Source organism: Mustela putorius, unplaced genomic scaffold (assembly GCF_011764305.1).
Source record: "Mustela putorius furo isolate JIRA1106 unplaced genomic scaffold, ASM1176430v1.1 tig00000827_pilon_pilon_pilon, whole genome shotgun sequence".
NCBI classification, from domain to species: domain Eukaryota; kingdom Metazoa; phylum Chordata; class Mammalia; order Carnivora; family Mustelidae; genus Mustela; species Mustela putorius.
In genome coordinates, this window is record NW_025421489.1 from 76847 (window position 1) to 198742 (window position 121896).

The window sequence follows — 121896 nt, forward strand, 5'->3', positions numbered from 1 at the left end:
GAATTCAAAAAATAGAAATGCAAAAGGAAAACATAGGTGTATGTATCAAAAAGTTCAGGTTATAAGGTTATTATGAAATTTGATGTACAGCTCGCTGTGATGGTAAATAGGTTTAAAAAAATTACCTATGTATAAAAAAATGAACCAGAATAGTGGGAACAAGTGAAAAATAAGTTTTCCTATGAGTTAGTGGTTGTTCTCTTGTATTATTTCCCCCCTTTTTTTCTCTTTCTTGGTTTGTTTTCTGGGGGAAGGGTCTGCCAAGTGGGTTTTCAGTCAATGTTGTTCCTTGTGTTAAGTCCTCCCGTTGCCCTCAAGGGGGTGGGCTCTGAGGAAACTGTTTTTTTTTTTTTTCAGGCTTTTGTTCTCTGGCGGTTCTTATGTTTGTGGACTTTTTTTTTTCTCTCACTTTGACTGCTTTTGATGGTTTTTGTAGTTTTACAGGAAAGCAAACCGTACCCTGATCTCCCTCTCAGAGAGAAGCCTCAGTCTGGCTGCAGAGCCTAAATAAGTTCCCCCTTGGCTGCTGGCAGAGCAGGTTCCAAGTCGCGGTCCCTGGGGATATAAGATCTTTTCCTTGTACCCAAAGCCAAGGCAGTGGCAGCTGTCTGGGCAGCTCCAGACCACCAGAGAGGTTCCAAGCAGCAATAGCACACTGAAATTTTCCCGCTGGCCCAGGCTGGGAGTGCCTGGTCTTTCTGTGTCTAAGAGCGCCCGGCTTGCTTGCACGCACCAATTTCAGGGGAGACTGTGGGTCGACCATGGGTCTCAGGCTCTGAGAATGGGGTGCAGGTCCTAAAGCACCAGGCTGGGCCCTCCACGAACCTCTCTGGGGGGAGAGTTTGGTCTGAAACAATGGCGCATATCAAAGAGCACTGGCTGGGCCCTCCGTGAACCTCTATGGGGGGAGAGTTTGGTCTGAAACAATGGCGGGTATCAAAGAGCACTGGCTGGGCCTTTGTATCTCTCTCAGGGGAGTATCTCAGACTCTATAGCAGGGCTCCCCCATTCTGCCTCCCAGCGTGGCTCCCATCTCCTCACAGGAAATGGACCCCATGGTTCTCAGGTGCGCTGGCGGCTTAGGGACCAAGAGCTGGTTTCTCCTCCCCACTCTCTCTGTCTTAGAACCAGTGGAGGCCGTCTTGGGACTGGGGACTTAAGCCCCTGTCCCTAGCAACCCCGATTCCGACAATTTCCCCCCACAATTCTTTGCTCTTTTGGAGTGCTTTCAACCAGTCTCTAAGTTAATGCTGGACCCCAGATGCAGGGCACTCTTGCTTGATTGGGGTATTACTTTCCAACCAGTCGCCTCTGGTGGCTCCCTCCCCCTTTTGTTTATCTTCCCATATCAGTCCAACTTTCCCACTCAGCTTTATCTGCCCACTGGCATCTTCTGCCCCTGTAGAGATCCAGATGTGTATAATTCTGATCTCAGGCTGATTTCATGGGTGATCAGAGTTCTTTGGTAGGTAATCAGCTCACTTTGGGGTACAGGCTGAAAAGACACCTCTTCCTACTTCCCCGCCATTTTGTCCCCCCTTCCTTGTGATTTTAATAACACTTTCTTTTCTAGCTTATTATAAAAATATAATATGGAATACATATAACAAACAAAACACAGGCTAATTAACTGTTTTTGTAAAAGTTAGATTTCTGGTCAATAGCAGATTAGTACTCAAGTGCCTGGGGAGTCGAAAGTTATTCACATATTATTGACTGCAAATGGTCAGTGCCCTTAACCCCTGCAATTATTCAAGGGTCAACTGTATTAGAATTGTCTGATTGACAAGGTTGTACAGTAGTTATGTGGAATGTACTGATTTGTAGGATATAAATGCTATGGGAATCAGGCATAATTTAACAATTGTCTTGCAAATGGTTCTGGGGTAAATGTTATTTTTTTTTCCTCTAATTTTAAGACTCTCTGTCTTAAAATTAATGTCTGTCTAAATCTCTAGGTTCATATGTAGTAATAAAAATTGGAAAATACCAAAAAGTTATCAATTAACATGACTGAAGTATTCATGAAAACTTGGTTGGTTGGGTGCTGTTTAGAAAGCTGGCATTTGGAGCCTGAAGCATGTAAAACCCAATAATGCTGATTCCCACATTAAAAAAAATCTGTTTAAAAGTTAATTAGCTACCAAGAAACATAGCTTAAAATATTATATAAACTTTCATTACACACATGATCCAAAAATATTTTCCTTTAAGAAAGATTTGTGCATATCATCCATTTAATAGGAAACTATTAAAATGTTTTATAACCATCCAGAAAATAAATTTCTACTATTTATGTTTCAGATGCTATACTTTTTCTTCAGAAACTCTGAGTACTCTCTGTGTGATTTCAGTACGTCATCACAATTTATATGTCTTTCAAAAGTAGATTCTAAAGAGGTGGCCCCACCAGATGAGCCTGATTCCAATACAGCAAAACCTGAAAAGGAAAAGAATTACAGTCTTTATCTAAAATACTTCATTCTTAACTAAATGTTAGTAAAAAAAACAAAGTTGAAGCCTTATGAGTGTTATGAGGAATGAAAAACATCTAATACAGCTACAATATAAAATACAAGATTACTTTTAAATATATTTTGCTCACAGTTGCCCACTGAGGTAATTGCTATTGTGGATAAATATCAGAGCTTCTGTTTTTCTCATTACAAGATGATAACAGAGCCCACCCGTGAATAATCATGTACGACAGACTGAAAAATCAAACAGGCAATTTTCAGAGTTGAACAGAAGAACACAGAGAAGGAAAATCCTAGTTTTCTATGAATATTGTCTGCTTTTTGGTGGAGGGGATATGTAAGCTGATATCTGAAGGACAGGGAAGAAGCATGCCAGGTGGAGGGAAGATGCATATACAAAGAACATATACAGAGAGTGAGGAAGAACACTTGTGGAATTGCAAGTAGTCAATGCTGAAGAGGTGCAAGAGCAAAGCAGCAGAGTAGGGTAAATGTTAGCGGTAAAGAAGGCTGAAAAAGCTGACAAGAACCAAACTGATTTGGGTGTTTTTATTCCATGTATGGAGCTTGGAATTTTACCCAATGGCAAAAGGTAAATCAATGACAAAATCAACGGCTGGAGGTTTAAATGTCACCTGTCAAGTAAAGGCCATTTGAACCATAATTGCTTAACTAAGTATCACCTAAGACAAGACTGCTTTTTTTTTTTTTCTTTTTTTAATTTTGGTTTTATATCATTAGCAGAAACAAGGATTTAAGAAAGCCCGCATATTCAGGTTGACAGTTCCAGAGGGATGGCAGAAGTGAAGGAAGATTACAGCTTGAAATAACAGATAAATGGACATTTGGAGATTTTTTTCTTTAAGTCTGAAAAACGATGACTAAATGAGGAATAAGTATGTTCCTCATTATGTTTATGTTTTCTATTTTTATTAGATATATATTTAAAAAATTAATATAGTACCTATTGTTATACAAACAAGAGAAAACAATGGATTTACCATTCATAGGATATTTCAGAAATCAATGACCATCTTAATTCGGAAATTTGGCAACATACCTTCTTCTAGTTCTCTAGTTATATTTTTTTCCAACTCCTGCTGCATCTGAAATAAGTCAAATATTTATAATGTTCAAGTTAAACAAGACACATAATTGTAGGAATTATATATAGCTTATGAAATGTGAACTTAAAATAGCACTATTAGAGACTAAAACTAAGTTAGGGATTGCTTAAATAGAAAGATAATCACATAAATAAAATAAATCCCTACTTATTTTAATCTTAGGTAATGGAAGAAAGAGATGTAACACTATTTAGATAAATCTGATAAAAAGTACAAGTAATATTGGTCTATTAAATATATATAATTTCTGGGAGAAGAGGAATATGGCAGAGGCATAGGGGGCCATAGTTTTGTCCAGTCCCTGGAATTCAGCTAGATAGCTTTCAAATCATTCTAAACACCTGTGAACTCAACCTGAGATCTGAGAAAAGAACTATTCTAATTCTACAAATAGAAAAGTGACCACATTCTGCAAGGTAGGAGGTGTGGGATGGAGAAATGAAATCGAAGGGGATACATGGGAAGATAAACTGTGGGGGGGGGGGGATGCATAAACTGCTTATCAGAAAGTGATACAGCAGTGGTGTGCAAACAGGAACTTTTATAAGTCTAATCCGGTGACGGACATCCCTGCTTGAAAAGCACTCAGGTGGAGAAGTGGGGTAGAATCCTAGGTAGAACTGCCTGAACTCAGGATCCCCAGGGTCACACAGAATGGGGTGCCTGAGTATGGGAGAGTTCCCAGGAGTTTCAGCAGGGAATCCAGCTGCAATCAAAGAGCAGAGGAGGGGGCTTTCAGCTCAGTGTTTCCATTAATCACAAACCCCAGCCCATTGGGTAACCACTCTCAGAACAGGGCCAAACATGCAGAAGAACCAGGGCAAGACCTCCTCCTTCCCCCAGAGGACTGGCATGAATGCAGCCACAGATAAAAATGTTCAAAGGCTGGGTGTACACAGAGTGCATACAGAAAAACCAGGGAGACGAGAGTGATTGATAGCTCCTGTGTGAGGGCACACTGAAGAGTGGAGGGTGCCTGCTTTCAGCTCTAGGGCTGGACACTGGGAGGCTCACATTTTCATTCTAATCCTCTCAAGCAGTGTGGAAAACCGTCAGGGAACGAAAGCCACAAAGAGGAATCTGGAGGCCCTAAATTAGCCTGGACCCCTGGCAAGGGCAGTGCAATACCATCAGGGCAAGGACCTCTGAGAATTAGCGCAACAGGCCCCTCCCCCAGAAAATCAGCAAGAACTTCCCGCTAAGATCAAGTTTAAGGAATCACAGACAACTGCAAAACTCTAGTGCTGGGGGGGGAAAATACTATATAGAATCCATGGCTCCTTAAACTTTCAAGTTTAATTTTCTTTATCTTTTTCCATTTCAACGAATTTCTCATTTTATCAACTCGGGTTTTTTAAACATTTTTAATTGTAATTTTTATAGTTACATTCTGTCCTTTCATAGTGCTTAACTTTATTTTTGCATATATATATTTTTTCTTTCTTTACAATTTTGGGATGTAGTTTCCTCTAAGAAACAGACCAAAATATACCCAAATCTAGTGTATTGCTCTGTTCTCATCATCTGATTATATTTTCACTTTTTAAATTTTTATTTTATTTATTTATTTATTTTGGTTTATAGAGATTATAGAGATTTGCTTTATAGAGATTATATTTCTCTGGGGTTGTTGTTGTTATTTTAGTATTTTGTTCTCTTCATTTTCTATTCTTCTCTAGACAGAATGACTAGATGGAAAAACTCACCTGAAATAAGAGAACAGGAGGTACTACTGACTGTCAGTGACCTAATCAGTATGGATATAACTAAGATGGCAGAATTAGAGTTTAGGATAGCAAGTATAAAAATACTAGCTGGGCTTGAACAAAACACAAAGGACACTGGAGAATCCCCTTCTGGAGAAATAAAAGAACAAAAATATTACCAAGTTGAAATCAAAAGGTTATTAAGGGGATGCAATAAAAAAAAAAATGGAAGCTCTACTTCTAGAAACAGTATGGAGGTTCTCCAAGAAGTTAAAAATATGACCCAGTAATTGTACTGCAAGGTATTTTCCCCAAAGATGCAAACATACTGATCTGAAGGGGCACCTGGACAGCAATGTTTATAGAAGCAATCTCCACAATAGACTAACTGTGGAAACAGCCCATATGTCCATCAACAGATGAATGGATAAAGAAGATGTGGCTACCAGGCGCCTGGGTGGCTCAGTGGGTTAAGAAGATGTGGGATATTGCAAATGGAATATTACAAAGCCATCAAAAAGGATAAACTCAACAATTTACATTGAAGTGGATGGAAACGGAGGGTATTATACTGAGTGAAATAAGTCAATCACAGAACGGCAATTATCATATTGTTTCATACATATGGGGAATATAAGAAAAAGTGCATAGAATCATAGTGGAAGGGTGGGAAAACTAAATGGAAGAAATCAAAGAGGGAGACAAATCATGAGAGACTCTTAACTATTGGAAACAGACGTTTGCTGAAGGGGAGGTGGGATGGGGGTAGGAGTAATTGGGTGATGGGCATGAAGGAGGGCATGTGATGTGTAGAGCACTGGGTATTACATACAACAGATGGTTAACTGAACACTATATCTGAAACATATATCATATATCAGCTAATTGAATAGAAATTCTAAAAAATTCATCACGTACATAATGGGTAATGGAGAAATAAAACCCTACTTATCTTTTACAGACTTACTGAGCTATAATTAACTAATATATATTAGCTATTTCAAATTTTAAAAATTGGAGGCTCTAACTGCTAGGATAAATGACACAGAAAGGAGAAGTAGTGACAAAGAAGACAAAATGATGGAGAATAAAGAAGTTGAGAAAAGAAGAGAGGTAAACAATTACTGGATCAGTAATTCAAGGGGAGGGGAGAATTCAAGAGATGAGTAATACCATAAAGCAAAACAATATTAGAATAACAGGGATCCCAGAAGAGGAGGAAAGTGGGTGTGGAAGAAGGTGTACCTGAGAAATTACAGCAGAGAACCTCCATAATCCGGGGAAGAAAAAAGTCATTCAAATCCAGGAGGCACAGAGAACCCCCTTCAATTTCAATAAGAATAGGCCAACACCTTGATATATAGTAGTGAAGTTTGCAAATTTCAGAGACAAAGAGAAAATCCAGAAAGCAGCTCAGGACATGCCAGAAAGGACTGGCATGGTATAGTCAGGGTGCTAAACCAGAAAAATATGCAGCCAAGAATATGTTACCAGCAAGGCTGTCATTCAAAGTAGAAGGAGAGATAAAGAGTTCCCAGGACAGACAGAAATTTAAAAATTTGTGACCACCACACCAGCCCTTCAAGAAATACTAACGGGAATCCTGCAAGCAAAGAGAGGGACCCAAAGTGTCATAGACCAGAAAGGAATAGAGACAATATACAGAAACAATGACATTACAGGTAATACAATGGCACTCAATTCATATCTTTCGATAGTTAGCCTGAAAGTGAATGGGCCACATTCCCCAATCAAAAGACACAAGGTATCAGATTGGATAAAAAAGCAAGACCCATCAATATGGTGTCTGCAAGAGACTCATTTTAGACGCAATAACACCTCCAGATTGAAAGTGAGGGGGTGGAAAACCATTTACTGTGCTAATGGACATCAAAAGAAAGCTGGGGTGGCAATCCTTTTATCAAATTAGATTTTAAGCCAAAGGCCATCATGAGAGATGTGGAAGGACGCTATCATAATTAAAGGGTCTCTCCAAAAAGAAGATCTAACAATTGTCAAGATTTATGCCCCTAACATGGGAGCAGCCAATTACATAAGCCAACTAATAACAAAATTAAAGAAACACATCGAGCATGATACAATAAATAGTAGGGGACTTGTACACCTCCCTCACTGCAATGGACAGGTCATCTAAGCAGATCAACAAGGGCACAAGGGCTTTGAATGACACACTGGACCAGATGGACTTCACAGATATATTCAGAGCATTCCATCTTAAAGCCACAGAATACACATTCTTCTCCAGTGCACATGGAGCTTTCTCCAAAAGAGATCACATACTGGGTCACAAATCAAGTCTCAACCAGTACCAAAAGTCTGTGATCATTCCCTGCATATTTCCAGACCACAGTCCTTGAAAATTGAACTCAATCACAAGAGGAAATTTGGGAAAAAATAAAAAACATGGACGCTAAAGAGCATCCTATTAAAGAATGCATGGGTCAACCAGGAAATTAACAAACAAGTAAAAGAATTCATGGAAACAAAGGAAAATGAATACACAACTGCTCAAAATCTTTGGGATGCAGCCAAGGCAGTCCTGAAGAGGGAAGTATAGAGTGATACAAGCCTTTCTCAAGAAACAAGAAAGGTCCTAAATACACAACCTAACCTTCCACCTACAGGAACTGGAGAAACAACAGCAAAAAGAAAGCCTAAATCCGGCAGGAAAAGAGAATTAATAATGACCAGAGCAGAAAGCAAAGGAATAGAAACCAAAAGTACAGTAAAATATAGCAACAAAATTAGGAGCTGGCTCTTTGAAAGAAGAAAGAAGATCGATAAACCCCTGAGAAGACTTGGCAAAAAGAAAAGAGAAAGGACCGAAATTAATAAAATCATGAATGAAAGAAGAGAGATCACAACCAACACCAAGGAAACACAAACAATTTTAAGAATGTATAATGAACAACTATTTGCCAACAAATTAGGCAATCTGGAAGAAATGGTAAGAGAAAAACCTGGACAGTTCAACCAAACATTTAAAAAGGAATTAATACCTATTCTTCTGAAGCTGTCTCAAAAAATAAAAACGACGGAAAACTTCCAAACTCTTTCTATGAGGCCAGCATTACCTTGATCCCCAAACCAGACAAAACCCCAACAAAAAGGAGAATTACAGGCCAATATTGCTGATGAACACGGATGCAAAAATTCTCACCAAGATACTAGCCAACAGGATCCAACAGTACATTGAAAGGATTATTCACCGTGACCAAGTAGGATTTATTCCTGGTCTGCAAGTGTGGTTCAACATCTGCAAATCAATCAGTGTGACACAATACATTAATAAAAGAAAGGATAAGAACCATATGATACTCTCAATAGATGCAGAAAAACCACCCGACAAAGTACAGCTTCCCTTCTTGATTAAAACTATTCATGGTTCAGGGATAGAGGGAACATACCTCAATATCATAAAAGCCATCTACAAAAAGCCCACAGTGAGTATCATTTTCAATGGGGAAAAACTGAGAGCTTTACCCTTAAGGTCAGGGACACGGCAGGGATGACCACTCTCACCACTGTTGTTCAACTAGTACTGGAAATCCTAGCCTCGGCAATCAGACAACAAAAAGAAATAAAGGCATCTGAATCAGCAAGAAGTCAAACTCTCACTCCTCACAGATTATGTGATACTCTACATGGAAAACTCAAAAGACTCCATCCAAAAATTGTTAGAAGTTCTACAGGAATTCAGCAAAGTGGCAGGATATAAAATCAATGCACAGAAATCAGTTGCATTTCTATACACCGACAATGAGATAGAAGAAAGAGAAATTAAGGAGTCAAAGCCACTTACAATTGCACCAAAAACCATTAAGATACCTAGGAATAAACACAAACAAAGAGGCAAGGGATTGGTACCCTGAAAACTATAGAACACTCATGAGAGAAACTGAGGAAGACCCAAAGAAATGGCAAAAACCTTCCATGCTCATAGACTGGAAGAACAAATACTGTGAAAATGTCTATGCTTCCCAGAGCAATCTATACATTCAACACAATACCTATCAAAATACCATCAACATTTTTTCAGAGCTGGTACAAATATTCCTAAAATTTGTATGGAACCAGAAAAGATCCCAAATGGCCAAAGGAATGTTGAAAAAGCTCACCAAAGCTGGTGGCATCACAATTCCAGACTTCAAGCTCTATGACCAAGCTGTCATCATCAAGACGGTATGGTATTGCCACAAATACACACGCATAGATCAAAGAGCCCAGAAATGGACCCTCAACTCTATGGTCAACTAATCTGTGGCAAAGCAGAAAAGAATGTCCAATGGAACAAAAGACAGTCATTCCAACAAATGGTGTTGGGAAAACTGGACAGCCACAAACAGGAGAATGAAACTGGACCATCTTGTTACACCACACATAAAAATAAGATTCAAAATGGATGTAAGACCTAAATGTGAGACAGGAACCCATCAAAATCCTAGAAGAGAACACAGGTTGTATTCTCTCTGGCTTTGGCCAAAGCAACTTCTTGCTAGACACGTCTCCAAAAGCAAGGGAAACAAAGACTTCATCAAGATAAAAAGGTTTTGCATAGCAAAGGAAACAACTGACAACACTAAAAGATGACCTACAGAATGGAAAATGGTATTTGTAATTGACATATCAGATAAGGGGCGAGTATCCAAAATCTATAAAGACTTATCAAACTCAACACCCAAAGAACAATCCAGTCAAGAAATGGGTAGAAGAAATGAACAGACATTTCTCAAAGAAGACACACAAATGGGCAACAGATATGAAAAAATGCTCAGCATCACTTGGCATCAGGGAAATAAATATAAATCAAAAGCACAATGAGATATCACCTCACACCTGTCAGAATGGCTAAAATGAACAAGTCAGGAAACAACAGATGTTGTCAGGCATGCAGAGAAAGCAGAAGCCTCTTACACTGTTGGTGGGAATGTAAACTGGTGCAGGCACTCTGGAAAACAGTATGGTGGTTCCTCAAGGAGCTGAAAATAGAGTTACCCAATGACCCAGCAATTGCACCACTATGGATTTACCCCAAAGATATAAATATATTGATCCAAAGAGGCATCTGCAGCCCAAGGTTTATATCAGCAATTTTATTGATTTATTTATTTGAGACAGAATGAGATATAGAGAGCACGAGTGGGAGAAGAGGCAGAGGGGGGGAGGAAACAGCAGATTCCCCACTTAGCAGACAACCTGCAATGGGGCTCTATCCCAGGACAGAGGAATCATGAGCTAAGCTGAAGGCAGTCACTTAACCAACTAAGCCACCCAGGCACCCCTTAGTACCCTACATTAGACCCCATTTTGGACATTCAATGAGAGGGTACCTTTTATAAGAAAGCTCTAAGTAAGAAAATTCTAGATGAGAATACTTGTAATATACAGCTGACCCTTGACCAACATGGGTTTGAAGGGTGCAGGTCTACTCTACTTACACATGGACTTTTTTTGATACAGTATTTTAGTGTATTTTCTCAATAACTTTTTAAAATATAGCTTTATTATGAGAATATAGTATATAATACATGTAATGTAAAAAAAAAAAAAACTGTATTAATGAACTATTTATGTTATCAGTAAGGCTTCCAGTCACTAGTAGGCTATTAGTAGTTTAGTTTTTTAGATACCATGCAGAAGTGAAATCATATGGTATATGCCTTTCTCTGCATTGTTTCACTTAGCAAAATACTAGGTCTACCAATGTTGTCACAAATGGCAAGATCCCATTCTTTTTTATAGCTGAATGAATATTTCATTGTATCTGTATCACACATCTTCTTTATCTGTTCATCTATTGATGGACACTGAGGTTGCTTCCATACTTTGGTTATTGTAAATAATGTAAATAATGTTTCAAAAGACATAGGGGTGCACATAACTTTTCAAATTAGTGTTTTCATTTTCTTTGGGTAAATACCCAGTAGTGGAATTGCTGAATGGTACTGCATTTCTATTTTATTTTTTTTTTGAGGAATCATAACACTTTTTGACAATAACATTATATTCGGGCCTTGTAAAATTAATAATATGACAACATTACTAGATAGCCTTGTAAAATTAATAACTCAATACCACTTGATGGGAGAAACTTTTATTGAAGCAATTTTATAAAGCATTAATAAATACTAGGTAAAATATAAGACACTTTGTTATATGACATGACTTAAGGAATTACCAATGTGATGTTATTGTCTTTTCCTAAATATTTACTTCTGTGACCTTTATTTCCAAGTGAGAACTGTGTTTAGAAGGTGGAAATAGCTTGAAGTCCACTAATAAGGAGAACGCATTTGCAATTTTATTTATACCTTTCCATTTATCCAAAAAATAGGAGGATAAAAAAATTATAAACAGAAAAGCAACATGCAATATATCAGCAAATTTTAATTCAAAGAATTATTAATGAAGTATTTTCTCATAAATGTTAGTTTTCAAACTATGCCTCATAGAAATCTAAGGGTCTCCTGGGACACAGCAGGATTGAGGGACAAGGAAGTCTACAGGTGTAGTCTTATCTCGCCTTTAGTTAAACAGCTCTACTTGTCTCTGTTTTATATATTACAGTTTAATGCAAAAAAAAAAAAAAAAAAAAGATAAGTTCTATTCTTTGGAAAAAACAAATTTTTCCCAAGAGGTATAAAAGTCACTAACTTAGTCAACATCCCTAATTTCACATAAGAGACAAAAAGGCCTCAGAGAGATTGTAGTTTGCCTGAGGTCAAAAAACCACCTAGTTGCAGGTCAGGAATGTATTTTAGTTACTTCCTCATATTCAGGAAAAATACATGCATTTTTAACTAGAACTCAGAGAAAATGAATACATAAAACTTTGTTCTGTGGCTCCATAAAGTTAAGGCATTAGACAGAAAACAGCTTTCTAACTGAACTATAAATTTTTACAGTCATGAACAAAAATAAAGGACGAGAAGTTATCTTAACTCCTATTAGTAACAGTCAATATGCTGAATTTATAAGCAAAATTTTTTTTAACTTGAAAGGACAGGGAACTTGAAGGAGAAAATCTTTGGTTGAACCAAAGAACCTGAAACTGAGGAAATTCTTCCTTAAAAGAATTATTCATTTCCTTCAAATAAAACTTGGTTTATCAAAGTCAATCAACAAATGGTTACCTATGTTGTGAGCTATTTATTGCAAAATCTAAAACACTGAACAGATTTCTCTTTGCCATCTAGCCTTCCCATTAGTTCACATGTACAAAAGACACGATTAACTTTAATTATAAATTAAATCCACTCGGAAATTATAGGTAAACCTTCATTTCCATGTGAGAACATTTCTCTACCATCTTCATGACAGGAAGAGAGATTCGCCTAATGGGTGAATTTGGGAGAAGGCACTAAGCAGTGCCTACATTCTTCCAGATCTCTTATTTGAAAAGCTATGCCTGCCCTAGTAACATGAATTGAGGTCTGCTTTCATCTTTGTGGGATGGGCATCAAACATCTCTTCCTTCCATTTACAACTGTGTGTGGAAGTGCCTAATTTGGAGTAAAGGAGTAAAGTATTAGGAAGTTGGCAGTGGCTACATACCTAAGCCACATCCTCCAATCTGTTAGTATGTATTACAGTTACTAAGCTTATCTCCATCTGCCTGACTCCTGTGTTCTCAACTCAGAAAGAAGAGCAATGTCATCTTCCACCTACTCCACCACAGCTCCAACAAGAAAAATGATCAGACAATACTTAGAAACGGTTTCTTCTTCCTTGACTTTATACCTAACATTCATTGTTCAAAGTGACATACTTTAAAGAGGGAAAACGTTGAAAACAATTTCAGAAATAAACACAGAAAGTCAGACAAAATGAGGAGATAGAGGAATATGTTCCAAATGAAAGAACAATACAAAACTTCAGAAAAATAGCTAAATGAAACAGAGATAAGTAATCTACCTGAATAAGAGTTCAAAGTAATGGTCATAAAAATGCTCAGCAAACTTGGGAGAAGAATGGATGGATTCAGTGAGAACTTCAAGAAAGGGAAAATATAAAGAAGAACCAATCAGAGCTGAAAAATAAAACAACTGAAATGAAAAATACTCCAGAGGGATCAACAGCACATTAAAAGCTGCAGATAAACAGATCAGTGATCTACAAGACAGGGTAGCAGAAATCATCCAAGCAAAAAAAACAAAAAGATAAAAGAATTTTTAAAATGAGGACAGGTTAAGAGACCTCCTAGGATCGAGCCCCACACCACGCCCTGTGCTCAAGGAGTCTGCTTCTCCCTCTCTCTGTGGCCCTCCCCTCACATCTGTGTTCTCTCTTGCTTGCTCTCAAAAATAGATTAAAAGAAAGAAAGAAGGAAACAAAGAAAGAAAGACAGACAGACAAGGCCATAACTAGAAATAAGAAAATTATGAAAGAAAGAGTTTTATTGGTAAAAGCAAACATACAATAAAAGTAATAGATCAATCACTTTTATAAAGCCAGTATGAATGTTAAAAGACAAAAGTAGTAACAACAATTGTGTCTACAGTAATTAGTAAAGGGATACACAAAATAAAAAGGTGTAAACTAAGACATCAAATACATAAAACAAGGTGGGGCCGAAAAATGTAGTGTTTTTAAAATGTGTTTGAACTTAAGTAGCCATCAACTTAAAAAGACTTGTATATATATATGGGATGTTATATATGAACTTCACTGTGATCACAAAAATCTATAATATACAAAAAAGAAAAAGAAAGGCAACCAAGCATAACACTAAAGAAAGTCCTCAAATTAGGAGGGAAGAGAGCAAGACAATAAGGAAACCAAATGAAAGAACAAGATTGAGGCCTCATTTACCAGGAGTCTATGCTACTTTTCTCTACATTAGTAAGAACATGAATATACCTTCAAAACCATAAACCCATGTACATTGATTGAAATGGATATTTTAATAACAATGATATACAATGGAAACTAGCTGCTACTTAAAGACTCCCTATTATTCCCATCTTAGTCATCAATCATTAAAGTGATGGCAGGGTAGATATATGTGAACTTCATTTTAAAAATTCCAATTGTGGGGCACTTGCACGGCTCAGTCAGTTAAGGATCTGATCTTGACTTTGGTTCAGGTCATGATCTCAGGATCGTTGAGACTGAGCCCTGCATCAGGCACTGCACTGAGTATGGAGCCTGCTTACCCTCTGTACCTCACCCCCCACCACCAGCTTGCACACACACTCTCTCTCCCTCTCTCTCTCTTTAAAAAAAAATGCAGTATTTGCTTGATTTAGCCATTTAGAAAATGCTCTACAGTTGCTCAGCAAGACATTTTGTAAAAATTGAAGTAGAAGTGTTATAAGCTTTAAAAAAATGCTCCAAATAAGACAAAAATTAAGGATGTACTCTCAGGTAATAAAATGACAACAATTACAACTTAAAAAGAAAAATTAACCTTTTTAGCATTACAAGTTTATTTAATTAATAAAAAGGACTTATCATGGATTCTTGAAATAATAAATATCCATATGTGAGTAAGTGTTTGGATTCTTATTGTTGACTTATACATAGGGGTGGGAAAAATGGGTAACAGCGAACTTTAAAATTGTTATGAACAACTGCCAAACAGGAAATTAGTCAAAGCATCTAAGTATAGATTTCATTGGTGAGCAATAATATTTACTTTCTAAAATCGAATTTAGATGTAGGTTTTCAAGAAATTTAAAATGTGTTCGTTTTGGGGTGCCTGGGTAACTTAGTCAAGTGTCTGACTCTTGTTTTTGGCTCGGGTTATGATCTAAGGGTTGTGAGACTGGGCCCCATGTAGGGTTCCACACTCAGCAGGAAGTCTGCTTGAGAATCTCACACTCTCTCCCCCTCTTGTACACTCTCTCTCTAAAATAAATAAAATACTGAAAAATAATAAATGTCAGTTTAGTTATAATTATTGAATAAAGGTAATAATAGGTACCTCTTGAACATAAGAGCTCCAGGAACAAAGAAAAAAATCAAAATTTAGGTCTCATTTCTTATCAGCAAAAATAATTATGACTTTTACTTAGTGTGTATTAGTTAGCTAAGCAACTCAGAATCTTATCAAATTAAAAACAAAAATTATATCAGAAATCTGAAACCCAAGGAAAAAAAGGTAAGATAAAATAACCAACCTTGATCAAGAAAGTCTCGAGGTCATTATTTGAACGCCATGAGTTTGAGGTAGGAATCACCACGTTTTCTCTTAGAGCAACGTTTCTATTGAATAGTGAACTATTATTAACATTTCTACCATAAGGCAGATCTAGGGATGGCCTCATATTAATAGTGTCAAGCAAAGTTTGCTTTTGCTGTTTCTCCACCAGAAGTTTAGCACTGGTCTCTGCCAGCCTCTCACTAGTCCTGTTAGGATTACAAAACACAATACTTAGTATTTCATTTCTCCCCAAATCAGTCCTAAATTACTTGCATTTTTTTAAATCTCCATAATAGTAAACAAAATGTGCCATAAAATAGTGTTTTAACATGGTAAATGTGACAGAGCAGACCTACTATGTATAATTATAGGTTTAAAACTGTTCTAAAGAAGTCCATGTATCTCTAGGGTTCCTAACTAACAAGTAATTCAAATTAGGGAGGGAGAGAAATGGCTATCAGTGATGTCCATGGCCTAACAGGTTATACCTGATGCCTTCTGGAATGGTTGTACTTAAGATTCTTGGGGACGCCATGATACATACTTATATTTAGTAAACCAGTTTAGAGCTGCAAAAATAAACCAGCCTGGGGTCTGGGTGGCTCAGTCGGTTAACCATCTGCCTTCAGCTCAGGTCAGGACCCCACAGTCCTGGAATTGAGACCAACACTGGGCTCCTTGCTAGAGGGAAGCCTGCTTCACCCTCACCCTCTGCCTGCTGCTCCCCTCTGCTTGTGCTCACTTGCTCGCTCTCTCTCTCTCTGTCAAATAAATATGTAAAATCTTTAAAGGAAAAAAAAATTTTAAAAAAATCCCTCAAAAACATTTTTCAAGCATTGGCTTTCACCACTCTTATATATTTCACACATTACCTCAGAGAGATTGAGCATTTGGCACTGAGGAAAAATTTAGACGAACAATTGCTAGAGGACAAGTAGATGGCAGAGTCGTGATCAGATAGAACTGAAACAGCTCCAGAAGCAATTAGGATATAGCACAGATACCAGGGTACTGGAGGTGGAATCTACCATTTCCATCTTGACCTTTTGGGTTAAAGATGTACTCTTCCAAAAAATAAACTAACATTAATAAATAAATATTAATAAACTCTCATTTCTATTTAGGGTAATTCTGAAAATTTTATAATAATATGCTGTCTAAATTATAAACCTTCAAACAATTAGTTTAAAGATTAGGAGATCAGATTAACTGAAAATATTCAAGGGAAAAAAATAAAATCATTTAAAACAAAAAAAAAAAAGAGAAATGCAAACTAACTTGGACTAGCATTTTGACAATAAGTTCATTTACAAACATCATTTTTCAAAATTATACTATCTAGTTGGCTTTCACTTACTACTGATCTCATGAACGTGGCTCCAAAAAATTATGGTTTAGAGGCAAATTAATAAGCTAACTCTACTTTCTATGATTGTATTAACTTACTTGTTCAGTTCATTTGTCAATGACATTCGATGTGTTAATTCTTCTAGGTAGAGGTGCTTGTATCTGTCCAATTCTGTTTTAGTAACGTCTTGAGAATTTTTCATTTTGGATAATTCAAATTCCAGATCTTTAATTCTGAGTTCCATTTGACTTCTTCCTGAAGCATTATTATTTTCTCTTAACTGTGCTATGCTTTCTTGAAATTCTACTTGCGTCTAAAGCAAATTAAAAGCATAGTTTCAAAATTGTTACAACCTGGGTAATTACAGTATATTTCTTTCTTTTAGTTTTGTGTCAATGATTCAGAGAGCAATTTTTAAAGTGGAAAAAAATCTGAAATGTAAAATATTTATCATTAATGTGAAACTGAATTAAATGTGAATAATTTGCATTCTTACATTACAACTCATGCAATCTGATAATTCAAAGAATAATAAAATCATTTAAATTTTTAAAAAGTGAACAATACAACTTCAGAATAATCGAGGTACCTGGGGTGCCTGGCTGACTCAGTCATCTGAGTGCTTGACTCTTGGTTTCTGCTCAGATAGTGATCTCAGGGTTCTGGGAGAAAGCCCTGTGTCCTACTCAGAATGAAATATGCCTGGAATTTTCTCTCTACCTGTCCATCCCCCACTTGGGCTTTCCAAATAAATAAATAAGATATTTAATATAAAAAAAGGAATAATCCAAGTACAGTACCATTTCTTTTATGTAGGAATTCCCAGAATGGAGCCCAAACAAGCAACTGACTGAGCCACCCATGGTCCCCATGGTCAAAATTTTTAAAGCACAGTTTTTTCTTTTCCTCTCAATAGCCTTGTTTTATACTAACTGGTCTTAAAAAATAAAATGACTTTCTACTGTGAATCATTCTGAAAGATCAATTTAGTGTGAATAATAATGAAAACTGAAATTTTTAAAGGGAAGGAACAAATGCTTTCAGAAATTTACCAAATTGTTATAAAGGAAGTAGAGGAAAACTCTACACTGCATATAACCAAAATGTAATTTGGAGTAAAATGAATTAAAGCATTTTATAGACAAATGAATTAACCTCTAAAAATAGATCGACTTCTTTTAATTTTTTTTCTACATTCAATCTTGTCCTTTCTTCAAAATCCCATTTATATTGTTCTATTTTACTATATCCTACCACGTTGACTTCGACACAACTTCTGAGGTTTATTTCCTGTTGTTCCCCAACTTCTTTTTATTCTTCTTTAGAATTTCATATTTCGTCGGTGTTTCTTTCATAGATGATAACTCCTGAATAAGAACCTGGTTTCTTGAAGACATAGTTTCCAGTTTTGCTGTTAGATCATCAACCTGCATGAATAAAATAATATAGTTGGAAGCAGAGTGAAAAGAGTCTAATGCAAAACTAAGACCCCAAATTTTTTTCAAAGATTTTAAATCTCTGCACCAAACATGGGGCTTGACTCACACCCCCAAGATCAAGAGGCACATATGTTACTGACTGCTCCGGGCAGGTGCTCAGATTTTAAAATAAGTTCATTTTCAACAAAATGTTATCTATATTGTAGTACAGTCTTGGAATGCAGAACCTCAAATAACTAAGAAATGAAGAACAAAATTCAAACCACTAGGAGTTGCTAAAATCGATCTCTGCTGTCATCCTCTTTGCAACACATTTGTATTTAATATTTATACTTTTACTTTTCTGATTGTTTCAGATTTTTCCTCCACAAAATAACTGTAAGTCACATCTTAGTAGAAAGTCTCTTAACCCTTCCCTCGTCTTAACACTCCATAATTTTTTTTAAAGATTTTATTTATTTGAGAGGGAGAGAGAGCAAGACAGCAAGAGCACAAGAGCAGGGAGAGGGAGAAGCAGACTCCCCACTGATCAGGAAGCCCAGCAGGGGGCTCAATCCCAGCATCCCAGGATTACGACCCAAGCAAAAGGCACTTAACTGAGCCACCCAGGTGCCCATGTACTCCATAATTTTTAAAGACGTTTTAGCAATCCCATATTGACTTACGTAGGTCTGAGCCAATAAATGCTTACCAAAATAAGACATTGAAAATAAGACTCTAATTAATGAATCTATAAATACTGATTCTATTGCCATCAGCCTTTTTCTGAATTACAACTGTTTTATGCTAATTTCAATTGCATTCTGAAGAGAAATGATTCACAAGGTTAAAAAATCACATCTCTCAGTAAAAAAAAAATCGTGGGGAAAAATTTAGTGAGATTATCCATATATTTTTGGATAAAAAAAAATTCTTTAACTCGACAGTGTTACAATCCTTTGTTACTTCCCATAAAAAAGAGAATATACTAAGCAATGAAAACAACCAAAAAACTTGCTGGAGCTCAGTGATGCTGAGTTGGGAAGATCTCCTTTCCTTTAGATATGACTGGAAAGACAAGTGGATGTGGTGGTTTTATAAACTGACACTTCTCCCATGACAACCCCTCCACTTCATATGTGTTGGTCTTAGTAACTGGTTCCTAGTGAACAGAATATGGCAGAGCTGTGGTGTGATTTTTAAGGCGAGGTTAGAAAATGTGATATAGCTTCCATCTGACTTTCTTCTTCTAGGAAACCTCACCCTTAGAATCCAGCTGTTGTGGGAAAGCCCAGGGTACCTAGTGAGTCTTCATGCAAATATACTAGCTGAGACTGCCCTAGCTAACATCCTAGCCAAAAGCCAGCCTCAACAGCCAAACGTGCACGAACAAGGTTTTAGGTGATTCTAGTTCCCAGCGTCCAGTCATCCCAGGTGATGCCAAATGAAGAAGAAATGAGTTGGCCTGACTCAACCTTGTTCGAAGATTTGTGAACAAGATGAATGCTGTTTTGAGCCACTAGGTTTTGAGATTGTTTATTATACAGCAATAAATAACTGGCACAGATACTGATATTAAAACGGGGTGCTGCCATTAAAAAAGAAAACCAAAAAACTGAAACTAAACCTTCTTTGAACCAGGAGGTGGGTGGAGCCTGAAAGAAGAGTAAGAGTGAGAAGTAGAGAAGAGTAAGAATGAAAACCAAAAGGGCTTCCAAGAGACTGTGAGTGGAAACCTGATGGCCCTTGAGAGGCTTACAGCAAAGGTTTCTAGACAAGTGAAGAAAATGACACTAGAGGGAAAAGGAACTCGTGCCACAAACCACATGAAAGTAAATGGGGTAAAGGAGATAAGCTAAAGAAAGACGATTCAATATGAAGGAACCAGGACTTACTGGGTTCACCTATCTGTTCCTCATTTACAGCCTCTCCACATGCTGTATTGTCAAATAATGCTAAAATAAAGAAATGGCTTCTGGGTTAAAAGCAAATCCAGGAAGACATGGCCTATGGATGAAGCCAAAACTATAAACCCTTTATAAGTCCTTGAGAAGGACTTAAGGTGTGCCTCAAATTTCTTTAAGGATCTTAAGAGTGTGAGAATTTGAAAGGCATTATCAAATGAGAGCTGCACAGGAAACCTGAGTGAAAGCTTATCTCAAAAGACCCGGGAGAATGGATTTTCTAATGGCATGAAATCCAGTCGTATTCACGGAAAATTCTGTTCTGTTTTTTCCCATTTAGGGTGTCATTACCTGTGCGTTTTTTTTATATGACCTTTATTATGTTGAACTATATTCCTTCTAAACCTACTTTTTGAAGCTTTTTATCATGAATGGATTTTTTTACTCTTTTATCATGAATGGATGTTGCACTTTGTCAAATGCTTTTTTTAAAAGATTTTATTTATTTATTTGACAGACAGAGATCACAAGTCAGGCAGATGGGGGGGGGGGGAAACTCCCCCACCTATCAGGGAGCTTGATGCGGGGCTAGATCCCAGGATGCCAGAATCATAACCTGCGCCAAAGGCAGAGGATTTAACCCACTGAGCCACCCAGGTACCCCTCAAATGCTTTAACTACATCTTTTGAAATTATCAGATGATTCTTCTCCTTTTATTAATTTGGTGTATCACAATGATTGATTTGCAGATATTAAAACACCCCCATATCCTAGGAATAAATACCAGTTGATCATGGTGATGATTTTTTTAATGTATTGTTGGATTCAGTTTGGAGTATTTTGTTGAGGATTTTTGCAATCATGTTCACCAAAGATACTGGCTTAGAGTTCTTTTTGTGGTGTCTTTGTCTAGTTTTGGTATCAGGGTAATAATGGCCTCATAGAGTGAATTTAAAGTTTTTCTTTCCTTTTCTGTTTTTGGAATAGTTTGAGAATAGGACTAACTCTTCTTTTTTTTTTTTAATTAATTTTTTATTTTTTATAAACATATATTTTTATCCCCAGGGGTATAGGCCTGTGAATCACCAGGTTTACACACTTCACAGCACTCACCAAAGCACATACCCTCCCCAATGTCCATAATCCCAACCCCTTCTCCGAAACCCCCTCCCCCCAGCAACCCTCAGTTTGTTTTGTGAGATTAAGAGTCACTTATGGTTTGTCTCCCTCCCAATCCCATCTTGTTTCATTTATTATTCTCCTACCCACTTAAGCCCCCATGTTGCATCACCACTTCCTCGTATCAGGTAGATCATATGATAGTTGTCTTTCTCTGCTTGACTTATTTCGCTAAGCATGATATGCTCTAGTTCCATCCATGTTGTCGCAATGGCAAGATTTCATTTCTTTTGATGGCTGCATAGTATTCCATTGTGTATATATACCACATCTTCTTGATCCATTCATCTGTTGATGGACATCTAGGTTCTTTCCATAGTTTGGCTATTGTGGACATTGCTGCTATAAACATTCGGGTGCACGTTCCCCTTTGGATCACTACGTTTGTATCTTTAGGGTAAATACCCAATAGTGCAATTGCTGGGTCATAGGGCAGTTCTATTTTCAACATTTTGAGGAACCTCCATGCTGTTTTCCAGAGTGGCTGCACCAGCTTGCATTCCCACCAACAGTGGAGGAGGGTTCCCCTTTCTCCGCATCCTCGCCAGCATCTGTCATTTCCTGACTTGTTGATTTTAGCCATTCTGACTGGTGTGAGGTGATATCTCATTGTGGTTTTCATTGTATTTCCCTGATGCCGAGTGATATGGAGCACTTTTTCATGTGTCTGTTGGCCATCTGGATGTCTTCTTTGCAGAAATGTCTGTTCATGTACTCTGCTTATTTCTTGATTGGATTATTTGTTCTTTGGGTGTTGAGTTTGCTAAGTTCTTTATAGATTCTGGACACTAGTCCTTTATCTGATATGTCGTTTGCAAATATCTTCTCCCATTCTGTCAGTTGTCTTTTGATTTTGTTAACTGTTTCCTTTGCTGTGCAAAAGCTTTTGATCTTGATGAAATCCAAATGGTTCATTTTTTCCCTTGCTTCCCTTGCCTTTTGCGTTGTTCCTAGGAAGATGTTGCTGCGGCAGAGGTCGAAGAGGTTGCTGCCCGTGTTCTCCTCAAGGATTTTGATGGATTCCTTTCGTACATTGAGGTCCTTCATCCATTTTGAGTCTATTTTTGTGTGTGGTGTAAGGAAATGGTCCAATTTCATTTTTCTGCATGTGGCTGTCCAATTTTCCCAGCACCATTTATTGAAGAGGCTGTCTTTTTTCCATTGGACATTCTTTCCTGCTTTGTCGAAGATTAGTTGGCCATAGATTTGAGGGTCTATTTCTGGGATCTCTATTCTGTTCCATTGATATATGTGTCTGTTTTTGTGCCAGTACCATGCTGTCTTGATGATGACAGCTTTGTAATAGAGCTTGAAGTCCGGAATTGTGATGCCACCAACGTTGGCTTTCTTTTTCAATACCCCTTTGGCTATTCGAGGTCTTTTCTGGTTCCATATAAATTTTAGCATTATTTGTTCCTTTTATTTGAAAAAGATGGATGGTACTTTGATAGGAATTGCATTAAATGTGTAGATTGCTTTAGGTAGCATAGACATTTTCAAATATTTATTCTTCCAATCCAGGAGCATGGAACATTTTTTCCATTTCTTTGTGTCTTCCTCAATTTCTTTCATGAGTACTTTATAGTTTTCTGAGTATAGTTTCTGTGTCTCTTTGGTTAGGTTTATTCCTAGGTATCTTATGGTTTTGGATGCAATTGTAAATGGGATTGACTCCTTAATTTCTCTTTCTTCTGTCTTGCTGTTGATGTAGAGAAATGCAACTGATTTCTGTGCATTGATATTATATCCTGACACTTTACTGAATTCCTATATAAGTTCTAGCAGTTTTGGAGTGGAGTCTTTTGGGTTTTCCATATACAGTATCATATCATCTGTGAAGAGTGATAATTTGACTTCTTCTTTGCCGATTTGGATGCCTTTAATTTCCTTTTGTTCTCTGATTGCTGAGGCCAGGACCTCTAGTACGATGTCGAATAGCAGTGGTGATAATGGACATCCCTGCCGTGTTCCTGACCTTAGCCGAAAAGCTTTCAGTTTTTCTCCATTGAGAATGATATTTACAGTGGGTTTTTCATAGATGACTTTGATGATATTGAGGTATGTGCCCTCTATCCCTACACTTTGAAGAGTTTTGATCAGGAAGGGATGCTGTACTTTGTCAAATGCTTTTTCAGCATCTATTGAGAGTATCATATGGTTCTGGTTCTTTCTTTTATTGATGTGTTGTATCACATTGACTGATTTGCGGATGTTGAACCAACCTTGCAGCCCTAGAATAAATCCCACTTGGTCGTGGTGAATAATCTTTTTAATGTACTGTTGAATCCTACTGGCTAGTACATTGTTGAGTATTTTCGCATCTGTGTTCATCAAGGATATTGGTCTGTAGCTCTCTTTTTTGGTGGGATCCTTGTCTGGTTTTGGGATCAAGGTGATGATGGCCTCATAAAATGAGTTTGGAAGTTTTCCTTCCATTTCTATTTTTTGGAACAGTTTCAGGAGAATAGGAATTAGCTCTTCTTTAAATGTTTGGTAGAATTCCCCTGGGAAGCCTCTGGCCCTGGGCTTTTGTTTGTTTGGAGATTTTTAATGACTGTTTCAATCTCCTTACTGGTTATGGGTCTGTTCAGGCTTTCTATTTCTTCCTGGTTCAGTTGTGGTAGTTTATATGTTTCTAGGAATGCATCCATTTCTTCCAGATTGTCAAATTTGTTGGCGTAGAGTTGCTCATAGTATGTTCTTATAATAGTTTGTATTTCTTTGGTGTTAGTTGTGATCTCTCCTCTTTCATTCATGATTTTATTTATTTGGGTCCTTTCTCTTTTCTTTTTGATAAGTCTGGCCAGGGGTTTATCAATTTTATTAATTCTTTCAAGGAACCAGCTCCTAGTTTCGTTGATTTGTTCTATTGTTTTTTTGGTTTCTATTTCATTGATTTCTGCTCTGATCTTTATGATTTCTCTTCTCCTGCTGGGCTTAGGGTTTCTTTCTTGTTCTTTCTCCAGCTCCTGTAGGTGTAGGGTTAGGTTGTGTACCTGAGACCTTTCTTGTTTCTTGAGAAAGGCCTGTACCGCTATATATTTTCCTCTCAGGACTGCCTTTGTTGCGTCCCACAGATTTTGAACCGTTGTATTTTCATTATCATTTGTTTCCATGATTTTTTTCAATTCTTCTTTAATTTCCCGGTTGACCCATTCATTCTTTAGAAGGATGCTGTTTAGTCTCCATGCATTTGGGTTCTTTCCAAACTTCCTTTTGTGGTTGAGTTCTAGCTTTAGAGCATTGTGGTCTGAAAATATGCAGGGAATGATCCCAATCTTTTGATACCGGTTGAGTCCTGATTTAGGACCAAGGATATGATCTATTCTGGAGAATGTTCCATGTGCACTAGAGAAGAATGTGTATTCTGTTGCTTGGGGATGAAATGTTCTGAATATATCTGTGATGTCCATCTGGTCCAGTGTGTCGTTTAAGGCCTTTATTTGCTTGCTGATCTTTTGCTTGGATGATCTGTCCATTTCAGTGAGGGGAGTGTTAAAGTCCCCTACTATTATTGTATTATTGTTGATGTGTTTCTTTGATTTTGTTATTCATTGGTTTATATAGTTGGCTGCTCCCACGTTGGGGGCATAGATATTTAAAATTGTTAAATCTTCTTGTTGGACAGACCCTTTGAGTATGATATAGTGTCCTTCCTCATCTCTTATTATAGTCTTTGGCTTAAAATCTAATTGATCTGATATAAGGATTGCCACTCCTGCTTTCTTCTGATGTCCATTAGCATGGTAAATTCTTTTCCACCCCCTCACTTTAAATCTGGAGGTGTCTTCGGGCTTAAAATGAGTTTCTTGGAGGCAACATATAGATGGGTTTTGTTTTTTTATCCATTCTTATACCCTGTGTCTTTTGACAGGGGCATTTAGCCCATTAACATTCAGGGTAACTATTGAGAGATATGAATTTAGTGCCATTGTATTGCCTGTAAGTTGACTGTTACTGTATATGGTCTCTGTTCCTTTCTGATCTACCACTTGTAGGCTGTCTCTTTGCTTAGAGGACCCCTTTCAATATTTCCTGTAGAGCTGGTTTGGTACTTGCAAATTCTTTCAGTTGTTGTTTGTCCTGGAAGCTTTTAATCTCTCCTTCTATTTTCAATGATAGCCTAGCTGGATATAGTATTCTTGGCTGCATGTTTTTCTCGTTTAGTGCTCTGAAAATATCATGCCAGCTCTTTCTGGCCTGCCAGGTCTCTGTGGATAAGTCAGCTGCCAATCTAATATTTTTACCATTGTATGTTACAGACTTCTTTTCCCGGGTTGCTTTCAGGATTTTCTCTTTGTCACTGAGACTTGTGAATTTTACTATTAGGTGACGGGGTGTGGGCCTATTCTTATTGATTTTGAGGGGCGTTCTCTGAACCTCCTGAATTTTGATGCTCGTTCCCTTTGCCATATTAGGGAAATTCTCCCCAATAATTCTCTCCAGTATACCTTCTGCTCCCCTCTCTCTTTCTTCTTCTTCTGGAATGCCAATTATTCTAATGTTGTTTCGTCTTATGGTGTCACTTATCTCTCGAATTCTCCCCTTGTGGTCCAGTAGCTGTTTGTCCCTCTTTTGCTCAGCTTCTTTATTCTCTGTCATTTGGTCTTCTATATCACTAATTCTTTCTTCTGCCTCATTTATCCTAGCAGTGAGAGCCTCCATTTTTTATTGCACCTCATTAATAGCTTTTTTGATTTCAACTTGGTTAGATTTTAGTTCTTTTATTTCTCCAGAAAGGGCTTTTATATCTCTCGAGAGGGTTTCTCGAATATCTTCCATGCCTTTTTCGAGCCCGGCTAGAACCTTGAGAATTGTCATTCTGAACTCTAGATCTGACATATTACCAATGTCTGTATTGATTAGGTCCCGAGCCTTCGGTACTGCCTCTTGTTCTTTTTTTTGTGTTGAATTTTTCCGTCTTGTCATTTTGTCCAGATAAGAGTAAATGAAGGGGCAAGTAAAATACTAAAAGGGTGGCAACAACCCCAGGAAAATGTGCTTTAACCAAATTAGAAGAGATCCAAAATCGTGAGTGGGGAGAAAGAGGATAAAAAGAGGTTCAAAAAGGAAGAAAAAAAAAAGAAAACACCTAAGAAAAATGTAAAAAAGAAAATATATATATATATTAGATAAACTAGTAAAAAATCATTAAAAAAGAAAAAGATTATAGTTAAAAAAAAATTTTACCCGAAGGCGAGAAAAAAAAATGAAAAAGAAAAAAATTAAATTAACTGCAAGACTAAAAAAAATCACAGGGAAAAAGCCATGAGTTCCGTGCTTTGCTTTCTCCTCCTCTGGAATTCTGCTGCTCTCCTTGGTATTGAAACCGCACTCCTTGGTAGGTGAACTTGGTCTCGGCTGGATTTCTTGTTGATCTTCTGGGGGAGGGGCCTGTTGTAGTGATTCTCAAGTGTCTTTGCCCCAGGCGGAATTACACCGCCATTACCCGGGGCCCGGGTGAGTAATCCGCTCGGGTTTGCTTTCAGGAGCTTTTGTTTCCTGAGCGCTTTCCGTAGAGCTCCGGAGGACGGGAATACAAATGGCGGCCTCCTGGTCTCCGGCCCGGAGGAGCCGAGAGCCCAGGGCCCCACTCCTCAGTGCGCCCTCAGAGAACAGCGCTCAGTTACTCCCGTCTGCCTGACCTCCGGCCGCGCTCCGAGCTCACCGAGCCTGCGACCGGTTCAAGGTAAACCCGAGCTGCGAGCTTACTGTCGGCTCTGTCTCTGTAGCCGGCTTTCCCATTCCAATACCCGCAAGCTCTGCGACACTCAGACACCCCCGATCCTTCTGTGACCCTGCGGGACCTGAGGCCACGCTGACCCCGCGTGGGCTTCGCCCCGGTTTAGCCTCTGGAGCGATGTCCCTTAGCGGAACAGACTTTTAAACGTCCTGATTTTGTGCGCCGTTGCTCCGCCGCTTGCAGGGAGCCGGCCCCTCCCCCCAGGGTCTATCTTCCCGTCGTTTGGATTCACTTCTCCGCCGGTCCTACCTTTCAGAAAGTGGTTGTTTTCTGTTTCCAGAATTGCTGTTCTTCTTCTCTTCGATCTGCCGATGGATTTTCAGGTGTTTGCAATCTTTAGATAAGCTATCTAGCTGATCTCCGGCTAGCTGAAGTAGTCTCAGCCTGCTACTTCTCCGCCATCTTGACCTAATCCAGGACTAACTCTTCCTTTAAAATGCTCTGTAGAATTTGCCTCTGGTCCTGGACTTGTGTTTGTTCATAGTTTTTGGATTAATGATTCCATTTCTTTGCTGGTTTTCAGTCTCTTCAAATTTTCTATTCTTGTTTCAGTTCTGGTAATTTATGTTTCTAGGAATTTATCCATTCTTCTACATCGTCCAAATTGTTGGCATACAGTCATTCATAATATTCTTTTATAATTGTCTGCATTTCTGTGGTGTTGATTGTTATTTCTACTCTCTCTTCTGTGATTTTATTGGGGTCCTTTTTCTCTTCTTTCTGATAACTCTGGCTAAAGCCTTATTGGTTTTATTAATTTTTTCAAAGAACCAGCTCCTGGTTTCATTGGTCTCTCCTATTTTTGTCTTTTAAAATTTTCTATAGTGTTTACTTCTGCTCTAATTTTTTAAAAAATTTATTTGAGAGAGAGAGAAGGTGGGGAGAGGGTCAAATGGAGAGGGAGTAGAGAATCCTCCAGCTGACTCCCCGCTGAGCACAGAGACAGAAGCAGGGCTCAATCCCAGGACTCTGAGATCATGATCTGAGCTGAAATCAAGAGTCTGCTGCTTAACCAACTGAGCTACCTACTACTACTACTCCTGCTCTAATTTTTATTATCTCCTTCCTTCTGCTGCCTTAGGCTTCATTTGTTGTTCTTTTTCTATATTCTTTAGGTGATGGTTAGGTTGTGGTAGATTTTTCTTATTTCTTGAGGTAGGCCTGCATTGCTATATACTTCCCTCTTAGAACCATATTTACTGTATCTCAAAAGTTTGGGCAATTGTGTTTTCATTTTCATTTGCTTCCATGTATTTTAAAAAATTTATTCTCTTATTTCCTCATTGGTCCATTCATTGTTTAGTAGAATGTTACTTAACCAACATGTATTTGTGGTCTTTCAGACTGTTTCCTGTGGCTGACTTCTAATTTAATAGTATTGTGATCAGAAAAGGTGCATGATATGACTTCAATATTCCTGTATTTATTAAGACCGGTTTTGTGGGTATTATGGAGGGCACATATTACATGGAGCACTGGGTGTGGTGCATAAACATTGAATTTGGGAACACTGAAAAAAAATTAAATTTAAAAAAAAAAGACTTGCTTTGTTGCCTAATATGTGATCTATTCTACAGAATGTTCCAGAATGTGTATTCTGTTGTTTAAAAATGGAATATTTTGAATATATCTCCTTAGTCCATCTAGTCCAGTGCATCATATAAAGCCACTGTCTCTTTATTGACTTTCTGACCTGTCTTTTGATGTAAGTGGTGAGTTAAAGTACCCAACTATTGATTATTTCTATTCCTTCCTAATATATCTGAATTGTACATTGTCTTCATGGATACTTTTGCAATTGGGAATAAAAGAAATGAATTTCATTTAAAACATATATAATAAAATTAAAGGACCCTAGTATTACTGTATTATTATCAATTAGTTCTTTTATGTTAGTCATTAATTGTTTTATATACTTGGGTGATCCCATGTTGGGTGCATAAATATTTACAATAGATAGTTCTTCTTCCTGTCAGATTGTCCTCTTCATTATGATATAGTGCTCTTGTCTCTTACTGCAGTCTTTCTTTTAGACTCTGTTTTGTCCAATGTAAGTATTACTATACTGGCTTTCTTTTTATATCCATTTGCAGGATACATGTTTTTTCCATCCCCTGACTTCCAATCTGCAGGTGTCCCTATGACAAAAATAAAACTCTTGCAAGTGGCTTATACATGGGTCTTCTTCTTCTCCTTCTCCTCTCCTTCTCCTTCTCCTTCCTTTCCTTCTCCTTCTCCTTCTTCTTCTTCTTCTTCCTTCTTCATCCACTCTGACATCCTATGTATTTTGATTGGAGCACTTACCACATTTATATCCAAAGTAATTATTGATAGACATGTATTTGTCCTTTTACTACTTGCTTTGTGGTTGTTTCTAGAGATTTTCTCTGATCATTTTTTGTGTCTTTGATATTTTACTGGTTTTCTTTAGTGATATATTTGATTTCTTTCTCCTCTTTGAGTGTTTATCAGTGGTTTTGTTTTCTTTTTAGAGAGGGCATGAGTGGAGTGGGGAGAGGGAAAGAGAAGCTTAAGCAGACTCCATGGCCGGAATAGAGTACAGTGCAGGGCTCAATCTCACAACCCTGAGATTATGACCTGAGCTGAAATCAAGTCAGATGTTTAACCAACTAAGCCACACAGGCACCACTATTAGTGGGTTTTGATATATAATTTGTGTATAACCTCTTCTGCATATAGAAGTCTATATTAAGCTGCTGGTCTTTAAGTTTGAGCCCATTCTTTTCTCTTCTCCCCATGCTTTAGGTAAAGTATTATATTGTATATCCTTTTTTCCTGAGTTCCTTACCTTATTTTTTATATAAATTGTTCATTTTTGCTACTTTTGTGTTTCCTGCCTTTATACTGTCACATTTGGTCTCTTCTTTCCACTCAAAGAGTCCCCTTTAATATTTCTTGTGGGGCTAGTTTAGTAGTCCGAACTCCTTTAGTTTTTATCTGGGAAACTCTCTCTCTCCTATTCTGAGTAATAGGCTTGCTGGATAGAGTATTCTTGGCTACAGAGTTTTCTCATTCACCACGTTGAATAGATAATACCACTCCCTTCTGGCTTGCCAAGTTTCTGCTGAAAAAGTTCCTGCTAGCCTTAAGGGGTTTCCCCTGAAAGTTACTGACTTGCTCTCCTGCTTTTAAGATGTTTCCTTTATCAGTATATTTTGCAAATTCAATTACAATAGGTCTTGGTGTTAGCCTACTATTGTTGATTTGGATAGTTTTCTGTGTCTCCTGGATCTTGATGTCTGTTGCCTTCCCTAGATTAGGGACATTTTCAGCTATATTTCTAGAAACAAGTTTTCTTACACATTTTTTCTGTCTTCTTCTACTGGGACTCCTATAACATGAATGTTATTACATTCGATGGAGTCACTGAGTTCCCTAGGTCTGGTCTCATTTTGCATAATTCTTTCTCTCCCTTCTTTGGCTTCATTGTTTTCCATTACTTTGACTTCTTAGTTGTTAATTTGTTCCTCTGTTTTTTCCAGCCTACTGTTCATTGCATTAGGTGTGTTTCTTAACTCATTTATTCCACTCTTCAACTCTGATTCTTTTTTAACTCTTTTATCTGTTGTAAGGGTCTCACTGATGTTGTAGTTCTTTTCTCAAGTCCAGTGAGTGTCCCTATGGTCACTGCTTTAAATCCTCCATCAGCCATGATGTTTACATCTGTCTCACTTCAATCTCTGGACCCGTGGCTTTATCCTGTTCTCTCATTTGAGATAAAATCCTCTGTTTTCTCATTTTATCTAAGTCTCTGCCAGCTTCTCTGTGTTAGAAAAGCCAGTTATGTCATCTTCTCCCAATAGTAATGAACTTATGAGAAAAGACGTGATGTAGCACCCAGGGTCTCATGCTTAGGAGGGGTATGTCTAGTGTGTGCAGCATGCACTCTGCTGTTGGGTTCTGGCTGCTCTATCCTTCAGGCCAGACATCTGCAGAAGCACTCCCTCACTGCTGTGGACAGTGTTTGGTACCTGGCCTGAATGTAGCAACCTTTAACTAGGTGTGCCCTTGTGTGCTTGTGAAATGAGACCTGTCACAACCTCCACTGGAACTCAGGCCTTCCTGAATCTGGTCAGATGAGGTGTGGGCAGGGGCTTGTGCTGATTTTCTGGGGGAAAGGCCTGCTGTGGTGGAACTGAGGCAAGAATGATTGAGCAGGGCAGTTCCACTGGAGTGCGAGGGGATGGTGCTTGGTGTAAGCAGATTAGGCGGCCAGTGTCAGAGCTGTACTGCATCCCGCAGATGGCTCTGTGCTTGTGCTGAGGGGCACTGGAGGGAAATGGTACCAGCTGGTTCCTTTGTTCCTAGAGAGTGGTTTCTGTGAATGTCAAAAAAAAAAAAAAAAAAGACTGAGAGATGGTGAAATCAACACAATTAACTGAGAGGATAAAATGTGATGCCAGGGAAATAAAAAGATATGTCCAGACAATAACTAAATGAACGTTCACAGCAGCATTATTAATGGCTAAAAAGTGGAAACAACCCAAAGGATAAATGCATCAAATGATCAAATGAAAATGGTTTTAGCCCACAATGGAGTATTGTTTGATAATAAGGAATGAAGCACTGATATATGCTATGACACAGATGAACCCCAAAATCATTAAGCGAGGGAAGCTAGTCACAAAGGACCATGCATTGTGTGATTCCCCATATATGAAATATTCAGAATGGGCAACTCTATAGAGGCAGAAAGTAGACTTGTGGTTGCCTGAGCCTGGGGGCAAGGATTAAGAGTTTCTTTTCAGGGTAATTAAAATGTTCTACTTGATGGCAGTAATGGTTGCACAACTCTATCAATATGCCCAAACAGTGAACTACAAATATTAAATGGGTGAATTGTATGGAATGTGCATTCCATCTCAATACAGCTTTAAAAAAAATCCAATGGGAAGGCCTAGATAATTTTCTTAATTCTCTCTTTTGGGTGTATATAGTATACATGAACTAAATATTTCTGTGCATTTGTTAATTGAAAAGGAAAAGAAAATGAAGAAAATGCCAAAGTTCAACTGGTTTGTGAAATCACTTTTCTGTACAAGTTATCCTGAAATCAGTACAGATTCTGTATCCATTCAAAAAAGTGAAGATGAGAAATAAGACAATTTTCTTAAACATTCTATTAAACATTATCTTCTGCTTTTACATGGCTTAGCTCATGATGGTAACAGAGAGATCATTAAAAAACATTATTTAGCACACCTGGGTGGCTCAGCTGGTTAAGCATCCAACTCAGGATTTTAGCTCAGGTCATGATCTTATGGGTCATGGAATCAAGCCAGCATGGGGCTCTCTGCTGGGCAGGGGTCTGCTTGAAATTCTCTCCATCTCCCTCTGCCTCTCCAACCACCCCCACCACAAATAAATAAGTAAGTCTTTTAAAAAAATTATTTAGTAGGAAAAAAGTCCCAATTTCTGTGAAGAATGATGTATAAGTTTCAACTTTCTTAAGGGTAACTATTATAAGAAAAAAATATATAAAACAAATAACAGAATGAAAGTCAAAGTTTAAGAAATAAGTACATTGTAAAGATACTAAAATTATACTAAATTAATTATAATGAAAAAGGGAAGAAGTGATCCATGGAAATAAGTATCCTAAAACACTTCATATAATTTAACCACCTACAGATTAACTTGACATGTGACATTTCATACATACCTGACTCCTACTCTGAGTCAGTTTTTCCTTTAAGTCTTTTACCTCATCTTCTAAATTCATACGACAACGTGATGTCACCTCCAGTGAAGCCTCTGACATAGATAGTTTCTTTAGGGTATTGGCCAGTTCTTCTTGAAGTTGTCTCACAGCAACCTAATGAGACATTTCTGTTACTGGATTTATAAAATCATCTTACTATTAAATTATGTTAACAATATATAACTTGAACCTATGTACTTGGAAAATTTCACTACAAACATCAATTCATCTCCTTTTCCTAACATGTACACATTATGGCTGTTTAATGAATTTGGCTAAAGACACAAAAAGATGTTCTCTGCCTAGTCAGTATTATGTTACTTAGTTAATTAATTCAGCCCCACTATCCTTTCCTTGTGGGTGAATTTTCCCAAAGCTTCCCAATCGACTGAAGTCTCAAAAAGAAATGGGTATATAGGTGGGACTAACATTGGTAAATTCTACAGTATGAAATGTTTTCCTTCTTTTTTATTAGAGGCTTCAATTAATGTCAGAAATTCCCCACATGTTCAATCCTCTGCTCAAATCCTTTTAATAGATAACTATCTCAGAATGTAAGTGAGGTCATTCTAAGGGCCTTCAAGACCCTAGATGACCTGGCTTTCACCTCTCTCCCTGACCTCCATTCCTGCTACACAAGAATCCTGCCACCCCTCATTAATCTGAAAATGGAGATCCAATGCCCAATTAATAAATTACAGAGATACAACTCTCTTTGTGTTGGATAAACTTAGGCCCAAATGATAGCAACTGAGATTTAAAATGAGCAAATTATTTGTAAAATCGCTTACAAAATTATAAATAGCAGTGGGAAGATTAAATCAAATATAGTTTTGCTAAAGCTCATCACAATTGGCCCAAATTATGATTTAATGAAAAGGAAGGGCCTGCAAAGGATTAAAAGGTCATAAGGATACATGATTTCAGACTAAAAATTCAAATTTATATAAATAAGAATAAAATTATGCCAACCTAAAATGTATATAAAGCTACTATGTGTAGTTTGCCTAAATGTATAAATATATAAAAGTATATATGTATAAACATATATTTATACTTATAAATATATACTTATATATATATATAAAAAGTACTGAGATACTGTACTTTTTATTCAGTTCACTTGGGAAATCTGGAGCTAACTGTCAAGTTAATTCACTTAATTGAATCTCAATTTCAAAATATGTATGCTTTAAAAATCCTCTATGCTTGCAGTGTTGGCTTTTAAAATATATATACATATATACATGGAGAAAATATATATATACAAAGACATATATATATATACATATATATGTATACATATATATATACACACACATGAAGTATAGATATATATACACACACATACACACACATATATGTACACACACATAAATAAAACAATAATTTCAGAAAATAAAATATATGTGTACAAATACATACACAAGTGTACTTCAAAATAACTAAAGAAAATATCCCAGAACTCCTTTTGTTACCACTTCTATCTCCTTTTGTTTGCAAAGGTGATTCTTTAGAATTCCATCTTGCAAATCAATCAATGTGATACAACAAATTAATATGAGAAGAGAGAAGAATCACATGGTCCTCTCAATTGATGCAGAAAAAGCATCTGACAAAATCCAGCATCCGTTCCTGATTAAAATGCTTCAAAGTATAGGGATAGAGGGAACATTCCTGAACTTCATCAAATTTATCTATGAAAGACCCACAGCAAATATCATCCTCAATGGGAAAAAGCTTGCAGCCTTCCCGTTGAGATCAGGAACAAGACAAGGATGTCCACTTTCACCACTCTTGTTCAACATGGTATTAGAAGTCGTTGCAACAGCAATCAGACAACAAAGAGAAATAAAAGGTATCCAAATTCGCAATGAAGAAGTCAAACTCTCTCTTGGCAGATGACATAATTCTTTATATGGAAAACCCGAAAGACTCCACCCCCCAAACTACTAGAAACTCATACAGCAATTAAGCAACGTGGCAGGATACAAAGTCAATGTACAGAAATCAGTGGCTTTCTTATACACTAATAATGAAAATACAGAAAGGGAAATTAGAGAATCGATTCCATTTACTATAGCACCAAGAACCATAAGAAACCTGGGGGAATAAACCTAACCAAAGAGGTAAAGGATCTGTACTCGAGGAACTACAGAACATTCATGAAAGAAAACTGAAGAAGACACAAAAAGATGGAAGACCATTCCATGCTCTTGGATGGAAAGAATAAACATTGTTAAAATGTCTATACTGCCTAGAGCAATCTATACTTTTAATGTCATTCTGATCAAAATTCTACCGGTATTCTTCAAAGAGCTGGAGCAAATAATCCAAAAATTTGTATGGAATCAGAAAAGACCCTGAATCACTAAGGAAATATAAAACAAAATATAAAAATAAACAATAACAATAAGAAAAATAAAGCTGGGGGCATCACGTTACCTGATTTCAAGCTTTATTACAAAGCTGTGATCACCAAGACAGCATGGTACTGGCATAAAAACAGACACATAGACCAGTGGAACAGAGTAGAGAGCCCAGATATGGATCCCCAACTCTATGGTCAATTAATCTTCGACAAAACAGGAAAAAAAAATCCAGTGGAAAAAAGACAGTCTCTTCAATAAATGGTGCTGGGAAAACTGGACAGCTATAAGTAGAAGAATGAAACTCGACCATTCTCTTACACCGTACACAAAGATAAACTCAAAATGGATAAAAGACCTCAACGTGAGACAGGAATCCATCAGAATCCTAGAGGAGAACATAGGCAGTAATCTCTTCGATATCAGCCACAGCAACTTCTTTCAAGATATGGCTCCAAAGGCAAAGGAAACAAAAACAAAAATAAACTTTTGGGACTTCATCAAAATCAAAATCTTCTGCACAGCAAAGGAAACAGTAAAAAAAAACCATGAGGCAACCCACGGAATGGGAGAAGATATTTGCAAATGACAATACAGACAAAAGGTTGATATCCAGGGGCGCCTGGGTGGCTCAGTGGGTTAAAGCCTCTGCCTTCGGCTCAGGTCATGATCCCAGGATCCTGGGATGGAGCCCCATGTCAGGCTCTCTGCTCAGTGGGGAGCCTGCTTCCGTTCCTCTCTCTCTGCATGCCTCTCTGCCTACTTGTTTCTACTACTACTGTCTGTCCAATGGAAAATAAAATCTTTAAAAAAAAAAGAAAAAGAAAAAAAAAAGGTTGATATCCAGGATCTATAAAAAACTCCTGAAACTCAACACACACAAAACAGGCAAACATATCAAAAAACGGGCAGAAGATATGAACAGACACTTCTCCAATGAAGACATACAAATGGCTATCAGACACATGAAAATATGTTCATCATCATTAGCCCTCAGGGAGATTCAAATTAAAACCACATTGAGATATCACCTTACACCTTTAGAATGGCCAAAATTAACAAAAAAACAGGAAACAACATGTGTTGGAGAGGATGTGGAGAAAGGGGAACCCTCTTCCACTGTTGGTGGGAATGCAAGTTGGTGCAGCCTCTTTGGAGAACATTGTGGAGATTCCTCAGGAAACTAAAAATAGAACTTCCCTATGACCCTGCAATTGCACTCCTGGGTATGTAGTGAAAAGAAGGGCCATCTGTACCCCAATGTTTATAGCAGCAATGGACAAGGTCACCAAACTGTGGAAAGAACAAGATGCCCTTCAATGGATGAATGGATAAGGAAGATATGGTCCATATACACTATGGAGTATTATGCCTCCATCAGAAAGGATGAATACCCAACTTTTTGTAGCAACATGGACGGGACTGAAAGAGATTATGCTGAGTGAAAAATGTCAAGCAGAGAGAGTCAACTATCATATGGTTTCACTTATTTGTGGAGCATAACAAATATCATGGAGGACAAGGGGTGTTAGAGAGGAGAAGGGAGTTGGAGTAAATTGGAAGGGGAGGTGAATCATGAGAGACTATGGACTCTGAAAAATATTCTGGCATCCTGTTCTCGACAAAGTTGTTTTTCAGTATAATACCGTTCTTCCACAACCAAAAGACATATTTTCATTAGGATTTTGGATGACTCTGTTAAAAAAAAAGTCAACAGCTTAAGAGAGCTTAAAAAAAAATGTTAAAAAGAAATGGCCTTTTTAAATACAATGATTTTTATCCTACATGAATAACTCAAATTTTAATTTAAATAACAGTTAAATTTGTCATAGATATACAGGTAGATATAGTATGTGAAATAAACTTTCTTTACAAATCATTTAACTAATTCCATCATAGTCGCAAGGTGATTTAGCCTATATTTTAACATAAAAGATCCAAAACTGGGGTGCCTGGGTAGCTCAGTTGCTTAAGTGTCCTACTCTTGGTTTCAGGTCGGGTCATGATCTCAAGGTTTTAAGATCCAACCCTGAGTCAGGCTCTGCACTCAGAGTCTGCTTGAGATTCTTATCCTTCCTTTTCCCTCCCCCTCTACACATTCCCCTACTCATGCTCTCTCTCTCTAAAAATAAAGTATTTTTTTTTAAAATAGCCAACATGCATATTTATCTCAATTTACCCTCCATCCCTTCATTCAGAAAATATACATAGGGTTTATATGAGAAGCCAAGAATTCCAATAAATTAATGATTTTAGCTATAAATATCATAGTTACTATTAGTATAAAACTAAATTTTTTATCTATTTTATACCTAAGTAATATACATTAAATCAAAGTGATATTATAAATAATAGTGATGGAAATATGCATATATACAATGGAATATCCCTCAGCCATCAAAAATGGTGAATATCAACATCTGCATCAATGTAATGGAACTGAAGGAGATTATGCTGAGTGAAATAAGTCAAACAGAGACAATTATAACATGGTTTCACTTATTTGTGGAACATAAGGAATAGCATGGAGGAATTAGAAGGAAGGGGAAAATGAAGGGGGGGAAATCAGAGGGGGAGATGAACCATGAGAGACTATGGACTCTGGGATACAAATTGAGGATTTTAAAGGGGAATGAGGTGGGGGAGTTGAGTGAGCCCAATGATGGGTATTAAGTAGGGCATGTGTTGCATGGAGCCCTGGGTGTTATACACAAACAACAAATCACAGAATACTACATCAAAAACTAATGATGTACTGTATGGTGAATACCATACCATAATAAAAAAAGAAATCACTGGATTGTAACTAAGAAGCGCAAAATAACTTGCCCTAGCCTGAAACAGAAGAAAAACACAAATCCATAAACTTAACTTTGTCAGTTTTTTAAACTAAACAATTCATTACATGTTACATCTACCAAAAAATGAATTACATGATTTTCAATGTTACAAACTTAAAAACATTTTATCTTACCATACCTTAAACAGTGAGCCCCAATAGTGCCTTGGAGGATGTTTTTTAAAGATTAATAACTAGAGAATAGGCAAACTTAATATTAGGAGCCAAAATCAATAAGCATCAATCAGAAAAGAAAAACAAATTCCTAAATTTTAATTCAAATTATATACTATGATAGTATTATACATCACTATAAATTATCTGCCTGTATCCAGCTCTTGTAACGTCCACTGAAAGTAGATAAGAAAAAATGTTAATAATATTTACAGATTCCCTATACCGAAATGAAATAACTGAAAATGTGCCTGTTTATTACCCAACTACAAACGTCCCATCCTGGAAGGTGTGATTCTACAATGGGCAATTGTGTTGATTTTATGACCCTACTCTCTGAAGTCAACTACACAGAGATCACAAGGCAAAATAAATCTTTAATCTTGGCATTAGTGACAGGCAATACAGAACTGCACATTTTGAACCACTGAGAACTGCACATTAAGAACCACCAAGAACCACTCCTTCTACATGAGTCTAAGTCAGTAGTCATCATTGTTATACTGCTCATAATTTCAACTGCTTAAACATAGGGTTCAGTATTTGATGTTACCTTTTTACCATGTAAAAACTTACAAAAATGGAAGAAGGAAACAATATTCAGGAATTTTTTTGGTCCAATTCCAAGGATAAAGTTTAACTATAAGCTACTATAAATTCTAACAATATTTTAAATTTGGTAACTTGTAAAATTTTACATAAACTAAATATTAGGTTATAATCTATCAACTTCAATACATTCTGTTCAGAAGATAATTTCAATTGAACTAAGTTACATTCTTAAAGCAGGGAAAACAATATAAAATTGGAAATTTAAATTTAAATTTGTATATACCTGCAGGTGTTTATTTTCACTTTCATTAAAACTTTCTTCCTCTTTTTCTGTTGTCATTTCTAAGTCTAGTTCTGCTGAAAAATCTATATATTTTATTAAAATGGACAAATTAGAATGGTTAGATAAAAACTATAACTTTCATAAAGATAGAAAACAACATCTTATCAATTAAGAGTTTAAATTAAACTTAATCTTTAGCTGAATATTTAAGAAATACTTTTAATTATCAAAAATTTCAGCACACCAAACAAACTGAGGGTTGCTGGTAGAGAGGGGGTATGGGAGAAGGGGGGGGTGGGATTATGGACATTGGGGAGGGTATGTGCTTTGTGAGTGCTGTGAAGTGTATAAACCTGGTGATTAACAGACCTGTACCCCTGGGGATAAAAAATATATGTTTAAAAAAAAAAAAAATTAATTAAAAAAAAATTTCAGCAAACCATTTGGGAAATACTAAATGTCACTAGGTTAAAGGCATACAAACATCTCAAAGAATCATTCACAAATTCGCCCACCTAATATCAAGAAACAAAACAATCAGAAACAAATTTTTAAAATGCAGCAGAATGAGGGGCACCTGGGTGGCTCAGTGGTTAAGCCTCTGCCTTTGGCTCAGGTCATGATCCCAGGGTTCTGGGATCAAGCCCCCAAAACAGGCTCTCTGCTCAGCAGGGAGCCTGCTTCCTTCCTCTCTCTCTGCCTGCCTCTCTGTCTACTTGTGATCTCTCTCTCTCTGTCAAATAAGTAAATTTTTAAAAAATGCAGCAGAAAGATATAAAATCGCAATAGACTATTCTTTATCTTGTTGTAGTATCTCTTAAACAACACCCTAAGCTTCAACTACAACATTATTCATGGTTTCCAAAATTACTAGTATTTTTTATGCCTGTATCAGTGTACAGCCTTCCTAGGGGTGTATTTCCCTGATGAATGTATAGATTCCTAAAATGTTTTCCTCTACTACTTGACAAATTTCTTCACATCTTATAGGACACAGACTGCTATGTAAAGTCATCCTTGATTAAGGCTACCCTTCCTTAGATAGATAGATCACTTTCTTTGGGGGCTACATTAGTACTATACAGATTTTTCTAGTGCATCTTCACCACATGAACTGTAAGATACTTCTTTAGGTATATATATTCCTTTTGTTACTAGACTGTATGAGACAATCTCTCTCTTTCTCTTTTTTTAAGGGGGAAGGAGGAGAAGAGGGAGCAAGAATTTTGACCAGGATCCATGCCCAGCACTGCGCCCCACATGGGGCTTGATCTCACAACTCTGAAATCCTGACCTGAGCCAAAATCAAGAGTTGGACACTCAACCCATTGAGGCCCCAGGAGTCCCTGTGTGGGATAATCTCATAAATCATCTCTGTGTAAACACTCTTTATTTTACTCAGTAATTATTTACTGAGTACCCAGTAAGTGCTAGGTACCCAGGTTTAAAGAAGCATGTAGATAAAAGGTGTCAGGAATGGATTTTGTAGAGATAATGCCTGAACTGAGACAGCAACACTGAGGTCAGACAGATTCAAAGGGGCTAAAGGGCGGGAAATGGGGGGAGTATACAAGCCCATAGTAAGACAAGGGAGAGATGCACACAACAGGGTAAATACCTGTCTAAAATACGGGAACCAAAGAGGAAGACATCACCAGCAGTTCAGAATGCCAGAGAAAAGGGCAGACAGTAGAAAGGTTTGGAGAGCTTAGCTGAACTCAAAATTAGGAAAGCTTTATATGTAATTTTAAGATACCTGGACACAAACATATTTTCAGCAATGGTTCACAGTCATATTTGCATTTGCGACAGATCACTCTAAATGCTGTGGGGAAGGATGAATTTGAGGGGCATTGTAATAAATGATGGGAGATGAATAAGAAGGCACTGATGCAAAAGAAAGATGAAGCACACCTGAACTGACAGAATCGTTCTAGAAATATTGAGGCTATAAAATTATCAGAGCCAGTACAGAATAAATCTATATTAAATGAATAAACAAACAATCTTGGGTCCCTAGCAACCAACTCTGCTCATTACTTTACAAAAGGCATCAAGTGGGAATTATTCTACATGAACTGTTTTAAGTTGCATGTATTTATTTTATAGTATTTTTGTTCCATATCTTCCTGTAGGTGCTTTGTTTTAAAAGTCCTGCTTCTTGGATCCACAAAGCTCATGAGGATATGTAACAGGAGCATGTCACTTGTATAAGTAAATAAGTTTGAATTTATGGTCTGTATTCACTACTCTAGGAGATAATTGAAAATCTTTTGAAAATATAGTGTTAGTTCTACAAGTAAAGAAAGAACATAAAACTACAGGGGTGAAAAAAATACTGTACAATTTATTAGTACCAATCTGATCATATGACTGATGAAAGGCCCTGAGTTTACTGGTACATTAAGTAGAGCACAAATTAGATATGGTTAATCAATAGGAGAATATCAGGAGAATATTATTTTTAAATGATATAGTATTCCTGAAAACCAATATTCCACCTATTCATCAAAATTAATGAAGGGGGGCACCTGGGTGGCTCAGTCAGTTAAACGGCTGCTTTCAGCTCAGGTCATGACTGGGTCCTGGGATGGAGTCCTGCATCGGGCTCCCACGTCAGTGAGGAGTCTGCTTCTCCCTCTGCCCCTCCTTCCACTTTTTCTCTCAATCTCTTTCAAATCAATAAAATAATTAAAAAAAACAACAACAACAACACAACAACAACAATAATAATAAAGGGGCATCTGGGTGGCTCAGTGAGTTAAGTGTCTGACTCTGGATGTCAGCTCAGGTCATGATCTCAGGGTCATGATCTCGAGCCCTGCATCAGACCTCATGATAAGCATGAAGCCTGCTGCTTAGGGTTCTCTCCCTCCCTCTCTTTCTGCCTTCCCTCCCTCCCTCCCCACTTTCTTGCTCTCTAAAAAAAAAAAAAAAAAAAAATAATAAAACAAGGAGATAGACAATGCGTACATAGTTGAGAAGATGGTACTGTATAGTAAATTCTCAGTGATTCCCATTATTGCTGGGAAAGCCAACTCTAAATAAAGTTGTAGAGAATATAGGAAATATTTTAATATTTGGCTTGGGAAGATGCTTTTTCTAGTAACATTGAATATAATTTGACCAATACTTGTAAATTTAAAGCTATAAAAATAAGGCTAAGAAACTTTGTTTTCAATAAGCAATCTTTAGACCTCTACCTAGTATTCCCAGCTGGGCACAAACATCTAAATATAATCCTGCCACCCACTCTCAAGTGAATGCTAAAAAAAGCCTAAAAGAAATTATTTTCTCCTAATTCTTTTCTTAAAAAATATTCTATTTATTAAAATTTTAAAAATAGGTATTTCAGAATTAGTGTCACACTTACTGATGATAAAAATTTTAACATTTAGGGAATAATCCTGTAATTCTATAGTTTCCAAAAGGAGTTTGGTTTGATAGATCATATCAGTCTTTCAAGGTTTTTTGGAAACAGCTATCCTATCAAAAAATTAAATATCTTTACAGAAAAAAAAAAGCCATAGCTTCCGAATCGCAATGAATAATAAATACCAACATAACCTGTATCTTTGATGTCCAATAGACCTGAGGAGGATGAATATGTGGCTATGATTTACCCCATGTCTAGCACTCCATCTGCTTTCAGTATTCTTTGTGGTGCTGCTGTGATTAAATCTGTTCTAGTGCAAATACCCTTAAACCATCTTAAGTGAATTCTCTGGAGTTTCCTGCTCAACTCCAAAACTTCTCAGCTAACGTGCCTTTCTTTTTCCCTTTTCCCATCACTGTCCCCTTCCTCAAAAATAATTTCTGAAAAAAAGAAAAAAAAGTAATTTCTGAGGACACGTGAATCGAGCCTCAGATTGCACATCCAGCTCTTGATTTCAGCTCCCATCATGATCTAAATGTCCCTGGATAGAGTCGCACATCTGCCTCCAGGCTTGGAAGCCAGTCTCCTTGAGGAATCCCTACCCTTCCCATTGCCCCTCCCCCGATCACTCTCTGCCTTTCTCATTCTCTCTCCATAGAATAAATACAGAAATCCTTACAACAGAGTTACTGCTGGAACTATGGTATTGATTTTTCTGCTTTTACACCCCTTTTATTATGGATTACTTCCACCATTTCTCTCCTCCTTACTTAGCACTGATATTTTACATTTATGACAACTCTTTCTACATCCCCTTGCTCCTCTCAAGCTGAAAACATGCTTACAAATAAAAAGAAAATAATGATTTCCTTCATCCTGTGGTGCTTTGAAGTATCCAGGGCCTTTCCAGGTGTCTGAAGGTGGAAGTCTACACCCTTGTGATGGAGCACATGACCCAAGGACCACTGGCATTCGCATCACCTGACAGGTCAGAATGCAGGATCCCAGACCTGTGGTCATACTGTTCATTATTTTTTGAAAGATTTTATTTATTTATTTGACAGACAGAGATCTCAAGTAGTCAAAGAGGCAGGCAGAGAGAGAGGTGAAAGCAGGCTCCCTGCGGAGCAGAGAGCCAGATGTGGCGCTCAATCCCAGGATCCTAAGATTATGACCTGAGTCCAAGGCAGAGTATTAACCCACTGAGCCACACACACGCCCCTCACCATGTGCATTTTTAACAAGGTCTCCGATGATTCAGTAAAATTGGAGAAATTCTGGCCCATACTGAGTCACTGCCACATTCTGTTACCTTAACTTCAACTTCTAGAGAAAGCCTCATGTTCGTCACTATCAATTCTTCAAAACTGGAAATGTCTTAAAAGTCATTAACTTTCTAAGCTTCCCTGATTCCCACAAACTGACCCTGCTCTCTTTCTCCTTCCAATTCTCTTACTTTGCACTCAATGATACTACTTAGGAAGTACCACCATTTTAAAGCCATTAAGTAAAGTAATACTGGGGGCGCCTGGGTGGAGCAGTGAATTGGCCATCCAGCTGTTGATTTTGGCTCAAGTCATGATGGCACCATCTTGGGATTGAGCCCCGCATCGGGCTCTAGTCTCAGAAGTGAACCTGTTTGAGGCATCTCTCTCCCTCTCCCTTTGCCCGTCCCCCTAATCACTCACTGTCTCTCTCTCTCATTCTCTCTCCATAAAATAAAGAAAGAAATCTTTAAAACAGAGTTATTTCTGGATCTATGGTCTTGATTGTTCTGATTTTACACCCATTTTACTAGGGTTTATCTTCACCACTTCTTTCCTCTATTTAGCACTAGTATCTCACATCTATAACCTCTCTTTCTGCATCTCCTTGCTCCCCTCTAGCTAAAAACATGCTCACAAATAAAAACAAAATAATGCTTTTCCTTGATCCCATGGTGTCTTGAACTATCCACTGGCCCTTCCAGACTTCTCTACAGAAACCCCTTGCTACAGAGCACATGACACAGGGACCACAGACTCTGGCATCACCTGAGAGGTCAGAATGCAGAATCCCAGACCTGCTGCTCACAATCTGCATTTTTAGCAAGGTCTCAGATTACTAAAGTTGGAGAAATTCTAGTCCATATTGTGTCTGCTACCACATTCCTTTACCTTAACTTCACCTTCTAGAAGCAAGCCTTATGAGTGTCACTATCAATTCTTCGAAACTGGAAATGTCTTAAAAGTCGTAAGCTTTCTAATGGACTTTTTATCATGGCTAAAGTTTCCTTGATTTCCCCCGAACTGACCCTCCTCCCTTCTTCCTTCCAGTACTCTTACTTTGCACTCAATGAGACTATTTATGAAGTACCACCATTTTTATGCCATTAAGATACGCACACTTATCGGTGACTAGAACATAGCTCTGCATCATCAACCAGGGCAGTCCTGAATGTCTTCCCAACCATGAGGAAAGCAGTAAGAGCAGGAAAATTTTGGTATCCTACTCTGACAGGTTTTGGTACTGGAAGCTCACTTGATATTATTCCTGCATTTCACATAGTCTGCTCCTCATTTAAAAGAATTATTTTGGTGGAGTTATGGACATTGGGGAGGGTATGTGCTTTGGTCAATGCTGTGCAGTGTGTAAACCTGGAGATTCACAGACCTGTACCCCTGTAGCTAAGAACACATTATATGTTAATAAAAAATAAAAAATTTTAAAAAGAAAATAAAAAATAAAGAATTGTTCTACTTTACCACCTTCCACTCTGAGAGCTGCTTATTGTCCTTCATTTACTCCCCGTATTCTTGACTTTCTCGTCAGTCACCCTTTTTATCCTTTCCACTTATTTCCTGGCGTTCCTTTGGTCTTAGAGTACCTTGACATGGAACTACTAAGTAAGCTCCTTTGTGGCACCCTCAATTTCATGTGTTACTGACACTGACACCTGATAAGACTTCAACTTATCTCCTTTTCAATCTTTCTCTTTTATCTCTAATTCAATAGGTGATTTTCTTTGGATATTGAAATATGTCAGTGCTCCCATTTTACACCAATATTTTATCAAATGACTTTTTAATAAAATACAAGTCTTACCTTCTACTTGCTGATTTAATGTACTTGCCCCTTTCTGATCTGCATGCCCAGATAAATGATGAACGTATGTCTCTGGGAGACTCTCAGAATTACTCTGTTAAAATGAACAACAAAAATGAGTTGCATAAAGTTTTCCTAATCATTTTCTAAGAAAATATCTTAACTTCCTACTTTCATAGTCATCAGACTCACAAATAAGAAAAGCATATACTGAAAACCAAAACATTTTAAAAACTCATATATGCTTTCTAAATTAAATATAATTTTTAATCTTCATTTGGCCACTGGCTGTAAACTGAACATCAAATGCTAGAGTAAATATTTTCTTGGACAGAACACTGACCTATATGTACATTTCCACAGGAACTAACAAAACACCTAACTCTCCTTTGCATTCCCCACCAAAATAAAAGGATATTAAAAATATGTATTTAAATAAATTCTTTAGTAAGTATATTTGCTACAAATTTAAACTGTTCCAAACAGCAGAACCTTTTTCCATGTAAAATAGGACACCTGATATAAGAAACCTTGGAGTAGATCATGTTGAGTATAAAGAACACAGTGTGGTAACTGCTGCTTCATTTGTATATAAACAAAGGCTTGGAAACTTTATTGACAGGATAATGGTTAAATGCAATGGCAAAGTAGGAAGAAAAACTTTTCATGAAATTATGTTTAAATAATAGTAAAAAGTTTTAGATATAGGTATGAAACTCTCCAAAAAGTATAATAAGCTTTCATAAGGGAATAATAAGAACATTTATTTGTTAATTACCTAAAAGGTACCAGGCACTTATTTTAGTATACCCATTTTCTTTTCTACAAACAACAATAATACCAATGGTTACGACAATGGGGTGGATCTTCCTGCTTCCTGGTCATTCCAAGACATTAGAGTGAAATGATGAACAGGTGTGATCCACGGTTCTGTCTGTCTAGAATGTCTAGAAGGTCTCCAAGACCTTCACACAACTGGTCCTTCTCATCCTTTACTTGGCAGCTCTTGCCACACTCAGAGAGATTGTTTCTGACCAACAAAATTCCGCTCGCATTCTCACCCCCATTCTAACTGCAAACTCCCCCACTGTTCCCTAACCTAACATTCCCATTTTCTTTATATGAACCACTAACAGTGACTTACAATGGGTTGTTATTCCTCATTTTTCTGCATCAACCACTACAGCCTAACCCCTCAACTTGTACAGCCTGGTATATAGCTGGTATTCAATAACAAATGTATTTAAGGTCAAAACACCTAAAATAATCTCACTGAGGGGGCACCTATATGGCTCAGTCAGTTAAGCAACTGACTGTTGATTTCAGTTCAGTTCATGATCTCTGGGTTGGGAGATTAAGCCCCATGTTGGGCTCCATGATGAGCACAAAGCCTACTTGGGAATCTTTCTGTCCCTCTTCTTCTGCCCCTCCCCACCCCTCTCACATGCTCTCTCTTTATTTTTCTCTAAAAGTAACAACAACAAGCTCACTGAGAAGGTCTCAAGTGCCAAGTCACTATACTAGGTATCGACCCTAGCACAATGCAAGGGTTAAGGGCATTGATAGCCGTGCAGTCCAAACTCCACATGTAACTTTGGATTCCCCCAAAACTTTACTCATCTCCTATTGAACTTCCTACTTCAAAAGCAATTAGACTTAAAAATAGAAAAAGTGTATATTAAAAACCAAGATATTTAAATAGAAGACCTTAGATCTCTAGAGTAGAGATCATTAGATCTGTAGATCTCATCTACTTCTTAATCCTCATTTGAATATTGACTCTGTAAACTAAGCACGGAAGGTCAGAGTAAATTATAACCTAATGCTGACCTTACCAATAACGTAAAGTCAATTAACACATTTTGTATGTCCTATATATTATATGCTGTACTCCTACAATATAAACTAAAGAAGAGGTTATGAAGAAAATCATAAGGAAGAGGAAAATACATTAACAGTACTGTACTGTATCAAATAAATCTGAGTGTAAGTGGACAAACAATTCAAACCCATCTTGTTCAAGGGTCAACTGTATACCTACACAATGTCACTGAAATTTAACATAGCCCAAATTAGAAATCCACCTGCCCATTCTAACTTTCCCCTTCTTTTCTTAACACTACTGCTATTTATTTTATTGCCCTTCAGAAATCTTCACATTTCAAAAAAGGGTCCTCGATATTTAGTAAATCACTAATACTGCTGTGATCATTTTTGTCTCATGTTTCTATAGTGCCCTTAACAGTTTACAAAGTGTTTTCATACTTGTTCATTACACATACCTGAGAGGTAGGTATTAGAACCATTTTTATGAATGAGTTCTGTGACATTCAAACAGGTTAAACAAGTTTTTCTGGGATCCCACAGCTACCAAGTGACAGAACCTGGATGCCACTGTATCTTTTGACTTCAAACACAGTGCTTGCTGTACTGTATAGCACCTACCTGTCCTAAGAGATCAGGCCCCTTTAAGCTCCCTCCATAGTCTGTCACCTTAGAAAAGGTCATCGTTACCTTACACTTACGTTTCTGTAAGTAAGGCTGCCACAAAGATACTCAAGGCATACTATTTTAACTATCTGAAATAGTTTTACCTATTGAAAGCACCACTAAACCAGGGATGCCTAGGCATTTCTGGGATAGAGCCCCAGAAATGGGGAGTGGGGAGCCTGCTTCTCCCTTGCCCTCTGCCCCTCCCCCCACTCATGCTCCCTTTCTCTCTCTCTCTCTCAAATAAATAAATAAAATCTTTTTAAAAATAAATAAAACACCACTAAACCAGTGGTAATAATACCACTAATACCATTATATTACTATAATTTTTATTATAATCACAATGCTCCTTGTAAATCTACTTAACAATCCAAATATAATAGTTTCAGGGGCCCCCCATGGTTCATTTGAGCTCTGTGCTCAGACTGGAGTCTGCTTCAGATTCTCCCTCTCCCTCCCACTCACTAACTCTCTCTCTCAACTACATAGATACACAAAATATTTTTAAAATATACATATACATATGCATATACATACATACAGATAGATAGATAGATAGACAGACAGATAGATAGATACAGTTTCAAGTCCCAGGTATCATCTTTTCAAATTCCAACTTGTGAAAAACTAAAATCCAAACTCTTTCTAGATCTCATTAGGAATTTTGCACATCCATATACACCACAGAATCATATATCTGGCCATAAGTGGCCTGGAGTAATTCTTTGGTTATTTAGATAACTTAATTTCAAAACACAAACTAATTCCTTATCACGTCTAAGCCTCCGTTTTCTGCAATACTACTACTACACAGTTTTCATTAGGTTAAGTTTGTAAATTAATAGAACTATATTTGCTGGATTATTATATTTAGCACATAAATATTTTATCAATTACAGGTAAAAATTATAAGGAAACAGTTTTTATAGGCAAATGCAGAGATGAGAGAGTAAAGTCTAAGCATCCCTTTTACGTTTGAAAATCACTCCTTGCTTTTATTTTAAAATAATAATAAAACGGTACCTCAGAATCCCAAGGTGATTCTTCATTTTGTTCTTCAAATCCTAATGCTGACAGCATAGCTATATAATACAGTCACAGATACATTAATGAGAACATGTATTATGAATTTTAAACGTATATACAAGCCTATACCCCTTCATGAATACTTCAATAAAATAAAAGTAAAAGCAGTAAAGATTTTCAGAGGGTTGAAGAATTTTCAGGAACCAAAAGCTGGTATACATAAAAAGAAAGACAGCAAAAAGAAAAAGAAAAATATCTTAATGAAATGGGGGAATATAACTAGATCTACATACGGTGATATTTCTTATACTAGCATTTAGGCCTAGAAAAAAATGTGGAGATGTTCACTAACTTACCATGTCTATCGTTTTTATCTGCCCTGTCAGCAGAAGTCAAACAGTCATTAATTGTTTGTGCTTGTGGAACACTTTCAGTGATACCATCGTCCTTTGTTCCAATCGCTGGCCGCTCCTCTCCTTCCTATAAAAACAACACAAAACAAAAGCCCAACTTCAGAAAACATCACATCAATTCACGTGCTCACCCACTCACTCAGAAAGACAAATGCGTCCATCAAGTCATAGGCACTATCCTGGGAGAAGCTGGAAATATAAATAAAAGAGACTGTCATGTATCCTAGTAGGGGTAGAGATGGACAAAAATGAGAACAGAAGAGTATCATTTACTAGTTCTACAGGTGAAGTGAATAAAGCTCAGTGAAGGCACAAAGGGGAAAACAGTTGTATATGGGAAGCTCAGGAAATGCTGCAAAGGTAGGGCTGTATCTGGAGAGAGAGACTACACAAAGACAGTGTGAAGGGCATTCTAGAAAAGGTAGAATGAGCAAAAGGATGACGTATGGAATAACACAGTAAGTGACTATAGCTACAGAAGGTGGCAAAACTGGAACACAATTTTTGGGAGTGGGATAGAGAGACAGAATTGGAAAACCAGGACTGAAACAAAAAAGGCAAGTGTGATGCTGGAATATAAACTTTCTCCTTCAGGTAATGGGCATCCACTAAAGAAGCAGAGGAGTTACATCACCACAAATATATTCTAGAAAGCTCACTCTCATAGCAATGTAGAGATGAACATAAAGGAACCCAAGGGGCACCTGGGTGGCTCAGTGGGTTTAAAGCCCTGGCTCAGGGATCCTGCCTTTGGCTCAGGGATCATCAGGTCATGATCCCTGATGCGGGTGATCGAACCCCGCATCAGGCTTTCTGCTCAGCGAGGGAGCCTGCTTTCTCTTCTTCGCTCTGCCTACTTGTGATCTGTCTGTCAAGTAAATAAATAAAATCTTTGAATTAAAAAAAAGGAACCCAAGCCAGAAGAGGATTTCAAATTATAGGACAGAGAGAGAGGGAATTATATTAAGATATGAAAAATGGGAAGCAGATACAAAATAGTGAATGGAGAGAGTGACTGAATGTGGTGATTTTTTCTTTTTTTGCTTTTTAATATTTTTTAAAGGTTTTATATTTATTTGTCAGAGAGAGAGAGCACAAGCAGGAAGAGAAGCAGGCAGAGAGAGAAGCAGACTCCTCGCTGAGCAAGGAGCCCAATGAGGGACTCAAGCCCAGAACCCCGAGATCCTGACCTGAGCTGAAGGCAGACGCTTAACTGACTAAGCCACCCAGGTGTCCCTTTTTCTAATTTAAATTCAATTAATTAACATATAATGTATTATTGGATTCAAAGGTAGAGATGCGATGTTTTTTTCTAAAAGATATAATTTATTTATATTTAGAAGGAGAGGGTGTGCATGCAGGTGGAGGGGCAGAGGAAGAGGAAGAGAGAGAATCCTCAAGTAGACTCCCTACTCAGTATGGGGGCCGACCAGGGGCTTCATACCAGGACCCTGAGATCATGACCTGAGCAACACCAACAGTCAGATGCTTAACCGAGCAAGCCACCAAAGTGTCCCTGGATGTAGTAATTTCAGGGAAGTTTGGAGTCCAGGATTTTTCCTACTTCAGTGTTTCAGTGGTGCTATCTACTAGGATGGGGAAAACAAATGACAGAGCAGATTACAAAAAGCCAGGGAAGAAGAAAGCATCAGAAACAATGTCTTCAATCTGGGACATACCAAATTTGAAGCACCCCAGAGCCTTTTTTTTTTTAAAGATTTTATTCATTTGTTTGTTGGAGACAGGAAGTACAAGTAGAGGGAGGGGCAGGCAGAGAGAGAAGCAGGCTACCCGCTGAACAAGAAGCCCAATGCAGGACTCAATCCCAGCACCCTGGGATCAAAACCTGAACCAAAGATAGATGCTTAACTAACTGAGCCACCCAGACATCCTGAAGCACCCAGAAGACTTATGAAGAAATTTCTAGACAAATACATTTGGAGTAGGAAAAATGGCATTACTCATGATGTTAAAAAGATAAATATCGGGTGCCTGGGTGGCTCAGTGGGTTGAGCCTCTGCCTTCAGCTCAGGTCACGATCCCAGGGTTCTGGGATCGAGCCTCGCATTGGGCTCTCTGCTCAGTAGAGAGCCTGCCTCCACTCTCTCTCTGCCTGCCTCTCTGCCTACTTGTGATCTCTGTCTGTCAAATAAATAAATAACATTTTATTAAAAAGATTAATAAAGATTTAACTGCAAAACACCAAGATTTTGTAGGAATACTCATTTTTGAAAATTAATCTTAAAAGATTTGTATTATATAAAAGAAATAATAGGATTTTAAAATTCTGAGGCATTTTTAAGTACTACTATGATATATGAGAAAAATATAAAACTCTATTTTAAAATTCACATCATTTTCTTATTCCACTGTGAACAGCATATTTCACCAGTAGGTAATGACCAGAGAAAGAATCTAATATTAAAAAATAATCATGATCGGGGCGCCTGGGTGGTTCAGTGGGTTAAGCCTCTGCCTTTGGCTCAGGTCATGGTCTCAGGGTCCTGGGATAGAGCCCCGCATCGGGCTCTCTGCTGAGCAGGGAGCCTGATTCCCCCCACTCCTCTCTCTGCCTGCCTCTCTGCCTACTTGTGATCTCTGTCTGTCAAATAAATAAATAAAATCTTTAAAAAAATTATATTTTTTCTTTAAGAGTGTTGCACCTTAAAATTTATTTCATTTAATGGATAAAGATTAAGAACCTCACTTACATAGTCATAAATTTCAGTTTTGAGTAATGAAAAGACTACGTAAGGTGTTTACTTCTCTCCTCTCTTTATTCTCAAAAAGATCTAAAACTTTCCAAGATTACACCACACAGTACATAAATTAGAAGCCACAAGAAAGAGCACCTGGTTGGCTCAGTTGGTTAAGCATCTGCCCTCAGCTCATGAAGGTCATGATCCCAGGCTCATGGGATCAAGTCCTTCATCAGGCTCCCTACTCAGTAGGGAGTCTGCTTCTCCACTGCCCCTCCCCCTGCTCTTGTACTCTCTCTCACACACACAGAAAAATAAATAAAATCCAAGATGCCCTTCAACGGACGAATGGATAAGGAAGATGTGGTCCATATACATTATGGAGTATTATGCCTCCATCAGAAAGGATGAATACCCGACTTTTGTAGCAACATGGACAGGACTGGAAGAGATTATGCTGAGTGAAATAAGTCAAGCAGAGAGAGTCAATTATCATATGGTTTCACTTATTTGTGGAGCATAACAAATATCATGGAGGACAAGGAGTGTTAGAGAGGAGAAGGGAGTTGGGGTAAAGTGGAAGGGGAGGTGAATCATGAGAGACTATGGACTCTGAAAAACAATCTGAGGGATTAAAGTGGCAGGGGGGTGTGGGAGGTTGGGGTACCAGGTGGTGGGTATTATAGAGGGCACGGATTGCATAGAGCACTGGGTTGGTAAAAAAAATAATGAATACTGTTTTTCTGAAAATAAATAAATTGAAAAAATTTAAAAAAAAAGGATAATGGCCAAAATTCAAAATTCATAATAAATCTGATTAAGGCCTAAAACAGATTTCACTTTGCATTATCTATAAACACAGGATTTGCTAAATTACATATACAATATAACACTTTATCAACTTAAAAGTAAGAATAAAATTTTCCTCCACTTCTTCATAGAAATAAGCTGTAATCATTCAGAGGAGTGAGCATTTTTTTATTACCTGACTCCGTTTTCTTAATTGACACTTAAAATAATTTCTACCATATTTTATAATGTAGAGTATCTGCTCTCCCGTAGCCCCCAACTGCTATTGTGTTTTTATAATAATCTCTCTGAACTTTGCAAGCTTTACAGTCATCTAGCCCTTCTTAAATGAATTCTTTCCCTTCACCTCCTCCCTCATCTTCATATTCCATCTATAGCTGTTCTTTCCAGTTGCTCTGTAATTCTTTCCTCCCATAATGGCATACCTAAGAACTGTTCACTCCCACCAGACTTTATAAATCTCAATCCAATTACCTCTCTTCCAGTATGACACTGCTTTCTCTTATGATCTTGAGGACTTCCCTTTCTTCCTAAGATTCTTTTCATTAGAAGGATCAAGACAATAAAATATGAACAGGGAAAAAGTTTAAAATGAAACAACTTACCTTTTTAAGACCAAGGCCTAACGATGTGAAAGGAGGTTTTAGAATAGAATCAGGCGATGGCAAAGCAGGAGGAGAAGAGTCACAGATGTCACCAGATGGTTTGGAAAAAACACCAACTGTATCGTCACATTTGTTTTCAGAATTATCATGCTCAGATAAAGTTTTATCTCCCGGTGATAGAAGGCCAAGCTCTATTTCCACTTAGTAAAAAAACAAAATAAAGAGTATATGAAAATATCTGTAATTTCAAGTTACTAACACAAGAATGGACAAAAATCAGTGCATAACAAGTCTTCAAACAGCTTACATTTCTTGAAAAGCTGAGAAGCATTCATTAGTTTTCTTAAGTTTGGTTTTGGGGTATTCTAGAAAAGAAATTAATAGTATTAAGGATTACAAATAACACATTTGGTAAAATAATTATAATATTCACCATTGTCAAATGAGCACCATTACACAAAGAACATGGGTTTTGGAATCATTCACATGTAGATTCAAATCTCAGTTCTGCCATTTACTAGCCTACATTTTCTCCTGGGGTGAGGATTAGGAGAGATGTGTGTGTTCCAAAATTCATTGTTTATGCACCCACACCCAGTGCTCCATGCAATACGTGCCCTCCTTAAAACCCACCACCAAGCTCAACCAACCTCCCATGCCAGCCCCTACAAAACCCTCCAATTGTTTTTCAGAGTCCATAGTCTCTCATGGTTCTTCTCCCCTTCCAATTTCTCTCAACTCCCTTCTCCTCTCCATCTCTCTATGCCCTCCATGTTATTTCTTATGCTCCACAAGTAAGTGAAACCATATGATAATTGACTCTCTCTGCTTGATTTATTTCATGTAGCATAATCTCCTCTAGTCCCATCCATGTTCATACAAAAGTTGGGTACACATCTTTTCTGATGGAGGCATAATACTCCATAGTGTATATGGACCACATCTTCTTTATCCATTCAACCGTTGAAGGGCATCTTGGTTCTTTCCACAGTTTGGCGACTGTGGCCATTGCTGCTATGAACGTTGGGGTAAAGATGGCCCTTCTGTTCACTACATCTGTATCTTTGGGGTAAATATCCAGCAGTGCAACTGCAAGGTCATCGGGTAGCACAGTTTTCCAATGTGGCTGCACCAACTTGCATTCCCACCAACACTGTAAGAAGTTTCCCCTTTCTCCACATCTTCTCCAACACTTGTTGTTTACTGTCTTGTTGATTTTGGCCATTCTAACTGGTGTAAGGTGGTATCTCAATGTGTTTTTGCTTTGAATCTCTCTGATGTCTAATGATGAACACATGGAACTGGCACAAAAAGAGACACATAGACCAGTGGAACAGAATAGAGTCCATATATGGACCCTCAACTCTATGGTCAAATAATCTTCAACAAAGCACGAAAAAAAAAAATACAGGAGAAAAAAGATAGACTCTCTATCTAAAATTCTAAGCTCACAATTAAAGAATAGTAAAAAATAGATTGTAACCTTCTGTCTCATTTATTTCCTCAACATAATTCATTTGCACTTATACATCCTAAACATGAAGAGGGAATATAAATTTGTAAATTATGTATTTCAAAAATTTTTTATATTTAATTATGACATATTATGCACATTACATTATTTATATAACATTCCATTATACAGAATTCCATCTGTCTGCTCATTAATTCACATTCAAAAAATATTAAAATTGCTTCTTCAAGCAAGCTTTTATTCTAGGTGTTCCAGGAGATGCACAATTATGTTTCCTAAAATCCAATAGCTTATAATGATGCAGGAGCTTTTTATTTTATTTTATTTTAAAGATTTTATTATTTTTTTGTCAGAGAGAGAGAGAGAGAGCGAGAGCGAGCACAGGCAGACAGCATGGCAGGCAGAGTCAGAGGGAGAAGCAGGCTCCCTGCGGAGCAAGGAGCCCGATGTGGGACTCGATCCCAGGACGCTGGGATCATGATCTGAGCTGAAGGCAGCTGCTTAACCAACTGAGCCACCCAGGCGTCCCATGATGCAGGAGCTTTAACATGAATATTTAAATAAATATAAAGTGACTAAAAGTTTGAATCTTAGAATCTGATACTAAGATTATGAGTAGATATTTTTGAAAAACTGTAATATAAAAGATTTCTGAAATTAGACATTTTACCATATGGGTATGAAAAGCCTCTGCTTCTAGTGTTAATTATTTTTTTAGGCAAAACGTGTATTCTTCACTTAGATAAAGAGTTTTAACTAAACTCTTTATGGAATTATTTTGAAAACACAGTAGAATGTGTTAAGTAGAATTTAAATTTCTAAATTTCCACAATTTCCAATCTTATTTTGGTCTAAATGTAGAACAAGGGAAAGAAATAAAAAAAAAAAAAAAAAAAAAAAAAAAAAAAAAAAAACCTACTTTCATAAAACTGTATGCTACCAAAATAAAAAATGTCCAAGAAAAAACAATCTGTAATAAATAACTGGGTCCACTAAAGATTCATTTAGGAATGAGTATTATAAAAGTCATGTTAGAAGAAAAGAAAAAGAGAGATAAAGAGAAAAAGAGAAAGGAAAAGAAAGAAAAGTCATGATAAGATAATTTAAAACTCACAGTAAGAATCCTTATCCTTGACCAAATGTCGTATTTCCTCCATCATGGGAAAGCTTTTCCCGATATCATTTTCCTGTCATTATATATTTCCAGCCCATTTTTTCTAACTTTGATATTTAACAGAGTTAAAAAAAATTCAACTTGTCATATTTCTATCAAGTGGTTTGTTCTGACCAACTTTCCACTTCAAACATAAAATGATGATAGGCAGGCCACTGCTAAGTTTTAAGAGAAAATAATACACAAGACTAAATTCAGAGCAGAAAAATTAATTTCACAAGAGAGTATATTACCTTCATATTGAAACTTAAGTCTTCATCATCTGATGTAGGCCATGAAGCATTATCATCACCAGGTTTAACGGAAATACTTTAGAGCAAAAATATACAACAAAAACAAGTTAATGAAAAAAAAATCAAGTGAAAGGTCATCTATTTATTTATTGAATGAAGTTTCTTGATGTAATTGAACTTTAGCCTCTGTTTTTGTTATTAAGTTTTTATTTTAATTCCAGTATCACACTGTGCTGTATTAGTTTCATGTATACAATATAATGATATGGTAATTCCATCACCCAGCGCTCAGCACGACAAGTGCATTCCTTAACCCTTAGCTCCTATTTCACCTGTTTCCCTACCCATCTCCCCTCTGGTAACCATCAACTTGTTCACTATGGTTAAGAGTCAGTTTCTTGGTTGTCTGTCTCTCGCTTTTTGTTTTTTTTTTTTTTCTTTGCTCATTTCTATTGTTTCTTAAATTCTACATATGAGTAAAATCATATGGTATTTGTCTTTCTCTGACTTAACTCCACTTAGAACAATACTCTCTAGTTCCCTCTATTTCACTGAAATGGCAAAATTTCATTTTTTCTATGGCTGAATATTCCATTGTATATATATGTGCCACTTCTTTATCCATTCATCTCTCAATGGACACTCGGGCTGACTATTGTAACTAATGCTGTAGTAACCATAGGGGTACATGTATCCATTCAAATTGGTATTTTCCTATTTTGGGGCATAAATACCCAATAGTGTGATTACTGGATTGTAGGGTAGTTCAGTTTTTACCTTTTGGAGGAAACGCCATACTGTTTCCACAGTGGCTGCATTAGTTTGCATTCACACCGATAATCCAAGACGATTCCTTTTTCTCCACATACATGCCAACATTGTTATTTATGTTTTTTATTTTAGCCATTCTGACAGGTAGGCAGTGGTATCTCATTGTAGTTTTGATTTCCATTTCCCTGAAGCTGAGTGATGCTGAGTATCTTCTTAGGTGCCTGTTGGTCATTGTGTGTTTTCTTTGGAAAAATGTCTGTTCATGTCTTCTGATAATTTTTAAATTGGGTTGTGTTTTTGGTGCTGAGTTCTATCAGTTCTTTTTATTTGTATACTAACCCTTTATTGGCTATGTCATTTGCAAATATCTGCTCCTATTCCATAGGTTGCCTTTTCATTGTGTGGACTGATCCCTTCACTGTGTAAAAGCTTTTGATTTTGACGTAGTCCCAACAGTTTGCTTTGCTTTTACTGCTCCTGAGGCAAGAGCAGTAAAAGCAAAAATAAACAGAAACAGACCCAGAAATACAGAGAATTCTGTATCACCCGAAGAGAATGGGGTGGGAAGATGGACAAAATGGGTAAAGGGGAATGGGAGGTTCAAGATTCCAGTTACAGTAAGTCACAGGGATACAAGTACAGCATAGCCCTACAACAAGTGCAGGGCTCAGTGGTACCCTCCAAACTTTTAAATCTTTAGCCTATGAAAGCAGATTCCCAAAACAAGCACAGCATCAAATGATCAAGAGTAGAAGCCATTTCCTGCTCCTGGATGACAAGCTAAACTGAAAGTCATCCATGTAATCATCTCAATGTAGACATGTTACCAACTACCCAAATGAAGTCTGTTACTGATTTGACAGCCAGTCCTAGCCCACCAAACCCTACAAGTACATGGGAAGGACATCAGAGTATTAGAAAAAGAGGTGGAGTGAGGAGACCCCTACCTTGGGCCATATATCTGTGTGGTTCAGAATCTCCATTCCCCCATTACTCGAGAGGATCTAATCCAAGATTGGGCTGGAAGTAGTAGTAGTAGTACAGCATTCCTATATGCTGTAAAAAGCCTTCCCTGTGGCTCAAATGATTTTAATACCTCTCAACAGAAAACCCGAAGTATGCTAGTTCATTCAATTCAACCAACCCAACAAAAAAAAACTGCTCATGATTCTCTTGAACCCTCTATTTTAATGTGCTTTTCTAAACTCCCAATATCCCGTATCCTTCATTCCTTTCTGTGTGTGTGTGTGTGTCCCTCATTTCTGTAAGCCATCTTGATCTAACTTATAAGCCCAAATATTCTGACATCTTTTCGAAAACTCTTATTCCCATCCAACCCAGTGTCGTTATTCTTGAAACTCGACCTCTCCTGCCAATTCCTTCCTTACGCACCTTCACTGTGTTCACTAGACCCACTCCCCATCTTTCTATTATTAAAACATTCACCTATTACGATGAGGAAAAAAGGAAAAAACATGAATGTAAATCTCATTTCTGTCACTTATCATATCCAAGTAAGTCATTTTAATCTCTTTTGCATTTCAAATTCTCCATTTAAATAATCACTTGGTGAGGATGTTAAACACAGGTTGTAGTACCAGAGGGTATTTTGATTAATTCATCTCTAAGATGCCCTAAAATCATGAAATTCTATGTGCTTTTGATTTTGTCTACAGAAAAACAGAGAATACTTACCTGGAAGAAAGGGAAAAAATTGATGGAACAAAAGAAACACCAAGAAAAGCAGAGAAGAAAGAAAAAAGAAAAAAATGAGAAAAGATTGTAGAAAAGTCAAGAGAGAAAAGGAAAAAAATCTACAAAAAAGAAAAGGCTTCAAGGAACTGGTCAAGGGACAAGTCTAAAGGGAAAACTAGACGGGGAAGTCAGTAAACAGGAATCATTTAGAAATATCCTCTAAATAGATGATAAAATTAATTAACGTATCATGGCCTACACCTAGATTACATATCCATCACTTCTGGAAAAAGCATTCATCTCAAGGAGAGAAGACATCTCTTTATCTAAGAACTTGCCTGATTAGGTCATGCTTATGTAAAAGCTATGTACTATGGCCATAGGTAATGAGAGCCATCCTAAAACCTTTGACAGTAAAAACAAGAGACTAGTTGCCACTGCACTAATTACCCCTAGTTATCACTAGTTGTCAAATATATCAGAACAAATGCTTGGACTAACCTGGTTTCTTAGGAAAACTCTAAATCAGCAAACACATAACTAAATCTGACTTTCTGAGCTGATCTGACTAGGATCTGTACCTTAACCTCAGTGCTGCTGAGGGACAAAAGAATTGATGTGGGACTCATGCAGGCTGACAGGCAAATCGTGGGTCTACTACTCTTTTTTTTTTTTTTTTTTTTTTACATTAAAGGATTCGTTTATATTATGATACTTCTTAAACAGAAACACAATTCAAATATAAACACACTTGTAAAACTCTTATTCTCTTAATCAAACCTTTGTTGACTACCATAATTAGCTACTAGCAGCATTTGGATGCAAAGGTTTCACTTGTGCTACTCTAGACAAGCCAAAGCAGAGACTCTGATTTGGAGACTTAACAGACACCCCTGCCAGTGGGCTCCTGCTGCTGTTGCTGCTGCTGTTGCTACTTCCAGACAGCGCTGGTGGCATCTACGTAGGTTTTCTGCTTCCAGCTGAAGGTTTGCATATTTGTAATGGTTTCCAAATGGCCTCTTCACTGATAAAGCCTTTTATGGTGAAGGTTGAGATTGATTTCAGGGCAGCTGGAGCACGGTCTCTTGAAGTCACTTCCAAAGTGACTTTGGATCACGTTTGGATTGAGGTTTCTTCTCCTTTTTTTCAAGTGGGGATTTTACTTTCACTTCTTTCTTTTTAATTTATTCCACTTTTTTTCTCCCACAGTGAAGTTTGCATCATCATCTTCACTTTCCCTAAAATCAGACTCATCCTCAGACTCTCCACCAGTGGGTTGGTTCAGAGTCGTCAGCACTACTGCCATGACTGCCTTCCGAAAGACTCTTCCTCTGCTGTACCACAGCTTTTTTTTTTTTTTAATTTTTTTTAACTATTGCTATTGTTTTTTTTTTTTTTTTAATTTTTTATTTTTGATAAACATATATTTTATCCCCAGGGGTGTACCACAGCTTTTGATGCTGCTTTTCTTTTCCCTTGAGCACCGCATACATCATCTCCCTCGGTAAGCTTATCTCAATCTAAATCATCACTGGGTACACTGCAATCGGAGAGGTGGGGAGCCTTAGTCATTATCCCAATTTCGCTGCTGCCACATTTTTTTGGTGCTTGTATCTCGAGCCTCTCCCACATCAATGGTGACCGCTGGAAGTTCCTTCACTGATAAAGCTAGCGCCACTTCTAAGTCTCGCTGGTAAAGTTCGTCACCTATAGCCATCCTTTTTTAGGTGTTTTCTCTTGTAGTGGGATATCTTCTTTCTGGACATTCTTCAGTTTCTAGTATTAACTCCTTTGGTATTGTTCTGGGCTTCTTATTCAAAGGTGAGGTTGCAGAAACAAAGTCATCATCACATTTGAAAATTTGAAGAATTTTCAAACTGAGTAGCTGACTAGTTTCTTAGGCCTCATGGGGGGCACCATGGCACCCTCCAAGACCAAAAATTTACAGCGTTCAAGCTCTTGTTAGCAGCAGTGGCGGTTTCTGGGTCTGCTACTCTTTAACTATAGAATCATAGGTCAATTAATCAATGTTTCTGAACCACAGCTGACTAAATAATAAAAAAATAGGCTGTAACAGCACATCTAGTTTGTGATGCTATTGTAATGACTATATAATAATAAATGTCAAGCACATAATATAGTGCCTAACACACAGTAGAACTCTCAACAAATGCTTTTCTCTGCATTCCCTTGTTAACACAGAATTTGTTAAAAAAAAAATCCACAAAAATCCTACCTGCTTAAAGAGTCTTCTTCAGAAGTCTTATTCGCCACTAAAGAAAAAAGCAAAGTACATTTTAAATCAACAACAGAAAAATACAGAATATTCAAATTGTAAGACTGATGTTGTATTAAAAAGTATTCTTCGGGACCAAACCTGGCAACCACACTGGAGTGAATATTAATTATACTATTGGCAGGCAGGAAACTCGCTAAATATGTTACTTTCTCCTCTACATTTACCAAATGGAAGAAAAGAATGGTATTTATTGGAATTTGATACCTACAAGTGGATGTTTATTATGACCACAATTTTAACCAAACCCTTGAGACTAACAGAAAATGGTTTCATTAGCAGAATCATCCTCATAGACTGACAAAGTCAGGATTCTTCTGGATTCTTCAGGACTTTCACTATGAGGTACAGTTAAAAGAGACTATAATTATTTTGCTGTAACACAACAGAATTCTCCAGATCTCCAGCAGGGGCTGTTAAGTTTAGGGTGAAACACCTCATCACAAAGTTTGGTCTACAGCCACTCTACTTTGCAGCATGGCAAAACATAGCAAACAGACTCTCTCTGGCCTTATTTCCAATTGCAAGGTAAGTATGAAAGCTTTTAGCGATTTTAGTGATTCTGGTTCTATAAAGTATAACCTCTTGAGTCGACCTACTTTCATTGCTGGAGAGTCTATCTGGATCCACCTCTTAGACCAGAATGGTACCAAAGATTAGTGCTAGGTAGCAGGATATGACGTCATTGTTCTCAACCTTCCCCACTATGTGACAAACATCTGTAGAAATCACACTTTTTCAGTCTGTAAGGCATATGTCATCAGATCCTACACTGATGAACATAACCAAGGACAAAGATTATCTTGAATCACTATATTCAATTACCTCGGAATTTTAATTTTTTAAACATTGGAGAAGATATCCACTGTATGATTGCAACTGTATGACATTCTGGTAAAAGTAAAACTTTTTAAGTTAGGAGACAAGGGTTGTGACAAGGGGAACAGGCACAGCACAGAGAACTTTTAAGGCAGTGAAACTATTCTATGTGATACCACATGGTAGATACATGTCATCACACATTTGTTAAAACCCATAGAATGTACAACACCAAGAATGAACCCTGATGTAAATTATGGACTGTGGAGGATAAAGATGAGCTAATATAAATATAACAATGTACCACTGTGGTTCAGGATGTTGACAACAAGAAGGCTACACGTGTAGAGGAACATGCGGTAAATGGAAACTCTCTGTACTTTCTGCGATATTTTGCAAAGGACTTGAAAATGCTGTAAAAAATAAGGTCTATTTACTGTGAAGGAAAAAAACAAAAGGTATCCATTGAGACTGTTAAGTGTTGGTACAAACCAGGTGATTTATCAAGCATTTACTATTTGATGTCCTTCCGGGAACCATAATTTTGATATATGCTAGGGAGAAGATGCCTACATGATTATCACTTAAAGAAAACTTCAGGCACTGAGTATCTGTAAGATTCTTGTATTGGCAGACAACATCTCACACGAGTTGTCGTGATTTAATGCTGGAGGAATTAAGCACACCCATAGGCCGAGGATTCTTAGAAGCCTGCACTTGGCTTCCTCTAGACTTCACTCCATGCACCTTTTCTCTGCTGATTTTGCTTTGTATCATTTCACCGTAATAAACCGCAGGCATGCGTACAAATATGCTGAGACATGCGAGTTCCTCCAGTGAATAACCAAACCTGGGTATCATTTTGGGAGTCTCTAATACCAATGCATCATATGGAATTTTTATGATTAAGGTTGATGTTTTAAGACACGATTACAGTTAGAAGGTTATTTCACAGAATACCTTTCCTTGAATCTGTTTTTCTTAGAATTTGCCTGGGGGACTGCTGTATTTGAATCCATTTGAATAAAGGCATAAAAGGAATAGATGAAATAATGTCCGAAAATAATGTGAAACAAGCAACAATCGTATTTTAATTGGGGAAAAAAAAAAGAGAATTCTGATGATTACCAATATGTCCTATAGTACAAAAGTTCCTATAAAAAAACTAAAAGGTCACATAAATTTTCTGCAACTAAATAGGGCTTAATTCACTTCTATTGTAGTTATGAATCGATAAGGTAGGGAATAATTATAGAAAAAAATATATATATTTTATATATATAAAATGTATAAAATATATAGAAAAATATATCATACACAGTATAATAACACACTATTAGTTCTAGAGGTTTTTGGTTTCCACTCATTTTCTTAATTTCTTATAGAATTAGAAACAGTTCACCTATTAAAGGCAGTTGTTGACAATCTGCTCAAAAACTCAGAAATACTACATTCAAAATGTAGGATGAGTTATCCACTCCAGCCTGAAAATAGTGGTTTTGATCGTTAGAGATCAACAGAATTCATTTGGGGAAAAACAAAGTGAGTTATCTTATATACATAGATGGTTAAAAACTTGTCAATCTATTTGGCCACATATTCTTGTTAAGCCATAGTTTACCAATTTCTGAAAAAATACAAAAGCATGTCACATTAAAACTGTTATCAGGTAAAAATTTCCGATAATCCAGAAAATGCTTTCAATCTTGGCTAAACATCATCAATAACTCTGTCTCTGTGGTACAGGTACAAAGAAGTTAAGCACAAGAAACAACAAAATATGAAATACATTTTAGATGGGGTAGCCTGTTACCTTAGGAGGAAATATACATATAGTAGAAATGTGTTCCAATAGTGATAGATTCCAAGACAGTTTTCCTTAGTGCTTTCTTTACAGATGATATTCAGAAAGAAGCAGTAAAAGTAAAGATATAAGAAGAAGGCAAATTAAAGAGGATGGAGAGAGACAGCACTAACAAAAATAGTCCAGTACTGACGTTTTTTACTGACACAGAATCCCTAGCAAGTGAGAACTGGTATATTCAGCATATCACCTTATATTTCCTCCTTGATATTATACTAGTTTTCTGCAATAAAATACTTAACAGAGGTCAGTTTCTCCCAAACTGCGGGTCTGTATAAAGTATTTCTGATCAAATTTGAAACTGTCAAAAGACAGCTGCATCGTGATTCCATTTCAGAGATAGGGCCTGACAGTGGCTTCCTGCCTATTGCTTCCAGATTTTTGTCCTAGTATTCATCCACGAGAGTGTACCAGGGACTTGAAGAAAAGCTCAAGTATCTCTACACAAAACAGGTAAGAAAGACAACACTTTTCCTCACCCTTGACCCCTAGGTTTTGACAATTATGGAAAAATGTTGGCCAGTCTACTCACCAGGCCAGACCATTTCCCCTTGACCCTGTCCAGGTAGATACGGCAGTTAGAAAAAATAACACTTGTTGTGTTATTTTTCCATATTTGAACACAGAATATACCAGTCACATAAATAACAGACCTTACAACTCAAAAATGGTTCTTTTGAAAAGGTTACCACCAAAGAACTTTTAAAAGTTAAATCCAACTTTTTTTAGTGGTTTTGATACAATTAATACTCCATGAAATATGTTTTTTCAAATTTTTCAACATTTCCTCTAATTCCTCTCCTAAGTTTCCCCAGCCACTTCTCAGTCTTTCTACCAAGTCTTACACCTCTATCCACACTTTATATACTGGTATTCCCAGGCTTTGTTCACTGGCCTTCGTCTATTTCTGTATGTTTTCCATCATGGACAAGCTCAATCTTTGTCCAAGCTATGACTTTGCCTAATAATTCTAATCAGTTTATTTCAAATCAGCACCTACAAACTTGAGGCTCTGTCTCCAGCTAGAAACTCCTAGTATTCAATTATCCAGTTACTAAAAATATTCTACATGGATATTCCATCAAATTCAACATATACAGAAAATCCCTGGTCTTACCTATTCCCAGTGCACTCCGATAAAGTCCTACTCATTCTTCATGGCAAGTTTAAATGTTAGTGCACAACCTGGAAATATATGACTCTTCTACGATTTCTTCTTCCCCCTCCCCTTTTTTAAGATTTTATTTATTTATTTGACAGAGAGACAGCGAGAGGGGGAACACAAGCAGGGGGAGTGGGAGAGGGAGAAGCAGGCTTCCCATGGAGCAGGGACCCCAATGTGGGCCTTTATCCCAGGACCTTGGGATCATGACCTGAGCTGAAGGCAGCTACTTAATGACTGAGCCACCCAGGCATCCCCCTCTCTCCTCTTTCTACATTCAATAATCATGAAACTCTATTAACTATACTTCTTTTCTATCATTGCTTTATATTTCCCCTGCCAATGCCCTACACAAACATGACCTCTTAATTGATGACTTCCAGAAGGGGAAAAAACCCCACCAACTAGTATTGCTATTTATTAAATGAATAAAAAGTTTTTAAGCAAAACAAATGAGAAAGGTGGCACCTGGGTGACTCAGTTAAGCATCTGCCTTCACCTCAAGTCATGGTCTCAGGGTCCTGGGATCAAGCCCCATACCAGGCTGCTCAATGGGGAGTCTGCTTCTCCCTCTCCCTCTGCCCCACTTGTGCTCTCTCTCAAATAAATAAAATCTTTTGAAAAGTTTGAAATTTTTAAAAAACGAGAAAGACATAAGGCCTAGAAAAAGAACAACATTGTAAATTGAATAAATTGAGCCTCCTGACTTTTTCAGTATAGAGGAGTGAACATTTCATAATGGACTGATACTAGACTAAGGAAATATAAGCGTCCTTTATCTTCCAGTCTCTTTACATGGATTTTTTTTCCAATCTGTCCTCCACATGAGAGGTGACCAAACTATGGCCACAGGCCAAGTCAGACCAGTCACGTGCCTGTGCCCCCATAAAACTTTATTTACAGAACCAGATGGTTGGCTCTTGCTATTCACCTACGTATTGCTAGGCTGCTTTCACACTATAGTGGTAGTTGTAGTTGAAAAACGACAGGGCCTAAAATATTCACTATCTGGCCCTTTAGAGAAAAATCTTGGTGATCACTATTTTGTGCCACAACCAGAAGACCCTAATTCAAATCAAATCTTGTTACCCTTCTGCTTCACATTCTCCAGTGAAGTACTGCTCCATCAAGTACTGCTGGCTCCCTCCCCAATAACCATGCCATAGTCTTCATTATTGCTGGAAAACCACAACTTTATTTGAGTATTTATTGTCCCAAACACGAAGCCACCTTACCACAGCTTCAAAAGAAAAAAAGATTATTCTAAGCTAATCACAGTACCTGGTCTACCAGTGGCTGGTTTAGGAACAAGCATGTGATATAACCTAGCTTATAAGATGTTAGAGGAAAGTTGCTGCAAGCCTCTGAGTTTTCTTCCTATTTAAAAGAAACATATAGGGGAGCCTGGGTGATTCAGTTGTTAAGCGTCAGCCTTCAGCTCGGGTCATGATTTCAGGGTCCTGGGATCCAGCCCCACATCAGGCTCCCTGCTCAGCAAGAGGCCTGCTTCTCCCTCTGCCGCTTCCCCCTGCTTGTATTCCCTCTCTGTCTGTCTCTCTCTGTCAAATAAATAAACAAAATCTTAAAAAAAAAAAAAAAGAAAAGAAACATATAAAGAAAAACAGTCCTTCCAGTCACTGGATATTGTTGCTAATTAGCCAATCAGGAAAGGACATATAAAATAATGCCAACCTCAAAGCTAAAAAGAGACAACTGGGATCCTGGAGACATCACTGAACCATCAAAACAATACTGGTTCCTACCGTTTTAGTCACTGTTTGGTTTGGTTTGCTTTTTTTAGATTTATTTATTTGACAGAGAGTGAACGCGTGCAAGAGAGAGTGCACAAATGGGAGGAATGGCAGAGGAAGAGAATCGTCAAGCAGACTCCATGCTGAGCATGGAGCCCTGTGGGATGTGGGGCTTGATCTCATGACCCATGAGACTGTGACCTGAGCTAAAACTAAGAGTCAATGTGTAACTGACTAAGCCACCCAGGCGGCCCTGTTTTAGTCACTGTTATAAGTCACCTGTTATTTGCAGCTAAAAGCATTCAAACTGATACATTTCCCAAGGTCTACAGGGTAAGATCTACACCTTTCCATGGTACCGAAAAACTTTCATTAGCTTGCCTTAGCTAAGTATTCACTCATTCCAACCATTCCCATAGCACACTTTTTGCACCAGCAAAACTGAACTGCTCATAAGTGCTCCAAAGTTCACTCATACATCTGAGCGTCTGCACTGCTGTTCCCTCTGCAAAACATGTAATCTTGATGGACGTTCCTCCTGTTAAACATGGTTCTTCTGCTTATTTACCTGGCAAACTTACTACTCAGTCTGCATACTATCGACTTACATATTAAATACGAATAAAAACGTAACAATGAGAATTATAAACACTAGGGGGCTCTGGCACATAGTAAGCATGGAGTAAACTAAATAATTAAAATAAAGTAGTAAAAATAGAGTAGATAATAAAAATGACAATGATAATAACAAACTCCTGGTGGGCAAGGATTGTGTTTTTTGAATGTCTGTATTCTACATCAGAGTGACAGTAGCTAAAAGACACTTGATAGTTATTTGCTAAGTGAACAAATGAAAATGAGTAAATTGCAAAACCGAACCAACCTACAGATTTTCTTTGATAAAAGTCTACTAAATTAAATGTTTCTTCATGCATTTCAGATTGTACAACACTAGGTGCCACATGTAGGGAGCAATGGTAGCATTTTTGTTATTGTGAACCATTTTTCTGCTTTTATTATAATCTGTTGAGCCTCAGCTGCCCCATTTGAATTTTTACTATGATAATCTCTTTACTAATGGCAACAGAGTATCGTGTTCTAACAAAATTACACTATCCGGGGGCGCCTGGTTGGCTCAGTGGGTTAAAGCCTCTGCTTTCGGCTCGGGTCATGATCCCAGGGTCCTGGGATCAAGTCCTGCATTGGACTCTCTGCTCAGCAGGGAGCCTGTTTCCCTTCCTCTCTCTGCCTGCCTCTCTGCCTACCTGTGATTTCTGTCAAATAAATAAAATCTTTTTTAAAAAAATTACACTATCATGACAATTATGCAACAAAAAGAAGAAAATATTGTTCTAATAAGGTCAACAGATCTCATTCTCTTTCAGTAGTGAGAAATGAGTAAATAGTTGTTAATGTTGAGATCTTGTTGATACAACAATATGTAAAAAAACCTATGCTTCTCAAGGCGTTTCTTTTCTGATTTCTGGACCATAGATGGTCACCTTTAAAGAAAAAAAAAAAAAAAACAGTCTCACTGGTATTGTTGCATACTAGCTAAGTTTTGCATTCGTATTTTTTGCCATTTGTTTATGGTACCAGGAATGTATTGTAGAGTTCCAAGTTTTTAAGGATAGCTCCTTTTTTAATGAGACAAATCAGTATGTAATAATATTTACTAAATGTAATCCACTTGTAAAAATTAAAAGATCCATTTTCATAACAAGTTCAATTTGTTTTAATATGCTTAAAGAGGAAGTATAAAACATACTAACTTAAATATCTTTCTCTTATTTACACAAAGATATAAGGGATTTTATTTGACTATAATAATGAATTTCTTTTCAAACAATAATGTCTTGTATTTTAAATTGCCTAAAATTAACTTCCTTTTTTGTTGTTGTCCACACTGAGGTACATTTTTAAAAAATTATGTTCAGTAGCCAGCATATACTACATCGTAAGTTTCGGATATAGTGTTCAATGATTAATTAGCTGCGTATAACACCCAGTGCTCATCACGATACGTGCCCTCCTTAATACTCATCACCCAGTACCCGCATACCCCTACCCCCTCCCTTCCGTAACCCTCAGTTTATTTCCTGGAGTCCAGTCTCTCTCATGGATTTGTTCTTATTGTTCATGACAGTATTTAAATTCTTAAATAATTCTGAATACTGGATTATTAAGAAAGATATTAAGGAGGTGGGAGGTTGGGGTACAAGGTGATGGGTATTATGGAGGGCACGGATTGCATGGAGCACTGGATGTGGTGAAAAAATAATGAATACTGTTTTTCTGAAAATAAATTGAAAAAATTAAAAAAAAAAAGAGTGTCTTTTTACCACTGTGTATTTTTTCCTGCTTTGTCGAAGATTAATTGACCATAGAGTTGAGGGTCCATATCTGGGCTCTCTACTCTGTTCTACTGGTCTATGTGTCTGTTTTTATGCCAGTACCATGCTGCCTTGGTGATCACAGCTTTGTAGTAAAGCTTGAAATCAAGTAATGTGATGCAGCCAGTTTTGTTTTTCTTTTTCAACATTTCCTTAGCAATTTGGGGTCTCTTCTGATTCCATATAAATTTTAGGATTATTTGCTTCAGCTCTTTGAAAAATACTGATGGAATTTTGATCAGAATGGACCTCTGATTGCTCTAGACAGTATACACATTTTAACAATGTTTATTCTTCTGATCCAAGAGCATGGAATGGTCTTCCATCTTTCTGTGTCTTCGAGTTCTTTCATGAGTGTTCTGCAGTTCTTTGAGTACAGATCCTTTGCCTTTTTGGTTAGGTTTATTCCCAGGTATCTTATGGTTCTTGGTGCTATAGTAAATGCATTTGATTCTCTAATTTCCCTTTCTGTGTTTTCATTGTTAGTGTATAAGAAAGCCCCTGATTTCTGTACATTAACTTTGTATCCTGCCACGTTACAGAATTGCCGTATGAGATCTAGTATTTTAGGGATGGAGTCTCTTGGGTTTTCCATACAAAGTATTATGTCATCTGCGAAGAGAGAGAGTTTGACTTCCTCACTGCCAATTTGGATACCTTTTATTTCTCTTTGTTGTCTGATTGCTGTTGCTAGGACTTCTAATACTATGTTGTACATGAGTGGTGAGAGTGGGCCTCCTTTTCGTGTTCCTGATCTCAATGGAAAGTCTGCAAGCTTTTTCCCATTGAGGATGATATCTACTGTGGGTTTTCCATAGACAGATTTTATGAAGTTGAGGAATGTTCCCTCTCTCCCTATACTTTGAAGCGTCTTAATCAGGAATGGATGCTGAGTTTTTTCAAATGCTTTTTCCTGCATCAACTGCGAGGACCTCTTCTATTATTGATTTGCTCTATCACATTGATTGATTTGCAAATGTTGAATCATCCTTGCAACCCAGGGATGAATCCCACCTGGTCATGGTGGATAATCTTTTTAATGTGCTGTTGGATCCTATTTGCTAGGATCTTGTTGAGAATCCTAGCACCCATAATCGTCAGTGATATCGGTCTGAAATTCTCCTTTTTGGTGGGGTCTTTGCTGGCTTTGGGGATCTGATTAATGCTGGCTTAGAGACAGTCTCTTCAATAAATGGTGCTGGGAAAATTGGACAGCTATATGTAGAAGAATGAAACTCAACCATTCTCTTACATCGTACACAAAGATAAACTCAAAGTGGATAAAAGACCTCAACATGAGACAGGAATCCATCAGAATCCTAGAGGAGAACATAAGCAGTAACGTCTTCATCATTGGCCACAGCAACTTCTTTCAAGATGTCTCCAAAGGCAAAGGAATCAAAAGTGCAAATATAATTTTGGGACTTCATCAAGATCAAAAGCTTCTGCACAGCAAAGAAAAGAGTCAACAAAACAGAGAGGCAACCCATGGAATGGGAGAAGATATTTGCACATGACAGTACCCAGGATCTATAAAGAACTTCTCAACTCAGCACAGACAAAACAGATAACCATGCCAAAAAATGTGCAGAAGATATGAACAGACACTTCTCCGATGAAGACATACAGATGGCTATCATACACATGAAAAAATATTCATTAGCACTAGCCATCAGGGAGATGCAAATTAAAACCACATTGTGATACCACCTTACACCAGTTAGAATGGCCAAAATTAGCAAGAAAAGAAACAACGTGTGTTGGAGAGCATGTGGAGGAAGGGGAACCTTCTTACACTGTTGGTGGGAATGCAAGTTGGTGCAGCAGCCACTTTGGAAAATGGTGTGGAGTTTTACTTAGAAATTAAAAATAGAGCCTCCCCATGACCCTGCAATTGCACTCCTGGGTATTTACCCCAAAGATATAGATGTAGTGAAAAGAAGGGCCATCTATACCCCAATGTTCATAGCAGAAATGGCCACAGTCACCAAACTGTGGAAAGAACCAAGATGCCCTTCAATGGATGAATGGATAAAGAAGAAGCGGTCCATATTCACTATGGAGTATTATGCCTCCATCAGAAAGGATGAATACCCATCTTTTGTAGCAACATGGACGGGACTAGAAGAGATTATGCTAAGTGAAATAAGTCAAGCAGAGAGAGTCAATTATCATATGGTTTCACTTATTTCTAGAGCATAACAAATAACATGGAAGACATGGGGATACAGAGAGAAGGGAGTTGAGGGAAATTGGAGGGGGAAATGAACCATGAGAGACTATAGACTGTGAAAAACAATCTGAGGCTCTTGAAGGGGTGTGGAGTAGGAGGTTGGAGGATCCAGGTGGTGGGTATTATGGAAGGCACGTATTACATGAAGCACTGGGTAGAGTGCATACACAATGAATTCTGTTATACTGAAAAGAAATTTAAAACACAATAGAAAGATATTAAGAAAGAAAAAAAAAATAGGGGCTCCTGGGTGGCTCAGTTGGGTAAGCATCCTCCTTCAGCTCAGGTCAAAATCCCTGGACCCTGGGATTGAGTCCCACATTGAGCTCCCTGCTCATTTGGAAACCTGCTTCTCCCTGTCCCTCTGCCTTTGCTCTCTCACTTTTCTCTCTCTCTGTCAAATAAGTAAAATCGAGAGGTGAGGGAGAAAAAGAGAAAGAAAGCAAGAAAGTGAACTTATACAATTTACACATTCAGGTTTTTTTTTAATTTTCACACTGTTCTTTCATTATCCAAACTTTTTTACTCTGACTTCATCTATGTGACCACCAAAAGTACTTCACTCTGATAAGTCTTACCTGGGTTGTTATTTTGCGAAAAATTTTTAAGTCTTTCTTCTGTATGTTTGGCAATTGTTTGGTGATTGCTACATATAAAAAGGGTGATAAACAATGTTACTAATATGAAAAATATTTACCAAATATATCAAATTCATAAGTGTATTTGAAATAATATCAGAGCTAATATCAAAACTTAAAATACCCCATATAATTCAAAGTAAGGTGAACTAGTCATGAAGTAGTAATTTAGCAATTAGTAGTGTTAGCTTGCCATAGTGGAACGTGTTTTGAACTCAGTGGTCCTAACTCTCTAACCACAGCTATTTGCTCTTGGAGGAGCCACTTCTCTCTATCTCCAAGTCTTCCTCTATAAAACAGGCATCTTACTGCCTTATTTCACAATGTTGTTAAGAGGATTTAATGAAATATTTTACCCAAAACATGGCCTCTTGGGAAAGGTGATGCCCACCACTCCGAGAAGGTCAGTATGAGACCTTTCATCACCTCATAAGAAAAGGCACTCTGCAGGATTTAAATTAGGCTTGAGATACAGGCCTAGTAACAAAGGAGAAAGGAAAGCCCAGACTCTTCCTGTAGCATTATTTGAACCTCTTTAAGAGCTTAGAAGGGTCCCAACTATCATCTGCTAGCGTGATAGACAAGCAAAATCCTCAAGTGGTACTTCATTATGAAGGTCTGCACGAACATATGGGCTTCACGTAAGCCTTTTGAGTGTGAAGGGAAGGGTGTGTGTGGCTAAAGCCAGGGGGGGGCCCGGCAGCCAGAACAGGGTGCTGGTGCCTTGGAATAGCAGCTGAGCATATAAGCATATGTCGTAAACTAAAAAATGTTGTAGCTTTGAAGTCTCATTGTGGGTCACCATGAAGACTGGGGAATGTGGATCAGCAAGGGCTTCCTGGGAGCAAAGGTCAATCATAACCAGACTGCAGGGGGGGGAAAAATTGCCTTCTAGAGAACAGGTCTCTATACAAAGTTATTTGCAGGGGTGCCAGGGTGGCTCATTCATTTAAGTGTCTGCCTTCAGCTCCATCATGATCTTGGGGTCCTGGAATTGAGCCCCACGTCTGGACCCCTACTCAACCCCTCCCCCCTCTGCTCATGCTCATGCTCATGCTCTTGCTCTCTCTCTCTCAAAGAATTAATTCTTTATTTTTCTTTCTTTTTTTAAGATAGTTATTTATTTATTTATTTGAGAGAGAAATGAGAGAGGGAGAGAGAGAAGATGAGAGGGGGGAGGGTCAGGAGGAGAAGCAGACTCCCCTCTGAGCAGGGAGCCCACCTGGGGGGACTCAATCCTGGGACTTCAGGATCATGACCTGAGCCAAAGACAGTCGCTTAACCAACTGAGTCACCAAGGCACCACACAGCAATATTGCAGCAATAGAATAAAAGGAAACAAGGCAATGATAAGAATGCCCTTTTTTTCCTCCAAATGACTTGAAGAAAGAGGATGGTCTCTTTGGTCTTTGGGAACTCTTTAGGTTCTTGGAAAATTCAAAGGGGTAGAATAGGAGATAAATCTCAAGGGAAGGGATAGGGTTTTCTAATAAACTGAGCATCTCAGGACCCAAGTAACTAGTTGGAGGGGGGTGATGTTGGGGCACCTAGGTGGCTCACTTGGCACTTGGTTAAGCATCTGCATTAGCTCGGGTCACAGTCTTGGGGTCCTGGGATTGAGACCCACATCAGGCTCCCTGCTCAGCAGGGAATCTGCTTCTTCCTCTGCCCCTACTCTGCCCCTCTCTGAAATAATTATAACTGAAATCTACAAAGAAAGGAAAGGAGGAGAGGGAGGGAGGAGAGGGAGGAAGGGAGGGAGGCAGGAAGGAGTAAACACACAAATGTAACATTCTTTGTACCCCATGCATACAGTTATCCTTGGAATGAAACAGATACAGTTAGGATCCCTAAAGATAAAGGTCTCAATAGTCCTGAGATTAAAAAAAAAAAAAAAAACCCGCACTCATTTCTAATGCTGACTACACTAGCCATTGTCTTGGTTTCTGGCAAGTGACATGGGCTAACTCACTGCAGTCCCCAAATTGCCGGAATCAAACTACGAACGCTCATCTGTTACATAAGAACTAAGAGTTCAATTATTTTAAACTTCACTTTAGTAATAACTAACATTTTAATGTGAACACTTACCCATCAAATCCACTAAAAAGAGCATAGTCTCCTGCCGTCCATCCACGTTCATCTCGAGAAGAGGTATTAACACCTTGCTGAAGAAGAAGCCTGACTACATCTGGAGATGTCGAAGGTGCAGCAAGCATGAGGGCTGTTCTAAAATGACAGAGACATAACTTCACCCTTAGGAACTTAGGGTTATCTAAACAGCAAATGTCATATACTTTACCAGGTTAATATCTTGCCTGTCAGTACAGAATTGACCATTAACAACTTCAAGTGTTTATCTTTGTAAATTACCTCCATGGCTAAAATGAAAAGAAAAAAAAAAAAGAAGCCTCTTGTCCCACCTGGGTATGATAGTAGAAGTTGCTAGTTTAAAGTCATTTGATGAACAAGAAACTATGCTGAGGTCACTTAACAGAACGAGTGAAGATTTTAAAAAAGAATTCCCCATTTTTTTTCCTTAAGCTGATTCAGTGTATTTCCAAGTCTTCTAGAGGACAGGTCTGTATAAAAAGTTATTTGCAGGGGTGCCTGGGTGGCTCAGTGGGTTAAGCCTCTGCCTTCAGCTCTGGTCATGATCTTAGGGTCCTGGGATCGAGCCCCACATTGGCCTCTCTGCTCAGTGTGGAGCCTGCTTTCCCTCCCTCTCTGCCTGCCTCTCTGGCTACCTATGATCCCTGCCTGTCAAATAAATAAATAAAATCTTTTTAAAGAAAAGTTATTTGCAGGGGTGATTGGGTGGTTCAGTCATTTAAACGTCTGCCTTCAGCTCAGTCATGAACTTGGGGTCCTAGAAGTGAGCCCCATGTCTGGCTCCCTGCTCTAACCCCTTCCCCTGCTCATATTATCTCTCTCTCTCAAAAAAAAAATAAAATCTTTAAAAAAAAAAAAAAAACAAAAACGCTACTTGCAGGCTTAAAATAACAGCATTCATACTAACAGTAATAAAAGAGTCATAGTTGCAGTTAATGGTACTAAAATAAGCCTGTTATGCACTAAATTAAATAGTATATATATAAGATATTATTTACACACAACCCTTGAAGGATATATTATCCTTCTTTTCATATCAGAGAACGTATCAGAGTCACATATCCAGCAAGTAGGAAAGGAATTAAACCTAGTCTTGTGTCTATCTAAAGTCCATCTCTTTTCTCTTTATCATCAACCTATGATTTGTCCTCACAAAAAGAAAAATATATTCGATTAAAGTTATCTTTCATCCTTCTACCCTTATCATGACAAACTCTCTCTCTCTCTCTCTCTCTCTCTCTCTCTCTATATATATATATATATATATATATATAACATGAAAAAGGATGATAAGCCCACCCTATCTGGTAATAGTAATTAATAATCACTTAGGGATCATCTAACATCAGTATTCTTTTAAAAAAAAATTAAAGCAAGGAGTCATCCAAATAAAACAACTCCTATTTATGTTTAATATGCATCTTTTAAGGAAAATGTATGTTAAGTAGAAGTTTCTAAAAAATACTATAAAAGGGTTAAGAAGTTTAATATTGTGTCATAAAATAAAAGGAGTGCACACTTTATAATAAAACTAATATGAAACCCTTTTAGGTAACATAAAATCATATGGCAGGAAAAAAAGGACTACAGATCACATCAGTCAATAATAGGAAGGAATATAAATTCTGCGTATACTGTTCTTCATGTTGCCCCATCAGAATAATTGCTTTCTGCCTAACTGATGACATGTCGACATTTTTCACTATATAATTATAAATGAATCCTCTTCTTATTAAGTTACTCTTTCTGACATAATTATTACCAGCCTAGGACAATATACGGTTAAAAAAAAACACAACTACTGTACCTTTTAAACTTATCAACCACATGTACATCTGCTTTTTTTCTAATTAACAATTCCACCATTTCATGATTGTTTTCAATTACAGCAAGTAAAAATGGTGTGAATTCGACCTGTAAAAGTGAAAAAACTATTTGTAATTTACAAAATTACATACTTCCATACTGAATTTTAAAACCTATAAAGAATCCTCTAACCTTAAACACATATATAAGTACTCTCAAACCCCCACCTTCTCCAGCCCTCCATCTTCCCCACCCCCCTGCCACCACCCCTACCCCCCCCCCCAGCCCTCACCCCCCCTTTCATCAATAGCCCTCCACAGGGGACCTGGGTGGCTCAATCTGAGGGTCTGCCTTCAGGTCAGGTCATGAGCCCAGGGTTCTGGGATCCAGCCTCACGTCAGGCTCCCTGCTCAGTGGGGAGTCAGCTTCTCCTTCTCCCTCTGCCCCACCCCTCTGCTCACGTCTCTCTCCCACTCTCATTCTCTCAAATAAATAAATATTTTTGAAAAAAATAAAATAAATTCAGTTAAATAGTCCTCCTCTACCTCTTCAACAGATTAACTGTAGTCATTCTCCAAATCTTACTTCAAACATTGACCGGTTCCAAGAATCTCGGCTTCTATCACAGTATTTATCACTGTATACACTAATTATTTTATTGCATTTATTGCATTTATTGTATTTCCAAAAAGTGCACTCAAGAAAAAAAAATTAAAAAAATAAAAATAAAGTGAAATCTTAGACAATGAAGTTATTTCAAAATATTTTCATTGAGGGAATGCTTGAGCTTCTACGTATGAAAAATTGACCCTATGTCAACCAACAGTGCTTCCTTAAGGGCAGTGGTAGGAGGTAAGACATGTCAAAGAAATAACAAATGGATGAGTGAGTGCGGTCCCCCTCGACTCCCCATGCACAACTACTACGCCCTGAAGACCTACACAATGCTGAGCAGGAACTACTCTGTGAAATGGGAGACCCCAGTGCGGGACATGGCAGGCAGAGTGGCTATGAACACAAGTAGATGCCCCTGGAGGATGTCATGACCTGATCCCCGTGCTCTCATCTTCAGAACCTTGGGACCTGGAGTGCCCGGGGCCTGCAACCTGCTGCTTTCTCCTCCCACTCGCACTCACCCAAGTTAGCCCACTGGGTCATGGTCTGCCACCCCTTCCCAGCTGCACCCGTTTCCTAAGCCCCTGCACAGCACCCAGCCTCCAGCATCACCTCACTCCCCTCAGGCCTTCAAGCCTTTGTGGGCTATGAGCCCACCATCCACTCCCAAGCACTAATGGGAAGATTCTCCTCCTGGGGTGGAAGGGCAGCTGGGAAACAGAACTCTGCCCTTTCCGTGGCCTTCATAGTTCTCTAGTTCTCCCTGCCCTGGCTTTGGAATTGTTTCCCTGGTACAGGACTTGATGTATAGAATTCAGTATTTATTATGTATTACATATAGGAATAAATATGTAAATAAATGTTTTGTAGATAAAAAAATTTATATATATATATATGTTTTAAAATTTCAAATACTTTATAAATAATGTTGACGTACCTTGTTTCTTGCTTCAAGATTTGCATGGAATAAAATCAGCTTCTCTACTATTGATGTGTTCTCACCAGCAACAGCATAGTGGAGGGCAGTATTGCCAAACTTATCCGTAAGATGTGGATTAGCACCATGTTCTAAAAGAATAGCTACACATGCCTCTTCCTGGTATTGTACAGCCTGTCAGTAGTATCCCAAGAAACAGAGTGTAAATTCTGGGAATTTAAAGCAAGCATGCTACAAACAATTAGTTACACTTAATTGCAATAGATTTTCATACTAAGTAATTAAATCAAATCCATCTCAGGCAGACACAGCTGCTACCACACACCTTCATTAGAGGAGTCCTACAGTCTCCATCATAGAGGTCAAGCTTGCATTTCCTCTCTACAAGAAAATCTACCATGTCGGCATGGCCGATGGTACAGGCCAGATGGAGAGGCGTCCTATGAAAGTGAAAGAATGTTTTAGGAAATTATAGTGCACGATTTCAAAACATGCAAATTAATTCATGTAATTGTAAACTTTAAGTAGCATCTTATGCCTTTGACTCAAAAACAAAGATTTCATTTACTTTTGAAGAAAGTACAATATTTATTAGTGACCATTCACCATACTAATAAAAGAGCAGGCTATCTGACGAGGTAGAGCTTGACCTCAGGATTCAGCTCAACCTGGGTTTAATAGGATTTAAACTTAATAGTTATGGCTCAGCCTTATCCTCAATTTCCTCATCAAAATAATGGAGATAAAAACAGTTATCTCATGTTCCATGCCTTGCTCAGTTTGAACGTCATGTGACTCTTGGCCTCAAGGGTCATGAATTCAAGCCTCACGTTGGCTACAGAGATTACTAAAAACTAATAAAAATAAAGTAAAGTAAAGGATAGTTATCTCACAAGACCTCATCACCATGCTTAAATGAGGATCTATGCAAAGTTTGTTTCATATTATTATTATGACTGTTACTATTGCTACTATTGTACAAAGACAACACTCCCATTAGGTAAAGTGATACAATTATGCCTATTTCTCAGGTATGTTTTAAATATTAAATATTCACAAGAATACTATATATCAATGATCCTAGGAGGCTCATTTTGTCACCTTTTAGTATCTCTGACACTGGAATGTGATTTATCATTCAAAATGCCTTACAACTATAATTGGCAGAATTTTTTAAGATTTCTTATTGGTATACAATATGGTGGGGCATCACACAATCAATGTGCCTTACGTTAAATGAAATAATGGTATATACATACAACAGCTCTACTGCAGTTCTAGTCACATGGTTGGCATTTAAATAAATTTTAGTTCTTGAAAGCACTATGGGAAAAGAGGACTAAAATAACGAAGAATTCTTTTTAAGTAAATCTACAATCTGATTTTCAAGAAACTTTAAGCCAAAGGAAGCTCAGGATTCAAATAAACAGGAACAGTTTTATTTGTGTACACTATGTATTTTATATATATTTTATATATGAAATAATATATATTTTATATATCTTATACATAAATATATATTTATATATGACATATTTTCATATACATTATATTCAATAATAAATGAAATTATTTTTTCATTTTATTAGATATTTAGATTTATAGATCATATGAAAATCAAGAATTACCAATTATCAATATTAGTATTTAATACCATTAGAAATAAATAAATAGCAGATATTTCTGCTACTGCAACAACAACAACAAAACAAGACAAAGACAACTGCAGGCCTGTGGTCCTGACACAGGTGGGGATTTTCTAGGGGGACTTGAAGCCCCTGGACACCTAGGGGGACTCAAAACCCCTGGCTGCCTATGGGGACACAAACCCCCTGGCGACCTACCTGTGGAGGGAAGGGGCATCCCCGCATCCACCCTAGCCCTGGGGAGCATGGCTGCTCCAGCTTCTCCCGGGTGGGCCATACCCTGGAGCTCCACAACCAGATAGACAGGATCCCGTGATCTTGCCTCCAGAGGCTTTTCCCAGAAATTCTGATGCTGGCTCAGTGCTCGTCGTTTGTTCCCGGACAATTCCGTAATCAAAGGAACAAGACTGATATAAAACGAAGGTCAAGCAAAGATTTATTTCGCGCCAAGCATCGACAATCAAACTGACCGCTCAGGGCTGTCTCTCTTGCAAAGAGAAGACCCCTCCCAGCCTGACAGACTTTTCTAGAGATCGTTTAGCCGGGCTATACACAGGTGACCAATGAGACTGTGATACACAGAGAAAACTGAACAATCATGCTAGGTCTGCAACACACAGAGAAAACTGCCCGGGCTTTCTATGTGTGACCAATTGAATTTCAATTTACCCTAGTAATATACGGATGGCCAACTGAATTTCAATTTACCCTAGTAGATATATGGATGGCCAACTGAATTTCAATTTACCTGAGTAGATATATGCGCACCCTACTGATTGGATTTCTTCACCTGGCCTGACCTGCCCCTGTATCTAGCCTTTGCAAGTAATTTCCTCTGGGAGGGGCGGGGTCAGTCTAAGTTCACTACATAAACACAAAATAACTCCCTCTGGCTAAGCAGGCCCTTAATGCCTATTACCTTTTCCTCTTGTCTCTTTTATTCACGTTCTTCCCACGCAGTAGCAACCGCTGCATTTTGAATATGTTGTCCATGACAGCAACTTTGTGGATCTTTTTGAGCTCTCTTTCACGCGGATGTTATACCGGGGCTGGGTCTCCGTGACTTCCTCCTTGTGAACCGATGCCCTCAAGTCATTCATCAGCTCCATGTCTAAGGTCGGGGTTGAACGCACCTTCGCAGTCCGGAAACCAAAAAACTTCTTCATTGCAAAGCCTAGAGGCTTAACCAACACTCCACTTTCCGCTCGTCTCTTCGCCGCTTCTAGACACCAGCACCAGTGCTAGAGATAAGCCAAAGGTACCGAGCAACAGTTAGGAATCTTGGAGCCCCTAACAACCGTAACCATGACGCCAAGCACAAATGCGCTTGCGCACCTCTGAATCCCGCGTGCCTGCGCCTGCGCATAAAGGGCAGCGCCTAAAGGTGCCCAAAGCGCATGTGCGAGGCCCAAGCCTCTCAGATCACATTGTGGCAGGGCTCCGGGCCTCCGCTCGCCTCCGGCTCGCGGGGGGCGGCGGGGCCTCCGCTCGGCTCGGCTCGCGGGGCCTCCGCTCGGCTCGCCGCTAGGGGCGGCGGGGCCTCCGCTCGCATCGCCGCTAGGGGCGGCGGGGCCTCCGCTCGGCTCGCCGCTAGGGGCGGCGGGGCCTCCGCTCGGCTCGCCGCTAGGGGCGGCGGGGCCTCCGCTCGGCTCGCCGCTCGGGGCCTCCGCTCGGCTCGCCGCTAGGGGCGGGGCCTCCGCTCGGCTCGCCGCTAGGGGGCGGCCCGCCTCCGCTTGGCTCGCGGCTTGGGGCGGCCCGGCCTCCGCTCGGCTCACGGCTAGGGGCGGCCCGGCCTCCGCTCAGCTCGCCGCTCCGGGGCTATAAATCTGGATAATAATATTTTAAAGACTCTGAACACCTATAACAAACTAAGTGTTTATTCATGAAAATTACTGAAGTTTGATTAGAGTTGTGTGAGTCTGTGCTGTGCTCTCAGTTCCCATGCCAGAAACCTGTCACTTAGAGAATGGACTTGCCTGACCTGAGACAGAGTGAGTCTAAGAGGTGGCCTCCATGCTAAGCAGACAGGGTTCTCTAGCCTGAGGTTGCAATGCTGTTGGGGGAAAACAAGGTAAGAGTAGCAAGATACTCAACTGTAAGCTCTGAGAGGTCAGAGAGCCATCTCAATGTGATAAGCACTCCACAGAAGCTCCAGGTTTACCCAGGGCTTGCAGTTGAACCTGAAGCTGGTTCAAGCCACCCACATACCCATGGTTGCCAAGCCATGCGCATACACGCAAAGAAGCAAAAAGCTTGTTAGAAAGCAAAAAACCAGGCAGCCTTGAAAATGACCCAAATGTTGAATGGACTTAGAAGCCCACACAGATCCATCAGCAGAGGAGAGAGAAAGCATGAATAACGGGGTCTGCACACAACATCTGCCCAATCTTTGGCTAAATGTGAAAGGATGCAGACACAGCAGCAACATGTATGTAGGAAGCAAGACTTAAAAATTTAAGAAATGAACAGAGACATCAATGGCTGCAGACTGCAGGAGAGACAGACTTCATAAATTTACTGGAGGCAAGTTATTAAGCAAAACAAGACAACCCCCCTGGGTGGAAATCAGAACCCCTAATTGCTACATCACCTGAAATTTAACAAGATTATAAAAAGACAAGAAAGGTGACCCTTACTACAAAAAGCATTAAGGAGAAACCCATCTAAGTATTTCCAGATGGTAGATTCAGCAAAGATTTAAAAGATTGAAAAGCAGCTACATGGACATGGTCAAAGACTAATGGAAATAGTGTTGAAAACCATGATGAAAATGACACAACACATGAAGAGTCTCAATAAAAAGATATACAGGGGTGCCTGGGTGGCTCAGTGGGTTAAGCCTCTGCCAGCTCAGGTCATGATCTCAGGATCCTGGGATCGAGGCCCACATTGGGCCTCCTGCTCCGCAGGGAGACTGCTTCCCCCTCTCTCTCTGCCTGTCTATATGCCTACTTAGGATCTTTCTGTCAAATAAAAAAATGTTTAAAAAATAAAAAATAAAAAGATACAAAGTAAAGAATTGAATGTGAACTTAGTGCTGAAAAATACAGCACCTGCAATCGAAAATTCAACTGATTTGAGATGACAGAAGAATCAGTGAATTGAAGAATCAGAAATTAATCTCAAGCAGAGAGGGAGGAAAAAAACAATGAATAAAATGAACAAAGCCAGAGACCAGATCAACGATAAGTGTACCAACACACATGTAAGGAGACCCCCAGAAGGAAGACAGAAAAGGATTAATATATTGGAAGAAGTAATTGCCAAAAATTGCTTAAATTTGATGAAAATCTAATTTGCAGATCCTTGAAGCCCAGTAAATCCGAACTAGGAAATAGAAAAGCACATCCACACCTAAACATATCATGGGTTCAAACTGCTAAAATCAAGGATAAGTAAACAAAAACAAAACCTTGAAATCTGCAAGAGAAAAAAACCAATCTATCACAAAAGGAGACCAAAATTATGATTAACAGCTGACTTCTTACAAAAAAATAAGGGGAGCTAGGAGTCTATGGGATAACATAAATCAAAATAAAAAAAAAATAATGGAAGCTAGGAGTCTATGGAATAACATAATCTAAATGATTAAAGATTTTAAAAAGGCAACCATGTATTCTATATCCAGTAAAACTATTCTTAAAAAAACAAAGGCAAAAATAAATGACATTTCCAGAAAAAGACTGTGGAAATAAGAGTCTATAAAGCACTAGTTATGTCACTGTATTGTTGAGCTGCTGTAACATGCACAGATATAACATATGGCACTAGGAGCACAGAGAAGAAAATGAGATCTACTGAAACAAAGTTCCTACATTTGACCAGAATTAGAGTAGACTGACAAGATGCACACAGTCATACCTAGATCAATCACTAAGACGTAACTCAAAAAAGGACGAACAGAAGGATCTCTTGAGATATGAGAAAAACAGGAAAGAAAAAGCAAAATGGGAAGTGTAGAAACAAGTATATCAAAACTAAATCTGAATTAACTAAACACTCCACTCAACAGAGATTGTCAATTGGATTAAAAAAAAGCAAGATTGATAAAGAACTTGTGTTCAGAATATATGATCTCTCACACCACATAATAAGACAACCCAAAAGGTATGTGTTTTGGTGAGTGCTGTGAAGTGTGTAAACCTGGTGATTCACAGACCTGTACCCCTGGGGATAAAAATATATGTTTATAATATTAAAAAAAAAAAAAGACAACCCAAAAGGGACAGTGAGGGTGCTCTGAATGGATGTTTCTCCAAAGAAAATATACACACGGCCAATAAAACAGGAGAGGATATCACTAGTGTAGATAACCGTATGTTAATCCATGAGATATTATTTCATTCACACCAGAATGACTCTCTAAGAATGACATTTTAATCAAAATGACTCTAAGAATATGCTGTAGAAGATACGGAGAATGATGCATTTCATCAGGTCCGTAAAAAGGTAAACAGAAACTTACTACATGACCCAGCAATTTCTACCCGAGAAGTCTGTCTAGGAAAAATAAAAACCTGCATCCACACAAAGACATGTATACACACAGGGAGAAGGAAGGAAGGAGAGAGGGACAGGGAAGGATGAAAGAGGAGAGAAAGGGGAAAGGGAAGTGGCCAATTAAAAAATGGGATAATGAATCTGGACCAAAGTTTGGAATTTAGATCAAGTTTGAAATTAGATCAAGATTTAAAGCTACCAAAAAAAAAAAAAAAAAGAGAGAGAGAGAGAGAGGCAAGATACGGTATAGCAAACTACCTCTATCAACTTCTTCAATGAAGACCATATACAGCTTAAAAGTTATTAGAAAACTGTAGGTAATTTTAATAAAATCACTTCAAGAATATAATCTGGTTGTAAGGCCAATACAATGAGCTCTAAAATAATTCTCTTCAATTAAATAAAGTCATATGTAAATCCTGTAACAACATGTTCATATTCACAAAATCTGAATGAAAAGCAAATATGAATTTCCATAACCAGGAGGGTAATTCAAAATTCACTTTGAAAGGATTGAGATTTGGGGTTAATCTTTCATTTAATACTAAGCATACTTATATAGTTATTCAGATTTTGAAGTGACTCACTTTTTATTTAACAAAATATTTGCTGCTCTGAAATAAATTTCATTAGTAAGAATGATAGTGTTTAAAACAAACAAACAAAAAGACCATGAAAATGCAAGCTGCATTTCTAAAAAGGTTGTCATCAGGTTTTAAATTCTGATTAAATCTTTACATTTACAATTCTCTCTTAGATAGACAGAAACAGAACTATTTTATATGTAGACAATCGGGAGCACAATAATTAAGTGCATTTTAATGAAGTTTCCACTGACCTATAGAGAGATATACTTCACTTGAGCCAAACAGCAGCATTTCTTCATCAAAGATAAATGGTACTATCTAAAACCAAAGATAATCCTTCGATAATTTTACCTTGCCAAGTAAAAGTACTTCCCAAGAGCAAAAGGCACAGTTTTTATTCACATCTAGTAGAGGAACCAACCATAAAATCATTACTTATTTTCAACTGAATAACTGATTAACATTTCTCAAATAAGCTTCTTCCAGTCCTAATAGTCCTTTATTTTTCTTAACATATTTGCTAGGTTGATAATTTACCATAGGTGTTATCATGAGAATAACCAGAATGAGATTAAATGTGACAAAAGAGAGACAAAGTGTTTCACACTCTTGAGTGATACCAAGGCAAGAATGGGAGAAAAGCATCGCAAAAAGAAACTACCGAAATGCTACTTATATATTCCTGCAGCAAAACCGGCAATGCATCCGTTTTAAAGAGTTCTCATCTCACTTTCAATTTCTTTCCCTCAAGAACAATTTGGATCTCTTTGGCATCCAAAGACTCATAGGTTAGTAAGGCTTCTGCTAGATTCCTACGCTCTTTTGCATGAGTCTTCAAGATACGTTTCGCTCGTTCTTATGAGTCCTGAAAAATGAAAAAAAGGAGGTATCTAAGAGGCAGAAAACTTAGTAGAAGATAAAATCATAAATAAGAAAAAAAATGTATATCCCTTAAAAATGTGAACTCTATTCATTTCTATTTATCAAAGATAAAAGCATGAATCTCTTTTTTAAAATTAATATAGAATGTCTTATTTGCCGCAGGGGTACAGGTTTGTGAATCATCAGGCTTACACATTTCACAGCACTCACCATAGCATATACCCTCCCCATTGTCCAGAACCCAGCCACCCCATCCATCCCCCCACCTCCCCTGAGCAACCCTCAGTTTGTTTTTTGTGAGATTAAGAGTCTCTTAATGCATGGAGCTTTTAAACACCAGCATGAAGCCTACTTGATTAATTGATTGATAGATAAGGCAACCTTGGTTCTCAAAGATTAGTTTCATACTTGTAAACGTTCTATTTTAACCTCAAAATGTATCACATGGATAAGTGAGGACTACTTAGGCAGCTATACTTAAAGATATATATAAATATATACTAAACTGATCTGCTTTTTAAATAAGGTCTGCGAACAAAGAAATCTATTTCTCTATACAATATACATGTTAAAAGGAAAGGCATGTTTGCTCCTTTCTCCTTGTGGGGGATTTCACCAATTTATTCACTTTAAAGGGTGAGAAAATATCTACTTTTCTCTTCTTATTTGGTAACAACTTACCTGTCAGTCAGTGACCACTATACCACTGTAAAATGAGTTTACCAACACCAAGAAGCATACGTCATATAAAAATAACACAAGTATTAAAAATAAACATCCTTAGACATTCTAAACAAAACTGTTATGGTCAAGTGAAATATCAAGTTAAAGAGAACATATAAAGTATTATAAATATGTCATGGAATATTGAAACTAATAACCTAGGATGAATTAGTATTAACGTTAAAAACTCCATTGGAATGAAACCCGTACACTGTACCATGGAAGACTATGCTAAGGCGGGACATCTGGGTGGCTCAGTTGGTTGAGTAGCTGCTTCGGCTCAGGTCATGATCCTAGCGTCCTGGGATCGAGTCCCACATCGGGCTCCTTGCTCGGCAGGGAGTCTGCTTCTCCCTCTGCATCTGCCTGTGTTCACTCTCTCTCCCTCACTCTCTCTGACAAATAAATAAAATCTTAAAGAAAAAAAATACTATGCTAAGGCTTTTATATCTTTAAGTTTCATATACATTTGAACCTAAAATGTATACTAGCTAAGCATCATTTTCCTTAATAACAATTTAAGTTTGCCATCTAGTGGAAAGAGTACCTATGCCCTAGCAAGCTTAATATTTCAGAAAAGGATTAAGAGCAAAGAAAGAGTATTTCCAATGCTCTAATACTAGAAGAGATAATTTACTCAAGATAACATAAATAGTAAAACAAAGAATGAAGATTCAGGCAAGGGAGAGAGAATTCCTCTTCTGAAACACCTTCTAAACCTTTCCAACTTATAAACTTTTCATAAACTTAATGACTTTAAAGCTTTTACCTCCTTGAGTTAATCAAAACCTGGCCCTCCTGGGGACACTCTGAATCCCTCGACTGACAGCTACTGATTTCCTCCTATCCCAGATCTTTCAGAGTAAAGAGATGAGACCATTGCTCCCCTCACCGCTGACAGATGATTACTTTATGAGCCTCTTCTATAAAGCATAATTCCTTTGAAGTTTACACCATCTGACTTCAACATCCTTCATTCTGCCATCTACAACCCTAATTCCAGTTCTCGTTCACTAGACTTTCAGCCATTTAGCTCAGTCTTTTCCATTCCAAGACCTGCCTTCATGTACATCCAAATGGAATGCACATATCCAACCTCTGCAATAAGCACCAGACGCACGTATCCCTCCCCACATGAAATCTTCACTAAGACACCTCAAATTCAGGAGCTGAGCTGGTTAAGTGTCTGCCTTCCACTCAGGTCATGATCCCAGAGTCCAGGGATCATGCCCCACATCAGGCTCCCTGCTCAACAGGGATATCTGCTTCTCCCTCTGCTCACCCACCCCACTTTATGCTCAGGCTCTCTCGATCTCTCTCAAATAAACAAGTAAAACCTTAAAAAAAGAAAACACTTCAAATTCAATATGTATAAAACTCAGCTTATAATGTACACAGTTCCCAACCTTGGGCCATCATCAGTGGTTTCTCAGTCAACGGCCACACAACTAGATGGCTGCAACAGGCAGAAATCGAGAACACAGCTTTGTTACTTAATTTAGCTGCATTCTCACCCAAATATCAGAAAGGCATTCGATTCCACTAGATCAGCATCTCTTGAATGCTTTCATTTTTCTCAATTTCCCCTCTCACTCCCCTAATCCAAGCATCTGCTCTGCCTTAAGGAGATTCCACAGAACCTCTCACTCATCTCACTGAATCGACACTCACATACTCTGTACTGGACCCTGCAATCAAAAAGGCTTTTGTTTTCAAAGATCTTTATGCTTCCTTCTCAGCATATGTACATATGTACACACCGAGGCACAAAGCAACTAATATTTGTGGAATGAAATATATGTCAGAGTGAAAAACTAATAAAGATTCAAATAATCAAATATCCTCCCTATTCTAACAACACTATGGTTTTACAGATGAAGTAGAGTATTTAAAATTACTGATATTGACAGTTCCTAGCCTATGGCCAGAGTATAATAAAGATTTAGTCTATGACCAGAGGCTCCCAACTGCATACTCAAATCATGGCTTCAATGGTGCACTCATTCTCTTGATTATATATAGTGACAGCTCTACATAGGGGATAACCATTATCTTCTGGTAGCACCTAACTATTTAGGCACATTAATGACTAGACAGACGAATAAGCACAGAAAACTAGAATTATTACCCTTAGAAGGATTCTAATTTCTTGTTCAATAGCAGATTGAGTTTCTTGACTTGGTTTCCCAGTATCACTGTAGGTCATAACTCCAAGCTAAAACAAATGAAAAGAAAGAAATTGTACAGAATCACCCCAAACCACTCATAAATGTAAACAGAGGAAGTACTATCCTATACCTAAGGAAACCTCATCAAGGGCAAGGAAGGAATTCAGTATAGAAATTTCATCATTCTTCTGAAAGTGTAAGACTAAAAAGTATGAACAAGAGAGAAACTTTAAAATCCCAAATATGGTTCTGAGTACCTTCTTAGAAAACCTTTGCCACTATTCTAAATCCAGAAATCCACAAAGTAGTTACTAAAAGTGCTGTGTGAAGCTACAGTGATAATGTAGGAGAGTGAAATACATGGGAAGGGCAAAGTAAGCAAGATCAGCAAACAGAAGTTTAGGTCATATGAACAAAAAAAGAGTATCTTATCATTTGCTTAACTCATGACATACTACTATTGTCCAAGCAGCCAGAATGGAACGTGAATACTGTACTTTAGCACTCAAAAAAAAAAAAAATTTAGTTTAGAATGAGCTGTGAAAATCTACTCAAAATGAGACAGGGGGAAAGTAAATGTTACCAGTTTATAACAAGAACCCTCTCTCCTAAGGTGCCTGAGGTAGCTCAGGGGGTTACGAGACTCACTTCAGCTCTGGTCATGGTGCTGGAGTCCTAGGATCAAGGCCTGCACTGGGCTCCCTGCTCAGCTGGGAGTCTGCTTCTCCCTCTGACCATCTCCCCTCTCATACTCACTCTCTACAGTAAAAAAAAAAAAATAAAGTCTTAAGAATAAAAAAAGAACCCTGTCTCATAAGGAGACACTTGGCAAATCATCATTTGATACATGAGGGAGGGGTAAAATTAGCTATTCCCTTTTCGCTCATTCCAAATCTGGTAATCATCCACTTTGCAATTTGGTTGCAATATCAAAATCACTGGAAGCACCTAAAATTTAAAAATATATATAGACTGAGTATTTTTAAAGATTTTTATATCAGCAAGCACAATCTGAACTAAAGCCATTCTTTACAGCCAACCTGTTGAGATATGGTCAGTTCCAAAAATAATCTCCTCAGCCCCTCTTCTTCCCATACTAACATCCATCTGCACAAGCAGCTGAGCTCTAGTTTCATTCCGTCTGTCATTCTCAGGCAAGAGGGACACCTGGACAATTGAAAAAAAAAAAGAAAAACTCCAGACAGAGTTGGAAATATTTACATTAATGATCAGAATTATCATCTGGCTCTTGCTATAGCACTTAATGTCATGATGCTGACAGCTCAAAGACATTTAGTACAGTTGGTCTCAGGAGACTAACGACAAAACTGGCATTATACAAAGGGAGAAAAATTCCTTACAAAGCAAAAGTTCATTTTACATATCATAGCTCTATAACCCTGCAACAGGATAATGCTGCAATAGGATGGACTTGTACCCAGGTGCCGCCGAAAATGGCTTAAAATATCTATCATTAGAAAGATAAGAAAATGAAACTTGTACTCAGTGAGAAAAATCTTAGAAAGATTATGGAACCACTAACCTAGCTTCTTTGCAGAGGGAAAAAAAGCAGTGACCTATTTAAGAATGATACTTTGTTGTCATTCAAGACTTAAATTTCATCATGTAGATATATAATATTTGAATTATTAGTATTCTTTATTAGCATATAAGTTCATGAGTATCTCTGATCTCACAATGGTTCAGAATGTTAAAAAATAAATTTATCAGCCAAATTAGAACTTAGTTGAATTTTCTTTTTAATTATTTTCCTCAACAGTTTCCTACAGCTTTTGGAGAGTGTTATTTGAAGGAAAAGAAAAAAAAATAGATACATGTCCAGGTGTTGGCCCTCTTGGCATGATTGTAGCTTTGTTGATAGGCATTGCGTCCTTAGTGTAATATGCAATAATAGCATGACCGGATTCATGATACGCTGAGATGGTTTTGTTTTTATTGTCAATTTCCATGCTTCTACGTTCAGGCCCTAAGGATAAAAATTTAGTTGAATAAAATTATCCCATTAGGAAAGTATATTTAGATGAATGAAACCAACTTGCCTTTAAGTAATTCTTAGAGTGACATGACTTCAATACCATTAATAAGTTATTTTAAACCAAAATAAGTTGCCAACTGACAACCAAATTTGTAAGAGCTGTCCTCTTACTCCTTACTATCAACCAGGAAGTTTAATCCTATTTCCAGAAAATACGTTTTAACAAGAAGTGTCACAACGAAATTGTTCTGAAGTTCATTCAAGATTTAAAATCAAATACTGAAAATTAGCAAAATTTTTCTTTTATTGGTACAATTATTCTTTTATCAGCTATACCAGACAAGAGTAAACACATGGGTACCCCCTGCCCCCAAACTGTATAATCATATAAACTGTATTTGTTCTGCAAGAGGCCCAGTTGTGTGGCTACTTTTGAGTATTTTCTTGCTCCTATTCCTTTCTTTCTTATAACATTTTTCTTAAAAAGAATTTATTCTCTAACATAATGAACAGTGTAAGACAGGGAAAATGAAAGAGAAAAAAACCTATCCATTAGAATTTTATCTTTGGAAAACTCTAGTTCCTTCTTGGAAACCATTTCTTTTCCATCAAGAGCTGACTTGAATGCAGACTGGTTCATAAGATTCTCCAACTCTGCTCCAGAAAAGCCAACAGTACCTCAAGCTACAATTTTTGGATCCACAGCTACGTAGATAAACACAATATTGAAATTCTGAAACAACTCTTCACAAATGACTCATATTCCAAGAGAAAAAAAAAAACAACTCTCCTGAACTTGACCTTAAAATATTTATATCACTGTAACTACAAATTAACTTACTTTTTCTAAAGGAAAACCAAAATTCCTATTAAATAGATCATTAAAATCCCAGTGGGACACATCACAAAACTTATTAAATTTAAATAACTTTGTGAAAAATAAAGAAATGCAGAGTTGCCAGACATGACTTATAAATCTTCAAATGATGACCTAAACTGTTACTAGCCTAAGCACAACTGAAAACATTCAGAAAACATTTTGTTTTCTGAATTTCATCTTGAAATACTTTATACTTAAGTATTTAGAAATTATATGTACATTTATAAAAGCTACCCCTATTAGAGGGAAAAAAAACAGGCTTTTTAAAAAAATATTTTTAATTACTTTTATTTGAGAGTGAGAAGAAAGAGCATGAGAGGGGAGAATGTCAGAGGGAGAATCTCCCTCATGGAAATGGGAGCCCAATGTGCGACTCGATCCTGGGGCTCCAGGATCATGACCTGAGCTGAAGGCAGTCACTTAACCTACTGAGCCACCCAGGTGCCCCAACATATCAGGTTTTATAAATTGATTCACCTATCCTTGAAAATACTAGAGCTTAATTTAATAGCTGCATTTATTACTCAAGTGGGTCCACAATATTTTCTATATGTTTTTTATTTTACAGTTTGATTCTTTTTGGTCCAAAGTGGTGACATTTTATGTGCTTTTTCTATTACTTCATATTTTACATTAATCTAAAACCACTGATATTTATCTTCAAGAAGTATCCAAATACTCTCAAGAAAACATTCCTTTTCTAAAATGGAATTTTTTGAAAATTGCTAAATTTTGTCAATTCCATTTATAATTGCACCCAAACCATAAGATACCTATAAATAAACCCAACCAAAGAGGCAAAGAATCTATACTCAGAAAACTATAAAGTACTCATGAAAGCAATTGAGGAAGACACAAAGAAATGGAAAAATATTCCATGCTCATGGATTGGAAGAACAAATATTTGAAAAAGTCTATGCTACCTCAAGGAATCTACACATTTAATGCAATCCCTATCAAAATCCCATCCATTTTTTTCTAAGGAATAGAGCAAATAATCCTAAAATTTATATGGAATCAGAAAAGACCTCGAATAGCCAAAGGAATATTGAAAAGGAAAGCCAAAGTTGGTGGCATCACGATTCCAGACTTCAAGCTCTCTTACAAAGCTGTCATCATCAAGACAGTATGATACTGGCACAAAAACAGACACATAGATCAATGGAGCAGAATAGAGAGTCCAGAAATAGACCCTCAACTCTATTCTCGACTAATCTTCAACAAAGCAGGAAAGAATGTCCACTGGAAAAAAGACAGCCTCTTCAACAAATGGTGTTTGGAAAATTGGACAGCCACATGCAGAAAAATGAAATTGGACCATTTCCTTACACCACACACGAAAATAGACTCAAAATGGAGGAAGGACCTCAATGTGAGAAAGGAATCCATCCAAATCCTTGAGGAGAACACAGGCAGCAACCTCTTCGACCTCAGCCCCAGCAACATCTTCCTAGGAACATCGCCAAAGGCAAGGGAAGCAAGGGCAAAAATGAACTATTGGGATTTCATCAAGATCAAAAGCTTTTCCACAGCAAAGGAAACAGTTAACAAAATCAAAAGACAACTGACAGAATGGGAGAAGATATTTGCAAACGACATATCAGATAAAGGACTAGTGTCCAAAATCTATAAAGAACTTAGCAAACTCAGCACCCAATGAACAAATAATCCAATCAAGAAATGGGCAGAGGACATGAATAGACATTTCTGCAAAGAAGACATCCAGATGGCCAACAGACACATGAAAAAGTGCTCCATATCACTCAGCATCAGGAAAATACAAATCAAAACCACAATGAGATATCACCTCTCACCAGTCAGAATGGCTAAAATCAACAAGTCAGGAAATGACAGATGCTGGCGAGGATGCGGAGAAAGGGGGACACTCCTACACTTTTGGTGGGAGTGCAAGCTGGTGCAACCACTCTGGAAAACAGTATGGAGGTTCCTCAAAATGTTGAAAATAGAACTGCCCTATGACCCAGCAATTGCACTACTGGGTATTTACCCTAAAGATACAAACCTAGTGATCCGAAGGGGCACGTGCACCCAAATGTTTATAGCAGCAATGTCCACAATAGCCAAACTATGGAAAGAACCTAGATGTCCATCAACAGATGAATGGATCAAGAAGATGTGGTATGTATACACAATGGAATACTATGCAGCCATCAAAAGAAACAAAATCTTGCCATTTGCGACAACATGGATGGAACTAGAGCGTATCATGCTTAGCGAAATAAGTCAAGCAGAGAAAGACAACTATCATATGATCTCCCTGATATGAGGAAGTGGTGATGCAACATGGGGGCTTAAGTGGGTAGGAGAAGAATCAATGAAACAAGATGGGATTGGGAGGGAGACAAACCATAAGTGACTCTTAATCTCACAAAACAAACTGAGGGTTGCTGGGGGGAGGCGGGTGGGGAGAAGGGGGGTGGGGTTATGGACATTGGGGAGGGTATGTGCTTTGGTGAGTGCTGTGAAGTGTGTAAACCTGGCGATTCACAGACCTGTAACCTTGGGGATAAAAATATATGTTTATAAAAAATAAAAAAATTAAAAAAAATAGGAAATAAAAACATACTAAATAGATTTCTAATATGGCTGGCTCCCACACTCACAAACATTTCATCAAATTCTGATCCAGAAGAATAATAAAAAGGAACATCAGCTTCTCCAGCCACAGCTCGAGTAAGAAGCATCTTTCCTGTCTCTGGTGGTCCAACTAAAAGTATTCCTGAAAGAGAAAACAAATACACTGATTCAACTTAAAAAATAAAAATAAAACCTGATGTGAACCTATGAAACAAACAGTTATTAATTAATGCATACATAGTTTTGAGGTTGAAAGCACATGACTATTATTTTGAAACAAAGCAAAACATATGTCTCTAGTAATGATTCTCTTCAGGGACTTCTTTAAAACTAATTTCCCTCTACCATTTAAGTCTTGAGAGAATGGAACATAATAAACTTATCTGTCATTAAACAAGTAAGATAAAATTCACATAAACACAGATTAAAAGATTAAGCAACCAAATGTGACACATGAACCCTTGACTTGATGTTCTTCCATAAAACACATATTTCAGAAACTCTGATGAAAATTTGATGTGGACATCTGAGGAAATTTTGAAAAAATTCCAGAGTACAAGATATTAAGAAAATAGTATTCAATTTTATTTGGTAGGATAAATTATTCTCTTCAGGATAATGTCCTTAGTCTTAGGTGACACATAACAAAGTATGTAGAAGTAATGTGGTTCACTTCTGTAGCTTTGTAACTTTTCCTATGTTTGAAAATTTTCATAACAGCAGTACTTTTTCATAAGTTGGAATAACAGATTTCTCTGGTTTCCACAACATTTCATTTTTCATTTAAAAAGGTAAAAAAACCCTTTATTAAGTAATGCTATTTTTTAACGTAAAAACTATCTTTAAAGGAAAGTTGTTGAAAAATTCCCCTAAGACTACCCCTTGTATTGCCATGTTATTGTCATTCTTAACTGGTTTAAGTGGTAGAATGTATTTTTGTAACTGAGAATTTTCCGATAATTTTGTAAAAGATCTCCTGTGATTAGAAAGAAAAGTGTTTAACTATTCTATGACTTTAAACTTTCTGATGTTATAGTACTGATTCTAATAAATGAATCCTAAATTTGCAGAGGTTCATACCAACACTTTTATACACTGCTGAACACGGTCAGTAGAGATAGTGGGCGGTACAGAAACAAACCTTAAATATGAGTGCCACCTTTAACTTACCAATTCCGTTTCTAGAACTAGAATCGAGAATAATGAATAAATAAATGAGCAAATCTAGGCTTTGTTCTGAAGAGATAATTAAGGATGTAGGCAAAGCCTTGAGATAATAAGATGATCATCACAGTGCTGATTTTATTATTTTGATTAAAAATGTCTGAGTATCGTTGACACACAGTTACATTAGTTTCAGGTGCACAGCATAGTGATTTGACAAGTTTAAACATTATGCTGTGCTCACAAGTGTAGCTACCCTCTGTCACCATACAACACTATTTACAGTATCACTGACGGTATTTCCTATGCCTTTTACTCCTCTGACTCACTCATTTGACAACTGAAAGCATGTTTCTCTCATTCTTCTTTATACATTTTGCCCAGCCCTCACACTGCTAATTTTAACCACAAAACACTGGAAACCATAAAAGCTTAATGTAAGTGATTACAGCATAGCATGATCATTTGGTCCAGGGACACCACAATGTCATTACCATCTTGGACCCAATTCTAGCATACGGTTTTCCCTCACACCAAGAAACAATTCTCCAACACCAATTGGGCACCCTAACTTTCCAATCAATTCTGATGCTACCCACCTGGAGATAGCATCAAATACCGTAAGTTAAGGACTTCACCCCAAAAGACTGCAGAATACATACTAACTTGTGGAAAGTTCCAGCCCTCTTATCACATCGTTGATTGTCCTGGCAACCAGCTGCTAACCTTAGGTGTGCTGTAAGAGTTGACTCATTAACAGAAGACAAATCTATTCCTATCATCACTATAAAACTACAAGAAATGGGACTAAGACTACATATGTATTTCATTTTTTTTAAGATTTTATTTATTTATTTGACAGACAGAGATCACATGTAGTCAGAGAGGCAGGCAGAGAGAGAGGAAGGGAAGCAGGCTCCCTGCTGAGCAGAGAACCCGATGCGGGACTTGATCCCAGGACCCTGGGATCATGAACTGAGCTGAAGGCAGAGGCTTTAACCCACTGAGACACCCAGGCACCCCTAAATATGTATCTCTAATTATAAATCACAACAGTAATTAAAAGAGAAAACATCAAAAACAAACAGGATTATTCCACAAATTAGTATGTATATTGCACAAATTTTAAGGTCATGAAAGATCCATACCCACTCCCATAATAATAGAGAGGGGAGGGGAGACTGGGTGACTGAATCAGTTAAACATGAGACTTCGGCTCACCTCATGATAGGGTCGTGAGACTAATCCCAGTGTGGGGCTCTACACTCAGTGCACAGTTGTTTCAGATACTCTCCCTCTGCCCTCCCCCTCACCAGCTCTTGCACTTGCACGTGTGCTCACTCACTCTCTCTCAAATAAATAAATAAGTAAATAAATAAATAGGCTAAACAACTTTTTCAGATTGAAGAAAAATCAAGGGGTGCCTGGGTGGCTCAGGCAGTTAGGCAGCAACTCTCGATTCTGATTCAGGTCATGATCCGTCTGATTGAAGATTCTCATTCTCTCTCTCCCTCTGCCCCTCCCCACTGCCTGCTCTCTCTCTCTAAAATAGTTTTTTTAAAAAAGATTAAAGAAAAACTAAATGTGTAAACCTGGATTGAGTCTTAAACCTGGATTTGGGGTGGGGGATGGAAAGACCTCACTACAAAAGGTATTAATAAGAGAAATGCAGAAATTTGAATATAACTAAATTTCATAATTAGTTCTGGAACCGTGGGAAATATCCTGACTTTAATAACTATACTGGAGTTATGTAATTGAATATTCTTATACTTTAGGATATACATAACAATGTATTTGGGTTAAAGGAGCAGGAGGATAGCTACAATTTACACTTAAACAGTTTAAAAATACATTTATGTAAAGCAAGTGAGCAAATGACAAAGTGCTAAAAACTACTGAGTTTAGTTAAGAGTACAGAGAGTTCTCTGCACTATGCTCACAATTTAAAATCTGAAATTGTAATAAAATTCCAAATCCCCTTCCTCTCAAAAAAAGGTTCTAAATGGTATGTTCAGAATGAAGACTTATTTGTAAAATAGCCATTAAGAACTAAACCTTAAGCATTTAAATCAGTAAAAATTCAATCAGCAATGGATTATTGTATTTTTTTAATGTCAAGTCATGGTAAAGGGAAGGTACCTTACCCATGGAAGTTTACCTCCAAGCACAGTAAATTTTTGTGGGTTTGTCAAGAATTCAACAGACATCATTAAAAATGTTAGCTATCAACTTAAATTAAAAGCACATTTATGTGTGTACTTTCATGTATTTATTTTAAATTACTCTGGTTTAATAATACACTTGCAGCCAATTTGCAACCCTGTATTAGACAACTTTAAAGAGTTCTCCATGGGGAAAAAAAGAACTCAAGTACACTGGTCAGGGTTAAAAAGAAACTACCTGATAAGAAGTATACCAAAACATAAAATATCTCTGGGCTGAAGGGCATTATGAAAATCTAGAATTAAACTCATGACTCTCTTAGATTCCTAGATCATTTTCTAGGACTTTCTCTAGGAAGAATACAATCATTACAGAGTAAACAAGTGTTTTTTATTAGGCTTAGAATGGTCTTTGAAAGTTACTGATTAAATTATTAAAACCTTATAAAATGTTTGTAAAGTTAACAGTTGTAAGTAAAGCTCGGTCCATCCCTAAGGAGAAATGCATACATATGTTCACCAAGAAACATAAGAAATATTCACAAGTCCACTCTTTAGGCCAAAACTAAAAACAACCCAATGTCTACCTAATGGAGAATACACAATATTGTGATTCACAGAATGCTATGCAATGGGGATGAATGAAGTAAAACTTCATGTAAAAACATGGATGGATCTCATAAACATCACTTTGAATGAAAGAAGCCATATACATTACATGTATTATGTTTATGTAAAGTTCAAATGAAGGCCAATTAATGTATGTTATGAGTCAGAACAACGATACGCTTGTGGTGGGAAGTAAGGGACACTAGGAAGTTTCTGGTAACATTTCACTTCTTGACTTGGTGCCAAAAATATACTGAGTTCACTGTGTGAAAACTTACTGAGGTACAGATTTGTGATTTGTACAGTTTTGTGTGAATGCTAAGCTTCAACATTTATGTTTATAAAGAGATCTGGGGGGCTCAGTCAGTAAAGCAGCTACCTTCTGCTCAGGTCATGATCTCAGGATCCTGGGATCAAGCCCTACATCAGGCTCTCAGCAGGGAGCCTGCTCCTCCCTCTCCCTCTGCCACTCCCTCTGCTTGTGCTCTCTGGCACAGGCTCTCTCTTGAATAAATAAAATCTTAAAGGGCATGGATTGCATGGAGCACTGGGTGTGGTGAAAAAATAATGAATACTGTTATGCTGAAAATAAATAAATTAAATTTTAAAAAAATTTTTAAAAAAAAATAGCATCCCTCCAAAAAAAAAAAAAAAAAATGTATATAAAAAGAAATCTAGCCCTTTATCCATTAAAATACATTTTTTAAATATTCAAAGATATCCATATACTGAAAGAAGGCCAAAAGACATTTGGATAAGGTAATCAATAACTTTGAACTGTAGGAAAATGGAAACAGATTAGATGTCATCTACTACTAAAGCTACATTTTCTCTGCCCAAACTTTCTGTCAAGAAAATTCCCAACTGAGGTATATAAAATCTTTATAGAATGGAGTTTAGGGATCAAGACAATGAATGAAGTTATAAAAGCCCTTATTAGTATTTTTATGGCAACTATATGTAAAATTATTTCTACAGTACCAGAAATTCTAGGTAAGGAAATGAAATTTCTATACTAGCTCTTTAAGAGTCAGTAAAACTGATCACAGGTACCACCTACTGACCCACCTCTTCTGGCAAATGCTGTAAATTACATTGGTCTATGTAAATTTAGATTCGATAGTGATGGTGGCAATATAAAATTGTAACATTAATTATAATATTTGCTTAGATTAGCACAGAAAATTTTGTGATAATCTACAAACTTTGGGATGAACCCTTTCTAAGATTATCTATATGTCTTCTTTAGCTTCATAATCAGAATTGGACACATTCCAAAAGATGTGTAGTCTATTGAGTACTGAAGTGTATACACTGCAGGGAGAAAGGAAGAACGCCTCACTGACCATAATCTCAGCACAGGTTCAATGGAGAGTAGGCTGACTGCGCATCTTAACATGGGCAGGGGCCTCTGCACTCAACAGTTTTCAAATACTCACCGCACCAATCTCTTCCTCAATTATTCTCTTATTGCATTTCTACAGGGTTCACAGCTGTTTAAATTGGCAAGTGAGGGGAGCCTGGGTGGCTCAGCGGGTTAAAGCCTCTGCCTTTGGCACAGGTCATGATCCCAGGGTCCTGGGATTGAGCCCCGCATCCGGCTCTCTGCTCAGCACGGAGCCTGCTTCCCCTTTCTCTCTGCCTGCCTCTCTGCCTACTGTGATCTCTCACTCTGTCAAATAAATAAATAGTATCTTTTTAAAAAATTGCCAAGGGAAGGGAAGGACTACTTGGTATAAAATTATCATAGTGACTCCTGATACTTTGTTCCCTATCTATGCATAAATATTTTTCACAACCTCGACTATTAGGGAATAGAGTGTGGAAAGAGTAGGTGCTCTCATTCTACTCCATATTAAAGTAGCCTTTTGACTGATCAAACAAGTCAGGCACATTAATTCTCAAGATCTTTGCTCTCTCTCTTCCTCTGGCTAGAAGTGTCCTTTGCTCAAATACATACATGGTTTAGGCATACCTGGCTGTCTCAGTCAATAGAGCAAGTGATTCTTGATCTCAGGGTTGCATGTCTGAGCCCCGTGTTGGGCATAGAGGGTTTCAAGTTGAGCCCCGTGTTGGGTGTAGAGGTCACTTAAAAATAAAACTTAAAAAAAAAAAAAAAAAACATGCATGGTTTACTCCATCATCTTCAAATCGTCACTCAATGTCACCTTCTCAGTCAATCAGACACTGAATATTCCCATTTAAAATTGTGATCTTTAGGGCACCTCGGTGGCTCAGTGCATTAAGCATCTGCCTTTGGCTCAGGTCATGATCTCAGGGTCCTGGGTTTGAGCCCTGCATCAGACTCTTTCCTCAGCAGGGAGCCTGCTTCCTCCTCTCTCTCTTCCTGCCTCTCTGCCTACTTGTGATCTTGTCTGTCAAATAAATAAATAAAATATTTAAAAATAAATAAATAAACATAAAATTGTGATCTTTCCCTCAAAACTCCCAGTCTTCTTCATGCTGCTCCATATTTTTCCTATAATGCTTCATCACATTTGAGCACCCTCTATTATTATTTCCTCATATGCAATATCATGGTTTAGTTTCTGTTAGAAATGACAGCGGAGACTTATTTCTTCTGTCCCAATACCTAAAAGAGGGCTGGAGAATATGCAGCGAAGCTAAAACTTCCAAGGTTCTAATCACGGCTTCGTTTTTTCTAGGGTCCAGTCCTACCCAGGAGCCCACCAGAGTGGCCTCATACAAATGACACTGCCATCACCCAGGAAGCCCTGTGTCTGACATCAGCATCAAAGACCAAACTGCAGAAGCAAAGATGCACTTAGTACTCTTGTCATTTAGGGAATTACAAGAGTTTTAGTGCCTCAAACTGGAGGTAGAGACCAATAAATATATTTTCTATTTTATACCTTTAAAATCAAATATTGGTCTTATATAATTAGATAATATTTGAAGAGTGCAGGGTAAACTTTTTAACTTACTCCTTTAATATGTTCAAAGGTGACATTTTTCATCTGGACGGGATCTACTGCAGAGTCAAGCCCTGTTGTCCGGAAGCAGACTAAAGAGAACAAAAATAATTGTTTATATATTTGTTAGTTTCCTAAAATTTCAACCACCCTATTATTCAGATGTAAGAAAGTACAGAAAATTATATCTAAGTTAACATACATTAATTCATAGTGAAGTAAAGAAACTACATCTTCCAGATTTCTAGACCATGTTCAAGGCACAAATGACTCACATTAAAGTTACATCTTTTTTTTTTTTTTTTAAGATTTTATTTATTTGACAGAGAGAGACACAGCAAGAGAGAGAACACAAGTAGGGGGAGTGGGAGAGGAGGAACAGGCATCCGCCAAGCAGGGCGTCTGATGCGGGCTCCATCCCAGGACTCTGGGATCATGACCTGAGCTGAAGGCAGACACTTAACAACTGAGCCACCCAGGGACCCCTTAAATAACATCTTTACACCTTCCAATCAAAAAATTGAGGCACCTGTGTGGCTCAGTGGGTTAAGCCTCTGCCTTCATCTCAGGTCATGATCTCAGGGTCCTGGGATTGAGACCCGCATCAGGCTCTCTGCCCAGAAAGGGAGCCTGCCTCCCCTCCCCATCTGCCTGCCTCTCTGTCTACTTGTGATCTTTCTCTCTCTCTCTGTCAAATAAATTTTTTTTTAAGATTTTATTTATTGGTCAGAGAGAGTGAGCGAAAGCGAGCACAGGCAGACAGAGTGGAAGGCAGAGTCAGACGGAGAAGCAGGCTCCCTGCGGAGCAAGGAGCCCGATATGGGACTTGATCCCAGGACGCTGGGATCATGACCTGAGCCGAAGGCAGCTGCTTAACCAACTGAGCCACCCAGGCGTCCCATAAATAAATATTTTAAAATGAAAAATTATTTCCCTCTTCCCTCATCATATCTAACAAGAGAAATTTAAACCAATCATTCTCAAACTCAACTTTGCATAAAAATCATTTGAGAAATGTATAAATGCAAGTTCCCAGGCCATGGCCTAGAATTCTGGTTTGTAGTTCTAGAAAAAGGTCCAGGACAGTTTGCATTTTTAACCGTCACCCTAAATTATCCTGATACAACTGGTCAGAGATGTACACCACGAGATACACTGCCTTAAACCCAATATAAAAGCTAGCACTAGCATTTTTTTAAGTGTATACCTTAAAAGATTATTTCACTTTTCATGCAGCCTCCTCCTCTAGCAACTGTTATTACTTGCCCTCAGATGATATATATCAGTAATGACATCATTAAGAATGACAGTGAAAACTTGGAAAGACAGAAAAACACTTCAGATCAACTACAGGGAACTATTACAAAACTATCTTAAAACCTCTCCCCTTTGGTTAAACTTCCCTACTGAACAGATGTAAGTGAGTAAATAGAGCAATTTCTAATTTCCTGAGAAAAAGACAAAAATATTGTCTTGAAGACAGAAATTTAGATGCAAAACAAAACAAAAAAAAAGATCAGTAAGCAAAACTAGGGTTTTGCTGAAAACACTTAACATACCAAGAATACAGAAGTTGGCCGAGCAAATGTACACTGGACACTAACAGTTTTAGCCCACTACATTGTTTATTTAAGGATCTACACAGTGAGACTTTATAAGTTATGCAAATTAAATTTATAGCCAAACAACGTGAACCTTATAAGAAATTATAAGGCAGTGCACTTCATATTTTGATATATATTTTGATTTAATATAAGAAATTAAGAAACATAAAATAATAGCCAGAACTAACCCCACCCCTCCAATATCGATCATATGGTGTTCCTACACTGGTTGTGTTTTGAAAATGAGGAGACAAAAGGTGACTAGCTATAAAAAGAATATTCTGGGGGTGCCTGGATGGCTCAGTCGGTTAAGCATGACCTCAGGATCCTGAAACTGAGCCCCACATCTGGCTCCCTGCTCAATAGGGATCCTGCTTCTCCCTGTTCCTGGTGCTCCCCATGTTTGCACTCAGTCTCTGTCAAATAAATAAAATCTTAAGAAAAAAAAGAGAACATTCCTGGATGTTAAAATCTCATCTAAGTTTTGATGCCACAAAAACTTAAAATATCTGGGGTAACATGCAAGTTCTGGGATGAAGTCCTGATCCAGACCAACTGTTATTCTTTAATTGTTATCAGTTTTTTCTCTCAAGGTAACCAATCATAAAGAACATAGAAAACACGAGGTAAAAACTGAATAGCTGAGAAAGCAACAGGAACTACTTAGGATGGGCATTACAATTTCATTTTAGACTGGTAAACTGAGAACTAGGAGAATCACTTGAGGCAATTCTTATTATATACTAAATTTATATATGTGTGTGTGTGTGTATATATATAGATACATATATTTTTTTAAGATTTTATTTGAGATGGGGAGAGAGAAAGCACACAAGTGGGGGAAGGTGCAGACATCTCGATCCAAGACCCTGAGATCATGACCTGAACTGAAGGCAGATGCTTAACCAACAGAGCCACCGAGGAGCCCCAAATTTTTATATACTTATGTATTATATATAAATTTTTCATAAATTTATTAGTATGTCTTTGTATTCTTATTATACAATTATTCTACATGTTTTTAAGTTTTATAATTGGACAGGTTTAACTTTCTAGAAGTCTGGAAAACCAACCACTAAGCTAACATTTTTGCTCTAACATAATCCTTGGAACATTAACAAAATATTAATTATTTTCTCAAAATAAAACTTGAAATTCATACAGTGTCTAAAGGAACTTTTCTTGTAACCCACAAAGCAATGTAAATATAATGAGCCCTAATAATGCACTTGGCATGTAACCATAACAGATTAAAACTTTTCTACTTCAATGCAAAAAATCACCTCAATTTGAACCAATCTGTGAAGTGTTGACTTAGGAAAGAAAGGCCTAGACACCAGAACAGTAAATGCTGGGGCACCCGGGTGGCACCAGAACAGTAAATGCTGGGGCACCCAGGTGCTGGGGCACCTGAAGACTTTGCCTTCAGCTCAAGCCATGCTCTCAGGGTCCTGGGATCAAGCCCCACATCAGGCTCACGTCATGGTCTCAGGGCCCTGAGATCAAGGCCATCAGGCTCTCCGCTTAGCAGGGAGACTGCTTTCCCCGCTCTCTGCCTGCCTCTCTGACTACTTGTGATCTTTCTCTCTCTTTGTCAAATAAATAAATAAAATCTTTAAAAAACAAAAACAAAACAGGAAATACTTCTTCTCTCCTGTCTCAGGCAAACTATGAAAAAAAAAAGTCGAGTATTTAAAAGATTAAAAATAAAGTCAGATAAATAAAAAGAGCCTTTACCAGATAAAAATGGATTTTTTAAGAGTCCATAAATGCCAAACAGCAGCAGAACGAAGAGAATCAGATGAGTTCATCTCAGAGAATCTGGAGGAGGAAAAGAAAAAAAAAATTAAATCAAATAACAACAATGACAAATGACACCTTGACGAAAAGCAAGAATTAGGTTATTGATGGTAATCATATTCCATCATATGCAATTTTGGAACCTGACATTCTTTTATATAGTTGCCATGATTTCCTTTCAGCACCCTGTTATCAAAAACCTCATGAAGGAACTCATGCTTCTGTCCTTGAGTCTGGTTCTTATTTGAGAAAAGGGAGAGTGTCAACAGGTATTTCCATTTTGACACAGCTTAAGTTACAAATATAATGGAATATAACCAATGAAAAGGTACATATGTGTTGGAAAAAGTATGTGTAACCATTTAAAGGTAGGACTCTGACTTCCTTTTAGGTATTCTTCCCCAATATGGATGGTGTCTAAGCAACTTACCATTGGTTTTTTCATTAGGGCTTGAGCTTTCAGAAAACCCTCTGCAAAACCAGTTTTAAATGCATCTTGGTGAGTTTCAGGTATATTTTTGGTTTTCATGAGTTTGTCCAAACTTTCAACATCTGATCCCCTGTCCAACAACAGGAACCCCTAAATACACAAACAAGGCATCAGTACTGACTTACTATATAAGTAACACTGCCCAATAATATAATGATCACAAAAGCTTCTAATACCGGGCACTAAGAATGTTTAACCAGAAGAACACTTCTTTTCTTATATTCTCCAGATTTGGCAAGAGCCATCTTCCCAGACACTCACTACAGAACACTTATTACACAACTTTGTGAGATGGAAATTAATGAAAGTAACTACACCTAGAGCTTTCATTGTTGGCACAATTACATGACCACACATCAGTATAAGGAAACATCTCCAATTCCCTGCTTTGAACACAAAAATTTTAGTCCCAAGATTTTTGTTGGATGTCTCATTCCAGGATTCCGAACGAGTCCTACATACAATGGGTCAAAGGAAATCCAGTCACATTTGGTGATGGGGTGGGAAGGTACAGAGGGAGGGATAGAAGGAGGGAGAGGGGAAAAGACTGATTTTAGTTCAGGAGACTCTGAGACCAGAAATTCTTCTCAAGTCAACCTGCCCACCGTTACGCTTACCAGAGAAGTAAATGACTAAAAAGAACAGGAAATACTAGAGGGTAACAACAGATCAAACCTTTAATTCTCTCTAAGAGACTTTCCTCCTAGGTTGAAGATCTCCAAACTTAGATCTAGTCCTTATCCATAATTATAAGCTGTGCATTTTCCCTGCATTTAGTAGATTAGTTCTTACTACATTGGGAACATTGGCCTGGGGCCATGTTACTATCCAGATACTTTCTTAGGACGATATAATGGGCATGGGTTACATTTAAAATCTGTCCATAAACTTTTTTTCTTTGAGTATTGCACCTTGTGTGGTCCATATAATTCTTGTGCCAAGTGGACACACAACCCAGACCCATCAATGAGGGTCTTTGTAGGAATACTGGGAGAGAAACTAATGGCTTCTGAGATTGATGGCTATGAAAATCGTGAACGTCTAGTGCAGCTGGGGCAGTCTATCCTGCAACCTGGACAGATGTGAGCAAGAATGAAGACAACAGGGGAAAATCAACAACAACAGAACCAACAGTGGAACATCTACATGCAGCTGTTTGAAGTTATTCAAACCCTGAACTTTTAAGTCTCATGTGTGGATAAATTCCCTTGTGTTTAAGCTACTTTGCACTGGGTTTCTACGACTTATAACCAAAAGGAATTGGACTGATGAAGAGAAGGAGAACAGGGAATGAAGGGACGGTGAGGACAGGAAGGTCTTAGAACTATAGCTAGACAACAGCCTTACAACAGCCTTTATGACAGGAAGGTAGCTGGTTCCCCATTGGTTCCCTTCATTTGTCTTTTGTAGGTCCAGGACAATTTGCTAAACCAGAATATGTTAACAGAGTTAGGTCAGAGCTGAAAAGTGAGTGGAATTGCCTTCTACTTTTTGCTTCTGCTTTAGGCACGCTTAGGCACACTATCGCTTCCTTCTCCTTCCTCAAACACAACCTCAGTACTCCCCTCACTTCAAAATATCATTTCCAGGAGAGTTCAACTCTCAGCACAGCTGACATTCTTAGCCTCCTTCTCCTCCTGCCTATATTCTCTGCCAGCTCATACCCTTCGACTAGACAGGGAACTCCTGGCCAAGACCACTTTACATCTGACTTCTCGTGGTGTAACCCAGTTTAAGTTGCCCAATGCCCTTTCACTTACAAAACCCCCAGAGAAACTCCTTTCCCTTGGGCTGAGATTTCAACCATTTAAACCAATCAATCCCATGCATATGCGATGCATATTATAAACCTTATTCTACCTACAAATTCTTATTTAATACCGTAACTCTAGCCTTATAGTCTATGAGCCCGTATTTGAGGGAAAGTTATAACCAAATGTCCCTAAACAGCTTGTAATCTTTAAAAAAAAAAAAAAAAAAAAAAAAAAAAAAGAAAAGAAAAATAGCAATGCCAAACGTTTAAAAATAGGAAACTGGTGCCATCTTGTGGTTACAAACAAGTAAAAATAAAAATTTTATCTCACTTTTTCAATATATTAAAAAATCATTGCCAAAATCAGGCCCACCTTAAACAATCATTTCTCTCAGTGTTCTGAAATTCCCAGATAAAACCTCTTATTCCTCCTTTAGAAAATTGTTCATGTGGAGAGTTTCCTTGTCAATCAGATTTATTGCTATCTCAGCCAGAAAAATCTAATTTCCTGAAAAAATTGTTTCCATGATTCTACTTTGATTTTTGAATCAGAGACAGATCTTAATTCTGAATGCTAAGGTAATGCATTCATGGAAAAGATCTCTAAGAAATTTTTTAGGCATTAACACGATAATCAGCAAATGTCTTTGAGAGATTATTCCAAGCACTGGAAACAACATACGACTGGATTTTTTTAAGAGTCCATGAAAGGATAGGTTGACTTCCAGAAAATGTAACGCTATGGAAAGTGTTAAAATCCTTCTTCCCAGAAATGTCTGGAGTGACCAAAGACATAAGATGAGCATGAGCTAAAATGTCCTCCCAAATGCTGCACATCTTACAGACTAAAGGAAAATGCCATGAACTAACTAACAAGCATCCTTACTTTGAATACAAAATGGTGCCAACTAGAAGCAGACCTTCTTCTGCATTATAAAGGCATCCCTATACTTCACACCTGTCCATGAAGACTAAAAGGATATCCCCATAAGTAATAATATTTGGGTGTTCTGCCTTTATACTAACATATAGGACCTCCTAGTATAAGTTGATACAGTAATTTAAATAATTTATGTTTAAATTTAATAATATACCTCATTAAGAAACATGTTTGTGGGCACCTAGGTGGCTCATTCATTAAGCATCCGCCTATGGCTCAGGTCATGAATTCAGGGTCCTGGGATGGAGCCCCTCTTCAGACTCCCTGCTCTTTGGGAAGTCTGCTTCTCCCTCTTCCACTCTGCCTGCTTGTGTTCCTGCTCTTGATGTCTCTCTCAGTCAAATAAATAAATAAATAAAATCTTAAAAAAAATGGAAGAAACACATTTGTACTTTGTAGGACTAGAAAGTAAATATACAGGAGAGACTGCATGGCTCAGTTAGTTAAGCATCTGCCTTTAGCTCAGGTCATGATCTCAGGGTCCTAGGATCTAGCCCCATGTCGGGCTCCCTGCTCAAACAGGAGCCTGCTTCTCCCTCTCCCTCATCCCAATCCCCACAACTCATGTGCTCTCTTTCTCTCTCTCAAATAAATAAACGGAATCTTTTTTTTTTAAGTAAATGTACAAATTTGCACTATTTGCCTGATGGGAGTTATTGATAGGAACAATGAGAATAGAAATAGTAGCAGACTTAGAGGATGATTGTGGAGCTTACCAGAGCAAGAAGAAAAAAAAAAAAAAAAGTGAAGAATGGAAGAGCCAGGGAGGGAAGAGAGAAGGAGAGTAAAAAGGTATTACATAAGCATAGGGTAAAATCGTTGTGTGATGATCACATGTGGCTGAGCAAATTAAAGAGTAGTAATAATAAAAGCCAACATTTGTTGAACACTCACCATATGCCAGGTAGAATGTGAAATTCTGACTCTGTAATATTTAATCATCTTTGAAAAAGAAAAAAAAGTAGGTGAGCTTCCTAACACTACTAGAATTAGACAGCTAGATGGGATATTTTGCAGAATTTTTCTCTAACTTCAAAATTCCAGAGATGGCTTTTAATGTATAGGACATTCTGCTTCAGAACCTTGCATGGTGTGCGTACATTAACTAAACAAATATTCCAGACTTTTTTTTTTAAAGGAGATAATGAAACATTTTTAAATATCCTAAAGTCAGGATAAAATGGCCATATATGCACAAATTTTTGAAATACCTCTCTTTCTTTAAAGATTTATTTAATAATAAATAAAGAGAGAGAGAGAGAGAGAGAGCAAGCATGCATGGCGGGGGGGGGGGGGCAGAAGGAGAGGGAAGGAGAGAGAGAATCTCAAGCAGACTTCCCACTGAGTGTGGAGCCTGACATGGGGACCAGTTCCACAACCCATAAGATCACGACCGATGTGATGACCACCTGAGCGAAATCAAAACTCAGATGCTTAACCAGCTGAGCCACCCAGGTGCCCTTCTTGAAATCCCTTTTGAAATCACCCTTGAAAGTGAATGACATAAACTTAAAAAATAAAAACAGTAAAGAACAGGTCTTTCATGATGAAATAAACAAACAAACAAAAGGTCCAATCTTATAACACAATCTTGCACCAAATTAAGATATAATGCCAGGAATGGAAAAGGGACTCCCTTTCTGGAGAAAAGTATGCAAAGTAGCAGCAAGTGGGAAAATTCTGGAAAACCCGCAGTGCTGACAGGTCAGGAGCAGAAAGAGCATAGCTGGTTTCTAGCCTCTTTCCCATGCTGGCAAAAAAGGGCTCAAGGTCCACACTTGGGAGAATGGTCAAATTTATCTTCCACTTTGGCCCAAGGAGAAAAAGCTAAGGGGCCGAAGTGCAATCACCATTTTTACACTCCTGGCAGTGAAAGTAGCAGTGATTCAGGTAAGAGAGGAAAATCAAGAACTATTTTTTCTTCACATTTGAATGTCTCTGTCATCTAACTGCTTAAAAAATCTACAGCAAAAGAAATTTTCCATCTCCCAGATGGAAGAGTAAGTGATAATACAATCATCATTCCTTGTATTTTCCTTTACCTTTGCATAGAAGAGTTATCTTGTGGGGCATTTTTTAAAAATTTTATTCTAAATGTGGGTTTCTGATTTTTTTTTTTTTTTTAGATATCTTCTAAAAATCAGTCCATGAGGCATTATTAGCATAGAATTAACATGCATTTACCATAGTGAATAAAATATTTGTTATAAGGAAATAATGGCCCTTTCATACTCATTTGTGGATTTCTCTAGGACTTTCTAGGACCTTTCTTACTGCTAATAGAATTAGATTTTGCTTTAAGCTCTGAAATGGGACAGAATGGTATATTAATTGAATGATCTCAGTGGCCATTCTGAATTTAAAGATGAACGTTCACTTCTGTTCTATTTCTTATTTGAAAATATGTACAGCTATATTATTGCCCAACATAGCCTCTCAGAGTTTCTGCAGTGAGGTTAAATAACAACGATAAAACACTAAAATGAAATTAAATCTTCCAAATTAAATTAAAATATTCCAAAAATCATATATCAACATAATGTGATACTCCTAAAATCAAGAAAAAAATCCCATTGTTAATTTCCCAGTGATATAATTAAAAGATATAAATCTTAAAAAATTAAAATCCAAAATCTTTTAGCTGAAGTCCCAAAGGGCTAAAGTGTGAAAAAATTCTGCTGTCCCTGTGCATTATGAATCCAAGAAATTAAAGTCCCCAATTGCAGTTTAAAGTCTATATAATCATTTTCCTCAACTGCTCATTCTGCTCAATTTCAGTTAAATGAATTTTTCATGTCTTCATTCTTTTTTTTTAAAGGATTTATTTATTTTTTTGACACACAGAGAGAGATCACAAGTAGGCAGAGAGGCAGGCAGAGAGAGAGAGAGAGGGAAGCAGGCTCCCTGCTGAGCAGAGAGTCTGATATGGGACTCGATACCAGGACCCTGAGATCATGACCTGAGCTGAAGGCAGAGGCTTTAACCCACTGAGCCACCCAGGCACCCCATGTCTTCGTTCCTTAAGCAGCTGCAGCCTGGACTGACTTTCTGTAGACTGGCTGCAGTTCAGGACCTCAGATTTTGTGTCTGTTTGCTTGCCACACAGCTCAGCAGCCTCACTATGAAGGATCTACAGCATATAAAATTACACAGCAATTGTTTTTCACACCTACACATTAACAAAAATAAAACAATCCCCAAGTCTTAGGATAGTTAACCCAAACATAATTATGTTCCAAATCTCAGCACTTAATGTCATCAAAAGTCATAGTAGAAACTCAAAAGTATCTGAAAAATATTTTTCAACTTTACTAGTCAACCTATGTTGCTTGTCTGGGGACCATGATCATGACCCCCAAAACCAGTTAGGATTACCCAATAATGTCCATAGCAGCGCACCTGGGTAGCTGTTTGTTGGGTGACTGCATTTGGCTCAGGTCATGATCCTGGAACCCCAGGACTGAATCCTGCATCAGGCTCACTTGGTGAGGAGTCTGCTTCTCCCACTGACCTCTCCTTTCAGGCTCTCTCTCTCTCTCTCATTCTTTCTTTCTCTCTCTCAAATTAATAAATGAAATCTTTGAAAAAAAATGTTCATAACATTATGCATAACAGCCAAAAAGTAAATAAAACAATCCCTCTCCTCTCTGCTTGTGCTCTCACTATCTCTCTCTTTCAAATAAATAAATAAAATCTAAAAAAAAAATCTTTCAGTGACGTCCTATCATACATAAAACACACATTTTTAAAGATAGTCTACAAAGCACCCTGTATGATCTAGTTTACAATTTCATCTTCTACTATATATCCATGTATTTGATTTTTTTTTAATTTCTTTGTTACCTCAGATCTTTGCACTTTCCCCTTTTACTTTTGTCCTACAACTGAAGACTTTTTAAATAAGTCTTAAGATTCTTTTGATCAAACCAATATTTTAGATAACCTATTGGAGTTGTTTCAAACCTTTATAAAAGTATGGCCAATTAAGGTTGTATCCAAATTCTTTGGCCCAGATAATAAGCTATGTCTTCCATTGGGAGCTGTAGGGACTCCCTGGAACATGCAGCCTATAGAAATGTTTCATTTAGCCTCCTAAGATTCTGAGATTACTGCTTCAACCCATGAACTAATGACAACCAATGACAACATGAACATTGGTTCCCCACAAATCCAAAATTGTTAACCCTAGCTCCCCAGATAAATTTTGGGGACTCTTTGCAAGCCGCCAGGCTTGCTGCAATGGACAGATTCAAACTCTTAGTGTTTGCAGTTTACACTGTCTAAATAGTGCAAATATAGAAGGATCTCTACATAGTGCTGCTTAATGAGGCCCACTATTCCCAATGCAGATTCGGTGTGGCCACTGCTGCCTTTCACTGACCAACCTTCAGAACAGGAGTCCCCTGTTGCTTATTTCTTCCAATGGTGTTTGCCAATGTCTCCACTTTAGTGGGATCTCCAGCAGACATTCCCATGGTGAGTCTTGTACTGTACTCTTTATGGGTCAACATGAGTCAAATAGATGCTCTGTAGGGGCCTCTCCTGCTCTTCTGAGATGGTGTGGTGATGAGAATAGCTGACTTTGATGGACAGCGATGGCACTGATGACTCCCCAGACTGTGGTATGGCCTTCTAGAGCTTGATAAAAAAAATAATAAAAATGTTATAGCTTTTAAATCCAAAGTTAATTCTAAAAGTAACAGTGATGATAAGTAAATAAGATAAATTTTTAATGACTGTCAATATAAGGAATTGTGCTGACCCAAGATCAATAAAACATGGTTCTTGACTTCTCCCTCCTTTACTATCTTGCAGAATGATTCACAAATTTTGGAGTGCATTTAAAAATCTGGGAAAGGTGGGAGTGACATCACCAAAATAATGAGGTAAGAGACCTCCATTCCTTCACAAAGATTAATAGTCAGAAAGCTATCCATGAACAAAAATGGCTCTGGAAGAGCTTAGGAGTCCTCTTAAGAAATCTTAGCAACACAGTGAAACAAAAAAAACTTGAGAATAATTGCACAAGAAAAGAAGAACGTTTCATTTTGCCTGCATCATCTCACGCCTCAAGCTGGCACTGCTCAGTGCCAAGAGTCCCCAGCCAGAAGGAGTTCTACTTACCAGAAGAGGAAAAGCAGAGTGAGGGACCAGCTTCTCCAGGCTTTCAGGATACTGCACAAAGGTCCCACTTCAGTTTTACCCCACCCAGAGACCAACAAAAGTGAGATATGCAGAGATGGCTAGGAACAACAAGAAACACAATAGCTACTAATAGCAGCCATGTAGCAGGACCCACTGCAGTGGAGCCCAGCACGTTTTGTCAGTGAAGAAATCAATCGCCAACTTAGCCTCCATGGAAGTAAGTTTCACTAAATTTCACTAAGGTAAAAACCTGCAGTTTTCAGCAGCTTTCAGGTATTGGCATTTGCTGACACCTGTTGTCGGGGTCTCTTCCCTCTAAATCCCCCTGGCTGCAAAAAGAGCCTGGAAATTGCACCAGCAGCTAGCCCAGGCCTCTGTTGTTGCACAAGTGTAAGATGCCAGTCCAGACCCCTGACACTTACCCCACCACCATGTGTGCACTTGGGGCTAGCCCAACTACCTGTGCACTTGCACCCTGCAAGCCTGGCAAGCCTGACAATTGTCACTGGCCTCTGCTGAAGTGTGCAGGCCTTGGAGTAAGATTGTGGAGGCATAGGGGAGCACACCAACAACCAGGGATTCTGTAAGTGCTTGTGGGCCTGGATTAGGCCCTGTATTCTGTCACTAGCACCACCAGCTGTGTACCCACACATCCCAGGTTTGAATCCTGCCAATGGTCTACTCTACTGTGCATGCATGGCAATACCCAACAGCGACAGTAGTGCATGCCAGTGAGCATGTAGCTGGGCCTGTCCTTTCCTGCCTTTCATGACCCACCACTGCATGATGTGCCCAACTGACACATGACACAACAGAGGCACTTGCAGCTAGACTCTGCAGCCAAGTATGCCACCACGAGCTCTGACCACCATCACTACATGCCTGGTCCCTAGCCATTGTACCTGAAAGTGTCACTGAGGACCCCAACTACCCTTGACGCCACTGTGGATCCCTTGAATGCTTACCAAGGGCAACAGTGTTGTCAGTGCTGTGAACCCTAGTGGCCTTAGCCAAAGAGAACCATGCCACCCACACCCGACACTTGGTGCCCTGACTTATTTGACTGACTTATTTTGCTTAGCGAAATACACTCTAGTTCCATCCACATCTGTGCAAAAGGTAAGATTTTATTCTTTTTAATGGCCGAGCAATATTCCATCCTACATATATACTACATCTTCTCTATCCATTCATCAGGCAATGGACATTTGGGTTCTTTCCATAGTTTGCCTATTGTTGATAAAGCTGCCATAAACATCAGGGGAACTATACTTCTTTGAATCTGTATTTTTGTATCCTTTGGGTAAATAACAAGTAGTATAATTGCTGGATCATAGGGTAGTTCTATTTTTAACTTTCTGAGGAAACTCCATACTGTTTTCCAGAGTAGCTGCACCAGTTTTCATTCCCACCAAAAGTGCAAGGGGGTTCCCCTTTCTCCACATTCTTGCTAACACCTGTTATTTTGTTCGTTGTTAATTTTAGCCATTCTGGCAGGCAAGAGGTGGTATCTCATTGTGGTTTTGATTTGCATTTCCCTGGTGATGAATGATGTTGAATATCTTTTCATGTGTCTGTTAGCCATCCAGAAGTCTTCTTTGTAAAGTTGTCTATTCATATCTTCCTCCCATTTCTTAGCTGGATTATTTGTTTTCTCAGTGTTGAGTTTGGTAAGTTCCTTATAGATTTTGGATACTAACCCTGTATCAGATATGCCATTTGCAAATATCTTCTCCCATACCATCGGCTGCCTTTTAGCTTTATTGTTTCCCTTACTGTGCACAAGGTTTTTATCTTGATGAAGTCCCACTAGTTCCTTTTTTGTTTTGTTTCCCTTGCCTCTGGTGATGTGTCTAGTAAGAAGCTGCTCTGGCCAAGGTCGAAGAGGTTCCTGCCTATGTTCTCCTCCAGGAGTTTGATGGTTTCCTATTTCACATTTCGTTCCTTCAACCATTTTGAATTAACTTTTATGTATGGCATAAGAAAGTGCTTCAGTTTCATTCTTCTGCATGTCGTTATCCAGTTTTTCCAAACCATTTGTTGAATATCCACTGGGTATTCTTTCCCGCATTATTGAAGCTTAGTTGACCATGTAGTTGTGGATCCATTTCTGGGTTTTCTCTACTGTTCCATTGATCTACATATCTGTTTTTTTGCCAGTAGAATACGGTGTTGATGACTACAGCTCTGTAATATAGCTTGATATCTACAATCATGATGCCTCCAGGTTTGCTTTTCCTTGTTCAGGAGTGCTTTGTCTACTCAAGGTCTTTTGTGGTTTCATATGCATTTTAGGATTGTTTGTTCTCGTTCTGTGAAAAACACAGGTGGTATTTTGATAAGGATTGTGTTAAATGTGTAGATTGCTTTTGGTAGCATAGAAATTTTAACAACATTTGTTCCAATCCACGAGCATGGAATGTTTTTCCAATTCTTTTCATCTTCTTCAATTTCTTTCATAAGTGTTCTGTAGTTTTCTGAATACAGACATTTTACCTCTTTGTTTAGGTTTATTCCTAAGTATCTAATTATTTTTATGCCATTGCAAATGGTATCAATTCCTTGATTTCTTTTTCTGCTGCTTTATTATTGTTGTATAGAAATACAAAAGATTTCTGTAAGTTGATTTTATGTCCTGTGACTTTGCTGAATTCATGTATTAGTTCTAGCAATTCTTTTGGTGGAGTCTTTCAGGTTTTCTACATAGGGTATCATGTCATCTGCAAATAGTGAAAGCTTGATTTTTTCCTTGACAATTTGGATGCATTTTAATTCTTTTTGTTGTCTGATTGCTGAGGCTAAGACTGCCAGTACTATGGTAAATAGTAATGGTGAGAAAGGATATCCATCTTGTTCCTGACCATAGGGGGAAAGCTCTCAGTTTTTCCCAATTCAGGATGATATTAGCTATGGGTCTTTCTTATATGACCTTTATGATCTGTGGGTCTTTCTTATATGACCTTATATGACCTATGTGGTAGGTTCCATCTATCTCTACTTCACTGAGAGTTTTTATCAAGAACAGATGCTACATTTTGTCAAGTGTTTTTTCTGCCTCCATATAGAGAATCATATGGTTCTTATCTTTTTATTAATGTGTTGTATCACATTGATCTGTGAATATTGAACCACTCCTGCAACATAGGAATAAAACCCACTTGATCATGGTGAATACTTCTTTTAATGTATTATTCAATTTTATTTGATAGTCATGTTCATCAGAGACACTGGCCTGTAATTCTCCTTTTTAGTGGGGTGTTTGTCTGGCTTTCACATTGTACATTTTACAGCTAAAAATTTTCTTAAAAAGAACAGAAATGTAGTTATTCCTATTGTCTGATTTGTGGTCCCTAAACTTAACCTTTATTTCTTTTTAAAAGCAGATCGTTGAGCACCTGGGTGGCTCAGTCATTGAGCATCTACCTTCAGCTTAGGTTATGATCCCAGGGTCCTGGGATTAAGTCATGCATTGGGGTCCCCACTCTGCAGGGAGCCCGCTTCTCCTTCTCTCACTCCCCCTGCTTGTGTTCCCTCTCTCCATGTGTCTCTCTCTGTCAAATAAATATATAGAATCTTAAAAAACAGAAAACCCTCAGTTAATGAATAAAAAACCCCATATTCTCAAATAATGAAAAACTAATTATTCTAATAGACTTTTTAAAGACCCAAAGAAAATGTATTTAAAATGAAATTACCCCAATTTAAATTCCTATGGCTAGGTCAGACAGCAGACTGGATATGGCAGAGGTGACAATTAACTAGGAAAACAGAAGAAATAATTGAGAATATAAGGAGAGAGACCAAAAAATAACCATGGAAACATGAAAAAGATGTTAAGAGATATGAAGTCTAGATAAGAAAGTCTGAATATGTTTTGAGATACCAAATCATAGATTCAAAAAGCTAAATGAAATTTATTATGTTGTTAGACAGGATATAGTACATCATAAATTTTTGTTGTAGTGTTCAATGATTTATTAGTTGCACATAACACCCAGTGCTCATCCCAACATGTGCCCGCCGTGTTACTCCCTTGTTTGTTTCCCAGATTCCAGAGTCTCTCATGATTTGTCTCCCTCTCTGATTTCACCCCATTCCATTTTCTCTCCCTTCCCTGTGGTCTTCAACTCTATTCTTTATGTTCCACATATGAGTGAAACCATATGGTAATTGTCTTTCTCTGCATGACTGATTTCACTTAGCACAATTCTCTCCAGTTCCATCCATGTCAATGCAATGGTGGGCATTCATCCTTTCTGATGGCTGAGTAATATTCCATTGTATATATAAACCACATCTTCTTTGTCCATTCATCTGTTGAAGGGCATCTTGCTTCCTTCCACTGTTTGGCTATTATGGACATTGCAGTTATGAACATTGGGGTGCTGTGCCCCTTCTTTTACATCCTTATCTTTGGGGTAAAGACCTAATAGTGCAATTGTTGGGTCATAGGGTAGCTCTCCTTTTAATGTCTTGAGGAACGCCCACACTGTTTTCCAGAGTGGCTGTACAAGCTTACATTTCCACCAACAACACAAGAGGATTCCCCTTTCTCCACAATCTCACCAAAACTTGTTTCCTATCTTGTTAATTCTGGCCATTCTAACCAGTGTAAGGTGGCATCTCATTGTCATTTTGATTTGAATTTCCCTGATGGCTAGTGAAGTTGAATATTTTTTCATGTGTCTGTGAGCCATTTGGATGTATTATTTGCAGAAGTGTCTGTTCATGTCTTCTGCCCATTACTTGACTGGATTGTTTTTTGGGTGTTGAATTTGAGAATTTCTTTATAGATCTAGGATATTAGCCCTTTATCCAAAATGTCATTTGCAAATATCTTCTATTCTGTGGCTTTCCTCTTAGTTTTGTTGATTATTCCCTATGCTGTGCAAAAAATTATCGTGATGGAAGTCTCAAAATTCATTTTGCTTCTGCTTCCCCTACCTTTAGAGAGGCATCTTGAAAGAAGTTGTGGCCAGTGTCAAAGAGGTTACTGCCTATGTTCTCCTCTAAGATTTGGATGGATTCCTCTCATGTTGAGGTCTTTCATCCATTTTATCTTTGTGTATGGTGTAAGAGAATGGTCTAGTTTCATTCTTCTGCATGTGGTTATAGAGTTTTCCCAGCATCATTTATTGAAGAAAATATCTTTTTTCCATTGGATGCTCTTTCTTGCTTGGTCGAGGATCAGTTGACCATAGAGTCCATTTCTGGGCTCTCTATTCTGTTCCATTGATCTGTGTGTCTGTTTTTCTGTCAATACCATACTGTCTTGATGACTATGGCTTTGTAATATAGCTTGAAGTCAGGCATTGTGATGCCTCAGTTTTGTTGTTGTTGTTGTTGTTATTTTTCCCCAACATTCCTTTGGCTATTTGGGGTGTTTTCTGGTTCCACACAGATTTTAGAATTATTTGTTTTAGCTCTGTGAAAAATGTCTATGGTGTTTTGATAGAGATTGTATTGAAAGTGTAAATTGTGCTCTGGGCAGCATAGACATTTTAAGGATGTTTATTCTTCCAATCCATGATTATGGGATGTGATTTCATCTCCTCAATTTCCTTCATAAGTGTTCTGTAGTTTCTAGAGTACAGATCCTTTGCCTCTTTGGTTAGGCTTATTCCTAAGTATATTGTGGTTTTTGGAGCTGTTGTAAATGCAATTCTAAGTATGGAACATTATTAAGATAAATAATAAAACATCCCAATCTAGACACATAAGCGTATACCTGCAGGAAACAAAAAAGGGGGGTGTTTTCCTCCCATGAGTAAAATCTTTAAAGTAAGCAAAAATTGTGGGGAAAAGGAGCAGAATGGGGAACAGATTATGTTCAAGGTAGAAACAGGTAGACACCTGATTTCTAAAGAGCAATTATGAAAGACAAAGGGCAATGGAATGACATTTTCTGTATGATCAAAGAAAATAACTGTTCACCTAGGATTCTCTATGCAGTGAAAATGTATATTAAGAGGAAGAGGAAATAAAGACATTTACTTATTTAAAAATTTTTTTATTCATTTGTAAGAGAGTGAGGGAAGAGGAGAGAAAGAGGGAGCACAAGTGGTGGGGAGAGGTAGTCGGAGTGGAAGAAAACTCCAGACTGAGCAGCGAGCCTGAAGTGGGGCTCCATCCCAGGACCCTGGAATCATGACCTGAGCCAAAGCCAGATATTTAATCAACAGAGCCATTCAGGTGCCCAATAAAGACATTTTTAAATAGAGGTTCATTACCTGGCAGTTCTCACTCATAAAAATTTTAAAGTATGTAAATAAATAAGCAGAAGACAAATAATCCCAAATAGAAATTCTGAGATGTAAGAAGAGAGGAAAAAAGTTAAATATATAGTTCAATTTAAATGAACATTGAGACTATCATATGAAAGTTATAAAAATGCTGTTTATTTTTCAAAAATACAAGACAGAAAACACAAAGCAACAATAAACATAAGTTTGAAGCCAAGTAAATTGAGTGAAACATATTCAAAATTCCTTGTATTAACATTATCCATGGACAGGAGAAAATCCTAAGATATTAGCATATCAATAGTAGCAATGTATGAATCAAATAAATGAAATAACAACTTAATTCAGTTTTCCTGAGAAATGCAAGGATGGTTTAACATGAGCACATAATGTAATTCACCACACTGACAAATTATTAAAAAAATTATCTCAATACCTGCAAAATAAACCTTCATTCGTTCAACATTCATCCATGATAAAACTTAGAAAACTAGTAGTATAAGGGATCTATTAATATAATTGTCAAATAAAGACCCTAGGTGACCCCATCATAAATGTTCTTTAGTGTTTTCACCTTTTATAATCCTTTTCCCTTAAGTTTAGCCAAGATCTGTGACTTGACTCTAGCCATTCGAACATGGCAACTGTAAAGGAATCGTGCAGATATAATTGTTAATTTTGAGTTAATCAAAAAGGGATTATTCTATGTAAGCCTGATTGAAGCAGGTGAAATCCTTACAAGACGACTGAGCCCTCTCTGCAGGGAAAATCTTCTTACTGGCCTCATGAAGTAAAAAGGCATATTGGAGAAGTCCACCTGGCAAAGAATAAGGAAAAGCCTTGGTATAGAATGAATATTTCTGTCCCTCCAGCTCCCAAATTAGTGTGTTAAATCTTAGTGTTTAATGTAATTATATTTGGAGGTGGAGACTTCGGGAAGTGATTCCTCATGAAGGAGGAACCCTCATGAATGGGATTAGTGCCTTCATAATGGAGTCCTGAGAGAACTCCCATGGCCCTGTGCAGTATGAAGAAACAGGAGGAAGACCACCACCCATGAACCAGGAAGCAGGCCCTCACTGGAAACTGAATCTGCCAGTGCCTTGAATATGGACTTCCCAGCCTCCAGAACTGTGAGAAATAATATAATAAGATAGTTTAGCAAGATAGGTGAATCTAAGCTCAATATGCAAAATAATTTTATTTCTATAACCTAGCAATAGGAAATGAAATTGATTTTTAAAAATAATATTTATGGTAGGATCAAAAGTATCAAATAACTGGGATAAATCTAAAAAATATATGCAAAACCTTTATAGGAAAATTTTTAAACATTGAAAGTTAATCAATTAAAATCATGGTTGGAAAACTCAGTATTATGGGAGAAAAAACATAAACAGGGGGAGCAGCAGGCAGAGGGAGAAGCAGGCTCCCCAATGAGATAGGAGCCCAATACAAGACTCAATCCCAGAACCCTGGAATCATGGCCTGAGCCACCCAGGCATCCCTGATCTGAATTTTATCATAAGGAAACATAAGAAAAACCTACACTGAAAGACATTCTACATTACCGGAATTAACTCTTCAAAAGATTAAAAGTCATGAAAATCCGGGAAAGACTAAGGAACTGTTCAAAACTTAAAGAGACTAAGAGTCATAACATCGGAATTAGATACATGGCTCTGAACAGGAACTTTCTTGCTGTAAAGGATATTACAGACAAGTGATAAAACTTAAAAAGAGCATGAGGACTAAATGATTAAATGATAGAATGTATAGGGTGCTTAGGTGGCTCAGTCAGTTAAACAACTCCCTCGGGCTCATGTCATGATCCCAGGGTCCTCGGATGGTGTTCTGTATCAGTCTCCCTGTTTTCAGCAGGGAGCTTGCTTCTCCATCTCCCTTTGCCTGCCACTCTGCCTACTTGTGCTCTCACTGTCCCTCTCTCTCTGTCAAAAAAAATAAATGAAATATTAAAAAAAAAAAAGAATGTATAGTTGACATGGTTTGAATGGGTGCAGTTATATGCAGATTTTTTCAATAAACACATGACAGTAAGTGTATTTTCAATAAACACATGACTGTAAGTATATTTTCTCTTCCTTATGATTTTGAAAAGATTTTTATTTATTTATTTATTTGACATAGAGAGAGAGAGAGAGATCACAAATAGGCAGAGAGGAAGTCAGAGAGAGAGAGGAGGAAGCAGGTTCTCTGCTCAGCAGAGAGCCCAATGTGGGGCTCCATCCCAGGACCCTGGAAACATGACCTGAGTCGAAGGCAGAGGTTTTAACACAATGAGTCACCCAGGACTCCCTCTTATGTTTTTATTTTAATTTTTAATTTATTTTCAGCATAACAGTATTCATTGTTTTTGCACCACACCCAGTACTCCAAGCAATCCATGCCCTCTCCAATATCCACCACCTGGTTCCCCCAACCTCCCACCCTGCACCCCTTCAAAACCCTCAGATAGTTTTTCACAGAGTTTGTATTTCATAGTCTCTCATGGTTCAACTCCCCTTCCAGTTTCCCTCAACTCCCTTCTCCTTTCCATCTCCCCTTGTCCTCCCATGTTATCTGTTATGCTCCACAACTAAGTGAAACCATATGACAATTGACTCTCTCTGCTCGACTTTTTTCACTCAGCATAGTCTCTTCCAGTCCCATCCATGTTGCTACAAAAGTTGGGTATTCACCCTTTCTGATGGAGGCATAATACTCCATAGTGTATATGGACTACATCTTCCTTATCCATTCGTCCGTTGAAGGGCATCTTGATTCTTTCCACAGTTTGGCGACCATGGGCACTGCTGCTATAAACATTGGGGTACAGATGGCCCTTCTTTTCACTACATCTGTTATCTTTGGGGTAAATACCCAGTAGTGCAATTGCAGGGTCATAGAGAAGCTCTATTTTTAATTTCTTGAGAAATCTCCTCACTGTTCTCCAAAGTGGCTGCACCAACTTGCATTCCCACAAACAGTGTAAGAGGGTTCTCCTTTTTCCACATCCCCTCCAACACATGTCATTTCCTGTCTTGCTAATTTTGGCCATTCTAACTGGTGTATGGTGGTATCTCAATGTGGTTTTAATTTGAATCTCCCTGATGGCTAGTGATGATGAACATTTTTTCATGTGTCCGATAGCCATTTGTATGTCTTCCTTGGAGAAGGGTCTGTTCATATCTTCTGCCCATTTTTTTATATGATTGTCTGTTTTGTGTCTGTTGAGTTTGAGGAGTTCTTTATAGGTCCTGGATATCAAGCTTTTGTCTGTACTTTCATTTGCAAATATGTTCTCCCATTCCATGGTTTTGCCTCTTTGTTTTGTTGACTGTTTCCTTTGCTGTGCAGAAGCTTTTGATTTTGATGAAGGATACTAAGTCAATGTACAGAAATCAGTGGCTTTCTTATACACTAACAATGAAAATAAAGAAAGGGAAATTAGAGAATCGATTCCATTTACTATAGCACCACGAACCATAAGATACCTGGGAATAAACCTAACCAAAGAGGTAAAGGATCTGTATTCGAGGGACTACAAAACACTCATTAAAGAAACTGAAGACATAAAAAGATGGA

General features: G+C 37.8%; 1 protein-coding gene and 3 pseudogenes across 7 annotated transcripts; all 4 read right to left on the bottom strand.

Moving 5' to 3' along the window:
* Positions 1–1626: 1626 nt before the first annotated feature.
* Positions 1627–80526, bottom strand: LOC123393332 (ankyrin repeat domain-containing protein 26-like). 7 transcript variants are annotated; one of them, XM_045084939.1, is made up of 21 exons: positions 80052–80152; positions 79412–79539; positions 77812–77926; positions 77487–77660; positions 75936–76042; positions 74108–74245; positions 71957–72024; positions 61097–61133; positions 56395–56470; positions 53821–53878; positions 53514–53713; positions 49343–49466; positions 48984–49042; positions 45468–45561; positions 39008–39090; positions 32752–32904; positions 18078–18250; positions 16922–17136; positions 15453–15681; positions 3538–3583; positions 1627–2440 (listed from the first exon to the last, which is right to left on the bottom strand). In XM_045084939.1, the coding sequence occupies exons 3-17, from the start codon at positions 77884–77886 to the stop codon at positions 18107–18109; spliced, it is 1590 nt and encodes a 529-aa protein (XP_044940874.1). In that variant the 5' UTR covers positions 77887–77926; positions 79412–79539; positions 80052–80152; the 3' UTR covers positions 1627–2440; positions 3538–3583; positions 15453–15681; positions 16922–17136; positions 18078–18106. The 7 variants fall into 7 exon arrangements, with proteins under 7 accessions (XP_044940874.1, XP_044940871.1, XP_044940872.1 ...); XM_045084936.1 differs by lacking the exon at positions 79412–79539 and having other exon boundaries at positions 80052–80524; XM_045084937.1 differs by lacking the exon at positions 79412–79539 and having other exon boundaries at positions 3479–3583; positions 80052–80524.
* On the bottom strand, positions 57340–60209 carry LOC101672536 (annotated as a pseudogene).
* LOC123393333 lies at positions 59860–61090 on the bottom strand (annotated as a pseudogene).
* Positions 80527–84923: 4397 nt separating the features above from the next.
* On the bottom strand, positions 84924–112974 carry LOC123393334 (annotated as a pseudogene).
* Positions 112975–121896: the final 8922 nt, after the last annotated feature.

Excerpts from the sequence above, each read along its gene's own strand:
- LOC123393332 (XM_045084936.1), bottom strand. The coding sequence starts at position 80,125 with ATGGACAACATATTCAAAATGCAGCGGTTGCTACTGCGTGGGAAGAAC. Across the intron at positions 49,467-53,513 it reads TAGGCCTTGGTCTTAAAAAG|GAAGGAGAGGAGCGGCCAGC; the intron begins GTAAGTTGTTTC and ends TTGTTTTTATAG. Across the intron at positions 49,043-49,342 it reads AGATAAAAACGATAGACATG|CTATGCTGTCAGCATTAGGA; the intron begins GTAAGTTAGTGA and ends TGTATTATATAG.